Here is a 144,179-nt window from a genome sequence, read left to right as displayed (position 1 = left end):
CACATTCTGGCCACAGTTTTTTCCAAGCAGAGTTCAAGGTCCTCTTAGTCACTCCCTCCCAAGTCATACCTATAAGGTTTATACAATTGAGGATATTAAAGTGATCCTTCCAAAACTCTTTTAGAGTCATTTGAGTTTCTGTGGTCACTACAAAGCACTTTTGAAACATAGCTTTTGTGTACAGTTTCTTGAAGTTGGAAATAACCTGCTGGTCCATGGGCTGCAGGAGAGGAGTGGTATTAGGAGGCAAAAACTTGACCTTAATGAAGCTCATGTCCCCAGAAAGTCGCTCTGCCAAGTCTGTAGGATGACCAGGGCCATTGTCTAATACCAGGAGGCACTTAAGGTCTAATTTCTTTTAAATTAGGTAATTTTTCACAGTGGGGGAAAATGCATGGTGTAACCAGTCATAGAAAAATTCCCTAGTGATCCATGCCTTACTGTTTGCCCTCCACAGCACACACAAATTAGCCTTGAGGACATTGTTTTTCCTGAACACTCTGGGAGTTTCAGAGTGATACACCAATAAATGCTTCACTTTGCAATCACCACTAGCATTGACACACATCAACTGAGTAAGCCTGTCTTTCATAGGCTTATGTCCTGGGAGTGCCTTTTCCTCCTGAGTAATGTAGGTCCTGCTTGGCATTTTCTTCCAAAACAGGCCTGTTTCGTCGCAATTAAACACTTGTTCAGGTTTCAAGTCTTCACTGTCTATGTAATCCTTGAATTCCTTCACATATTTTTCAGCTGCTTTTTGGTCTGAACTGGCAGCCTCACCATGCCTAATCACAATATGTATGCCACTACGATTCTTAAATCTTTCAAACCAACCTTTGCTGGCCTTAAATTCACTCACATCAGTACTAGTTGCAGGCAATTTCTTTACCAAATCGTCATGCAACTGCCTAGCCTTTTCACAAATGACTGCTTGAGAGATGCTATCTCCTGCTATCTGTTTTTCATTTATCCACACCAATAACAGTCTCTCATTTTCTAACACTTGCGGTCGTTGTTTCGTAATCACAGTTGCGCCTATTGCAAGAACAGCTTCCTTGATTGCCGTTTTCCTGGTCACTATAGTAGAGATGGTTGATTGGGATTTATTATACAACCTGACCAGCTCCGACACACGCACTCCACTTTCGTACTTTGCATTTATCTCTTTCTTCATTTCAATAGTCATTAGCACCTTTTTTCTCGAAGGGTTGGCATTAGAAGCTTTCTTGGGGCCCATGGTGACTTATTTTGCAGAAACAAGCACCAAAAACAGTGATAATATGGAATGTACCGAATGTATCCTTAGGTGCACGCACACTGGCTGGCTTGTAAACACTGGCACACACGGGGCAGTTCAGGCCACACGTGGACACGTCTCGTACGAATTGTATCGAATACCGGGTTTTCGGTCGGATACCGAGGCAAAATTTTTGCGATATAATGCATCGAATACCGGATTTAGCGAATACCGCTGCCATCGAATACCGGGGGTCCACTGTATTGGCAGTTTGGAGGGATGTGTAACAAGATGGCATATATATAATTGGGGCCCTGATATTATATTCTATAGAGAGTTTATTATATTATTTCAGGTCACTTTTTATGTTGTATCTTTATATACGTATGCTTCTAAACTGTTGTATCTAGGCACCTCTGCAAAAACAGTGATTATGTATGAGTGAGGTGGAAGTGTTGAATGATGAAAGTATTTTCGTTTTGGGGATTTTTCTTTTTTTTTTTGGGTCACCCTACCTAGGTGGGAGGCAGCCAACTTGTTGGGAAAAAAAAAATCATAGGTAGATTAATGAAAATGTATTAATGTAATATATAACATTTAATGAGACATGGTGATTGTTATTGAGTACTATTGTTATCATTACTAATATGGCATCTCGAGACATAAGACACTCTTACTGATTTTAATGTGTACCTGCACTCCAGCACAGTGTGTAAGTATATTTAGGTACAGGTATACATAAGTATAATTATCAGAATATATATAAATATGAAATAGTTTTTAAAAACACTTGAAATTTTGAAAAGTTTTCAGACATAATGGAGAGACGCAGTATTCACGGAGGTCACAAAGAATGTAAACAAACCAGGTGGGGAGCGGTGACTGTATTAGAAAGTCAGGTGGGGGAGCCGTATAGAGTTTTGGTCATAATTTGAAATGTCCGTATTAGCGGAATGCCATAAAGCGGGGCTCTACTGTATATTTTATCCACTGGTATACTGTATGTATACAGTGCCTAAAGGCTATCTTTAAAACAGCCATTGTTGCACAATTTTCTAGTAGCATTACTGTTTTTCTGCTGATCATTTTTATTAAGTGCAAAACTGATAAGACGCATACAGTGATTAGGAAATGTAAGACATTCAGGTTTGATCCAAGAAACAAATTAAAAATGTCATATTTATTTGTAAGCCGGTAAGAGGCTCTTGATTCAAGGAATTGAACTTGTTTTGCCCTTCCATAAATTAAACATGCATGCCTTTCATTCCCCAAACACTGTTTGATTCCTGTGGGTTTAGTGCTTCTTCCTCAATAGAATAATAATAATAATAATATTCTTTCATGCAAAAAACAAAGAAAATGTTCAATGTTTAATATAGAAGTACATACATGATGATTATGAAAATAAAGTTCTGGTGTTACCCTTTGACATGAATTACAGCTTGGTTTCAAAAACAAGCATATCCAAATTTTAAATAAAATTTGGATATGCTCTGGATTTTGGGAGTGAGTTCCTGTAATTTAGAGTTTTGGATTATTGAAAAGATGTACCAAAATGTGTGATTATGATTTTCCATTCAAATTTCACTAAGGCAGGCCTTCAGAATGATATATTAAAAAAAAAAAAAACTTGATTTAGCATTTCTGAACATGACTTCTGCTAAATTTGATTAAATATTGAAACTAGCCTTTCAACATTTAATTCTTTCCCAGGTCCCAGAAGTATGTGTGGCACGGCTCCAACTTGGATGGAGAGAGGTCCTTGTCCTCCTACTGCGATGCTTGGAACAGTGAATCACAAGAGACTATAGGTCTGGCCTCTTCCTTGCTGAAGAAGCGCTTGCTGGGTCAGGAGCGTATGAGCTGCCACAATTCCTTTGCTGTGTTATGTATTGAAGCTACTAGTCAAACACGGTATCGACGGAGGCGTCACACTGGATCCAAGGAGCAGATACTCACTAGCCAGCAATATCAAGAGTTCCTCAAAGCTCTAAGTAGAGACCAAGATGACTTGAACCAGTGAGAGTTCTTCAGGAAGGAGAGATAAATGAAGACAATTTTAGTTTTTAAGTTGAATGGTCTCGTCTAAAAGTAGCGCACAGTGTTTCCATGTATGTTTGAGCAAAGTTAATTCATAATACCATGTGTTTCTTAAGAAGTTCTGTGTGAAGTGTCACAGAATCTTCAGATTTCGCTTGTAAATATGACACTCCTTGATGATGGTAAGTATTTTATATACCTTAATGCTTTGTGGCAGTGTAGGACTACAAAGTGGGAGAGGTGCTCATACTTAGTGGCAGTGTTGAATTACAGTGTACGAGAAAGATATTCATGCTTCATGGCAGTATAGGGCTAGTGCACATGGGGGGGGGGAGGGGGAAATCTGTGCTTAGTGGTAGTGTGTGACTAAAGAGTGAGGGAGATGCACATGAAACACAAGTACTGTCAGTAAACACTAAGTAAACCGTAGAGAAGAACCACATATCATGGGCCTATTTCTTTTATTTACATTATAATGCTCAAAACTGTTTGGTTATTCAGTGCTTTAGACATACACTATTCCATTCCCATCATTATGAAATTTACAGTATCATATCAACTTCCTATAGTTGTGACCAAATCATTTTCATATTGCATAAAGCATAATCACAAAATAAGTTAAAATTCTAAGTTTTTTACATTCCACAATCATTATTCGCTCTGTGTCACTGGCCACGAGTTTTAGCAGTTTAAACAAAAGGGCAAAAGCCTCATCATTTATGTGTAAAGATATGTTGTGCTCTTAAGAAAGCACCCTGTGTGGGGAGAGTGGCACCCCTTCCAGAGAAGAGGTCTCTACCCCACCTAGGCACAAACCACTTGAACCTCACCACCTTGTTAATGTGACCCAATGTCAGATGAATCATAGGCCTTAATATCAGAATTATGAATGAATGATGAAAGTTTTTTCTTTTTTGGGCCACCCTGCCTTGGTGGGAATCAGCTGATGTTAAAATAAATATAAATAAAATATAATTTTCAATGAGGATTTACTAGGTATTGAAAAAGAACCGTGAAAGTATTTACTAATAGTGTAATGTCGGCTTTATTTTCCTTTTATTCCTCCTACCTTCTTTTGTTTCTCACCCTCCCTTTCCTCCAGTCTCCTTCATATTCCCTTTCTTTCCAATCATTTGCCTCTCATTTTCTGCCTTAGTGCTTACATGACATTTTAAGGCAATTACAATGAGAAGTGTTAAGATCCATGATATGAAGTAGTTACTGATGCACATAGTAAAATGATCACTAACTATTCTCTGCCTCTTGCCAGTTCTTCCATGTAGCTATAGGAAGCCAATCATGACAAACCAACCATAGATGTATTCAAAATATGAATATTAGGACAACTAGAAGTTTTAAAATGACTTCCATTGCTCCCAAACCTACTTACCTCTTGTTTAGCTATTTAATAATTCTGGGAACCTTATTCATGTGTCAGTCAAGAGTAAATAAAGTCCAGTTGTCATCTTGTATTTAAGATGTAGATGTGTGTTAGTAAAGTTAAAGTTGTAATTCAAGTATTTTTCAGTACCTTATAATATGGCAATATTTTGAATCTTTTTTTTCAAAATAAAAAAATAAATTTATCTGGTGGTCACAATCAAAGGACTGACAGAAAAAGCCTAAAACTGGATTTTTTTCTTAAGCTGAGCATTTTTTTTCCTTAAGAATTTGTGGGTAAATGTGTCACAGGATTATCACTGCATGTGGTCTTGTCTACATGATAACTTGGTGAACTTAAAACTGTGGCTTTGCATTTTTGTAATGATCTTGAGGATGTGGTTGTAGTTTGTTTCCTACCTTGTGAAGTATCCTACATTTTGTCTGCATCAGAGCAACCTTGTCATGCTTCATGTTAATATTTGTACTTTTATTATTGTAAATGTGACCATTTGGTTGCAGTATACCAACTTTCATGTAAACATATTCCTGGTTAGAGCATGCATGCACATAACTGACTTGTTGAATACCAAAATCTGATCTTCCTACCTGCACTGCCCTGCAATGAGTCATACTCTAGTTAGAACTAGTGTAAGTATAATGGAGATATGTAAGTTATGTTTAAATAACTGTACTATTACTCAGTTTTGTCGTGTGAAAAATTGAACCAAGGTAATGAATGCGTGAATGGTATGCATATTATGCAATGTATGTAATTCATAAGCATGAATGATATTATTTATTTAATGAGAATGTGCTTTATTGCCTCTTTAGTAAATTCGCCTTTCTCATCTAGCTTCCAATTATGAACATGATCATGCATTAACATATACTTGCTAAAATTTCTGTATTTCTATAAGTTTCTTTTTATGCTGCTATTATGGAATACTTTTTAAATGCATTTAGGTAATGCACCCAAATATTTGAATGGCTACTTCCCAAAGAGTTCAGATATTTGAGAAATACATTTTTCAGTTATTACCAGGTCTTGTGCTTCCTGTAAGAATGACTTTTTAATACGCAAACCAAATAGTTGACACATATTCCATGCTCACACTGTTAATGCTATATCGCATCAACACTTGTACTAACAACTTGGACAATTACTAGTCATATTGAGGTGTGTCAAATTAGTATAACAGCCCATTTTTTGTTTTGTATTTTAATGACTCCACTACTGGTAGGCTTTTTAAACTTAGTGTTGGTGAAACTAATAACTGTGTTGAAACTAAGCTTAATGCAGAAAAAATAAAACTGTTGGTGAGACAAAGCTTAGTGTTAATGACATTTTTTAACAAGGAATTTCACACTTGATTAGTTAACATGAGGAGACTTGAAGCACACACCAAAATCATGGGAAATTACTGTACAATTATGCATTATTATTAGCAATGTTTATAATTATTGCTATTACAGATAATTATTACTCTTAATATGATTTAACAGTATTAAAGGTAATAATGGGTATATTATTTATAGATAGCAATGTCCAACACAGTAAATCCCCTTATACCACCATCTCACATTAAGTAATTTTGTACTTTTTGGAAAAGTGCAACCCATAAAATTAAACAGAAAAATTTGCTATTACATAAATCTAAGCAAATATTTATAAACATATGACATTTGGGAATGATGCACAGTACTGTTTTTTTTTCATTGCAAGGCCAGGTGGCCTGCAGACAGTCAACTGAGCAAAAGCATTTTAATGTAAGAAAGGAACACTACAGTAGGTCTACTGGCCATACTAGGCATGTCCTTCTCAAACACAAATTCAATTAAGAAAAAGAGATGTCTAGCATAAATGATTCTTAAATTATATACAGCCCTTGTATCAAAATAATTGGAAGAACATACTCAGTGTGCATTAACATCTTAAAACATTCACAAGTGTATACTTCATACATTACCATCTCTAATTTATTTTTTCAAATATTTTCCTTTGTTTATTACATCAGATGCAATTTAAGGTACAATATATGTTTGGTGTCTATGTATTTTCTTTGTTGTTGGATACAGTTTGGTCAAAAATAAATTTCAGTAAGTGTGTGCTCAGATGTCTGGAATGTAACTGCATTTTCCCATATGTATGTTTTACTTCACATAATGTGATTTGGTATTACATGCAGATTTTGAGGAACACAACCCTTTGTTTATAAGAGGGCTTACTGTATAACACTGTTAATAATAATCATAACTACAGAAAATAATTTTAGTGCTGTACATTTTTTTAGTAATATTTTAATTGTATTATATTAAATGCTACAGTACAGTATTAATAATTATAAAAATAATGTACAAGTATATGGTAATTTATTGTCCTTTTTTATAGTTCAAGCCTCATCTTGCAACATTCAGTCACAAGAGTAAGATTATTATTCACTGTGACTTCTTCAGGAATATTATGAGGACTTAGTTGTCTTTGTCTACATAGTACATGGATTGCATGAAAATTCAACCCCTCTCCCCCTCCCAAGGAAAGCAGTTTACTAAGAGTAATGTAAATTTTTACGTATAAAAATTAAGCAATTTTAAATTATGCACAGTTTTTTCAAAAAGATTACATTAGACTACTTGGTTAGTTATACTGTAATATTAAAAATTGTCACATCAAAAATGGTTTTCCTTTGGAGAGACGAATCTTCATATGATCCATATACTCATTTTTCGTCATTCGTCTGATATCAGTATGTAACAAAGTAGACATATTTAACATGTATTTGGCTTTTTGATATCACAGTAAGACCCGTATATGTCAGTGTTTGTCATGTAATATATAGTAAGGGATAAAACTACAATCCAGTAATTATGTCTGCCTACTGAGAAGTGTGTACAGCATAAATGTGGTGAGTGTCTCCATCATGAAAGGAAGTTTTAACAGTTGTCTTGGGATATGTTTTCGATGTGTGCCCTACTTTAAATTCAACCCATCCTCCTAAACAGTGATATTTTACCATGATTTATGACTGTCCATATAACAACTGACATTAAAATGTGAATGTCAGGATTTTACTGTCATGCTTCCTCAGTCTTCTAAGTGGTTCCCAATTTCCTGTTACTGCATCAAAGCATACAGTTGCCTTCATGCATTATTGCATTTATTGGTGTTAATGTATGTTATAATTGGTTAAATTTATGTAAATTCAACATGCATAGAAAAATATGATAAAGCATATGAAGTAAAAAAAAAAAAAACAGCATTGGCATTAGGACAGATTTAATATAATTTACACATTTTGTGTTGTAGTTAAAATACAATTACATGGACTGCACTAGAAAATCTCTGCTAGTCTCTAATATTGTGTGTGATCTTGTGTTTTAGATCATAAGGTGTTTATATGCCAGTGAGGGACTCTAATTTCAAGGCAGGAGATCTATTCACCTCTTACTTTGAAAATGATTGCCTCCAACTCCCCAGGCACTGTATGATCTCCATGGGTTTAGCACTTCCACCTGATTTTACACAAGCAGACTGCATTTTCCCTGGTGCTGTATACAGAAAAATTATCTGGATTTTGGGAATTTCATGCAGTCATTTTTTTTTTTTTTTTAATAATTTTCATCGTTATACAATATACTGAAAGGTACAGTTTTACTTCCAATACTGGTTTAGAAAGATACCATTTTGTCTGTATCTATTACCAAGGTTTATACCACTTCCAATACTGTACCACAATGTATGGCATATTTGGTCAGTAATACTACAGTTTCCAAATTCCTGCATATGAAGAAACAGCAAGTAGCTTCCATTTCACTGTTATTAGTTAGTATTTTATATGTGGGCTCCTTGTGGGGAGGTGTCTTAATTGCTCTGTATTGTGAGTCACATTTTATTCCTTTGTCAAATAATTGTAAATATATTTCCATGTTATGCAAGGTAATTTAATTCTTAACATCCTTTTATAAGTAAACTGTATAATATATATATATATATATATATATATATATATATATATATATATATATATATATATATATATATATATATATATATATATATATATAAGTGGAACCTCGGTTTTCATATGCCCTAGTTTGTATGTAGAACTATAGTTATTCTCTATAAAAAGTATTTTTTGTTAATATTTCCCATAAGAAATAATGTTAATCCAATTAATCCATTCCAGACACCCATGAGTCAATAAAGGTTAGTGTGATGTTAAATGTTCATTTATCCATTTTATTAGTGCTTTATATTTATTTATCATTGTTTTCTGTATGTATATCTATATTTAATCTTTAAAAAGAATATTTTTTGTTAGTATTTTTGGGCGCCTGAAATGGATTAATTGGATTTCCATTATTTCTTATGGGGAAAATTAATTTGGCTAATGCCAAAATCGGTTAAAGGCAAGCTCTTTGGAACGGATTAATGCCATTACCCGAGGGTCCACTGTACGTATGTCTATATATATATATAGTCACTCCACTGCTGACAGTGTAGCAGTGGAGTGACATTTGATGATCATGCACTGCCTTGGCTTTGTTTTTCAGTTACACATAAACATGTGTCTATCTGCTTGTTTCTATCTGTATCTGTTTCTGTCTATTTATCTAGCTCTATGTTTATCTCTGTCTCTGCTTATCAGTCTTTCTGTCTCTTTACTTGTCTCTGTCTCAGAGAGCTGCTCAAGAACCAACAGGTATTACACATGATGCAGAGTCGTCACGTCTTGATTCCTGAACAAGTGAAAATGTGCATTTCTTGCCAGTCATGCTTATTATGCCTTGTATCTACAAGCATAGCATAGCACTTTGTCTCGATTTTTGGGTTATCCTAAGTAATTTACACTTTGTGTAACTATTTATGTGTACCTGTGAGATAGAGAGACAGACAGACAGACAGGTACAGACAGAGACAGGAGATAGAGACAGCCAAAGCAAATCAGCCAGCCAAATGGCCACCCAACCAGCCGGCCTGCCGAACCTGTATTACACACATACAGTAGACCGTCATTTAACACGGTAGTTACGTTCCTAAAAACACCGTGTTAGATGAACTGAAGAACTTATGGGAAAAACAGGGTTACGTTGAGAGCCCCAAAAAAGTCGAACAACTAAGACCCGCGTCAGGAAACATTTGTCCTGTTTCCTGACGAACCTTACCTAACCTAACCTAACTTTTTTTTAGGCCTCCAAAAATAAAAGTAAGTAATTGTAGTTCATTGTTATGTATAATGTTGTTTTTACTGCTTAACCCTTTGACTGTTTCAGGCCCCTCTCTGAAACTGTCATTCTATGTCGCTCAATTTTTGAAAAAAAAAAATTATTTTTTCTTATGAAATGATAGAGAATCTTTTCCCGATGGTAATGACACCAAAAGTTCGAAATTTGGTCGAAAACTCGTGGAATTATGCTCCCGCGAAGTTAGCGGTCTCGGCGACATATGCGTATCGGCGATTTCGCCGACTTTGAGCCCAATTTTCAGCCAATTCCATTGTTCCAGTTGACCAAACTCATAGCTATTTCTTTAGAACTCCATTTTATCTATCAGCTGAGTACAAGAAACCTCCCATTTACTAATTTGGACTACCCAATATGGTGGTCAGAAATTGGCAATTTGGCCAATTTCACACAAAATAAAAAAGATGCCAATTTCAAAATAGGGTCCAGAATAAACAAGGTAGACATTCGTGGCACTAAAATAACATATGCTCTGTTCATTAGTCACATCTCTAGGCCCCTCTTATATTATTATTGCTTTCTATTTTGATTTTTTATTCATACAAAAAAATACAAAATTTACTGTTATGCAGACGACTGCATTATTGTAAAAATGGTATAAATAATATCAGTGCACTAGTGAAAGAATATTAGACTCCCCAGTTGACGTGTTTTGGACGTGTTGTGTGATTTATGTACTCTTGAACATTGGTAAAAATCGAACATTTCCGCTACTTTGAGCTCAGTTTCAAGGTCGTTTTCATCGTAAAAGTAATGAAAATCATCTCTATTTCTGTAATATGTTTTCCATTTTATCACCTAAGACCATGAAAACGCGAATACAACGATAAATACTATACGAAAATACACCTCAAAGTCGGCGTTTTATTCCAAAAAAACGATCACAGTTTTTTTTTTCTCATTACACAATGTGTGCTGCAGGATTTTTTTTGTGGTGCACACTGACCACACAGACCCATTCTCTCACATGTGGGCCTACCAGCTTTCTCCCACTTGATTTGAAGCCGCTAGAATTATTGAGTATATATATGTCAGAAACATTGGCTCGTAAGACGTATTTATACGTCGAAAACAGTCAAAGGGTTAAGACTACAAATGTAACAGAAATAACAATATTTCTTACCTTATATTATGGGTGCTGGTGTTTGTGGATGATTGTGAAGAGAGTGGAGAGTTATGTTGTGGTCCTACTGGGCTGAGGTGGATGGTAGAGGTTCTGGTACTGAAGTTGATGGTTGTACTGGAGTGTCTACCTTTAAGTCATTCAGCCAGTCAAGTGATTCAGCAAGTCATTCAGTAAGTCAGTCACACAAACTTATGTTTACCTCTTTTTATGTGTACAAAGTAACACTTCATTATGACCACAGGTTATGTCTTGTCTAATATCTTTCTTTCCTTTGTTAATTCTAAGACTTAAATGCTTACACATTTTCTTGCCACTTTGAACAACACTGGTATGCCTACTGGATGTCATGATTGCTTGGCAGATACAAGATATATTATTATTATAATCAAAAAGAAGCGCTAAGCCACAAGGACTATACAGCGCTGCAGGGCAGGAAGGAAGCGAGGGCATCAGGTGGCAAAAGGGAGATGGATGAGTAATAGGTTACGGATAACAGCGGGGTAGTGGATGGTGAAAGGGTAAAGGGCAGCAAGAGACTGAACTAGAAAGGGCTGAGGGGAGTGCGAAAAGTATCATCAGAGTTTGTGGAGTAAATCAGTCGTTGTCAAGAAGTCAATGAGAGAGTCAGGATTAAAGGAGGGTCCATCAGCAAGAAGGGAAGGTAAAGAGAGAGTAGTAGAACGAAGACGACGTTGGAGGTAAATTCTGCGTGCTCGTTGATAGAGAGGGCAATCTAACAGAATGTGGCTAATCGATACTGGAACTTGACACTGCTCACAGAGAGGAACAGGGTGCCTCTCCATGAGATACCCATGAGTAAGACGAGTGTGGCCAATGCGAAGGCGGGAGAGAGTGGTCTCCCAACCTCGGCACTGATGACAAGAAGACGGCCAGTAACCTATGCTCGGTTTAATAGAATGAAGTTTGTTACCGAGCAGAGTTGACCAACGTTGTTGCCAACGGGTGCGAAGGTGGGTAGCTATTGCAGCAACGTTGTTGCCAACGGGTGCGAAGGTGGGTAGCTATTGCAGCAAAATAGTCCAGAAATGGAACACCTCGATAGGAAATTGGTAGGTCATGTACTGCTGACCGCGCAGCAGTGTCTGCCTGTTCATTGCCCTATACGTCGACATGACCAGGGACCCAACAAAAAACAATATCTTTATGTTTGGTAGAGATACGGCGTAGCCAAAGTTGGATACGGAGAACTAGGGGATGAGATGTATCACATTTTCGTATAGCCTGTAGAGCACTAAGGGAGTCTGAGACTACTACAAATGATGACACAGGCATAGATGCGATACGAATAAGTGCTGCAAGAATGGCATACAGTTCAGCAGTAAAAATGCTAGCTGAAGATAGTAAATGCCCCCGTACGACGCTGTCCGGAAACACTGCTGCGAATCCGACGCCGTCTGAAGACTTAGAGCCATCTGTGTACACAGCGGTGGCATGAGAATGGGAGTGGAAGTGATCAAGAAAAAGAGAGCGGGAAGCCACCGTAGGCAGTTGAGCTTTCGAGCAAGGGAGTGAGAAAGAACAGACTCGAACAGCTGGAACTTCCCAGGGGGGTAGGGAAAAGTGAGATGCTACATGAACATATAAAGGTGGTAACTGAAGGGAAGACAAGAGTGAATGTAGGCGAAGAGAAAAGGGACGGAGCAAACAGGGGCGGCGAACGAATAAAGAATGTCTACTAATATCGGTGACCATTCTATAAATGGAAGGATTGTGTAGATCGTGAGAGCGTACATAGTAACGAAGGCAATGGGCATCACGGCGATCAGACAAGGATGGAACATTTGCTTCTGTATAGAGGCTCTCAACAGGGGAAGAGCGAAAAGCACCAAGGCACAAACGTAAGCCTTGGTGATGGATAGAGTTAAGGCTAGAGAGAGTAGCAGGAGAGGCCGCGGAATAAATCTGGTCACCATAATCGAGTTTCGATAAAACGAGGGGTGAATGTAGGCGAAGCAGAGTTCGACGATCAGCTCCCCAGGAAAGATGAGCAAGGGTTTTAACCCTTTGACTGTTTCAGGCCCCTCTCTGAAACTGTCATTCTATGTCGCCAAATATTCAAAAAAAAAAAAAATTATTTTTTCTTATGAAAATGTTAAGATTATTTTTCTGAGTGTTTTAGTCCAAAAAAAATTTTTTTGCCATCGGTACTTACCGAGATATAGAGCCGTGAAGTTTGCAGAAAATGAGCCGCGTATGGCAACAGCGGCGACTGCCGCTCACCTGGTAAACTTTAGTTTACTTGTATTTGAAGGTTTGTTGTTTTTTTCACTATTTTATTTTTTCACATAACTTATGTGGCCTATGAGACCAAAGTAAGGTGCAATGTATATATATACACTCGTTGTATACAACACAATAAGCACACAAACATAATTATCAATATATTGTTTACAAAACTTGTTTACAAAAACAAACAAACAAACAAACAAACAATTATTCTTCTTCTTCTTCTTCTTCTTCTTCTTCTTCTCCTTCTCCTTCTCCTTCTCCTTCTCCTTCTCCTTCTCCTTCTCCTTCTCCTTCTTCTTCTTCTTCTTCTCCTTCTCCTTCTTCTTCTTCTTCTTCTTCTTCTTCTCCTTCTTCTCCTTCTTCTCCTTCTTCTCCTTCTTCTCCTTCTTCTCCTTCTTCTTCTTCTTCTTCTTCTTCTCCTTCTTCTTCTTCTCCTTCTTCTTCTTCTTCTTCTTCTTCTCCTTCTTCTTCTTCTTCTCCTTCTTCTTCTTCTCCTTCTTCTTCTTCTCCTTCTTCTTCTTCTTCTCCTTCTTCTTCTTCTTCTCCTTCTTCTTCTTCTTCTTCTTCTCCTTCTTCTTCTTCTCCTTCTTCTCCTTCTTCTTCTTCTTCTCCTTCTTCTTCTTCTCCTCCTCCTTCTTCTCCTCCTCCTTCTTCTCCTCCTCCTTCTCCTCCTTCTCCTCCTCCTCCTCCTTGTGTGCGAGTGTGTGGCTTATAATTGTTTTGAGTCAGAAGTCGGCAGCTGTCAAAGTGACATATTGTCTCATTAGTCACTACCCCTACCCCTGTCAAAACAATGGGGTCGGATGCTGCTTCCCCTCCTCCATTCTATCTAATTATCTTTCTCCCTCATTCTATATCTTTCAATCTGTCTCTCTTTCTGTCTGCCTATCTCTGTCTCACAGGTACACATAAATACAAGTATACATAGTGTAAATTACCTAGGATAACCCAAGAAATCCAGACAAAGTGCTATACTCTGCTTGAAGATGTGAGTAAACGTGATGACACAGTCTTGTGGCTCTCTCTGAGACAGAGAGCTAGATGGACAGACAGGGAGCTTGACAGACAGACAAATAGACAGACAGAAATGTTTGTGTACCAGCAAAAACAAAGGGAGGCGATGGTCATGTAATATTACCCTCCTTTAGGCTCATCAAAGTCAGCTCTTATCAGATGTTATCTCCCCTTATCTTGTCACTGTCATGGGGTGGACTTTTTTTTTTCTTGCTTCAAGGGAACAATATTATTACATCTTCTTCCTCCTCCTCCTCCTCTTCTCCTCCTCCTCCTCCTCCTCCTCCTCCTCCTCCTCTTCCTCCTCCTCCTCTTCCTTCCCTCCTCCTCCTCCTCCTCCTCCTCTTCCTCCCCTCCTCCCCCTCCTCCTCCTCCATTGCTTTTGGTCTCAAACTCCTCCAAATCATGAAATTGATCTTCACTGACACTTCCATCTGTGTTAGAGCATCACTTGGGAAGAGAAGAGTCCCAGATTTGCTGGGGAATCACATATTTCTTACCACTAGACATGCTGAAAAATGACAACTGAAATGGCATTCCCACAATGCACCACTGGCTCCCCGATTTTTTTTATATGGTGCACACTGACCATGGAGACCCATTCTCTCACATGTGGGCCTAGCAGCTTTCTCCTGCTTGATTTGAAGCTGCTAGAATTTATGCGTATAAATACGTCAGAAACATTGGCTCGTAAGACGTATTTATACGTCGGAAACAGTCAAAGGGTTAACCCTTTGAGGGTCGACAGGCCCTCTCCGAAACTCGTTCTCAGGGTCGGCCAAATTTAAAAAAAAAAAAAAATTATTTTTTCTTATGAAAAGATAGAGAATCTTTTCCCGATCATAAAGACACCAAAAGTTTGAAATTTGATAGAAAACTTACGGAATTATGCTCTCGCAAAGTTAGCGGTCTCGGCGATGTTTACGCATCGGCGATTTTGCCCACTTTGAGCCCCATTTTCGGCCAATTTCACTGTACTAGTCGACAAAAAACATGAATATTTCGCTAGAACTCCATTTTTTCTATCGAATGGGTGCAAGAAACCACTCATTTATGAAATTCAACTATCCAGTACAGTGGTCAGAATTTAGCAATTTTGCCAATTTCACTCAAATTTCAAAAGATGCCAATTTCCGAATAGGGTCCAGAATAAACAAGAAAGACATTCCTGGCACTAAAATGACATTTCCTCTAGTCATTATTCACGTCTCAAGGCCACTCTTATATTCTTTTGCTTTCCACTTTGAATTTTTATTTTCACAAAAAATATAAGATTTACTGTTATGCAGACTACTGCATTAGTGTAAAAAATGGTATAAATATTATTGGTGCACTTGTGAAAGAATATTAGACTCACCAGTTGACGTGTAATGCACGCTTGGCACGATTTGTTTACTTTTGAAGTTTGGTAAAAATCGAACATTTCTGCTATTTTGAGCTCAATTTCAAGGCACCTTTCTTTGTAAAACCAGTCAAAATCATCTCTATTTCTGTAATATGTCTTCCATTCTATAAAATGAGACCAAGAAAACTAGAATACAACAATAAATACCATACGAAAATACACTGCAAAGTCGCTGATTTATTAAAAAAAAATGGTCAAAGTTTTTTTTTTCTCATTATGCACTGTGTGCTGCAGGATTTTTTTTAGACTGTGCACACTGACCACATAGACCCATTCTTTCATATGAAGGCCTACCAGCTTTCTCCCATTAGATTTGAGGCCGCTAGAATTTATGAGTACTAGTACGTCAAAAACCCCTACGCGTAAGACGTACTAGTACGACGAAAACCCTCAAAGGGTTAAGAAGGTTTAGCCGGCTGTGACAAGTTGCCTTCAGAGAGGTAATGTGAGGTTTCCAGGTTAACCGACGGTCAAAGAGAAGGCCTAGAAACCTGACTGTATCACGTTCGGGGATACGGGAGCCATAGAGATACAAAGGATGATCGGAGATAACAGAGCGTCTAGTGAAAGTAATTTGGTGAGTTTTGGTACTTGAAAATTTAAACCCATGTGTGGTGGCCCAAGTGGAAACACGGTCGACCGCATGCTGGAGAGAAACTGCAATAAGGTGACAGTCAGCGCCTGCACAAGCAATAGCGAAGTCATCAACATAGAGTGATGACCAAATATTGGGTGGAAGAACAGAGGCCAAATCATTTATAGCAAGGAGAAAAAGTGTTGTGCTTAGAACACATCCCTGAGGGACACCTTCAGCTTGGACGAAGTCCGGGGAAAGAACATTACTGACTCGAACACGGAAATGTCTGTCAGTTAAAAAGTTCTTAAGGAAGGATGGTAGATTGCCTCGGAGGCCTAAGGAATGGGCCTGGGCCAAAATATTATACCTCCAAGTTGTATCATATGCCTTCTCAAGGTCAAAAAATATGGCAATAACTGAGTGATTATTCGCAAAGGCATTACGAACATACGTATCCAAGCGTAGTAAGGGGTCTATGGTAGAACGACCCTTACGAAAGCCATATTGACTAGCAGAGAGACTGTTGTGAGTCTCTAAATACCACATTAAACGTCGATTTACGAGGCGTTCCATCACTTTGCAAACTGCACTAGTAAGAGCGATGGGGCGATAGTGGGAGGCATCATGTCCTGTAGTACCCGGTTTGCGGAAAGGGAGAACAATGGCAGATTTCCACAGCTGGGGAAGAACTCCTTGTGCCCAAATAAGATTGAAGAGGTGTAAGAGGACTACAAGGGCTGACCGATGTAAATGTTGTAACATACGAATATGAATGTCATCAGGCCCAGCTGCCGATGATTGGCAAGCTGAGAACGTTGCCTCCAGTTCTTGAAGTGTAAAAGGCACATTATACTGTTCTTCTCTGAGAGAAGAAAAGTCCAAGGGTACTAACTCTCTGGCAGACTTTGAGGAAAGAAACGAGGGGCATAGATGGAGCCCTAGGGAAATACGGACCAGATGTGTGCCAAGTTCAATGGCAACGTCGAGAGGGTTTGCTATATCAACACCAGTGACCCGTAGAACAGGAGCCGGGTCAGGAGAGTATTTACCACTCAATTTCCTCACTTTTTTCCAGACTGCACTCATAGAAGAAGCAGAGGTGATGGTGGAAACATAGTCTCGCCAACAAGTGCGTTTAGCTTCACGGATGACACGGCGAGCGATCGCACGCTTCTGCTTAAAATCAACAAGTCTCTCAGCGGTTCTATTGTACCGGTACCTGCCCCATGCAGCACGTTTCAAACGTACTGCACGAGCACAAGCAGGAGACCACCAAGGCACGCACTTCTGAGAATGCCTGCCTGAGGTTTGGGGCATAGAATGAGAAGCTGCGGTATAAACTGATGTCGAGAAGATGTGTAGGAGCTCATCAATGGAGGATGAAGAAGGAACCTCACTAAAAGCAGTGAGGTGTGAGTAAAGATCCCAATTTGCCCGATCAAATTGCCAGCGAGGGCTACGGAAAGGTGGTGAATAGGAAGGAGAAGTAAGAATGATCGGAAAATGATCGCTGTCATGTAAGTCTGGTAGAACAGACCAGGTGAAGTCTAGTGCAGTGGAGGAAGAGCAGACTGATTGATCGATGCAAGAGAGAGTATGAGTACGAGGATCAAAATGGGTGGGAGTACCCGTATTTAAAACATGGAGGGGGTGAGAGGCAAGAAAAGCCTCCAACTGCATGCCACGTGAGTCACAATGAGACCCCCCCCCCCAGAGGAAATGGTGGGCATTAAAATCACCAAGTAACAGAAGTGGTGGTGGTAAGGATGAAACAAGAAAGGCAAAGTCTGGGATAGAAAATGCTCGAGAAGGAGAGAGATATAAAGAACATATTGTAAACCACTTATTCAAGTGGATACGGGCTGCAGTGTAATGCAGCGAGGTATGGACAAATAGTTGACAGTACGGAATATCATTGCGTAGAAGAAGGGCACTTTCATTAAAGGTCCCATCTGAGAAAGGATCCGAAGAATACAATAAATTATAGCCTGAGATAGGTTGGAAAACAGCCGAGTGTAATTTTGGTTCTTGTAAGCAAGCACCAACAGGGGAAAACCTGGAAAGCAACATCTGAAGCTCACCCCGATTACCCCTGAGGCCGCGGATATTCCACTGTAAATAGGCCATGATTGGTGATGAAGAAAATATCAGGAATCTGTAGGTAAAGGCACCTACGGACTAGAGGGGTTAGAAAAGTCAACGTGTGGTGGCATTGGAAGATGTTCAAGTAGCGAAGGAACGGAGCGTTGCGAAGAATGGGGTTGTGAAGATGGAGGAGAGGGAAGAGAAGGAACAGGAAGTGAATCAGTGTCCATTGAAGGTTTAGTCTCTGCAATATATTCTGAAATGGCTTCAAGTGTTTCTGAATTCAAAGATGTATGGGAGACCATATTGGAGATAGGAGGAGGAGGGTGAGTAAAGATTGGGACAGTAATGGACTGTACCAAAGTAGAGGGGGAGGGAAAAGTGTAAGGGACTGGAGATGAAGTGTGGGGGGGGGGGATAGAAGAGGCAGAAACCTGGGAGGTGACAGAAGAGGGAGAAACTTGGGAGGGGACGGGGGTGGAAGGCATAGTACGAGGAGGAGGGTGAATCTCCACACTTGTAATAGAGCCAGAGAGAGGGGAAGAACTAGGTACAGAGACTGGAAAGGTAAAGTGTGGAGGTGGAAGAAGGGAAGGAAGGGGCAAAGAAGATTTGAGCAATGTGGATTTTTTGGACTTCTGAGTAGAGGGGCGATTGGTATTAGGTGTCGTACGAGGTCTTGTCGATACTGGGGCTTGAGGAAGGACGCGAAGATGTGAGAACAGACTGAGTTGTAGTCGGGACGTCAGAGCCAAGGACAGCAAAAGGATTAGATGCCGTAGTGGCTATGGGAGGGGTAACAACAGAGGAGGCTGCAGAAGATGGGACCCCAGAAGTGGGGGGACGTTTGGAAACACGAGAATAAGAAACACGGGGTAGTCTCCCTTGGAGGCGGAGATGAGTAACTGCCATAGCATAAGGGAGACCTTCTGCCTCTTTGAGGCAACGGATTTCACGTTCATTTAAGTAGACCTGGCAACGGCAGGAGTACGAAGGGTGAGCTTCATTACAATTAAGGCAAGATGGAGGTTGACTGCAAGATGTATTAGAATGGTCGTCGGCACCACAGACTGGGCATTCGGCCATAGATCTGCAATATTTCGCTGGGTGACCAAAACGCCAGCAATTTCTACATTGTTGCGGTGTAGGTATCACCTTTCGAACTTGTAACCGATGTCCCGCAACATATACAGAGGACGGGAGTTCTCGGCTGTCAAAAGTTAAACGAGCCACATTGCAAGGGTAACGTCTCCGCCCCCGGGCAGGAAGGACATAAGTGTCTACTTTGAGGATTGGGAGATCCTGGAGTTCCAGCTGTTCAAAAATGTCATTGCCACATGACTGGAACTTCTGTTGGACTATGGTATGGGGCAGAATGACAGTACCACTACAAGAATTGAGAGAAAGATGTTTTTCAATAGTGATAGGAGTAGTATCGATATTCAAAAGGAGAGAAAGATCATGAGCTTGGGTAGCATTCTGGACAGTGACGATGCGCGTACCGCTCTTGAGAGCGTGAAATTAAATATCTCTGCCAACATGACGCAGGAGCGCTTTGGCAATACTATGGTCAGAAAGGTAGGCAGAAGAAGAAGTTGGTCTTAAAGTAAAGAATTTAGTCCATTGTGTGGTCCGAAACTGAGCGTGGAGAGGGAGTGCTTGACATGTCGGTCTTTTCCGAGTAGAATGGGAAGGTAACGACGGAGCATCATCAGGAGATTGACGTTGGCGTTTAGGAGTAGGACCGGAGTTGGTCCAGCATGAAATGGGTGGGCGATTCGAAAATTGCCGTACCGTAGAGGGAGAAGCCGGAAGCATAGTCAAAGGAGAGCGGAGTTCAGACAAATCGAAGGAGTCAGTCGAAGCCCCGGTACCTGAAGCGGGTGAGGAAACAGCACCAGCAAGAGGTACAGGGGCATCAGGAGTGTCCGAAGAGTGGTCTAAACACAAGGCAGGGTCAGAATGGGGTGCGGTATCAAGAAGGGGCCCGGGGGTAGTGGTTTCATGGACTAGGGCTGCCATGGTTAGGTTACTCCTTTGCTTTTTGTTTTTAAGAAAAAAAAAGAAAGAAGAAAAAATAAAAATAAAAAAAGAATAGAAAAAGGGGGGAGCGGGGAAGAATAGTTCTCAGGAGGAATGAAAGGGCCGGAAATCTCCCTCCGCGCCCAAGAGGACCTCAACACCACTAGTAGCGCAGATGCAGCATGGAACCCGTGCCATACCCTACCCTTCATGCCAGTAAACCAGCAATCCGGGATAGCAACCTCACATCTGCCGAGCTACCTCGGTGGACAAAAGAGAGGGCGGCCGGATATCCGCCACAAAGCATACCTCCTTCGGCCACCACCCCCGGAATCCGAAAGGTGGCTTCCAGAGATACACCCGTCGCCCAAAAGACACCCCAAGCTACTCCGGGATACCGGAGAGGGATCGGGACATCCCCAGGCAATCCAGATTCCACGGCAAACTATGCCACCGCCAAGAACCTCAACGGAATGGGATGGACCCCGGTGTCCTTTCCCCTACCTAGGAACTAGCGCGCCTGTGGGAGAAATCCCGAAGGCCAAAAAGAGGAAGGGCAAAAGGGAGGGGTGAGGAGGAGGAGGAGGAATGGAAAAAGGGGAGGATGGGATAGGGGAGGGGAGAATGGGGGGTAATTAGGTTCGGTCTGAGGAAGAAGACCGACAGGGCTAATTCCTCAGACCAAGAGCCTCTTCACCACGCCAAGGAGCCCCCATTGAAGAGGAGATACAAGATATAGCAATTAAAAGATCAAAACACAATTAACAATCACAAGCGTGTAGCAGAGAAGTTGGACTGGACACGTATGAAGTACAAATGCTTTTAATGATGGGGTGGTGTTGGGGAGGAGGGGGTGGCTGGGGACGGCAGGAGGTCTCCTCGTTGAACCACAACAAGGCGGCCGCTTGAGGAAAAGGGAAGTTTTTTTCCCTCCCCGCTCTCTGAACCGTGTTAAATTCATCATACGACATGTTACATAAAATTGTGCTGCAATTCTTCAATCATGCTATACCCAAATCATGCCAAATACTCGCGCTAAATGATGGTCTACTGTACCAGAATTGTTTCCCTTTATTTAGGGCATACGTTATAGAACATTCTGGCAGGATGACATTACCAATGGTATCAAAATTGAAAGGATGTTACACATTGGTTATTATCGAGGTTTTTTATATTTTCTGGGTATCTCCTGCAAGTAGCAGTGTATCTGAAGCTCGCTCATAACTCAGATTTGGCTCACAACTCAAAGCAAAAAATCAACCGAGCGATGGCTCGTAACTCGGAAAACTCATAAGTTGGGGCACTCTCAAGTCGGTGACCTTAGCCACATACGTACTATTGTCTGGAAATACACCTACCATCCGACTTACAACCTGCTCAATATACGCCCACTCGACTCATGACTGTGCATCTGGCAGTTGGGCTGGGCCAGCTGATGCATACCACTGTACGATATTTGACGATACTCGCGACGGCAATGCGCCATGCAGGCAGCATCAGTTTGATTTGCCCTGACCTATCAGCAGCATCATACTGTATTAACTGGACAGTAAATTTCATCATGGCTCCTAAGAGGAAGTCTGAACCTTGCACTGGAGATTGTGGTAAGAAGGCAAGAAAGGATCTTACTCTCGAACTCTCTCTTTGTTTTCAATGCTGCACATAAACCTGTCTGTCTATATCTGCATCTATCTAGATCTGCTTATCTGTCTTTGTCTTCCTGTGTGTGCGTATCTGTCTGCTTGTGTCTGAGAACCGCTCATGAACCAACAGGTATTACACACAAAGCAGTCGTCACATCTTCAATATGACGCTAATATCAGCTCTACGGCTTATTTATCTATCACAATTCATCTAATGACAAACAATATAAATAACAAAAACCTGATATACACTCTAGCATGAATAAAATATGAACTTAACTGCTTTAAACTCCACATCTTGCACCTGTGCTGGCATGTAGGTACACAAAATCATTAAGAATGTGTTACTGGTCTTGAAGATTCCAAACTTTTCATCTTATTATTGCACTATTCTAGTCTTGAGTTAATTGCCCAATCTATTTTAAACTTTTTATTATTGCCCTTATTATTTGTAAAGTTTATTACCCAATTTTATTATATACTTTTTTATAATTGCCCTATTCTATTGTAGACATTATCACCCAACTTTATTTTACTTAACCTTTTGTTACCAATTTTTAAGCTTGTATATTCGACTCCAACTTTAACATTATCCTGTGTACCACCTTACCATCATATTATAACCAAGTCATTGCTATTTTTATTTTTTTATTATTTTATTTTATTTTGCTACCTCAACCTGTGTATTTTGTCTTGTCAAATTAAATTTAGTTATACTCAAGTTCTTGTTAACAACTTATATTAGACCTTAGTGCAATTACAAGTGAGAGTCTTGTGCCATTGTAAACTAGTATTTTTTATATTATTAGATTAAACCTAGTTGTACTTTAGCTCATTCTAGCTCAATACATATTATTATTATTATCATTATAATCAAGGGGGAAGCGCTAAACCCATAGGATTATACAGCGCCCGGGGGGGGGGGGGATGTGGAAGGCATTCAGGCTTAATTTGGGGAACTGGAGCACAGATCCAATTCTCTAAATCAAGAGCCCCTCACGAACATCAAGGAACTTTCCATGAGGGGAGCTCAATACATAGACAACACCAAATTCATTATATTAGACCTTAGTGCAATTACAAGTGAGAGTCTAGTGCTATTTGTATTTTTATATTTTTAGTTTATACTTAATTGTACTTTACCTCACTCTAGCACAACACACAGACAATATCAACTCCATTATGTTTATTAGTGACCATACTCTATATGACCAAAGTGCTTTAGCTATATACTCGTCCAAACTTCCCACTACTACAGATATCAGTATTAGAACTCACCGCACAATACAGGATATAAATAACCACTATTTAAACCTGGAAGATGAATGATCACGTCGACCCTGATATAAACCTCCACAATATAACACCCAATCAAAACCTACTGGAAAGTAACTGCCTTTATTACACAGCATCACAAGCCAGCACTATCCTAAACAGTGACAAAAGTCTGTCAGTTCTTAACTACAACATCAGGTCCTTAAGCAAACACTATGACCTCCTGGCACTCCTTGAATCGCTAAAGACTCCCTTCTCCTGCATTATTCTTACTGAGACCTGGCTTAAGCAGGACACAAGAGATATCTACCCACTACCAGGATACACAGCAATCCACAACTGCAGAACAAACCAAGTTGAGGTGGTATTGCAATCTATTACTCCAACCAACTATCTTGTATTAGCACCACTTACTTTAGTGATAAATATGGGGAATACATTTTTGCTAATTTTACTGTAAAAAACCTTAAGACGCCTATAACAATCGGTGCCATTTACCGGATACCCCACACAAACATCCCAAATTTCAGTGAGAAATTAAAGGCACTAATAACAAACAGACAAATGAACAAGCACCACCTTCTCTTAGCTGGAGACTTCAATATCAACCTTGGCCTACTAGATGATCAGCCTGTAACTGATTTCATCAACAATATGAACAACACACTTCTCATACCAACAATAACTAAACCAACCAGGCTCGCTGAGACGAGTGCAACCATAATAAACCACATACGGACCAATATACTAGCCCCCCTTAAATCAGGGATAATCACAGACAGCACTACAGACCACTACCCTACCTTCCTCTTAACAAACATTAGTAAACCACCACTGGAATACAACAAAGTTTCATTTAGACTCCATGACGAGGCCTCAATAAGGAAGTTCACAGCAGACCTAGAGACTGTTGACTGGCCTACAGAATTTTCCAAGTCCAATGGTATTGACGAATGGACAGACATTTTTCTTAACAAATTACTTAGACTATACAACAAACACTATCCTATAAAAACGAAACAGATCACGAATAAACGGCTCGGTTGCCCATGGCTAACCAGCACCATTCTGAAATCCATTGATAAGAAACACCAATATGAAAAGCAATACAGACAGGGCTTAATGCACAAAGATATTCTTAAAACACTATTCATCAGTTCTCACCAAAGTAATAAAGAAAGCCAAACAACTATACTACTCCAGCAGATTCACTGACACAAGAGGAGATATAAAAAAAGACCTGGAAAACACTCAGATTCTGGGCACCCACAAACAAAAAAAACAAGAATATTGTCCTAACTAAACCTAACGAAACACCACTGCATCCCACTGAAACAACTAACAAGATAAACGACTTCTTCTCAACCATAGGATCTAATCTTGCCAGTAAAATCCAACGCCCATGCCTGGGACTATCTAGATGGGAATTTCCCAAATTCCTTCTATCTTGTACCAACTGAGCCCACCGAAGTCACTGACATTATAAAGTCACTTAAAAATAACTCGGGGAACATGGCTCATGTCCCACCATTATTGTACAAGCGAGCAGCCCATGTCCTTTCGCATGCTACTTCATTACTTTTTAATAAACACGTCACTAGAAACTAGCACCTTCCTGAAACTACTCAAGACAGCAAGAGTTACACCAATACATAAAGGTGGTGACCCTACAGATGTAAACAACTATAGGCCAATATCAAACTTACCATTGCTATCCAAAATCTTTGAGAAACTCGTGCACAGGAGACTGTATTCATTTATAACGGCACAAAACATACTCAACCTCTGCCAATTTGATTTCAGGAAAAATAAAAGCACTAATGATGCAATTGTAAAAATGCTAGATCTGCATTACACAGCATTGGAAAACAAGGAATATCCACTAGGAATTTTTATTGACCTAAGAAAAGCTTTTGACACAGTAGACCACGGCATCCTACTCCACAAACTTGACCATTATGGTATAAGAGGCCATGCGCTTGCATATTTCAAATCCTACCTTACTAATAGGTATCAGTATGTCACCATTAAAGACACGGCATCATCAACACGGCCACTTGATACTGGAGTTCCACAGGGAAGTGTCCTTGGACCCCTGCTCTTTCTCATTTACATTAATGATCTTCCAAATGTATCCCAACACCTGAAACACATTCTCTTTGCTGACGACACGACTTATGTCATCTTTCACCTTAATCTTGCCACCCTCACCACCATTGTTAATGAGGAGCTGCTCAAAATATCAACTTGGATGACAGCCAATAAACTTACACTTAACACTGACAAAACCTACTATATTATACAGTGGACCCCCGCATAACGATTACCTCCGAATGTAACCAATTATGTAAATGTATTTATGTAAGTGCGTTCGTACGTGTATGTTTGGGGGTCTGAAATGGACTAATCTACTTCACAATATTTCTTATGGGAACAAATTCGGTCGGTACTGGCACCTGAACATACTTCTGGAGTGAAAAAATATCGTTAACCGGGGGTCCACTGTATTTGGTAGCAGAGCAGGTGATGCAGAACTAAACATTAAGATTGGCAGCACTCTAATTGCCAGACATAATGAGGGCAAATTCCTAGGCCTATACCTCGACAACAACCTGAATTTCAGCACCCATATGCAACACATATCGAAAAAAGTATCCAAAACAGTTGGGATCATCTCCAAGATACCATACTACGTGCTGCAAAATGCCCTTCTCACACTATACCATTCACTCATTTATCCATACCTCACCAATGCAATTTGTGCTTGGGGATCAACTGCATCAATACACCTAAAGCCAATAACTCAACAAAAAGCCACAGTAAGAATAATCACTAAATCCCATCCCTGGCAACCCCCCCCCCCCCCACTCTTCATAGATCTAAACTTACTCCCTGTTCAGAACATCCACACTTACTACTGTGCAATCTACATATACAGGACCTTAAATTCCAATATTAACCTTGACCTAGTGCTTTCTTGATAGTTGTGACAGGACCCACAAGCATAACACCAGACACAAACATCTCTACGACATTCCCCGTGTCCGACTAAATCTATACAAAAATTCAATGTATGTCAAAGGCCCTAAAATCTGGAACACCCTACCTGAAAACTCTAGAACTGCAGACACATTCATCACCTTCAAAACTACCGTTAGAAAACATCTCACGGATACACTCCGTCAACTAACTACATAAAAACCACCTGGTGGTTCACACTTACACTTACACCCATTTGACTATAAGCACAGAAATACGTATCTTAATCTTAAAATAATGATTCTTAACTAGTCATACTCCAATATAGAAACTATGTATTGTGCCAAAACAAAGCATTCACATTGCTAAACTCACAAACTAGTATTTAGTCACTTAGTATTTAGTCAACTTACTCCACAATTTGTAATAATTTAGGGTTAAGAATTAATCTAAGTTTGCCCGAAAGGCCTAGCCTTGCTAGATGTTCTAATGGCCCCCTCTGTAATTAGTATTTTATTACATGTAACCCACACAATAACCAAAATCTGTAAACCCCGCATTGTAATCCCTATAGAGAATAAACTTTGATTTGATTTGATTTGATAATAACACAATAATCACACTGAGGCACATTAAATGTATATAAAACATTAACATAGACATTTTGCTTAATCCATCTATGATTTTTTTTTTCAAAATTATATAATAAACACATTACGTAACATAAATTAATAAATATGAAATGTTTTTCCAGTCGGCTTGACAGAGTGAACATAAACCATCTGTGTCCGGGCTGATAACAACAACTTGCTTGTTTACAAAACTCGCGAACCTTCTACACTCATTCTCCCTCTCGTTTATTCATTTAATCTTGTTTACTCGCCTCTCACTCTACATTAAGACTACAGATATTTTAAGGTAAGTAATGAGTGAACACTTATATTTTAATAATAATATTATTTATTAATACATATGTATTGTAATAATAATAATTATTATTGTTAATTTAGGAAACTGAAGCACAGATCTACTGTATAGACTGTCTTGATTTTTTTTTGGGCTATCCTGGGTAGTGTAGTGTAGTGTAAAGCACCCTTCTGGCAAGACAGTGATGGAGTGAATGATGGTGAAAGTTTTTCTTTTTTGGGCCACCCTGCCTTGGTGGGAATCAGCCAGTGTGATAATAAATAATAATAATCCTGGGTAACTTACACTATGTATGATAACTTTACTTACGTGTACCTGTGAGAGAGAGAGAGCCAAATTCAGTCAGCCAGACAGCCAACCAATCGCCCACCCACCTGGCGTGATAGCCAGCCAGCCAGCTGAATACATATTACAAGTTCCAGAGTCATTTCTCTTTACTTGGGGCATAGGTTGTAGGACATGCTGGCAGGATGACACTACCAGTGGTATTCTCCCATTCCACCGTGTCGACAATACTTAAAGATAACAGTAACATACGATACTGCACGAGATCTAAAATTTACAACAGTCCACTACCATGTATAATATGTATACAGTACATAATGATTAAAATATATCAATAGTATATTATGGTAAAAAGAATGAAATAATGATTGTACATTACAGTACTATGTAGGTAGTTAATATAGCAAAGGTTTGACATTATGCCCAACCCAGTATGTCGGCAATTTTCAAAGGTTCGACTTATGTCCATTTTGACTTACAACCAGTTGGTCTGAACCAAGCTTGGTCATAAGTCAGATGGTACTTGTATATACAAAGTGTTTATAGGTCACAGCAATGCTTTAGAAATGCTGGAGTACATATGAAACTCCTTGAAGCATGGTGTAAGAAGAGTCACTCCACTGCTGGCAGTGGAGTGACACTTGATGATCTTGCACTGCCTTGGCTTTATCTGTTTTCACTGTTACATATAAACATATCTGTATCTATCTGTCTCTGCTTGTGTCTTTCTGTCTGCCTGGAGCACTATGCATGTGAATGTAGATCTGTTTGGACAGTTTAAGGGTTAATATAGGAGACAAAATATACACAAGACTTTACAAATGCTGAACTTTTATTAGCCAACAATGGCAGTTGCTGGAAGAAAAGCATGAAATGAAAACTGACAATATATTCCTTTTACAAGATCTGAAATGGCACACAGTACAAGCCATTATAAACAAATAAGTAATGGTACCAATGCTGGCTAAAAAAAAGACAGATTCTTCCTCGAAGGAATAAAATACTGAAGATGTGAATATTAGCAGCATTCTTTTATTAAAAACTGACTTTCTTTTTTATCAATAATGAATTACAAATTACTTACCCATATGCAACAGTTATCTGAATTACATATACAGTGTACTATTACACATACTCCTTTACCTATGTAAAAAAGTATCAATACATTTAAAAAAAAAATTATGCAGTATCCATTTCTTCCACAGTGACTTTTTTGACAGTTTCTGCCACAATCTGAATGGGCCGAACTGTGGTGGAAAGAACTTCTGTTGTCCCACGTTTATATTCATACTTGCCCTGTCTGAAAAAAAAAAAATTATTTCCACTTTATTTTCTTTTACCTAAACAATTTTTTTTTTTAACAAGTCAGCCATCTCCCACCAAGGCAGGGTGACCCAAACAAGAAAGAATATCCCCAAAAAGAAAATACTTTCATCACTCAACGCTTACACCTCACTCACACAATCACTGTTTTTGTAGAGGTACTCAGAACACAACAGTTTAGAAGCATATATATACCTATAAAGATACACAACATATCTCTCCAAACTGCCAATATCCCGAACCCCTCCTTTAGAGTGCAGGCATTGTACTTGCATTTCCCACCCCTATAAGAGTGTTGGTACTCTATACTTTCATACATTCCCTTCTTTGCCTCCATAGATAACGTTTTTTTTGTCTCCACATATACCTCAATGCAACACTCACCTTTTCTCCCTCATCAATTCTATGATTAACCTCATCCTTCATAAATCCATCCGCCGACACGTCAACTCCCAAGTATCTGAAAACATTCCCTTCTTCCATACTCCTCCTCCCCAATTTGATATCCAATTTTTCTTTATCTAAATCATTTGATACCCTCATCACCTTACTCTTTTCTATGTTCACTTTCAACTTTCTACCTTTACACACATTCTCAAACTCATCCACTAACCTTTGCAATTTTTCTTTAGAATCTCCCATGAGCACAGTATCATCAGCAAAAAGCAACTGTGTCAATTCCCATTTTGTATTTGATTCCCCATAATTTAATTCCACCCCTCTCCTGAACACCCTAGCATTTACTTCTTTTACAACCCCATCTATAAATATATTAAACAACCATGGTGACATTACACATCCCTGTCTAAGACCTACTTTTACTGGGAAGTAGTCTCTCTCTCTCTTCCACACACAATATCCTGAGCCTCACTATCCTCATAAAAACTCTTTACAGCATTTAGTAACTTACCACCTACTCCATATACTTGCAACATCTGCCACATTGCTCCCCTATCCACTATCATATGCCTTTTCTAAATCCATAAATGCAATAAAAACTTCCGTACCTTTATCTAAATACTGTTCACATATATGCCTCAATGTAAACACTTTATCTACACATCCCCTACCCACTCTGAAACCTCCTTGCTCATCCGCAATCCTACTCTCTGTCTTACCTCTAATTCTTTCAATTATAACCCTACCGTACACTTTTCCTGGTATACTCAGTAAACTTATTCCTCTATAATTTTTACAATCTCTTTTGTCCAACTTTCCTTCATATAAAGGGATTATACATGCTCTCTGCCAATCCCTAGGTACCTTCCCCTCTTTCATACATTTATTAAACAAAAATACCAACCACTCCAACACTATATCCCCCCCCTGCTTTTAACATTTCTGTCATGATCCCATCAGTTCCAGCTGTTTTACCCCCTTTCATTCTACGTAATGCTTCACGCACCTCCCCCACACATGCATCCTGTTCTTCTTCACTCCTAAAAGATGGTATACCTCACTGGCCAGTGCATGAAATTACCGCTTCCCTTTCTTCGTAGACATTTAAAAGTTCCTCAATATATTCTCGCCATCTACCCAAAACCTCCATCTCCCCATCTACTAACTCCCCTACTCTGTTTTTAACTAACAAATCCATTCGTTCTCTAGGCTTTCTTAACTTGTTTAACTCGCTCCAAAATTTTTTCTTTTCATTAAAATTCCTTGACAGTGCCTCTCCCACTCTATCATCTGCTCTCCTTTTGCACTCTCTCCACCTTTCTTTTACTCTCCATATACCCTACCCTTCGTATAACACTTCTGCTTTGTAAAAACCTCTCATAAGCTAACTTTTTCTCTTTTATCACACCCTTTACTTCATCATTCCACCAATCACTCCTCATTCCTCCTGCACCCACTCTCCTATAACCACAAACTTCTGCCCCACTTTCTAATACTGCATTTTTAAAACTATTCCAACCCTCTTCAACCCTCCCACTACTCATACATGCACCAGCCCACCTTTCTGCCAATAGTTGCTTATATCTCGCTCGAACTTCCTTCTCCCTTAGTTTATACACTTTCACCTCCCTCTTGCTTGTTGCCATTTTCCTCTTTTCCCACCTACCTCTTACTCTAACTGTAGCTACAACTAAATAATGATCCGATACATCAGTTGCCCCTCTATAAACATGTACATCCTGGAGCCTACCCATCAACCTTTTATCCACCAATACATAATCTAACAAACTACTTTCATTACGTGCTACATCATACCTTGTATATTTATTTATCCTCTTCTTCATAAAATATGCTTTACTTATTACCAAACCTCTTTTTACACATATCTTAATTAAACGCTCCCCATTTTCATTTACCCCTGGCACCCCAAAATTACCTACTACTCCCTCTACAACATTTTTACCCACTTTAGCATTGAAATCCCCAACCACCATTACTCTCACACTTGGTTCAAAACTTCCCACACATTCACTCAACATTTCCCAAAATCTCTCTCTCTCTCCTCTACACTTCTTTTCTCCAGGTGCATATACGCTTACTATAACCCACTTTTCACATCCAACCTTTATTTTACTCCACATAATCCTTGAATTAATACATTTGTAGTCCCTCTTTTCCTGCCATAACTTATCCTTCAACATCATTGCTACTCCTTCAGCTCTAACTCTATTTGAAACCCCTGACCTAATCCCATTTATTCCTCTCCACTGAAACTCTCCCACCCCCTTCAGCTTTGTTTCACTTAAAGCCAGGACATCCAGCTTCTTCTCATTCATAACATCCACAATCATCTCTTTCCTATCATTTGCACAACATCCACGCACATTCAGACTTCCCACTTCGACAATTTTCTTCTTATTCTTTTTAGTAATTTTTACAGGAAAAGGGGTTACTAGCCCATTGTTCCTGGCATTTTAATTGACTTTTACAACACACATGGCTTACGGAGGAAAGATTCTTATTCCACTTCCCCATGGATATAAAAGGAAAAGTAGTAAGACCAAGAACTATTAAGATAAATCATAGAAAACTCAGAAATAGGCCATCCAATTCATTCTAATGAGGGCACTAGAGCACTCCAGGATGATTTGAATAGACTGATGCAATGGTCAGAGAAGTGGCAGATGCAGTTTAATATTGGCAAATGCAAAGTTCTAAATGTTGGACAGGTAAATAACCATGCCACATATAAACTAAATAATGTAGATCTTAATACTACCGATTGCAAAAAGGATTTAGGAGTTCTGGTTAGCAGTAATTTAAAACCAAGACAACAGTGCATTAGTGTTCGCAATAAAGCTAACAGAATTCTTGGCTTCATATCTAGAAGTATAAATAATAGAAAGTCCTCAGGTTGTTCTTCAACTCTATATATCCTTGGTTAGGCCTCATTTAGACTATGCTGCTCAGTTCTGGTCATCGTATTACAGAATGGATATAAATGCTCTGGAAAACGTACAGAGGAGGATGACAAAGATGATCCCATGTATCAGAAATCTTCCCTATGAGGATAGACTGAGGGCCCTGAATCTGCACTCTCTCGAAAGGCGTAGAATTAGATAATATGATCGAGGTGTATAAATGGAAAACAGTAATAAATAAAGGGGATGTAAATAGCGTGCTGAAAATTTCCAGCCAAGACAGGACTCGCAGCAATGGTTTCAAGTTGGAAAAAATTCAGATTCAGAAAGGATATAGGAAAGCACTGGTTTAGTAATAGAGTTGTGGATTTACCTGGAGTTTACCTGGAGAGAGTCCGGGGGTCAATGCCCCTGCGGCCCGGTCTGTGACCAGCGAGTGGAACAAACTCCCGAGTACAGTTATTCAGGCTAAAACGTTGTGTAGTTTAAAAATAGGTTAGATAAATACATGAGTGGGTGTGGGTGGGTGTGAGTTGGACCTGACTAGCTTGTGCTGCTGGGTCCGGTGCAGTGCTCCATCCTTGAGTGGAGATGATCAGACTGGGTGGGTCATTGGGTTAATCCAGGGGGGGGGGGGGGTTCATTGGTCTAATCCGGGGGGGGGGGGGCCGACATGGGCCTGCTCCGCATGGGTCAGTAGGCCTGTTGCAGTGTTCCTTCTTTCTTATGTTATGTATAAATAAACATGTACATGTATGTGTAGTGTGACTTAAGTGTAAGTAGAAGTAGCAACACGTACCTGTAATCTTGCATATTTATGAGACAGACAAAAGACACCAGCAATCCTACCATCATGTAAAACAATTACAGGCTTTCGTTTCACACTCTCCTGGCAGGACGGTAGTACCCCCCTGGGTGGTTGCTGTATACCAACCTACTACTACTAAAATATATATATACTACAATTTTTTTTTTTTTTTCAACAAGTCGGTTGTCTCCCACCGAGGCAGGGTGACCCAAAAAAGAAAGAAAATCCCCAAAAAGAAAATACTTTCATCATCATTCAACACTTTCACCACACTCACACATTATCACTGCTTTTGCAGAGGTGCTCAGAATACAACAGTTTAGAAGCATATACGTATAAAGATACACAACATATCCCTCCAAACTGCCAATATCCCAAACCCCTCCTTTAAAGTGCAGGCATTGTACTTCCCATTTCCAGGACTCGAGTCCGACTATATGAAAATAACTGGTTTCCCTGAATCCCTTCACTAAATATTACCCTGCTCACACTCCAACAGATCGTCAGGTCCCAAGTATCATTCGTCTCCATTCACTCTTATCTAACACGCTCATGCACGCTTGCTGGAAGTCCAAGCCCCTCGCCCACAAAACCTCCTTTACCCCCACTTTCCAACCTTTTCGAGGACGACCCCTACCCCTCTTTCCTTCCCCTATAGATTTATATGCTTTCCATGTCATTCTACTTTGATTCATTCTCTCTAAATGACCAAACCACCTCAACAACCCCTCTTCTGCCCTCTGACTAATGCTTTTATTAACTCCACACCTTCTCCTAATTTCCACACTCCGAATTTTCTGCATAATATTTACACCACACATTGCCCTTAGACAGGACATCTCCACTGCCTCCAACCGTCTCCTCGCTGCTGCATTTACCACCCAAGCTTCACATCCATATAAGAGTGTTGGTACTACTATACTTTCATACATTCCCTTCTTTGCTTCCATAGATAACGTTTTTTGACTCCACATATACCTCAACGCACCACTCACCTTTTTTCCCTCATCAATTCTATGATTAACCTCATCCTTCATAAATCCATCCGCCGACACGTCAACTCCCAAGTATCTGAAAACATTCACTTCTTCCATACTCCTCCTCCCCAATTTGATATCCAATTTTTCTTTATCTAAATCATTTGATACCCTCATCACCTTACTCTTTTCTATGTTCACTTTCAACTTTCTACCTTTACACACATTCTCAAACTCATCCACTAACCTTTGCAATTTTTCTTTAGAATCTCCCATAAGCACAGTATCATCAGCAAAAAGTAACTGTGTCAATTCCCATTTTGAATTTGATTCCCCATAATTTAATCCCAACCCTAGCACACCCTAGCATTTACTTCTTTTACAACCCCATCTATAAATATATTAAAGAACCATGGTGACATTACACATCCCTGTCTAAGACCTACTTTTACCGGGAAGTAGTCTCTCTCTCTTCTACACACCCTAACCTGAGCCTCACTATCCTCATAAAAGCTCTTTACAGCATTTAGTAACTTACCACTTATTCCATATACTTGCAACATGTGCCACATTGCTCCTCTATCCACTCTATCATATACATGTATACATAATAAATTTAGACAAGAAGCTCACATTATAGTGAGAGTTCAAGGAAGGACACCTTGCAAAGTATCTTTTACCTCACAACACTAAGGTATTTCACAATGAATGACCAAGTGGGCAGAGATAAGTTTTGGACAACATTACAATATAAATGAAGTAGGTAACTGGCAAATGATGACTAGAAAAGTTATATGTGCAATACAAGAATAAGAAAAAGTTTTGCAGTAAGACTGATAGGTTGAGAAGCCCTAGGAAATAAATGAATTTGGCAGTTGGAAAGATTGGGTAGGTGGTGGTACTGGGAAAATGGAGGGAATATTTTTAAGTGTGTGTGAGCATGTTTGATAGGAGTGAATGGAGATGAATGGTTTTTGGGGCCTGACGAGCTGTTGGAGTGTGAGCAGGGTAATATTTTGTGAAGGGATTCAGGAAAACCAGTTAGCCAAACTTGACTTCTGGAGGTGGGAAGTACAATGCCTGCACTTTAGAAGAGGGGTTAGGGATATTGACTGTTTGGAGTGACATCTAAACTGTCATATCCAAGTGCCTCTGTACAGACAGTAATTATGTATGAATGATTGTGAAAGTGTTGAACGATGATGAAAGTTTCTTTCTTTCTTTCTTTTTGGGTCACCCTGCCTCGGTGGGAAATGGCCAACATAAAAAAAAAAAAAAAAAAAGAGCAGTGATTACATGCGTTGAGCATGGAGGTATAACATCTTGTAGGAGTAAGAAAAGCCAGATGTAAGTATACCTGGAGAAGGTTTCAGGAGTCAACACCCCCATGACCCTGTCTGAGACCAGGCCTCATGGTGAATCAGGGTCTGATCAGCCAGGCTGTTACTGCTGGCCGCGCACAAACTGACATACGAACCACAGCCTGGCTGGTCAGGTACTGACTTTAGGTGCCTGTCCGGTGCCTTCTTGAAGACAGCCAGGGGTCGATTTCATAAGGAGTGATTTTCATGTGCAAGTTTGGTACTAATCCCTCTAGGATTTTCCAAGTGTATATTATCATGTATCTCTCATCTGCATTCCAGGTACAGGTCCGCCATCACAAATCCGGCAATCAGTTATTTGGTTCCTTCAGTTATTCGGCACTAATTTTGGCTAGCATAATTTAAAATTTCCATGGTCGCCACACCAACCTGCTGGTACTGTTTGGTGGCGCTACTTGCTGCGTAAGTCATTCCAATTTCTTTTTCTCCATTTATTGTTTTAACCTGCTTACTTTTAGCCCTAGCCATGGTTCCAATGAATAAAAGAAATGCTTCTCATTATGTAAAGCACCTACAGAGTACATTGTCCATTAAGGATAAGGTGGCTTTGAAGCCACTGTCAGTTGTCATGGGCTCAGTCTCATGAAGCAGGAGAATATGCTTTATTATTATGCTAATATCAACACTACAGCTTATTTGCCTATCACAATTGATCTAATATGAAATAAGAAACAATATAAATAACATAAAACATGTTAAATACTCCAGAATGAATAATATTTGGCATAACACTGACCAGTTCAACAGAGTTATGAAGAGGATATGGTAAACAAATACCATTCTCCTATCCTTGTCTTGGGGGCTTATATTAGAGAAAACGGAGTATAGCACAGGGGTAACTGTGATATACACTCGTACTCCACCATAAACATGAAACAAAAAAGTTATTTTCTCTATAGATTATCTCACACAGCAGCATATGTGTAGAGAACCTAGGATAACCCCAAAAACGTCAACGTGGCTTATTTTTAGTACCTGGCTTGGGTTAGCCATATATATTTTTTGGTAAATATTCGATTCCCAGCTAGGGTAGAAACATTAGGCGTGTTTCTTTACACCTGTTGTCTATGTTTACCCATCAGTAAATGGGTACCTGGGTGTTAGCCGACTAGTGTGGGTGTTATCCTGGGACACTGACCTAATTTTCTTGAAATACTCAGCATAACAAGTGCCTTTTTATACAGTAGTATGTCACTGATGTCAGCAAGGCCTGTATACCTTGTACATGTACGTGTAGTAAATAAAGATATTATATATTATTATTATTATTGTTATTATTTCCTCAGTTGTTTGTTGGGTTATCTTATTCAAACTTGGGCAATGTATGATGGAAAGATACTTCACGTACACCAAAAATGAAAGAAGTCAGACCATAAATAGCGGAGTTCACTTCTCAGCCATTAGCGGCCGCTTAGCAGTATATTTTTGTATGGTTGTTATGGTTATATTCGCATTTTTTCAGTCTCATTTGATAGAATGAAAGATATATTACAGAAATAGAAATGATTTTGATTGCTTTCATGACGAAAAGTACCTTGAAATTGCGCTCACAGTAGCGAAAATGTTCTATTCTTTAGCGAATATCAAGAGTAAACAAATGACGTCACCGTCCAATACCTGTCCACCTGCCAGTCTAAATTCCAGTACGGAGTCAAGAATGGACTGACATTATTTGTACAATTATTACAAAAATGCAGTAGTCTGCATAACAGTAAATCTTCTATTTTTTTTTTTTTTTTTGTGAATAAAAATTCCAAATGGTAAGCAAGAGTAATATAAGAGGTGCCTGTAGCCATGACTAATGAACAGAGAAAATGTTATTTTAGTGCCAGGAATATCTGCATTGTTTATTCTGGACCCTATTTTGAAATTGGCATCTGTTGAAATTTGTGTGAAATCGACCAAATTGCCAATTTCTGACCACTTTATTGGGTAGTTGAAATAAGTGAATGGGAGGTTTCTTGTACTCAGTTGACAGACTAGAAGTAAATAAGTTTATTCAAGTATACACAAATACAGTTACATAGATTATCATACATAGCAGTGTATGTATAGAGAAACTGGGATAACCCAGAAAAGTCAGACAAAGTGACTTATTTCCAGTACCTGGCTTGGGCTTGCCATATATGATTTTTGGTAAATATTTTTTTATATCAGTTGTTTGTTGGGCTATCTCATTGAAACTCGGGCAATGTATGATGGAAAGATGCTTCTTTACGTACAACAAAAATAAAAAGGACGGACGATAAATAAGGGAGTTCACTTTTCAGCCATTAGCCGCCTCTTTGCAGTATATTTTCGTATGGTTTTTATGATTGTATTCTCATTTTTTGGACTCAATTGATAGAATGGAAGATATATTACAGAAATAGACATGATTTTGATTGCTTTCATAACGAAAGTACTTCGAAATTGAGCTCAAAGTAGCGGAAATGTTCGATTTTTGCCGATGTTCAATGAACTTTGTGATGGAGGACCTATACAGGTCCTCCATCACAAATCCCGCATCGTTGGGACCTGTAGTGTGCCTGATTACTGAGTTTGCCGAATTACAGAGTGGTTAGGTTAGAATACACTTAATAAAATTAACCAACTTGACTTACACAGTTCATTGAATTTTATTAAGTGTATTCTAACCTAACCACTCTGTAATTCGGCAAACTCAGTAATCAGGCACACTACAGGTCCCAATGATGCGGGATTTGTGATGGAGGACCTGTATAGGTCCTCCATCACAAAGTTCATTGAACATTGGCAAAAATCAAACATTTCCGCTACTTTGAGCTCAATTTCAAGGTACTTTTCGTCATGAAAGCAATCAAAATTATGTCTATTTCTGTAATATATCTTCCATTCTATCAAATGAGACAAAAAAAAAAAAAACAAGAATACAACCATAAAAACCATGCGAAAATGTATCGCAAAGAGGCGGCTAATGGCTGAGAAGTGAACTCCCTTATTTATCGTCCGTCTTTTTTATTTTTGTTGTACGTAAAGAAGCATCTTTCCATCATACATTGCCCGAGTTTCAATGAGATAGCCCAACAAACAACCGATATTAAAAAAATATTTACCAAAAATTATATATGACAAGCCCAAGCCAGGTATCGGAAATAAGTCACTTTGTCTATACATACGCTGCTATGTATGATAATCTATGTAACTGTATTTATGTATACCTGAATAAACTTTTTTACTTACTTCTAGTCTGTAGGTAGTAGGTTGGTTTAGGTAGTAGGTTGGTAGACAGCAACCACCCAGGGAAGTACTACCGTCCTGCCAGATGACTGTGAAACAGAAACCTGTAACTGTTTTGCATGATGGTAGGATTGCTGGTTTCTTTTTCTGTCTCATAAACACGCTAGATAACAGGGATATCTTGCTACTCCTACTTACACTTTGGTCACACTTCACAGACACGCACATGCATATATATATATACATACATCTAGGTTTTTCTCCTTTTTCTAAATAGGTCTTGTTCCTCTTTATTTCTTCTATTGTCCATGGGGAAGTGGAAAAGAATCTTTCCTCCGTAAGCCATGCGTGTCGTATGAGGCGACTAAAATGCCGGGAGCAATGGGCTAGTAACCCCTTCTCCTGTAGACATTTACTAAAAAATAGGAAGAAGAAAAACTTTATAAAACTGGGATGCTTAAATGTGCGTGGATGTAGTGCAGATGACAAGAAACAGATGATTGCTGATGTTATGAATGAAAAGAAGTTGGATGTCCTGGCCCTAAGCAAAACAAAGCTGAAAGGGGTAGGGGAGTTTCGGTGGGGGGAAATAAATGGGATTAAATCTGGAGTATCTGAGAGAGTTAGAGCAAAGGAAGGGATAGCAGTAATGTTGAATGATCAGTTATGGAAGGAGAAAAGAGAATATGAATGTGTAAATTCAAGAATTATGTGGATTAAAGTAAAGGTTGGATGCGAGAAGTGGGTCATAATAAGCGTGTATGCACCTGGAGAAGAGAGGAATGCAGAGGAGAGAGAGAGATTTTGGGAGATGTTAAGTGAATGTATAGGAGCCTTTGAACCAAGTGAGAGAGTAATTGTGGTAGGGTACCTGAATGCTAAAGTAGGAGAAACTTTTAGAGAGGGTGTGGTAGCTAAGTTTGGGGTGCCAGGTGTAAATGATAATGGGAGCCCTTTGATTGAACTTTGTATAGAAAGGGGTTTAGTTATAGGTAATACAGTGGACCCCCGCATAACGATGGCATCACATAGCGATTAATCCGCATACCGCTTACTTTAATCGCAAAAATTTTGCCGCGCATACCGATTAAAAACCCGCTCACCGATTTTCGTCCGAGACGCGTCCAATGTGTGCCCTCAGCCAGCCTCACATGTGCCGCCCGTGCCATTGTTTACCAGCCAGCCTCCGCAGTAACATCCAAGCATACACTCGGAATATTTCGCATTATTACAGTGTTTTCGGTGCTGTTTCTGGAAAATAAGTGACCATGGGCCCCAAGAAAGCTTCTAGTGCCAACCGTACACCAATAAGGGTGAGAATTCCCATTGAAATGAAGAAAGAGATCATTGATAAGTATGAAAGTGGAGTGCGTATCGCCGACCTAGTCAAGTTGAACAAGAAACCCCAATCAACCATCGCTACTATTGTGGGCACCAGAAAGACAATCAAGGAAGCTGTTCTTGCCAAAGGTTTAACTGTGTTTTCGAAACAAAGATCGCAAGTGATGGAAGATGTTGAGAGACTCTTATTGGTGTGGATAAATGAAAAACAGCTAGCAGGAGATAGCGTCTCTCAAGCAATCATATGTGAAAAGGCTAGGAAGTTGCATGAGGATTTAATTAAAAAAATGCCTGCAACTAGTGATGATGTGAGTGAATTTAAGGCCAGCAAAGGTTGGTTTGAGAGATTTAAGAAGCGTAGTGGCATCCATAGTGTGATAAGGCATGGTGAGGCTGCCAGTTCGGACCACAAAGCGGCTGAAAAATATGTGCAGGAATTCAAGGAGTACATAGACAGTGAAGGACTGAAACCTGAACAAGTGTTTAATTGTGATGAAACAGGCCTGTTCTGGAAGAAAATGCCAAGCAGGACCTACATTACTCAGGAGGAAAAGGCACTCCCAGGACATAAGCCTATGAAAGACAGGCTTACTTTGTTGTGTGCCAATGCTAGTGGTGATTGCAAAGTTAAGCCTTTATTAGTGTATCACTCTGAAACTCCCAGAGCGTTCAGGCAAAAGAATGTCCTCAAGGATAATTTGTGTGTGCTGTGGAGGGCAAACAGTAAGGCATGGGTCACTAGGGACTTTTTCTATAACTGGTTACACCATGCATTTGCCCCCAATGTGAAAGATTACCTAACTGAAAAGAAATTAGACCTTAAGTGCCTCCTGGTGTTAGACAATGCCCCTGGTCATCCTACAGACGTGGCAGAGCGACTTTATGGGGACATGAGCTTCATTAAGGTGAAGTTTTTGCCTCCTAATACCACTCCTCTCCTGCAGCCCATGGACAAGCAGGTTATTGCAAACTTCAAAAAACTGTACACAAAAGCTCTGTTTGAAAGGTGCTTTGTAGTGACCTCAGAAACTCAACTGACTCTAAGAGAGTTTTGGAGAGAGCACTTTAATATCCTCAATTGTGTAAACCTTATAGGTAAGGCTTGGGAGGGAGTGACTAAGAAGACCTTGAACTCTGCTTGGAAGAAACTGTGGCCAGAATGTGTAGACAAAAGGGATTTTGAAGGGTTTGAGGCTAACCCTGAGAATCCTGTGCCAGTTGAGGAATCCATTGTGGCATTGGGAAAGTCCTTGGGGTTGGAGGTTAGTGGGGAGGATGTGGAAGAGTTGGTGGAGGAGGACAATGAAGAACTAACCACTGATGAGCTGATAGATCAACTTCAAGAGCAAGAGGCCAGACCTGGGGAAACTGGTTCAGAGGAGGGGAGAGAGAAATTGAAGAAGTTGCCTACTACAAAGATAAAGGAAATCTGTGCAAAGTGGCTTGAAGTGCAAACCTTCATGGATGAAAATCACCCTCACACAGCTATTGCAAGCCGTGCTGGTGATTATTACACTGACAATGTTGTGAAACACTTTAGGCAAGTCATAAAGGAACGAGAGGTACAGGCCACTATGGACAGATATCTTGTGCGAAAGAAGTCCAGTGACTCTGAAGCTGGCCCTAGTGGCATTAAAAGAAGAAGGGAAGTAACCCCAGAAAAGGACTTGCTACCTCAAGTCCTAATGGAAGGGGATTCCCCTTCTAAACACTAACACTCTCTCTCCCCTCCTCCCATCCCATCAATCATCACCAGATCTTCAATGAAAGTAAGTGTCATGTAATTGTGCATGCCTTTTTCAGTTTGTGTGTATTAAAATTAACATTTCATGTGGTAAAAAAATTTTTTTTTCATACTTTTGGGTGTCTTGCACGGATTAATTTTATTTCCATTATTTCTTATGGGGAAAATTCATTCACATAACGATTATTTCGCATAACAATTACCCCTCTTGCACGGATTAAAATCGTTAACCGGGGGTCCACTGTACATATTTTAAGAAGAAGAGGATAAATAAGTATACAAGATATGATGTAGGGCAAAATGACAGTAGTTTGTTGGATTATGTATTGGTAGATAAAAGACTGTTGAGTAGACTTCAGGATGTACATGTTTATAGAGGGGCCACAGATATATCAGATCACTTTCTAGTTGTAGCTACACAGAGTAAAAGGTAGATGGGATACAAGGAGAATAGAAGCATCAGGGAAGAGAGAGGTGAAGGTTTATAAACTAAAAGAGGAGGCAGTTAGGGTAAGATATAAATAGCTATTGGAGGATAGATGGGCTAATGAGAGCATAGGCAATGGGATCGAAGAGGTATGGGGTAGGTTTAAAAATGTAGTGTTAGAGTGTTCAGCAGAAGTTTGTGGTTACAGGAAAGTGGGTGCGGGAGGGAAGAGGAGCAATTGGTGGAATGATGATGTGAAGAGAGTAGTAAGGGAGAAAAAGTTAGCATATGAGAAGTTTTTACAAAGTAGAAGTGATGCAAGGAGGGAAGAGTATATGGAGAAAAAGAGAGGTTAAGAGAGTGGTGAAGCAATGTAAAAAGAGAGCAAATGAGAGAGTGGGTGAGATGTTATCAACAAATTTTGTTGAAAATAAAAAGTTTTGGAGTGAGATTAACAAGTTAAGAAAGCCTAGAGAACAAATGGATTTGTCAGTTAAAAACAGGAGAGGAGAGTTATTAAATGGAGAGTTAGAGGTATTGGGAAGATGGAGGGAATATTTTGAGGAATTGTTAAATGTTGATGAAGATAGGGAAGCTGTGATTTCGTGTATACGGCAAGGAGGAACATCTTGTAGGAGTGAGGAAGAGCCGGTTGTGAGTGTGGGGGAAGTTCGTGAGGCAGTAGGTAAAATGAAAGGGAGTAAGGCAGCCGGGATTGATGGGATAAAGATAGAAATGTTAAAAGCAGGTGGGGATATAGTTTTGGAGTGGTTGGTGCAATTATTTAATAAATGTATGGAAGAAGGTAAGGTACCTAGGGATTGGCAGAGAGCATGCATAGTTCCTTTGTATAAAGGCAAAGGGGATAAAAGAGTGCAAAAATTATAGGGGGATAAGTCTGTTGAGTATACCTGGCAAAGTGTATGGTAGAGTTATTATTGAAAGAATTAAGAGTAAGACGGAGAATAGGATAGCAGATGAATAAGGAGGTTTTAGGAAAGGTAGGGGGTGTGTGGACCAGGTGTTTGCAGTGAAACATATAAGTGAACAGTATTTAGATAAGGCTAAAGAGGTCTTTGTGGCATTTATGGATTTGGAAAAGGCGTATGACAGGGTGGATAGGGGGGCAATGTGGCAGATGTTGCAGGTGTATGGTGTAGGAGGTAGGTTACTGAAAGCAGTGAAGAGTTTTTACGAGGATAGTGAGGCTCAAGTTAGAGTATGTAGGAAAGAGGGAAATAATTTCCCAGTAAAAGTAGGCCTTAGACAAGGATGTGTGATGTCACCGTGGTTGTTTAATATATTTATAGATGGGGTTGTAAGAGAAGTAAATGCGAGGGTCTTGGTAAGAGGAGTGGAGTTAAAAGATAAAGAATCACACAGAGTGGGAGTTGTCACAGTTGCTCTTTGCTGATGACACTGTGCTCTTGGGAGATTCTGAAGAGAAGTTACAGAGATTGGTGGATGAATTTGGTAGGGTGTGCAAAAGAAGAAAATTGAAAGTGAATACAGGAAAGAGTAAGGTTATGAGGATAACAAAAAGATTAGGTGATGAAAGATTGGATATCAGATTGGAGGGAGAGAGTATGGAGGAGGTGAATGTATTCAGATATTTGGGAGTGGACGTGTCAGCGGATGGGTCTATGAAAGATGAGATGAATCATAGAATTGATGAGGGGAAAAGGGTGAGTGGTGCACTTAGGAGTCTGTGGAGACAAAGAACTTTGTCCTTGGAGGCAAAGAGGGGAATGTATGAGAGTACAGTGGACCCCCGCATAGCGAACTTAATCCGTGCAAGAGGGCTGGTCGTTATGCGAAATGTTCGCTATGCGAATTAATTTTCCCCATAAGAAATAATGGAAATAAAATTAATCCGTGCAAGACACCCAAAAGTATGAAAAAAAAATTTTTTTACCACAAAAAAATGTTAATTTTAGTACACACAAACTGAAAAAGGCATGCACAATTACATGACACTTACTTTTATTGAAGATCTGGTGATGATTGATGGGATGGGAGGAGGGGAGAGAGAGTGTTAGTGTTTAGAAGGGGAATCCCCTTCCATTAACACTTGAGGAGGCAAGTCCTTTTCCGGGGTTACTTCCCTTCTTCTTTTAATGCCACTAGGACCAGCTTCAGAGTCACTGGACTTCTTTCTGTCCATAGAGCTCTGTACCTCCCGTTCCTTTACGATTTGTCTAAAATGGGCCATAACATTGTCATTGAAATAGTCACCAGCACGCCTTGCAACAGCTGTGTCAGGGTGATTTTCATCCATAAAGGTTTGCAGTTCAACCCACTGTGCACACATTTCCTTAATTTTTGAAGTAGGCACAATGGATTCCACAACTGGCATAGGCTTCTCAGGGTTAGCCCCAAACCCTTCAAAATCTTTCTTAATTTCCATACTAATTCTCACCCTTTTTACCACAGGGTTGGCACTAGAAGCTTTCTTGGGGCCCATGGTCACTTATTTTCAACAAACAGAACCGAAAACACTGTAATAATACGAAATATTCCGAGTGTATGCTTGAATGTTACCGCGGAGGCTAGCTGGTAAACAATGGGACAGGCGGCACATGTGAGGCTGGCCGAGGCCGCACATTGGACGCGTCTCGGACGAAGTTCGCTGAGCGGGTTTTTGTCTACTATGCGGGGCAAAATTTTAGCGATCAAAGCGTTCGCTATGCGGAATGTTCGCTATGCAAGGCGTTCGCTATGCGGGGGTCCACTGTATAGTTTTACCAACGCTCTTATATGGGTGTGAAGCATGGGTGATGAATGTTGCAGCGAGGAGTAGGCTGGAGGCAGTGGAGATGTCATGTCTGAGAGCAATGTGTGGTGTGAATATAATGCAGAGAATTTGTAGTTTGGAAATTAGGAGGAGGTGTGGGATTACCAAAAGTGTTGTCCAGAGGGCTGAGGAAGGGTTGTTGAGGTGGTTCGGACATGTGGAGAGAATGGAGCGAAACAGAATAACTTCAAGAGTGTATCAGTCTGTAGTGGAAGGAAGGCGGGGTAGGGCTCGGCCTAGGAAAGGTTGGAGGGAGGGGGTAGAGGAGGTTGTGTGTGCAAGGGGCTTGGACTTCCAGCAGGCATGCGTGAGCATGTTTGATAGGAGTGAATGGAGACAAATGGTTTTTAATACTTGACGTGCTGTTGGAGTGTGAGCAAAGTAACATTTATGAAGGGGTTCAGGGAAACCGGCAGGCCGGACTTGAGTCCTGGAGATGGGAAGTACAGTGCCTGCACTCTGAAGGAGGGGTGTTAATGTTGCAGTTTAAACTGTAGTGTAAAGCACCCTTCTGGCAAGACAGTGATGGAGTGAATGATGGTGAAAGTTTTTCTTTTTCGGGCCACCCTGCCTTGGTGGGAATCGGCCAGTGTGATGATAATAAAATAATAAAAAAATTCTAGTCTGTTGACCGAGTACAAGAAACTGCCCATTCACTTATTTCAACTACCCAATAAAGTGGTCAGAAATTGGCAATTTGGCCAATTTCACACAAATTTCAACAGATGCCAATTTCAAAATAGGGTCCAGAATAAACAATGCAGACATTCCTGGCACTAAAATAACATTTTCTCTGTTCATTAGTCACGACTACAGTCCCCTCTTATATTACTCTTGCTTACCATTTGGAATTTTTATTCACAAAAAATAGATTTACTGTTATGCAGACTGCAGCATTATTGTAATAATTGTATAAATAATGTCAACCCATTCTTGACTACGTATTGGAATTTGGACTGGCAGGCGGACAGGTACTGGACGGTGACGTCATTTGTTTACTCTTGAGCTTCGCTAAAGTATAGAACATTTTCGCTACTGTGAGCACAATTTCAAGGTACTTTTCCTCATAAAAGCAATCTAAATCATATCTATTTCTGTAATATATCTTTCATTCTATCAAATGAGACCGAAAAAAACGAGAATATAATCATAAAAACCATACAAAAATATACCGCTAAACGGCCGCTAATGGCTGAGAAGTGAACTCGGCTATTTATGGTCTGATTTCTTTCATTTTTGGTGTACGTTAAGAAGTATCTTTCCATCATACATTGCCCAAGTTTCAATAAGATAACCCAACAAACAATTGAGAAAATAATAATAATAATAATATCTTTATTTACTACACGTACATGTACAAGGTATACAGGCCTAGCTGACATCAGTGACATACTATATAGAAAACCGCTTGTTATGCAGAGTATTTCAAAAAAATTAGGTCAGTGTCCCAGGATAACGCCCACACTAGTCAGCTAACACCCAGGTACCCATCTACTAATAGGTAAATATAGACAACAGGTGTAAAGAAACACGCCTAATGTTTCTACCCTGGCTGGGAATCTAATATTTACCAAAAATTGTATGTGGCTAACCCAAGCCAGGTACTATAAATAAGCCACGTTGACTTTTTTGGGTTATCCTAGATTCTCTACACATATGCTGCTGTGTGTGATAATCTATATAGAGAAAATAACTTTTCTGTTTCAGTTTTATGGTGCAGTACGAGTGTATATCACAGTTACCCCTGTGCTATACTCCGTTTTCTCTAATATAAGCCCCCAAGACAAGGATAGGAGAATGGTATTTGTATACCATATCCTCTTCATAACTCTGTCGAACTGCTCGGTATTATGCCAAATATTATTTATTCTGGAGTATTTAAAATGTTTTGTGTTATTTATATTGTTTATTATGTCATATTAGATCAATTGTGATAGGCAAATAAGCTGTAGTGTTGATATTAGCGTAATAATAAAGCATATTCTCCTGCATCAAGAGACTGAGCTCATGACAACTGACAGTGGCTTCAAAGCCACCTTATCTTTAATGGACAATGTACTGTGTAGGTGCTTTACATAATGAGAAGCATTTCTTTTATTCATTGGAACCATGGCTAGGGCTAAAAGCAAGCAGGTTATAACAATAAATGGAGAAAAAGAAATTGGAATGACTTATGCAGCAAGTAGCGCCACCAAACAGTACCAGCAGGTTCGTGTGGCGACCCTAGAAATTTGAACTTATGCTAGCCAAAATTAATGCTGAATAACTGAAGGAACTGAATAACTGATTGCTGGATTTGTGATGGCGGACCTGTAATACAAATCAAAGGACTTCAACTGTTCCCAGTAATTTAGGTGCCTTATCGTACTTGCGTGTGCCGTGAAAGTACTTTGTACACTCTCCAGGTCAGCAATTTCACCTGCCTTGAAGGGAGCAGTTAGTGTACAGCAGTATTCCAGTATAGAGAGAACAAGCAATTTAAAGAGAATCATGGGCTTGGCGTCCCATAGGTGAAGTGTGTGAATAAGCGTGTAGAATGAAAAGGGGATAAAGCAGCTGGAATAGATAGGATCAGGACAATATTAAAAGTGGGTGAGGATATAGTTTTGGAGTGGTTTTTGCATTTGTTCAATACATGCATGAGAGAAGGGAAGATACCTAAGAATTGGTAGAAACCATGCACATTTCTTCTGTACAAAGGAATGCACCCCTATTTTTTTTTTTCACATTTTCTTCACTCCATAAGTCACATTGGTAGCACAGTTTTCAGGAACATAACCTGTGGCCCGGTGGCCTAGTGGCTAAAGCTCCCGCTTCACACACGGAGGGCCCGGGTTCGATTCCCGGTGGGTGGAAACATTTCGACACGTTTCCTTACACCTGTTGTCCTGTTCACCTAGCAGCAAATAGGTACCTGGGTGTTAGTCGACTGGTGTGGGTCGCATCCTGGGGGACAAGATTAAGGACCCCAATGGAAATAAGTTAGACAGTCCTCGATGACGCACTGACTTTCTTGGGTTATCCTGGGTGGCTAACCCTCCGGGGTTAAAAATCCGAACGAAATCTTATCTTATCTTATCTCCATTATGAATGTTTACTGTTCATATATTTTTTCAAATAACTGTGAAGCATTCAGTGAGTGCAAACAGAGGGAATGTTAGAAAATTGTGTGAAAAGTGAAGATACAATTCGAATACAGTCCCCATCCCTTTATCCGAAACCCTTGGGGCCAGCAGTGTTTCGAATTTCAGAATGAATGTGGGGTCTAGACCTACTGCAATGTTCCTCCTCTCTTATGTTATTATGTACCCACGACACCGATCATACCCAGTTCCTCCCATGTACAACAAATTTCCAAGACCATAGGCATACTATTGAAAATATGGTACTATGTTCCACAGTCAGCCCTCCTGGCCCTATATCACTCACTCATTTACCCCTATCTCACCTATGGAATTTGTGCATGGGGCTCAACAACAATAAACCATCTCAAACCATTAATTACCCAACAAAAGGCTGCAGTCAGAATGATAAATTCCCACTACAGGCAGCACACTCCCCCAATATTCAAAACTCTAAACCTACTCGCCATGCAAAACATCCATACTTATTACTGTACCTACTACACACACACAACACTTAACTCGGATATGAACCCTCCCCTCAAACGTCTCCTTACCAACCTCAACAGAACACATGACCATAACACAAGGCACAGATCACTCTTTGATGTTCCTCGTGTCCATCTCACACTATGCAAAAACTCAATGCACATAAAAGGCCCAAAAATCTGGAATTTATTACCTTTGAATATAAACACTGACTGTATAAATTAAAGTCTTCTTAAAAATCACTTATTCACCCACAACTAAATAAATACTGAATAACTATTTCATAAATGTAAAACCTGTGACCCTATCAAACTTTGTTTTTTTTAATTACATTACCTAACAGAATACTCCATTTTAGTGAATGCACAGCAACTATGCAAATGACCATATGACCTGACTTTGAAATACTCATTTGTGCTTAATTGTTATTTGTTTACTATAACTTTTATCACTGAATCTATCATGGCTTGGTTAATCTTAAGTTAATTTTAAGCCTGCCCATAATGCTCTGCATACAAGGGGCTTTTGACATGTTACACTTAACCACTGTATTTCTTTGTACATCTATGTATCATGTCCAAATTAATATTTTATTATTATTATCACACTGGCCGATTCCCACCAAGGCAGGGTGGCCCGAAAAAGAAAAACTTTCACCATCATTCACTCCATCACTGTCTTGCCAGAAGGGTGCTTTACACTACAGTTTTTAAACTGCAACATTAACACCCCTCCTTCAGAGTGCAGGCACTGTACTTCCCATCCCCAGGACTCAAGTCCGGCCTGCCGGTTTCCCTGAACCCCTTCATAAATGTTACTTTGCTCACACTCCAACAGCACGTCAAGTATTAAAAACCATTTGTCTCCATTCACTCCTATCAAACACGCTCATGCATACCTGCTGGAAGTCCAAGCCCCTCGCACACAAAACCTCCTTTACCCCCTCTCTCCAACCTTTCCTAGGCCGACCCCTACCCCGCCTTCCTTCCACTACAGACTGATACACTCTGGAAGTCATTCTGTTTCGCTCCATTCTCTCTACATGTCCGAACCACCTCAACAACCCTTCCTCAGCCCTCTGGACAACAGTTTTGGTAATCCCGCACCTCCTCCTAACTTCCAAACTACGAATTCTCTGCATTATATTCACACCACACATTGCCCTCAGACATGACATCTCCACTGCCTCCAGCCTTCTCCTCGCTGCAACATTCATCACCCATGCTTCACACCCATATAAGAGCGTTGGTAAAACTATACTCTCATACATTCCCCTCTTTGCCTCCAAGGACAAAGTTCTTTGTCTCCACAGACTCCTAAGTGCACCACTCACTCTTTTTCCCTCATCAATTCTATGATTCACCTCATCTTTCATAGACCCATCCGCTGACACGTCCACTCCCAAATATCTGAATACATTCACCTCCTCCATACTCTCTCCCTCCAATCTGATATTCAATCTTTCATCACCTAATCTTTTTGTTATCCTCATAACCTTACTCTTTCCTGTATTCACCTTTAATTTTCTTCTTTTGCACACCCTACCAAATTCATCCACCAATCTCTGCAACTTCTCTTCAGAATCTCCCAAGAGCACAGTGTCATCAGCAAAGAGCAGCTGTGACAACTCCCACTTTGTGTGTGATTCTTTATCTTTTAACTCCACGCCTCTTGTCAAGACCCTCGCATTTACTTCTCTTACAACCCCATCTATAAATATATTAAACAACCACGGTGACATCACACATCCTTGTCTAAGGCCTACTTTTACTGGGAAATAATTTCCCTCTTTCCTACATACTCTAACTTGAGCCTCACTATCCTCGTAAAAACTCGTCACTGCTTTCAGTAACCTACCTCCTACACCATACACTTGCAACATCTGCCACATTGCCCCCCTATCCACCCTGTCATACGCCTTTTCCAAATCCATAAATGCCAAAAAGACCTCTTTAGCCTTATCTAAATACTGTTCACTTATATGTTTCACTGTAAACACCTGGTCCACACACCCCCTACCTTTCCTAAAGCCTCCTTGTTCATCTGCTATCCTATTCTCCGTCTTACTCTTAATTCTTTCAATAATAACTCTACCATACACTTTACCAGGTATACTCAGCAGACTTATCCCCCTATAATTTTTGCACTCTCTTTTATCCCCTTTGCCTTTATACAAAGGAACTATGCATGCTCTCTGCCAATCCCTAGGTACCTTACCCTCTTCCATACATTTATTAAATAATTGCACCAACCACTCCAAAACTATATCCCCACCTGCTTTTAACATTTCTATCTTTATCCCATCAATCCCGGCTGCCTTACCCCCTTTCATTTTACCTACTGCCCCACGAACTTCCCCCACACTCACAACCGGCTCTTCCTCACTCCTACAAGATGTTATTCCTCCTTGCCCTATACACGAAATCACAGCTTCCCTATCTTCATCAACATTTAACAATTCCTCAAAATATTCCCTCCATCTTCCCAATACCTCTAACTCTCCATTTAATAACTCTCCTCTCCTATTTTTAACTGACAAATCCATTTGTTCTCTAGGCTTTCTTAACTTGTTAATCTCACTCCAAAACTTTTTCTTATTTTCAACAAAATTTGTTGATAACATCTCACCCACTCTCTCATTTGCTCTCTTTTTACATTGCTTCACCACTCTCTTAACCTCTCTCTTTTTCTCCATATACTCTTCCCCCCTTGCATCACTTCTACTTTGTAAAAACTTCTCATATGCTAACTTTTTCTCCCTTACTACTCTCTTTACATCATCATTCCACCAATCGCTCCTCTTCCCTCCCGCACCCACTTTCCTGTAACCACAAACTTCTGCTGAACACTCTAACACTACATTTTTAAACCTACCCCATACCTCTTCGACCCCATTGCCTATGCTCTCATTAGCCCATCTATCCTCCAATAGCTGTTTATATCTTACCCTAACTGCCTCCTCTTTTAGTTTATAAACCTTCACCTCTCTCTTCCCTGATGCTTCTATTCTCCTTGTATCCCATCTACCTTTTACTCTCAGTGTAGCTACAACTAGAAAGTGATCTGATATATCTGTGGCCCCTCTATAAACATGTACATCCTGAAGTCTACTTAACAGTCTTTTATCTACCAATACATAATCCAACAAACTACTGTCATTTTGCCCTACATCATATCTTGTATACTTATTTATCCTCTTTTTCTTAAAATATGTATTACCTATAACTAAACCCCTTTCTATACAAAGTTCAATCAAAGGGCTCCCATTATCATTTACACCTGGCACCCCAAACTCCAAATTAATAATAAATAAATAAATAAATATGTTCAATCTCTTTTTAAAGCTACCCAAGGTCCTATCGAAGCTAAAACCTTGGGTAGTTTCAAAATAAGGTTGCATAAATACGTGAGTGAGAGGGGTTGGATTTGAGTGGGACTTGCATGCGAGTAAATAGAATTATCAAAGCTTATTGCTTCGGTAATGTTTATTCTGTTAGTGGGCTGGATTTGTAAATGTGGAGCATTTAATCTATTCATCAGTTATGTCCCCAGGCCTCTCCTATATTATGCTTGCTTTCCATTCTGAATTTTTATCCACACAAAAAATAGAAGATTTACTGCTATGCATACTACTGCATTGTTGTAATAATTGTATAAAGAATGTCAGCACATTTGTGGACACACATTATATTGACCAGTTGGGCACATACTGGACAAGTGACAATTTCTGTACTCTGGAATATCAGCAAAAATCTATCATTTTCACTAATTTGAGCTCAATTTCAAGCTACTTTAAATCCTGAAACCAATCAAAATCATCTCTATATCTGTAATATATCTTCCATTCTTTTAGGTAGTAGGTTGGTAAACAGCAACCGCCTAGGGAGGTACTACCGTCCTGCCAAGTGAGTACAGTGGACCCCCGGTTAACGATATTTTTTCACTCCAGAAGTATATTCAGGTGCCAGTACTGACCGAATTTGTTCCCATAAGGAATATTGTGAAGTAGATTAGTCCATTTCAGACCCCCAAACATACACGTACTAACGCACTTACATAATTACACTTACATAATTGGTCGCATTCGGAGGTAATCGTTATGCGGGGGTCCACTGTAATTGTTTTACACAATGGTAGGATTGCTGGTGCCCTTTTTTCTGTCTCATAAATATGCAAGATTTCAGGTATGTCTTGCTACTTCTACTTACATTTAGGTCACACTACACACACATGTACAAGCATATATATACACACACCCCTCTGGGTTTTCTGCTATTTTCTTTCTAGTTCTTGTTCTTGTTTATTTCCTCTTATCTCCATGGAGAAGTGGAACAGAATTCTTCCTCCGTAAGCCATGCGTGTTGTTAGAGGCGGCTAAAATGCCGGGGCAAGGGGCTAGTAACCCTTTCTCTTGTATAAATTACTAAATTTAAAAAGAGAAACTTTCATTTTTCTTTTTGGGCCACCCTGCCTTGGTGGGATACGGCCGGTTTGTTGAAAAAAAACCAATCTTCCATTCTATCAAATGAGGCCAAGAATTGGAGATTTTTTTTTTTTTTTTTTTTTTTTTTTTTTTTTTTTTTTTTTTTTTTTTTTTTTTTTTTTACAAGTCAGCCGCCTCCCACCGAGGCAGGGTGACCCAAAAAGAAAATACTTTCATCATTCAACACTTTCACCTCACTCACACATAATCACTGTTTTTGCAGAGGTGCTCAGAAGACAACAGTTTAGAAGCATATACGTATAAAGATAAACAACATATCCCTCCAAACTGCTAATATCCCAAAACCCCTCCTTTAGAGTGCGGGCATTGTACTTCCCATTTCCAGGACTCAAGTCCAGCTATATAAGAATAACCGGTTTCCCTAAATCCCTTTACTAAATATTACCCTGCTCACACTCCAACAGATCGTCAGGTCCCAAATACCATTCGTCTCCATACAAAATACACTGCAAAGTCACTGTTGTAAACCAAAACCAGAGTTACAATTTTTTTTCCCCATTATGCACTGCTTATTGCAGGATTTTTTATATGGTACACACTTATTGTACAGACCAATTCTCTCATATCTAGGCGCAAATTTACTGCTCACAGCTTATCTGAGTGAGCTGAGATTACTGTAGTCTATAGGACCAACCCATACTTCGATACCGTAGTACAACAGAACCCACGCCTAAAGGGTTAACATTTTAGCTGTCTGCAAAGGTAGAGTGATCCCCAGTTCCCCACCCCCTAAAAAAAGAAGAAAAAAAAAAAAAAAAAAAAAAAAAGAAGAAAAGGAAATATATTCAACAACAAATTCAAATGGTATCTTGCCTGAAATGCACTAACATCACAATTCAACAAACCTTGCAAGATGCAACATTCCCATGCTCATGCATACAACACTAGAAGAGGACAGCCAAGGAAAACACCACCATGACATACAAAACACTGAGAATTACAGTGTATGGAGACAGGATGCTTGATAAATGAAGAGGGTAAGCCTAGGAACATAGGTGACAGCTAAAGACAGACAAGACATAGGGATGTTAGAAAGTACTTTTAGTCTCGGGGTGGTAACTACAATGCACAGTTCTAGTAGTACTAAGGACTGGATCCTGTAATTAGTAAAACAATGATAAAATGTTGAGATAGGGATGCCCCAAGAAGAATTTGCATACATCTCTTAGCATAAGATAATGTTACATCAATATAGATACGAAATTTCCTTACCTCTGCCCCTTCACATTGGCAACATCATAGGGCCGAATCATTGTTGCACCATCCTTTGTAATAATGCACAAATCTATGTTGGAACCTGAACCCAGGTCATTGAATACACCACCAGCTATTGCATCACGAACCAGTTGCTTAGCTTCCTCTAGCTGAAAAGCAAATAAAATTATGTTATGTTGTTTTCACCATTTCACTTCGATGGTATCATTCTCACTACATGTCCTAGTGTGGGATAGCTTAACCCTTTCAGAGTCCGTGCCATAGTTCTACGGCTTTACGTTCAGGGTTCAAACCATAGATCTATGCCATGAGCTCAGCTCACTCTGATAAGCTGTGAGTGGTAAATTTGGGCCTAAATATGAGAGAATACATCTATGTGGTATGTGTGCACCACATAAAACAAATCCTGCAGCACACAGTGTATGAGAGAGAAAAACTGAGACCGTGTTTTTCGATTAAAACAGCGACTTTGCAGTGTTTTTTCGTATGTCTTTTATAGTTGTATTTGTGATTTCTTGGTCTCATTTGATAGAATGGAAGATATGTTACAGAAACAGAGATGATTTTGATTGGTTTTAGCACTGGAAATGGCTTGAAACTGAGCTCAAAGTAGCAGAAATGTAAAATTTTTGCCAATGTTCAAGAGTAAACAAACGACCTCACACGTCTAATACACGCCAGCTGGTGGGTCTAATATACATTCACAAATGTGGTGATGATATTTATACAATTATTACAATATTGCATAACAGTAAATCTTCTATTTTTTAGTTTGAATAAAAATTAATTAAGTAAATAAAAAATCAAAATGGAATTCATTTGTAAAGCCTCAAAACGTAACTAATGAACAGAGGAAATATTAGTTTAGTGCCAGGAATACCTACATTGTTTATTCTGAACCCTATTTTGAAATTGGAATATTTTGAACTGTGTTAAATTGGCCAAATTACCAATTTCCGATTACTTTATTCTGTAGTTGAAACAGTTGACTTGGCAATTTCTTGTGCTCAATCGATAGAATAGAAGTAATACTAGAGAATTTGGTCGACTGGAATAATGTAATTGGCCTAAAATGGGAGTCAAAGTCGGCAAAATCGCAGATTCATAAATATCACTGACACATCAAAATTCGCGAGAGCATAATTTTGTCAATTTTCCATCAAATTTTGTACTTTTTGTTTTATTACCTTCAGAAAACGATTATCTACCATTTCATAAGAAAAAATAAAAATTTTTTTTTTTAAATTCTTGGACCCTGGTTTGCACTTTGAAATTTGGCCTCTGGGCCCTAAAAGGGTTAAATAAGGCCTTTTAAAATCTAGGGGAATACTTATATTCATGACTGGCCGTCCTCAGTCTCTGAAATGCTTTCACTAACCCTCTCAACAGGTTAAACTACTATTACAAAAATAGGAATATATTCTAGACAGGTATATACAGAATATATACAAGTTAGGAATTTTCCTATTCATAACAAAAGCATGCACACCCTTAGCTGCTCAGCCAGTACAGCCACAACTGAAACAATTAGTACTCCTTCCCTCCTGATGACCTTAACCCAGCATTCTGACACACTGTAATCACCTTGGGTATAATGGTTACATCATATTCAAGTACAAATCTTACCTCTAGGGCACTCATCTTGCCCAGAAGCAAGAGTGGAGGAGAAGGTCTTGCCATACTGGCACCATGGCAATATAAACACAGATGCAGTATAATGTGATCCTTTATTGACTACGTTTCGCCCACACAGTGGGCTTTTTCAAGTCACAAACAGAACTACCTGGGGTGGAAGGAACGCGAGTATTTATAGTCCGGCTGAGGTCAGGTGAAGAATGCTGCATCTGATGATGTACCGAGTTGGGTATTAATATGCATAAATTCTAGCGGCTTCAAATCAAGCAGGAGAAAGCTGGTAGGCCCACATGTGAGAGAATGGGTCAGTGTCAGTGTGCACCACATAAAAAAAATCCTGCAGCACGCAGTGCATAATGAGAAAAAAAGCTGACCGTTCTTTTTAATTAAAACGCCGACTTTGAGGTGTATTTTCGTATAGTATTTATTGTTGTATTCTCGTTTTCATGGTCTCACGTGATAAAATGGAAAACGCATTACAGAAATAGAGATGACTTTGATTAGTTTCACGATGAAAACGACCTTGAAATTGAGCTCAAAGCAGTGGAAATGTTCGATTTTTACCAATGTTCAGGAGTAAGCAAATCACATTACACGTCCAATACACGTCAACTGGGGAGCCTAATATTCTTTCACTAGTGCACTGATATTATTTATACCATTTTTACAATAATGCAGTAGTCTGCATAATAGTAAATTTTGTATTTTTTTGTATGAATAAAAAATCAAAATAGAAAGCAATAATAATATAAGAGGGGCCTAGAGACGTGACTAATGAATAGAGGATATGTTATTTTAGTGCCAAGAATGTCTACATTGTTTATTCTGAACCCTATTTTGAAACTGGCATCTTTTTAAATTTGCGTGAAATTGGCCAAATTGCCAATTTCTGACCACTTTACTGGGTAGTTCAAATCGGTAAATGGATGGTTTCTTGTACTCAACTGATAGAAAAAATGAAGTTCTAAAGAAATAGCTATGAGTTTGGTCAACTGGAACAATGGAATTGGTCAAAAACAGGGCTCAAAATCAGCAAAATCGCCGATGTGTATATATCGCCGAGACTGCTAACTTTGCGGGAGTGTAATTTCACAAGTTTTCCACCAAATTTCGTACTTTTGGTGTTATCACCATTGGGAAAAGATTCTCTATCATTTCGAAAGAAAAAATAATTTTTTTTTTTCCCAAAAATTTTGCGACAGAATGAGTTTCACAAAGGGGGCTTGCGACAGTCAAAGGGTTAAAGTGCAGGCATTGTACTTCCCATTTCCAGGACTCAAGTCCAGCTAACCAGTTTCCCTGAATCCAGCTCATGCTCCAACAGCTCGATTGGTCCCAAATACCATTCGTCTCCATTCACTCCTATAACACATTCACGCACGCTTGCTGGAAGTCCAAGCCCCTCGCCCATGAAAACCTGCTTTACCCTCCCTCCAACCTTTTCGGGGACAACCCCTACCCAGCCTTCCTTCCCCTACAGATTTATACGCTCTCCATGTCATTCTACTCTGATCCATTCTCTCTAAATGACCAAACCACCTCAAGAACCCTTCTTCAGCCCTCTAATACTTTTATTAACTCAACATCTTCTCCTAATTTCCACACTCCGAATTTTCTGCATAATATTTACACCATACATTGCCCTTAGACAGGACATCTCCACTGTCTCCAACCGCCTTCTCGCTTCAGCATTTACAACCCAAGCTTCACACCCATATAAGAGTGTTGGTACTACTATACTTTCATACATTACCTTCTTTGCCTCCGTAGATAACGTTTTTTTGTCTCCACATATACCTCAACGCACCACTTGCCTTTTTTTCTTCATCAATTCTATGATTAACCTCATCCTTCATAAATCCATCCGCTGACACGTCAACTCCCAAATATCTAAAAACATTTATTTCTTCCATACTCCCCATCCCCCATTTGATATCCAATTTTTATCTAAATCATTTGATACCTTCATCACCTTACTCTTTTCTATGTTCACTTTCAACTTTCTACCTTTACACACACTCCCAAACTCATCCACTTACCTTTGTAATTTTTCTTTAGAAACTCCCATAAGCACAGTATCAGCAAAAAGTAACTGTCAATTCCCATTCTGCATTTGATTCCCCATAATTTAATCTCACCCCTCTCCCAAACACCCCAGCAATTACTTCTCTTACAACCCCATCTATAAATATATTAAACAACCATGGTGACATTACACATCCCTGTCTAAGACTACTTTTACTGGGAAGTAATCTCTCTCTCTCTCTCTCTCTCTCTCTCTCTTCCACACCCTAACCTGAGCCTCACTATCTTCATAAAACCTCTACAGCATTTAGTAACTTACCACCTATTCCATATACTTGCAACATCTGCCACATTGCTCCCCTATCCACTATCATATGCCTTTTCTAAATCCATAAATGCAATAAAAACTTCCCTACCTTTATCTTGTTCACATATATGCTTCAATGTAAACACTATCTACAATCCCCTACCCACTCTAAAACCTCCTTGCTCATCCACAATCCTACATTCTGTCTTACCTCTAATTCTTTCAATAATAACCCTACCATACACTTTTCCTGGTATACTCAGTAAACTTCTGGGTGTCTGGAATAGATTAATTGTATTTACATTATTTCTTAGGAGGAAAATGGTTTCGCAAATCATCAATTTCAATAATAGTCACACTCTCTGGAACGAATTAATTACGAAAAACGAGGGACCACTGTATTCCCCAATAATTTTTACAATCTCTTTTGTCCCCCTTCCCTTTATATAAAGGAATTATACACGTTCTTCGTCAATCCCTACGTACCTTCCCCTCTTTCATACATTCATTAAACAAAAATACCAAACATTCCAACACTATCTCCCCCTGCTGTTAACATTTCTGTCATGATCCCATCAGTTCCAGCTGCTTTACCCCCTTTCATTCTACGTAATGCCTCACGCACCTACCCCACACTCGCATCCTGGTCTTCTTCACTCCTAAAAGATATTATACCTCCCCGGCCAGTGTATGAAATTACTGCCTCCCTTTCTTCATCAACATTTAAAAGTTCCTCAAAATACTCCCGCCATCTACCCAATACCTCCAGCTCCCCATCTACTAACTCCCCTATTCTGTTTTTAACTGACAAATTCATTCATTCCCTAGGCTTTCTTAACTTGCTCATCTCACTCCAAAACTTTTTCTTATTCTCAGTAAAATTTTTTGATAGAGCCTCTCCCATTCTATCATTTGCTCTCCTTTTGGCGCACTCTCACCACTCCCTTCACCTTTCTTTTACTCTCCATATACTCCACCTTCCTTACACCACTTCTGCTTTGTAAAAACCTTCATAAGCTACCCTTTTCTCTTTTACAGCACCCTTTACCTCATCATTCCACCAATCACTCCTCTTTCCTCCTGCACCCACCCTCCTATAGCCACAAACTTCTGCCCCACGTTCTAAAACTGCATTTTTAAAACTATCCCATCCCTCTTCAACTCCCCCCCACTACCCATACTTGCACTAGCCCACCTGACTGCCAATAGTTAGTTGCTTAAATCTCACCCTAACTTCCTCATCCCTTAGTTTACAAGCTTTCACCTCTCTTACTTACTGTTGCTATTTTCCTTTTGTCCCATCTACCTCGTACTCTAACTGTAGCTAGAACCAGATAATGATCTGATATATCCATTGCCCCCTCTATAAACATGTACGTCCTGAAGCCTACCCATCAAATTTTTATCCACCAATACATAATCTAAAACTACTTTCATTACATGTTATATCATATCTTGCATACTTATCCTCTTTTTCATAAAATATGCATTACTTATTACTAAACCCCTTTCTACACAGTTCAATTAAAGGCTCCCCAGTCTCATTTACCCTTGGCACCCCAAATTTACCTACTACTCCCTCAAACATTTTTACCCACTTTAGTATTGAGATCCCCAACCACAAGCACTCTCTCACTTGGTTTAAAACTCCCCACACACTCAACTTTTCCCAAAATCTCTCTCCTCTACACTTCTCTCTTCACCAGGTGCATAAACACTTACTATAACCCACTCTTCACATCCAACCCTTATTTTACTCCACATAATCCTTGAATTTATATGCTTATATTCATCCTTTTCCTGCCTTAACTTACCCTTCAACATTATTGTTACTCCTTCCTTAGCTAACTCTTTTAGAAACTCCTGACCTAATCCCATTTATTTCTCCCCACTGACACTCTCCTACCCCTTTCTGCTTTGTTTCATTTAGAGCCAGGACATCAAGCTTCTTTTCATTCATAACATCCACAATCATCTCTTTCTTATCATTCACATAGAAGCTGCTAGAGAGAGTGCAACGAACAAGTGTAGTAGTAGCAGCAGCAGCAACACACACAGCAAGAGGCACTCCTGAGCTTCCCCAGTGCTCGGGCTTAATGCCCAAAGCTTGGGTGTGACTCCAAAAAGATCCTGTAGTGCTTGCTACCTTTGTACCTCCTGACATCTATTGCTATGCAGCTGCCACACCCTACAAGCCCAATGTGGGCAGGGTTAGTGGCAGCCCAAGGTGCCTAGCTTCTCCCTCTGAGCCCCGTGGGGGCAGGGAATGGAGCTAGGCCTGGGGACAGCTGGTCCCAGAAGACGAGAAGGTACTTGTATCTCCTCCCATGGCAGACATTGGTCTGAGACACTCCCTCAACAGGGAGCTAAGACCGGACCACCTCTTAGAAAAGGCCCGGGATAGGTGATTATACCAGTAAATCTACAAGAGAACAGAGAAGCTGCTCGAGACACTTAACTCAATGGCCAAGGTGCACTGTGTGCCAGCTTCTCTCAAGGCAGATATGTCATCAGGTTGGTGCCTCTATATTCACATACTGTGTTCTCGCATCACACACACTCAATCAGCATAAAAAAATTGTACCCCTGGTGTGATTTTAAGCAATTTTGAAATCCATGTGAATATAGCTAAAAACACTGAACTATAGTCCAGTAATTTTTTTTAGGCATGAAATCTTCTAACAAAAAATGGATGTGATGAAACTGTTTTTTGGATGAACTATTTTCCATAAACCTTAAAAAAATCCTGTATATATAGCTTTCATAGACAGGTTAGAAGATATCTGATAATATAAGTGAGCCGTAAAATATGCTTCAAACGTCAAAGAAATCTTAGTAAAATAGTATATTATAAATGTATAGTGTACAATGATGAATATATATCACAAATATAGAATTAATGATAAAAATAGGACATTGTATAATAGCAAATTCACATTAAGTGAATCCAAATAACTTGAGGAAAACTGTATTACATATCCCTTACTGAAAACGTTTTACAATGCTTGAATCAAGTTCTATAAGAAATCAAGATTATGAATGTAGAGTTACTAAGGATTGGAAAACTAATCAAAACAGTGTTTTCCAAGCACGGTATATAAAACAATAAGAGAAAAGTGGTGTTCACCTAAAATAACTCTGGACAGCTTAATGACAAGAAGGAAAAGCACCACCATTTTTAACACTTTTCTTACTGGTCATCACTTAAGACACCGTGAGCCTAGTAATTAATTATTACAGTGGGCCCAAGGAAAATAAATTATGTAATTATCAGTTTTTTTTTCAAGGGTTCTTAAAGAGTGCAAGATGGAACCTTGTAAACCATTAACTAACCTTTAAAATACATCACAGGTGTAGTATCTGAGATGCAGAAAATAGCTAATTTAATTCTTATCAAAAAGTTCCTCTGTGTGTGTGTGTGTGTGTGTGTGTGCGCGTGTACTCACCTAGTTGAGGTTGCAGAGGTCGAGTCAAGTTGCCTGTGACCAGCCTGCTTCAGCCTGAATCACCATACACCTGTTACAGTATCCTGCTATGGTTATACAAGCTACAGCAGTGAGGCGAGGTTTTTTAGCGAGGTTTTGCATGTCTCGTGTGTCCATACACCCTAAGGCACCCGGCTCAGGCAGGTAGCTCCCATACCCTAAGATCCCACACACCTCCATCAACTCTCTCATGCATTGTTCAGCTATTAACCCTTTCACAGTCCAGACCCCCAAAATTAAAACTGCTCCTAGTGTCCAATTTAAATTAATTTAAAAATCTTATAAAATGGCAGAGAATCTTCTTTTGAAGGTAATGATACCAAAAGTATGAAATTTGGTGGAAAACTTATGGAATTACACAGACACAAAGTTAGCAGTTTGGGCACAATTTAAGCAACAATGATTTTGCCCACTTTGAGTCCTATTTTAAGCCAATTCCATTGTTCATTTCAACCAAATTCTTAACTATTTCCCTTTCATGTCTTCCATTCTATTGACTGAGGACAAGAAACCCTCCATTCAACTATCAGAACCACCCTATATAGTGCACAGAAGTCAGTAATTTGTGCAATTTTACGCAATTCAAAAAATTTCAATTTAAAAAGTGAAAAATAAACACTGCAGACATTCCAGGCACTAAAACAACATTTCCTCTGTTTATTAATCACACCTCCAGGCCTCTTCTATATTACACTTGCACTCCAGTTGGAATTCATTACAAAAAATTTAAGATTTACTCTTTTTTCAGACAAAATAAAACCATGGTCATAATTAACAGTAAACCAATTTCCATTTTCGCCAACTTTTTTTGTCAATATTTTGGTTCCATGTTTGTCGATTTCCTCCATTTTCGTCGATGGTATGGAACCTGTCCAGTGCCCAGCATGCACACAAAGCTGCCTCCCACATGCATTCTCAGGCAGTGTCTCGTTGTTTCTTAGTGAGTGAACATATCCTGTGAGGTCAAACGAAACATTTCTTAATAATCTGTTGTTTTTGGCCCTTTTTTTATTGTGTGTGACTGCTAAATAAGCCACCATGGCCCCCCAAAAAGCTCCTAGTACCAGTCCTTTGGTAAAGAAAGTGAGGAACACCATAGAAATAAAAAAAAAATCGTTCAAAAATACGATAGTGGCATACGCATTGCCAAACTCGGCAGGATGTACAGGAAGGCACCATCAACGATCAGCTCCATTGTGGCAAAGAGAAAAGAAATCATGGAAGCTGATGTTGCAAAAGGGGTGAATGCAATAACCAAACAGAGATCCCAAACAACTGAAGAAGTGGAGAAATTGTTGCTGGTGTGGATCAGAGAAAGAGCAGGAGATAGTGCTGTGCAGTCGATAATTTTTGAAAAGGCAAGGCAGTTGCATGATGATCTCATGAAGAAACTGCCTGAAACAAGTGCTGATGTTGGTGAATTTAAGGCCAGCAAAGGCTGGTTCGAAAAATTCAAGAAGCGAAGTGGCATACACAAGTGTTGAAAGGCGTGGTAAGGGTGCCAGTTCAGACAAACAAGCGGCTGAAAAATTTGTGTGGGAATTCAAAGGTTATGTAGAGTCTGAAAAATTCCAATCCCAACAAGTGTTCAATTGTGACAAAACAGGCCTCTTTTGGAAGAAAATGCCAAAGAGGACCTACATCACGCAGGAGGAAAAGGCACTCCCAGGACATAAGCCTATGAAAGACAGGCTAACTCTCTTGTTGTGTGGTAGTGCTAGAGGGGATTTCAAAGTGAAGCTTTTACTGGTGTATCACTCTGAAAATCCCAGAGTGTTCAAGAAAAACTGTTGTCAAGAGTAAATTGTGTGTGATGTGGAAGGCTAACAGTAGGGCATGGGTCACCAGGAAAATTTTCCTGGAATGGTTCAATGAAGTGTTTGGCCCAAGTGTGAAGAAATACCTCCTGGATAATAAATTGCCACTCCAGTGCCTCCTGTTAATGGACAATGCCCCTGCTCATCCTCCAGACTTGGAAGACCAATTGTCTAAGGAATTCAGTTGTGTAACAGTGACGTTTTTGCCTCCTAACACCACTCCTCTCATCCAGCCCATGGACCAGCAGATTAGTGCAAACTTCAAAAAACTCTACACCAAAGCAATGTTTCAAAGGTGCTTTGACATAACCTTGGACTCTGAGTTCTGGAAGAATCACTTCAATATCTTTCACTGCATAAGCCTTATAGATAAGGCTTGGCAGGGAGTGACTTCCAGGATGATGAACTCTGCTTGGGGAAAATTGTGGCCAGATTGTGCCCAAAAGAAGAATTTCGAGGGGTTTGAGGCTGACCCTGTCGACCCTATACCTGCTGTGCAATCAACTGTGGCACTGAGGAATTCCATAGGGTTGGATGCGAGTATCAAGGATGTGGAAGAGTTGGTAGAGGACCACAATCAAGAGTTGACCACTGATGAGCTGCAAGAGCTTCATCTGCAACAGCTACAGACCACAGCTCAGGAAATTGCTTCAGAGGAGGAGGAAGAGAGATGGAAGAAGGTGCCTTCTTCAAAGATCAAGGAGATTTGTGCAATGTGGACTAAGGTGCATTCATATGTAAAGGAACATCACCCTGAGAAAGCAGTTGCAATCTGTGCTGGTGACTTTTACAATGACAATGCCATGTGCCATTTTAGGCAAATCTTAAAGAGATGCCAGAAACAGACTTATCTGGACAGATATTTTGTGTGACAGGGGTCCAGTGACTCAAGCTGGTCCTAGTAGCATTAAAAAACAAAGGAGGGAAGTGACCCTGGATAAGGACTTGGTACCTCAAGTCCTTATGGAGGGGGATTCCCCTTCCAAACAATAACCTCTCTTCCCTCTCCCCTCCTTCCTGTCTTCCATCCATCAACAACAGCCTTCAATGAAAGGTAAGTGTCAGGTTGAATGTTCATTCTTTGTGCATGTAAATCTATCTTTAAATTAAAAAAAAAAAAATTTTCTTAATACTTCTGGGTGTCAGGAACAGATTAATTGGATTTACATTATTTCTTATGGGGAAAGCGGTTTCTGGATTAAACACAAAAACCGAGGGTCCACTGTAACAGAATCAAGACTCAAAATCCATAACAGACCAGGGGAAGGGGAAGGGGGCTGTTACCTATCCTCAGAAAAAGTGGCAAAAATCGAGTATTTCCAGTCCTAAAACCAACTAAATTCCTCTATTTCAGCAGTATATCTTCCAGTCTATCAAATGATACCAGGAAACAACCAACAAAACCATTCAAAGTTGCTATTTTAAACCAAATGCAAGGGCAGAACTTAGCTTTTCCCATCATGCACCATGTGGGGGCAGGATTTTTTTTTTTTATACAGTGCATACTCACAGCACAGACCCATTCTCTTATATCTAGGCCAAAATTTACTACTCACAACTTACCTGCAAAAGTTGTAATGACACATTTGCAAACAAACCAAGGTATGAGTGAGGACTGTAGCCAGCTGGCCCAGTGGCTTACATGCTGGCATGGAATTTTACAACTCACTCGCAGCGAGTTCAATCCCCACCTGTACCGTGGTCAATCTGCGAGAGCCAAGCTCAAAATGTAGATCCACACGAGGGACCCTAGCATCAATAATGTAGATCTAAGGGACACTGAAATTGCTAACAATTTTGTGATGTTACAACACAGTCAACTATACTTGAAGACATAAAAAGTACTTGCCTCCATATTTGGCTTCCAACGACTTTCAAATACAGACATAGCTGCCAAGGATCCTGAGCCCATTGTGGTGTATGGAAGGCGATCAGTGGAGCCATGAGGATGGATTGAATAAATGTGAGAATCATGCTTGTCAACACCTCCCAGCACTAAAGCAGCACCTATATAACCCTGCAAAAAGATATTACATATTACAAATATATTAATTGGGGTACAACCACTGGTAATATTCTAAGGGCCTATAACTTCATGGAAAATTTTAGCCTCTCTGAGTCACTTCAAATGTGCAATTACCTTAGCCTTGACGAGTTTTGAGTAGTTGCGACTTGTATGTATTATTGCTATAAGTGTGTAGGGGGATGGGGCAGTTGTGCTGTGGTTGTCATATATGATACACATCATTCAACCTAGAAATTATGTAATTTACATGTTAACATGCACCCTATTAAACCCCAGGCTATTTTCAAAGTTGCTATAATAGCCGAGTTATCTCGTGATGTGCATCATGGCATAAGTGGAGAAGTGCGTGTTATTAGACAAACATTTTACCCAGGGGGCTAAGTCATCAGCGAAGCAGGGCTGTATCCTGTAGGTCAATGCTTACTAGGAAGGCCACGATCAGGCACTAATACACTACAAATTAGCCAAAAATATACAAATATGATAAATCTGGAAACCTGTAATATTCAGTAAACCTAAATATACTCTTAATAATCAAGGCAGAATATTAACAATAGATAAAACTGAAAATTTTAGAAAGTTTATTTAAGAAATAAATAGGAAATAATCATATCAGAATATATGCTTGATGCTGAAAAGATAAGTAACAGCCTCAATGTCAGAAAGAAGATGAAAAGCAAGAAAAATCTGCTGATGAAAAAATTGTGTGTAAATGGCAGATAGGAGCTCAGGAAATCAATTCAAGACTAATGTACTTTGTTTTTCTGGGATGTGTATTAGTGGAAACATGACAAGGCAATACGTCAGGAAGAGAGCTAGAGTCAAACTTCTGTGTTTTGCAGAAATATTCTACAACTAGTGTTGATGTGGGTGAAAGAGAAAGCTGGAAATCTGTGTAGGAAATATAGTGCAGATGTGTCCAATGATCTAGCAGAGGAATCTTGAAAATAACTTTCCAACATTTCAAATGTTTAACCCTTTGAGGGTCGACAGGCCCTCTCCGAAACTCGTTCTCAGGGTCAGCCAAATTTAAAAAAAAAAAAATAATTTTCTCTTATGAAAAGATAGAGAATCTTTTCCCGATCATAAGGACACCAAAAGTTTGAAATTTGATGGAAAACTTATGGAATTATGCTCTCGCGAAGTTAGCGGTCTCGGGGATATTTACGCATCGGCGATTTTGCCCACTTTGAGCCCCATTTTCGGCCAATTCCACTGTACTAGTCGACAAAAAACATGAATATTTTGCTAGAACTCCATTTTTTCTACCGAATGGGTGCAAGAAACCACCCATTTATGAAATTCAACTATCCAGTACAGTGGTCAGAATTTAGCAATTTTGCCAATTTCATACAAATTTCAAAAGATGCCAATTTCCGAATAGGGTCCAGAATAAACAAGAAAGACATTCCTGACACTAAAATGACATTTCCTCTGGTCATTAGTCACGTCTCAAGGCCCCTCTTATATTCTTTTGCTTTCCACTTTGAATTTTTATTCTCACAAAAAATATAAGACTTACTGTTATGCAGACTACTCCATTAGTGTAAAAAATGGTATAAATATTATTGGCGCACTTGTGAAAGAATATTAGATTCACCAGTGATGTGTATTGGACCATTGGCACGATTTGTTTACTTTTGAAATTTGGTAAAAATCGAACATTTCTGCTACTTTGAGCTCAATTTCAAGGTATCTTTCATTGTAAAACCAGTCAAAATCATCTCAATTTCTGTAATATGTCTTCCATTCTATAAAATGAGACCAAGAAAACTAGAATACAACAATAAATACCATATGAAAATACAGTGCAAAGTCGCTGTTTTATTCCAAAAAAACAGTCAAAGTTTTTTTTTTCTCATTATGCACTGTGTGCTGCAGAATTTTTTTTAGACTGTGCACACTGACCACATAGACCCATTCTTTCATATGAAGGCCTACCAGCTTTCTCTCACTAGATTTGAGGGCGCTAGAATTTAGGCGTACTAGTATGTCAAAAACCCTGGGTCGTAAGCCGTACTAGTACGTCCAAAACCCTCAAAGGGTTAATAAATGTATGGAAGAGGGTAAGGTACCTAGGGATTAGCAGAGAGCATACATAGTTCCTTTGTATAAAGGCAAAGGGGACAAAAGAGAGTGCAAAAATTATAGGGGGATAAGTCTGTTGAGTATACCTGGTAAAGTGTATGGTAGAGTTATTATTGAAAGAATTAAAAGTAAGACTGAGAATAGGATAGCAGATGAACAAGGAGGCATTAGGAAAGGTAGGGGGTGTGTGGACCAGGTGTTTACAGTGAAACATATAAGTGAACAGTATTTAGATAAGGCTAAAGAGGTCTTTGTGGCATTTATGGATTTGGAAAAGGCGTATGACAGGGTGGATAGGGGGGCAATGTGGCAGATGTTGCAGGTGTATGGTGTAGGAGGTAGGTTACTGAAAGCAGTGAAGAGTTTTTACGAGGATAGTGAGGCTCAAGTTAGAGTACATAGGAAAGAGGGAAATTATTTCCCAGTAAAAGTAGGCCTTAGACAGGGATGTGTGATGTCACCGTGGTTGTTTAATATATTTATAGATGGGGTTGTAAGAGAAGTAAATGCAAGGGTCTTGACAAGAGACGTGGAGTTAAAAGATAAGGAATCACACAAAGTGGGAGTTGTCACAGTTGCTCTTTGCTGATGACACTGTGCTCTTGGGAGATTCTGAAGAGAAGTTGCAGAGATTGGTGGATGAATTTGGTAGGGTGTGCAAAAGAAGAAAATTAAAAGTGAATACAGGAAAGAGTAAGGTTATGAGGATAACAAAAAGATTAGGTGATGAAAGATTGGATATCAGATTGGAGGGAGAGAGTATGGAGGAGGTGAATGTATTCAGATATTTGGGAGTGGACATGTCAGCGGATGGGTCTATGAAGGATGAGGTGAATCATAGAATTGATGAGGGGAAAAGGGTGAGTGGTGCACTTAGGAGTCTGTGGAGACAAAGAACTTTGTCCTTGGAGGCAAAGAGGGGAATGTATGAGAGTATAGTTTTACCAACACTCTTATATGGGTGTGAAGCATGGGTGATGAATGTTGCAGCGAGGAGAAGGCTGGAGGCAGTGGAGATGTCACGTCTGAGGGCAATGTGGTGTGAATATAATGCAGAGAATTCGTAGTTTGGAAGTTAGGAGGAGGTGCGGGATTACCAAAACTGTTGTCCAGAGGGCTGAGGAAGGGTTGTTGAGGTAGTTCGGACATGTAGAGAGAATGGAGAGAAACAGAATGACTTCAAGAGTGTATCAGTCTGTAGTAGAAGGAAGGCGAGGTAGGGGTCGGCCAAGGAAAGGTTGGAGGGAGGGGGTAAAGTAGGTTTTGTGTGCGAGGGGCTTGGACTTCCAGCAGGCGTGCGTGAGCGTGTTTGATAGGAGTGAATGGAGACGAATGGTTTTTAATACTTGACGTGCTGTTGGAGTGTGAGCAAAGTAACATTTATGAAGGGGTTCAGGGAAACCGGCAGGCCGGACTTGAGTCCTGGAGATGGGAAGTACAGTGCCTGCACTCTGAAGGAGGGGTGTTAATGTTGCAGTTTAAAAACTGTAGTGTAAAGCACCCTTCTGGCAAGACAGTGATGGAGTGAATGATGGCGAAAGTTTTTCTTTTTCGGGCCACCCTGCCTTGGTGGGAATCGGCCAGTGTGATAACAAATAAATAAAAAATTCTGGCGGCTTCAAATCAAGCAGGAGAAAGCTGGTAGGCCCACATGTGAGAGAATGGGTCTGTGTGGTCAGTGTGCACCATGTAAAAAAAATCCTGGAGCACGCAGTGCATAATGAGAAAAAAAAACTCCGACCGTTTTTTTTTAATTAAAATGCCAACTTTGTGGTCTATTTTCGAATAGTATTTATGGTTGTATTCTCGTTTTCTTGGTCTCATTTGATAGAATGGAAAACATATTATAGAAATAGAGGTGATTTTGATTGATTTTACTATAAAAAGAACCTAGAAATGGAGCTCAAATTAGGGGAAATGTTTGATTTTTGCCAATGTTCAAAAGTAAACAAATGATGCCATTGTCCAATAAATGTCCAACTAGCCATTCTAATATGCAGTCATGAATGGGTTGATGTTATTTATACAATTATTACAGTATTGCAGTAGTCTGCATAATAGCAAGTCTTCTATTTTTTGTTTGAATAAAAATTCAAAATAGAAAGCAAGAGTAATATCAGAGGGGCCTGGAGACATGACTGATGAACAAAGAAAATGTTATTTTAGAGCCAGGAATGTCTGCATTGTTCATTCTGGACCTTATTTTGAAATTGTCATATTTATTAATTTCCATGAAATTGGCCAAATTGCAAATTTCTGACCACATTATTAGATAGTTGAAATTGGTAAATGGGCAGTTTCTTGTACTCAGTCGATAGAAAAAAATGGAGTTCTAAAGAAATAGCTATGAATTTGGGCGACTGGAACATTGGAATTAGCCGAAAATAGGGCTCAAAGTGGGCGAAATCGCCGATTTGTAAACAGCGCCGAGGTCGCTAACTTCACGAGAGCATAATTACGTCAGTTTTCCATCAAATTTCGTTTTTTTGGTGTCATTACAATCGGGAAAAGATTCTCTATCATTTCATAAGAAAAAATAATTTTTTTTTTTTTAAATTTTGCGACACCAGGAGACACCTCAGGATTGGGGGTTGCGACAGTCAAAGGGTTAACAAGTCGGCCGTCTCCCACCGAGGCAGGGTGACCCAAAAAGAAAGAAAATCCCCAAAAAGAAAATACAGTGGACCCTCGACTAATGATGGCATCAACTAACGTTAAATCCGGCTAACGATACTTTTAACGTTAACATTTTGCCTTGGCTAACGCTAAAAAACTCTACTAAAGATATTCGTTCTCGGGTACCAATTAATATCTTTAGTCGAGGGTCCACTGTACTTTCATCATCATTCAACTCTTTCACCTCACTCACACATAATCACTGTTTTTGCAGAGGTGCTCAGAACACAACAGCTTAGAAGCATATACATATAAAGATACACAACATATCCCTCCAAACTGTCAATATCCCGAACCCCTCCTTTAGAGTGCAGGCATTGTACTTCTCATTTCCAGGACTCAAGTCTGGCTATATAAAAATAACCGGTTTCCCTGAATCCCTTCACTAAATATTACCCTGCTCATACTAACAGATCGTCAGGTCCCAAATACCATTTGTCTCCATTCATTCCTATCGAACACGCTCACACACACCTGCTGGAAGTCCAAGCCCCTCGCCCACAAAACCTCCTTTACCCCTTTCTTCCAACCTTTTCGAGGACGACCCCTACCCCGCCTTCCTTCCCCTACAGATTTAAATGCTCTTCATGTCATTCTACTTTGATCCATTCTCTCTAAATGATCAAACCACCTCAACAACCCCTCTTCAGCCCTCTGACTAATACTTTTATTAACTCCACACCTTCTCCTAATTTCCACACACCGAATTTTCTACATAATATTTACACCACACATTGCCCTTAGACAGGACATCTCCACTGCCTCCAACCGCCTCCTCGCTGCATTCACAACCCAAGCTTCACACCCATATAAGAGTGTTGGTACTACTATACTTTCATACATTCCCTTCTTTGCCTCCATAGATAATGTTTTTTGTCTCCACATATACCTCAATGCACCACTCACCTTTTTTCCCCTCATTAAATTCTATGATTAACCTCATCCTTCATAAATCCATCCGCCAACACATCAACTCCCAAGTATCTGAAACATTCACTTCTTCCATACTTCTCCTTCTCAATATGATATCCAATTTCTCTTTATCTAAATCATTTGATACCCTCATCACCTTACTCTTTTCTATGTTCACTTTCAACTTTCTACCTTTACACACACTCCCTAACTCGGTCACTAACCTTTGCAATTTTTCTTTAGAATCTCCCATAAGCACAGTATCATCAGCAAAAAGCAACTGTGTCAATTCCCATTTTGTATTTGATTCCCCATAATTTAATCCCACCCCTCTCCCGAACACCCTAGCATTTACTTCTTTTACAACCCCATCTATAAATATATTAAAGAACCATGGTGACATTACACATCCCTGTGTAAGACCTACTTTTACTGGGAAGTAGTCTCCCTCTCTTCTACACACCCTAACCTGAGCCTCACTATCCTCATAAAAACTCTAAACAGCATTTAGTAACTTACCACCTATTCCATATACTTGCAACATCTGCCACATTGCTCCCCTATCTACTATCATATGCCTTTTCTAAACCCATAAATGCAATAAAAACTTCCGTACCTTTATCTAAATACTGTTCACATATATGCTTCAATGTAAACACCTGATCTACACATCCCCTACCCACTCTAAAACCTCCTTGCTCATCCGCAATCCTACATTCTGTCTTACCTCTAATTCTTTCAATTATAACCCTACCTTACACTTTATACATGTACATACTAGGAAAGAGGGTATTGCACCAGGTGAAGGCTGTGAAAACTTTGGGTAGTTTTAAAACAGGCTAGACAACTCTGAATGAGAAAAGTTGCATTTGAAAAGAATCTGCTGGCCTAAGCAGTGTGCCTCCATTCTTATGTTCTTATGTAGTTGGTGCATTTAAGAGAGGAAGGTCCAGTAGGCTAACTGCAATGCTCAGCTACCTGGAATGTTGATTTGAGAGTAGAGATGAACAAGTGTGCTAGACTGAAATTTTTTCTTATTCTTAGTATGATGTGGGCAAGGGGCAAGGCTAAAACTGGCAGCCTTAGAGCTGCTTCTGAACACTTAATGCTGGTATGCTCTTAACAGTGTCTGCAGTCAAAACTGGAGCTGCTTCTAAACACTTCCTGCTGGTATGGCTCTCTTCAGCCCATTCCCAGTCCACAAGATGACTGCGTGTTCCTATGCACCAAACAAACGTTTTCATTATTCATATGGCTGGAATACTTGTGTTCATTAACATGAGTTTTGAGGTCTCCCCCCAGTTTCTTGTCAGGTGGACACAATGTAAACATAAAATAGAGGACCACTGCAGCAGGTCTATTGGCCCAAGATGGGTAGGTCATTTGTAGTAGTTTGAAGAACATACATTACGAAGATGTTCAGTCTTAGCCTTGATTACTAGTACCACTCAATTTACGACCTACTCAACATACGACCACGTGTCTGGCAGCAGGGCTGGGTGGGCCGATTGGAGAATATGGACCCTAACATTGAACGATTTGTCAAGATTGAAAGAATGGTACAGGACGCAATACATCCATACAGAGAAATTTACGAAGAACAGAAAAAAAGGAAAATTCAAACAAATCTCAGTATGTTTATCAAGAAGAGTGCTTCCCCACCTCCTCCCACCCCTACCCCTTCAGAGGAAGAAAGCATAGACGATCCCCAACCAAGAGCTAGAGGGCTGTAAATGTGTCCAAATCTTTATTTTTATTTCATGTATATTTCATTAAAACTTCCACGAGTTTCCTTTATTTCTATTTTTTTAATTTATGTAATTTTTATTTACACTGTTTACAGCTTAGCTTAAGTTATTTTGTACTTTTCTGTTCATGCATACGAATGTTTTCAGTTTTTTACATTTGAGGTGAATTCAAACACATTGTTTTGTATGCAAATGTTCTCGGAAATAAACAACTGTTTGTGTTGTACACAGTGTTTCTCCTAAACCTTACAGCATAAAACACAGTACTAAAAGCATAAAAAGTAAAAAATGAAATATAAAAATAGAACAATAAAATAAAATCATTACAATAACTGATGTTGATATACAGTAGTAAAATAATTAGTAAAAAGTAACATACAATACTATGCAGGTACGTACTTTATATAGCAAAGGTTTGACATTATGCCCTACCCAGTATGTCGGCAATTTTCTAAGGTTCGACTTGCGTCCATTTTGACTTAGGATTGGTTGGTCGAAACCAAGCTCAGTCGCAAGTCGGATGGTACTAGTATTATTAATAATAAAATATGTAACACTCTACGAAAGGTGTCGGGTCCCCTAGCTGAGATCCACAATAAACAGTAATACATACTGTACAAGACATGTGCACCACTGTACTGAAAAGAAGTACATATCTGGTGCAGCAATGGCCAGTAGGTTACCTGTAATGCTTCCCTGTGAGGCTTAGGTTAGGTTGGGTCCCTTAGGTTACATTGGTGTCAGGTCAACCTTATTTTATGTAACCAAACATAAAATGATTTAATGTAAAATAAAGAAAACAGCATCTGAGGAAAATAGGAAGGGTTAAAAAACTGATGTTGAACACCATATCAAAAAACTGATGTAGTAAAATAAAAATGGGTTGGACTGCCACAGTGCTTTACATACAAACATGTTGCACAACAATGTGCTGGTGTATAAAGTATATCAATGTATGATATCTCTATGGGCAACCAGTACTATCTGGTCCACTAATTTACAAAATAAGCTAAGAGAAATGGATAAATTAGATAAATTCCAAATCCCCAGCTCACTTGGTATCGAAATAGCATCTGTTTGAGCATGCGGTTAGCTGCAACAACAGGTACTTGGCGACCAGTGTTGAGGCGATGAAGCTCCAACTGACTGGCCATTAGCTGGGTGGTCATCTCCAAGTCTGCAGCAGTGCCTGCAAATGCAATAAGAGTATTAACACAAGTGTGATTGACAATCTGTTGTAGCAAATAGTAATTGTGTGTTATTGAAATGAATGTTACACAGTTCTATCAACATTGTTACAATTAAAATATTCTGAAATTTCACTTCTAGAAAAGCAGTGTTACAAAAAATGCAATTTCTAATAAGCTTACAGATCTCCAGTGAATACTAGAAAGGACTGCCCTTCTAGCATCCAGCCTGTTACTGGGTTTTCGTAACAAGTAGTCAGTATCCTTGTCCAATTATCCATTAGAATTCAATAAGAATTATTAGTGCTTCAAGATTGCAACTGGTAGGTTACTAACTAAAGAAATTAAAATTTAATAAATTTATTAACAATCAAGATGTCTAGGAGTATATTATCAAATTAAAATAAATTAATCAATTTAAACAAATTACATGTAATAATAATCACTTCTCTCGTGTACAGTAGTATTGTGCTGAAGGCACATATCACATCTTTATATCTTAAGTACCGTCTGGTACCTTAACCTTTAATAATACAATATACAAATAAGTTTGTGTGTATGTGAGTAAGTGTTCTAAGTAGTTCGCTATGTCTCACGACTCGGCTAGACTTAAACAAGTGACTGACAAAGTCCTCACATCGACTAACTTCTTGACCACCTGGCAATCAGAACAATTGCTTGAACAATAAAACGACTGTTAAGCCCAATAGCAATATAACAAGCAACTGCGACACAGAATCAGGAACAAGGAGATAATATAACGACATTAAGTAGGGACCATCTGCGGATCCTCCACAAAAGTCACCAAACTCCCATACTACTGAATCTAAGTTCAGCATAAGAAAATTCCCAACTGTGACAGTACACAGATACCAGTACAAATTAGGTCAGAAGCTACAGCTCAGGACCTGAGTTGCTCAGAGTGTCTATGCGACACATCCTCAGTACAACAGAATTCTACAGAACCAACAACAAGAAAGCAACAGACGATCTTCCAACAAGGGCCAATAAGGGAGAGTTAGGCACGTCTTGTCAGGAATACGTCCAACCACCAAGAGAGTCTAGCCCAGACTGACTACTCCAGGCGAGGTGTGAACACCCCCCCTCGATCACGTGATTGCTCCGTGGACAGTTGCTGCCCAGCAACACCTGAGAAGCCGGCAGGGAAACGAGCCACGAGCAATAATTACAGTAGTTAGACATTCAAGACGAACTATGAGCACATAATAATATATAAATGTTACATCCTACCTAATAAAAGTAACAAGTCAAATAATAATATAAACCAATATATTTACGATTTAGCTATTATCGCAAATATAAGCAATATAAAATTATATGAAAAGGTAATATACATTATATACATTGTGACCCATTCAGGGGTCGCAACAAGCAGCAACATACAATTTTGTATAATTAGTGTAGTAGGTTGGTAGACAGCAACCACCAAGGGAGGTACTACCGTCCTGCCAGGTGACTGTGAAACAGAAACCTGTAACTGTTTTATGTGATGGTAGGATTGCTGGTGTCTTTTTTTCTGTCTCATAAACCCTCTGGATAACAGGTACATCTTGCTACTTCTATTTACACTTAGGTCACACTACACAGGCATGTACAAGCATATATGTATATACTTAAACACATCAGGGAAACTGGTTATTTTCATATAGTCAGACTTGAGTCCTGGAAATGGGAAGTACAATGCCTGCACTTAAAAGGAGGGGTTTGGGATATTGGCAGTTTGGAGGGATATGTTGCGTATCTTTATACGTATATGCTTCTAAACTGTTGTATCTGAGCACCTCTGCAAAAACAGTGATAACTTGTGAGTGTGGTGAAAGTGCTGAATGATGATGAAAGTATTTTCTTTTTGGGGATTTTCTTTCTTTTTTTGGGGTCACCCTGCCTCGGTGGGAGACGGCCGACTTGTTGAGAGACAAAAAAAAAAAAAAAAAAAAAAAGTTTTTTTCTTCTTTTTCTTAATAGCTCGTTTTTTATTTCCTCTATTGCCCATGGGGAAGTGGAAAAGAATCTTTCCTCTGTAAGCCATGTGTGTGTCATACGAGGCGACTAAAATGCCAGGAGCAATGGGCTAGTAACCCTTTCTCCTGTATACATTTACTAAAAAGAGAAGAAAAACTTTATAAAACTGGGATGCCTGAATGTGCGTGGATGTAGTGCAGATGATAAGAAAGAGATGATTGCTAATGTTATGAATGAAAAGAATTTGGATGTTCTGGCCCTAAGTGAAACAAAGCTGAAGAGGGGTGCATGAGTTTCTGTGGGAAGAAATAAATGGGATTAAGTCAGGAGTATCAGAGAGTTAGTGCTAAGGAAGAGGTAGCAATAATGTTGAAGGATCAGTTATGGAAGGAGAAGAGGGAATATAAATGTGTAAATTCAAGGATCATGTGAATTAATATAAGGGTCGGATGCAAAAAGTGGGTCATAATAAGCATGTATGCACCTGGAGAAGAGAGAAGTGTAGAGAGAGATTTTGGGAGATGTTAAGCAATTATATAGGAACCTATGAACCAAGTGAGAGTAACTGTGATAGAGGACCTAAATGCTAAAGTATGAGAAACATTTAGAGAGGGTGTGGTAGGTAAGTTTGAGGTGCCAGGTGTAAATGATAATGAGAGCCCTTTGAACTTTGTATAGAAAGGGGTTTAGTTATAGGTAATGTGTATTTTAAGAAAAAGATGATAAAGAAGTATACAAGATATGATGTAGGGCGTAATGACAGTAGTTTATTGGACTACGTATTGGTAGATAAACTTTAATAGACTTCAGGATGTACGTGTTCACAGAGGGGCCACATATATCAGATCACTTTTTAGTTGTAGCTACAGTGAAAGTAAAAGGTAGATAAGATACAAGGAAAATAGAAGCAGCAAGTAAGAAAGGTGAAGGTTTATAAACTAAAAGAGGAGGCAGTTAGGGTAAGACATAAACAACTATTGGAGGATAGATGAGCTAATGAGAGTACAGGTAATGGGGTCAAAGATGTATGGGGTAGGTTTAAGAATGTAGAGTTAGTGTTCAGCAGAAGTTTATGGTTAGGGAGGGAAAAAGAGCGATTGGTGAAATAATGATGTAGAGAGTAGTAAGGGAATAAAAAGTTAGTATACGAGAGGTTTTTATAAAGTAGAAGTGATGCAAGGAGGGAAGAGTATATGGAAAGAAAATGAGAGGTTAAGTGAGTGGTGAAGAAATGTAAAAAGAGAGCAAATGAGAGAGTGGGCGAGATGTTACCAACAAATTTTGTTGAAAATAAGAAAGTTTTGGAGTGAGATTAATAAGTTGAGGAAGCCTAAGGAACAAATGGATTTGACAGTTAAAAATAGGAGAGGAGAGTCATTAAATGGAGAGTTAGAGGTATCGGGAAGGTGGAGGGAACACTGAGGAATTGTTAAATGTTGATGAAGATAGAGAAGCTGTGATTTCGTGTATAGAGCAAGGAGGAATAACATCTTGTAGGAGTGACGAAGAGCCAGTTGCGAGCGTGGGGAAGTTCGTGAGGCAGAGGGTAGAATGAAAGGGGGTAAGGCAGCTGGGATTGATGAGATAAAGATAGAAATGTTAAAAGCAGGTGGGGATATAGTTTCGAAGTGGTTGGTGCTATTTTTTAATAAATGTATGGAAGAGGGTAAGATACCTAGGGATTTGCAGAGAGCGAGCATAGTTCCTTTGTACAAAGGCAAAGGGGACAAAGAGTGCAAAAGTTATAGGGGAATAAGTCTGTTGAGTATACCTGGTAAAGTGTATGGTCGAGTCATTATTGAAAGAATTAAGAGTAAGACAGAGAGTAGGATAGCAGATGAACAAGGAGGCTGTAGGAACGGTAGGGGTTGTTCAATATATTTATACAGAGGGAGTTGTAAGAGAAATGAATGCGAGGGTCTTGGCAAGAGGTGTGGGGTTAAAAGATAAAGAATAACACAAAGTGGGAGTTGTCACAGTTGCTCTTTGATGATGACACTGTGCTTTAGGGAGATTCTTAAGAGAAGATGCAGAGGTTGGTGGATGAATTTGGTAGGGTATGTAAAATAAGAAAATTAAAAGTGAATATAGGAAAGAGTAAGGTGATGAGGATAACAAAAAGATTAGGTGATGAAAGACTGGATATCATATTGGAGGGAGAGAGTATGGAGGTGGTGAATGCATTCAGATATTTAGGAGTGGACATGTCAGCAGATGGGTCTATGAAGGATGAGGCGAATCATAGAACTGATGAGGGGAAAAGGGTGAGTGGTGCACTTAGGAGTCTGTGGAGACAAGGAATTTTGTCAGTGGAAGCAAAAAGGGGAATGTATGAGAGCATAGTTATACCAACACACTTATATGGGTGTGAAGCATGGGTGGTGAATGTTGCAACGAGGAGAAGGTTGGAGACAGAGGAGATGTCATGTCTGAGGGCACTGTGTGGTGTGAATATAATGCAGAGAATTCATAGTTTGAAAATTAGAAGGAAGTACGGGATTACCAAAACTATTATCCACACGGCTGAGGAGGGGTTGCTGAGGTGGTTCGGACATGTAGAGAGAATGGAACGAAACAGAATGACTTCGAGAGTGTATGAATCTGTAGTGGAGGGAAGACAGGGTATTGGTCGGCCGAGGAAAGGTTGGAGGGAGGGGGTAAAGGAGGTTTGGTGTGTGAGGGGCTTGGACTTCCAGCAAGCATGCGTGAGTGTATTTGATAGTAGTGAATGGAGACAAATAGCTGTGAATACTTGACGTGCTATTGGAGTGTGAGCAAAGTAACATTTATGAAGGGATTCAGGGAAACCGGCAGGCTGGGCTTGAGTCCTGGAGATGGGAAATACAGTGTCTGTGCTCTAAAGGAGGGGTGTTACTGTTACAGTTTTATAACCAGTGTAAAGCACCCCTCTGGCAAGACAATGATGGAGTGAATGATGAAAGTTTTTCTTTTTTTGGGCCACCCTGCCTTGGTGGGAATCAGCCAATGTGTTCATAATAAAAATGAACATTGAACTATCATTACATACTTTCACCGATTCATTTGTGCCATAAACATACAAGTGAATAAATGCACGTATGATAATTTTAGTCTGGGTAGTAGGTTAGTACAGTGGACCCCTGGTTCGCGAAGTCATCGTTATCTGATAAATCCTTTATCCGAAGCATTATATCGCAAAAAATTTGCCTCTGTTCCCGTTACAAAACCCGGTATGCGATACGATTCGTACAAGACGTGTCAACGTGTGGCCTGAACTGCCCTGTGTGTGCCAGTGTTTACAAGCCAGCCAGTGTTCGCGCATCTAAGGATACATACGGTACATTCCATATTATCCATATTATCACTGTTTTTGGTGCTTGTTTCTGCAAAATAAGTCACCATGGGCCCCAAGAAAGCTTCTAGTGCCAACCCATCGAGACCAAAGGTGCTAATGACTATTGAAATAAAGAAAGAGATAATTGCAAAGTATGAAAGTGGAGTGTGTGTGTCGGACCTGGCCAAGTTGTATAGTAAATCCCAATCAACCATCTCTACTATAGTGAGCAGGAAAATGGCAATCAAGGAAGCTGTTCTTGCAAAAGGTGCAACTGTGATTACAAAACAGCAATTCCCCTTCTAAATATTAAAAACTTCGACACTCTTCCCCTCCTCCCATCCCATCAATCATCACCAGATCTTCATTAAAGGTAAGTGTCAATTATTCTATTGTGATTATTCTATTGTTATTATTGTTATTGTAATTATTCTATTGCATTAAACTTAATATTTCATGTGGTAAAAGTTTTTTTTCATACTTTTGGGTGTCTTGCACAGATTAATTTGATTTCCATTATTTATGGGGAAAATTGATTCACTTTCCGATAATTTTGCTTTACGATGAGCTCTCAGGAACGGATTAATAACGTGAACCAGGGGTCCACTGTATACAGCAAATGCCCAGGGACATACTACCATCCTACCAAGTGAATGTACAATGGAAGCCTGTAACTGTTTTACATGATGGTAGGATTGCTGATGTCTGTTTTGTCTCATAAACATGCAAGATTTCAGATACATCTTGCTACTTCTACTTACACTTAGGTCACACTACACATCCATGTACAAGCATATATATACACACCCCTCTGGGTTTTCTTCTATTTTCTTGATAGTTCTTGTTAATTTCTTATCTCCACAGACAAGTGGAGTAGAATTCTTCCTCAGTAAGCCATGCGTGTCGTAAGAGGCAACTAAAATACCAGGACGAAGGGGGCTAGTAACCCCTTCTCCTGTATACATTACTAATTTTAAAAAAAGAGAAACTTTCGTTTTTCTTTTTAGGCCACCCTGCCTCAGTGGGATATGGCTGGTTTGTTAAAAGAAAATTATCTAGTCTGAAATAGGTACAGTAGGTTGTAGGGACATCCACCAACACACGGTACACAAACTACCGCAAATTATAATAACAGCTATCGTTAAATCTGCATCTACTTATGTGTAACCCTCAACTCCTGTGACCTTAAAGGCAAAAAATATGGAATGCTTGTAAGTGTATTAGGAGGGCAAATGACAGAACAGTGTTCAACAAAAGTATGTATCAGAATGGCTTTGTAATTCTTCTTGTAGTGGAGAAATACAAATGAAAACTAAATTGCAACTTAAAACCTAGATAACTCTTGCATCAACCCAGGAGATATCAACCAAGACAACTCCAATGCTAGTAAAGTTCATACCTGTAAGAATGATATTGTGTGTGTGGTTAAAAAAAAAAAAAAAAAAAAGGGGGGGTAAGCATCCAATGTGGAAGTATTTGGAAAAGTAACAATACTACAAATAATATCAAAATCAAGGAGGCACGATTTGGTTAAAGTCTACAAAGAATGCAAGCTGGAAGATGATGATCATTTTCAAGGGAAATGAAATGTGAACAGGTTTGATCCAAGGAAGATTAGAGCAGCTCTTGATCCAGTATGTCTTATCTTCTAGCAGTTTTCCCAACAAGAGTGAGGTGGCAAGAAGACTTTTGAAGATGGCACATCAAATTTGTGGAAATTACAGGTCTCCCGCAACATTCGCCTTTTCCATTTTCGTGGGCTACAAATATTCGCAAATTCCCAACTGCCCAATCATATTTAAAATACACCTACCATCCGACTTACGACCTGCTTGACATACGGCCATTCGACTTACGACCATGTTTTCTATGCCAAATTTCTGGGAAATAAACAACTGTTTGTGTTGTACACAGTGTTTATCCTAAACCTTACAGTATAAAATACAGTACTAACAGCATAAAAAGTAAAGTAAAAAATGAAATACCAAAATAAAACAACAAAATAAAGTCATTACAAAAATGTGATGTTGATATTCAGTAGTAAGGTTCGACTGTGTCCATTTCGACTTCTGACCGGTTTGTCGGAACTGAACTCGGTCATAAGTTGGATGGTACCTGTACGTCATTACACATCTTAGAAATTGTGGCGGTGGCAGAGTTTGTTTGGAGATGGGAAAAGACAGTCCTTCAATATGACACTAATATCAACTCTACAGCTTATTTATCTATCACAATTCATCTAATATGACATAATAAACAATACAGTGGACCCTCGACCAACGATGGCGTCGATTAACGATAAATCCAACTAGCGATACATTTTAACGCAAAAATTTTGCCTCGACTAGCGCTAAAAAACTCAACCAACACTATTCGTTCCGTCTGAGACGCGTCCACTTCTGGCCAGTGTTTACAAGCCAGCCAGCCACCGCAGTAGTTTCCAAGCATACAATCGGAACATTTTATATTATCACAGCCTTTTTAGTGATTGCACCTGCAAAATAAGTCACCATGGGCCCCAAGAAAGCTTCTAGTGCTAACCCTACAGCAAAAAGGGTGAGAATTACTATGGATATGAAGAAAGAGATCATTGCTAAGTATGAAAGTGGAGTGCGTGTCTCTGAGCTGGCCAGGTTGTACACAAAACCCCAATCAACCATCGCTACTATTGTGGCCAAGAAAACGGCAATCAAGGAAGCTGTTCTTGCCAAAGGTGCAACTATGTTTTCGAAACTGAGATTGCAAGTACTCGAAGATGTTGAGAGACTGTTATTGGTGTAGATAAACGAAAAACAGACAGCAGGAGATAGCATCTCTCAAGCCATCATATGTGAAAAGGCTAGAAAGTTGCACGACGGTTTAATTAAAAAAATGCCAGCAACTAGTGGTGATGCGAGTGAATTTAAGGCCAGCAAAGATTGGTTTGAGAGATTTAAAGGGAAGGGAAGTAACCCCGGAAAAGGACTTGCCACCTCAAGTCCTAATGGAAGGGGATTCCCCTTCTAAACACTAAGACCATCAACACTCTCCCCTCCTATCCCATCCCATCAATCATCACCAGATCTTCAATAAAGGTAAGTGTCATGTAACTGTGCATGTCTTCTTCAGTTTGTGTGTATTAAAATTAATATTTCATGTGGTAAAAAAATTTTTTTTTCATACTTTGGGGTGTCCTACACGGATTAATTTGATTTCCATTATTTCTTATGGGGAAAATTAACTTGACTAACGATAGTTTTGACTAACGATGAGCTCTCGGGAACGGATTAATAGCGTTAGCCGAGGGTCCACTGTATTAATAACACAAACTTGACATACTCTAGAATGAATAAAATACGTCATTAAGTAGGTCACGAGTGTTACTGTGTTGTTGTTGGGTGTATAAAGGCCACCAAGACATAAGCCGTACATAATGGTGGTGGAGGCAGCATCAGAGGCAGTAGAGACTAGAGACGGCAGTGTTGTCAGTCGCCCTGTATAACTCCAACAACATTGGAGGAGTTAGGTTCGTGCTGTGCTTTTTCTATCGATTAATTGCTTAACTTACTTGCTACACTGTTACTGCTACACTTTATTGCTGGCTGGCACTATTAGCCTTTATCAACTTGTGCTGCTTTAGTATCGTACATATTGTAGAATCACTGAAGAAGGCACATTCTCTCTTCTCTCTTCCTCCTCCACTTTGGTACTCTGCTACGAGTTCTTTCTTGAATTTTAATTTTTCTCACCTTCTTACCAAAGGGCTGGCACTAGTACAATATTTTACTACATTTTCATGTGTTTTATGACTGTTCATGGTTCAATAGGTTAAGGAAGCAGTATTGTATTATATTTCCCTACAATATATTGGGGCACCAAACATTCGCGATTTTTCAACATTTGCAAGGTTCTTGATCCCCTAACCCTCGCAAATATTGAGGGAGACCTGCATTCACTGATATGGAAGAGGCCAACACAAGGAAACTGCTCTAATCACACAACTAACTGCAGTTCCTGCAGAGCATTAAGGAAATGGAAGGACTGAGTGAAGAAGTGAGGATAATATATGTACATGTATAACCTCATGGAACTATTATAAGGATAATATACATGTATAACCTCATGGAACTATTATAAGTCATCATGACTCACGAAATCGTAATGATAATTGCAAGCAAACCATATCACGGGCGGGAATAGAACCCACGATCAAAGTCTCAGAACTCCAGACCGTCACGTTAGCCACTGGGCCAGCTAGCCACAATAAGATTCATCCAACTAGGTATATTTTTACACCATGGGAAGGTTAGCATAGGCACCACTGTGTCCACAAATGCAAGATTTTACAGACGAATCTCCAGCTAGCGTGGCCATGATGAACTCTAGTCTCAGAACTCCAAATACAATAATCACTCATGACCATTTTTCTTGCCTTTTCTACGTTTTGATTAGCATTTAAGACTTGATTCAAAAAAAGTCACTATAAGGGAAAACTTTTAAGAGCTGGCTCTGTTAAAAATATTTGGGAAGAAAATGTATATTACAAGTTTTTATCTCAAACGATACATAATTTTTTAACCCACTGGTTGTCTCTGACTGAAATAGCGAGACCCAAAACAGAAACACTTTCTAAAAGGACCCCAATGGAAATAAGTCGCTTTTTCTGACTTATGGCTTATCCTAGGTTCTCTACACACATGCTGATATGTAATGAAAATCTATGTAACTATTTGTGTATACTTGAATACACTTACACCATCATTCACTATCACTGTACTTGTACTATAATGCATAATATTTAGGAGATGTACAATTTTTTTTTTTTAACATCTAAAATGGGCTACCTTTCAGGGTCCCAACCCTCCAATCTGAAACTTGTCCACAGAGTAAGAATTTAAAAAAAAAAAAAAAAACTTTTTTCTTATGAAATGGTAGAGTATCTTTTTCTGAAGATAATAAAACAAGGTAGTAGGTTGGTAGACAGCAACCACTCAGGGAGGTACTACCGTCCTGCCAAGAGAGTGTAGAACAAAAGCCTGTAATTGTTTTACATGATGGTAGGATTGCTGGTGTCTTTTGTGTGTCTCATAAATATGCAAGATTACAGGTATGTCTTGCTACTTCTACTTACACTTAGGTCACACTAAACATACATGTACACGTTTATTTATACACACTCATCTGAGTTTTCTTTGATTTTATCTTAGTTCTTGTTCTTATTACTTTTCCTTTTATATCCATGGGGAAGTGGAATAAGAATCTTTCCTCTGTAAGCCATGCATGTTGTAAAAGTCAACTAAAATGCCGGGAACAATGGGCTAGTAACCCCTTTTCCTGTAATAATTACTAAAAAGAATAAGAAGAAAATTGTCAAAGTGGGAAGTCTGAATGTGTGTGGATGTTGTGCGAATGATAAGAAAGAGATGATTGTGGATGTTATAATTGAGAAGAAACTGGATGTCTTGGCTTTAAGTGAAACAAAGCTGAAGGGGGTGGGAGAGTTTCAGTGGAGAGGAATAAATGGGATTAGGTCAGGGGTTTCTAATAGAGTTAGAGCTAAAGAAAGAGTAGCAATAATGCTGAAGGATAAGCTATGGCAGGAAAAGAGGGACTATAAATGTATTAATTCAAGGATTATGTGGAGTAAAATAAAGGCTGGATGTGAGAAGTGGGTTATAGTAAGCATATATGCACCTGGGGAAGAGAGAAGTATAGAGGAGAGAGAGAGATTTTGGGAAATGTTGAGTAAATGAGTGGGGAGTTTTGAACCAAGTGTGAGAGTACTTGTGGTTGGGGATTTTAATGCTAAAGTGGGTAAAAATGTTGTGGAGGTAGTAGTAGGTAAATTTGGAGTGCCAGGGGTAAATTAAAATGGGGAGCCTTTAATTGAGCTATGTGTAGAAAAAGGTTTGGTAATGAGTAATACATATTTTATGAAAAAGAGGATAAATACATATACAAGGTATGATGTAGCACGTAATGAAAGTAGTTTGTTAGATTATGTATTGGTGGATAAAAGGTTGATGGGTAGGCTCCAGAATGTACACGTTTAGAGGGGCAACTGACATATCGGATCATTATCTAGTTGTAGCTACAGTTAGAGTATGAGGTAGATGGGGTAAGAGGAAAATGGCAACAACAAGTAAGAGGGAGGTGAAAGTTTATAAACTAAGGGAGGAGGAAGTTCGGGTGAAATATAAGCAACTATTGGCAGAAAGGTGGGCTGGTGCAGGTATGAGTAGTGGGGGGAGGGTTGAAGCAGGTTGGAATAGTTTTAAAAATGCAGTATTAGAATGTGGGGCAGAAGTTTGTGGTTATAGATGGGTGGGTGCAGGAGGAAAGAGGAGTGATTGGTGGAATGATGAAGTAAAGGGTGTGATAAAAGAGAAAAAGGTAGCTTATGAGAGGTATTTACAAAGCAGAAGTGTTATAAGAAGAGTAGAGTATATGGAGAGTAAAAGAAAGGTGAAGAGAGTGGTGACAGAGTGCAAAAGGAGAGTGGATGATAGAGTGGGAGAGGTACTGTCAAGAAATTTTAATGAAAATCAGAAAAAATTTTGGAGTTAAACAAGTTAAGAAAGCCAAGGGAACAAATGGATTTGTCAGTTAAAAATCAGAGTAGGGGAGTTAGTAGATGGGGAGATGGAGGTTTTGGGTAGATGGCGAGAATATTTTGAGGAACTTTTAAATGTCGATGAAGAAAGGGAGGCGGTAATTTCATGCACTGGCCAGGGAGGCATACCATTACGTAGAATGAAAGGGGGTCAAGCAGCTGGAACTGACGGGATCATGACAGAAATGTTAAAAGCAAAGGGGGACAGTGTTGGAGTGGTTGGTATTTTTGTTTAATAAATGTAATAAATGTAGAAGAGAGGGAGACTACTTCCCGGTAAAAGTAGGTCTTAGACAGGGATGTGTAATGTCACCATGGTTGTTTAATATATTTATAGATGGGGTTGTAAAGGAAGTAAATGCTAGGGTGTTCGGGAGAGGGGTTGGATTAAATTTCGGGGTATCAAATTCAAAATGGGAATTAACACAGTTACTTTTTGCTGATGATACTGTGCTTATGGGAGATTCTAAAGAAAAATGGCAAAGGTTAGTGGATGAGTTTGGGAATGTGTGTAAAGGTAGAAAGTTGAAAGTGAACATAGAAAAGAGTAAGGTGATGAGGGTGTCAAATGATTTAGATAAAGAAAAATTGGATATCAAGTTGGGGAGGAGGAGTATGGAAGAAGTGAATGTTTTCAGATACTTGGGAGTTGACGTGTTGGCGGATGGATTTATGAAGGATGAGGTTAATCATAGAATTGATGAGGGAAAAAAGGTGAGTGGTGCGTTGAGGTATATGTGGAGTCAAAAAACATTATCTATGGAGGCAAAGAAGGGAATGTATGAAAGTATAGTAGTACCAACACTCTTATATGGGTGTGAAGCTTGGGTGGTAAATGCAGCAGCGAGGAGACGGTTGGAGGCAGTGGAGATGTCCTGTTTAAGGGACATGTGTGGTGTAAATATTATGCAGAAAATTCGGAGTGTGGAAATTAGGAAAAGGTGTGGAGTTAATAGAAGTATTAGTCAGAAGGCAGAAGAGGGGTTGTTGAGGTGGTTTGGTCATTTAGAGAGAATGGATCAAAGTAGAATGGCATGGAAAGCATATAAATCTATAGGGGAAGGAAGGCGGGGTAGGGGTCGTCCTCGAAAGGGTTGGAGAGAGGGGGTAAAGGAGGTTTTGTGGGCAAGGGGCTTGGACTTCCAGCAAGCGTGCGTGAGCGTGTTAGATAGGAGTGAATGGAGACGAATGGTACTTGGGACCTGACGATCTGTTGGAGTGTGAGCAGGGTAATATTTAGTGAAGGGATTCAGGGAAACCGGTTATTTTCATACAGTCGGACTTGAGTCCTGGAAATTGGAAGTACAATGCCTGCACTTTAAAGGAGGAGTTTGGGATATTGGCAGTTTGGAGGGATATGTTGTGTATCTTTATATGTGTATGCTTCTAGACTGTTGTATTCTGAGCACCTCTGCAAAAACAGTGATAATGTGCGAGTGTGGTGAAAGTGTTGAATGATGATGAAAGTATTTTCTTTTTGGGGATTTTCTTTCTTTTTTGGGTCACCCTGCCTCGGTGGGAGACGGCCGACTTGTTGAAAAAAAAAAAAAAAAAATGTATGAAAGAGGGGAAGGTACCTAGGGATTGGCGGAGAGTGTGTATAGTCCCTTTATATAAAGGGAAGGGGACAAAAGAGATTGTAAAAATTATAGAATAAGTTTACTGAGCATACCAGGAAAAGTGTATGGTAGGGTTATTATTATTGAAAGAATTAGAGGTAAGATAGAATGTAGAATTGCAGATGAGCAAGGAGGTTTTAGAGTGGGTAGGGGATGTGTAGATCAAGTGTTTACATTGAAGCATTTATGTGAGCAGTATTTAGATAAAGGTAGGGAAGTTTTTGTTGCATTTATGGATTTAGAAAAGGCATATGATAGAGTGGATAGGGGAGCAATGTGGCAGATGTTGCAAGTACAGTGGACCCCCGCATAACGATGGCATCGCATAGCGATTTTTCCGCATAACGATTACTTTTATCGCAAAATTTTTGCCGCGCATACCGATTAAAAACCCGCATACCGATTTTCGTCCGAGACGCGTCCAATGTGCCCTCAGCCAGCCTCACATGTGCCGCTCCGTCCCATTGTTTACCAGCCAGCCTCCGCGGTAACATCCAAGCATACACTCGGAATATTTCGTATTATTACAGTATTTTCGGTGCTGTTTCTAGAAAATAAGTGACCATGGGCCCCAAGAAAGCTTCTAGTGCCAACCCTGTGGTAAAAAGGGTGAGAATTAGTATGGAAATTAAGAAAGATTTTGAAGGGTTTGGGGCTAACCCTGAGAAGCCTATGCCAGTTGTGGAATCCATTGTGCCTACTTCAAAGATTAAGGAAATGTGTGCAGAGTGGGTTGAACTGCAAACCTTTATAGATGAAAATCACCCTGACACAGCTGTTGCAAGCCGTGCTTGTGACTATTTCAATGACAATGTTATGGCCCATTTTAGGAAAGTCTTGAAGGAACGGGAGGTACAGAGCTCTATGGACAGATTTGTTGTGCGACAGAGGTCCAGTGACTCTCAAGCTGGTCCTAGTGGCATTAAAAGAAGAAGGGAAGTAACCCCAGAAAAGGACTTGCTACCTCAAGTCCTAATGGAAGGGGATTCCCCTTCTAAACAGTAAGAAGATAATGCTCTCCCCTCCTCCCATCCCATCAATCATCACCAGATCTTCAATAAAAGTAAGTGTCATGTAATTGTGCATGCCTTTTTCAGTTTGTGTGTATTAAAATTAACATTTCATGTGGTAAAAAAAAATTTTTTTCATACTTTTGGGCGTCTTGCACGGATTAATTTTATTTCCATTATTTCTTATGGGGAAAATTCATTCGCATAACGATTATTTCGCATAACGATGAGCCCTCTTGCACGGATTAAAATCGTTAACCGGGGGTCCACTGTATATGGAAATGGTGATAAGTTACTAAATGCTGTAAAGAGTTTTTATGAGGACAGTGAGGCTCAGGTTAGGGTGTGTAGAAGAGAGGGAGACTACTTCCCAGTAAAAGTAGGTCTTAGACAGGGATGTGTAATGTCACCATGGTTGTTTAATACATTTATAGATGGGGTTGTAAAAGAAGTAAATGCTAGGGTGTTCAGGAGAGGGGTGGGATTAAATTATGGGAAATTAAATACAAAATGGGAAGCGACAGTTACTTTTTGCTGATGATAATGTGCTTATGGGAAATTCTAAAGAAAAATTGCAAAGGTTAGTGGACGAATTTGGGAGCGTGTGTAAAGGTAGAAAGTTGAAAGCGAACATAGAAAAGAGTAAGGTGATAAGAGTTTCAAAGAAAAATTGGATATCAAATTGGGGAGGAGTATGGAAGAAGTGAATGCTTTCAGATATTTGGGAGTTGACGTGTCAGCAGATGGATTTATGAAGGATGAGGTTAATCATAGAATTGATGAAGGAAAAAAGGTGAGTGGTGCATTGAGATATATGTGGAGGCAAAAAATGTTATCTATGGAGGCAAAGAAGGGAATGTATGAAAGTATAGTTGTACCAACACTCTTATATGGGCGTAAAGCTTGGGTTGTAAATGATGCAGCAAGGAGGCGGTTGGAGGCAGTGGAGATGTCCTGTCTAAAAGCAATGTGTGTGGTGTAAATATTATGCAGAAAATTCGGAGTGTAGAAATTAGGAGAAGGTGTGGAGTTAATAAAAGTATTAGTCAGAGGGCTGAAGAGGGTTTGTTGAGGTGGTTTGGTCATTTAGAGAGAATGGATCCAAGCAGAATGACATGGCGAGCGTATAAATCTGTAGGGGAACGAAGGCGGGGTAGGGGTCATCCTCGAAAAGGTTGGAGGGAGGGGGTAAAAGAAGTGTTATGGGCGAGGGGTTTGGACTTCCAAGAAGTGTGCATGAGCGTGTTAGATAGGAGTGAAAGGAGACAAATGGCATTTGGTACCTGACGAGCTGTTGGAGTGTGAGCAGAGTAATATTTAGTGAATGGATTCAGGGAAACCGGTTATTTTATATAACCGGACTCGAGTCCTGGAAATGAGAAATACAATGCCTGCACTCTAGAGGAGGGGTTTGGGATATTGGCAGTTTGGAGGGATATATTGTGTATTTTTATACGTATATACTCCTAGACTGTTGTATTCTGGGCACCTCTGCAAAAACAGTGATTATGTGTGAGTGAAGTGAAAGTGTTGAATGATGAAGTACATATTTTCTTTTTGGGGATTTTCTTTCTTTTTGGGTCACCCTGCCTCGGTGGGAGACAGCCAACTTGCTGGAAAAAAAAAATTATTAAAAATTGATGAAATTACACCCACAAATTTTACTGCATCAGCCATATTTACACACTGGCGATTTTGCCCACTTTGACTCCCATTTTGGGCCATTTACATTATTCAAGTTGACCAGATTCTTAGCCATTTCACTAGTATTACTTCCATTTTATCGACAGAGCACAAGAAATCACCCAATCAACTATTTCAACTACCCAACAGTGATCAGAAATTGGTAACTTGGGCAATTTCACACAAAGGTCAAAATATTCCAATTTCAAAATAGGGTCCAGAATAAACAACAGACATTCCTGGCACTACAATAACATTTCCTCTGTTTATTAGTTATGTTTCTAGGCTTTACAAATGAATTCAATTTTTATTTTTTATTCACATAATGAATTTTTATTCACACCAAGAAATAGACGATTTACTGTTATACAATACAGCCTCTCCTCACTTAACAACGGAGCTCCATTCCTAATATCACGTCGGTACGTGAATTTGTCGCTAAACGAGGAGCATACAATAATGGTGTTGGGTTCATGTCAACTATCTTTGATATTGCTTTAACCCTTTCAGGGTTTCGGACATACTAGTACGGCTTACGTACCAGGGTTTTTGACGTACTAGTATGCCTAAATTCTAGTGCCCTCAAATCTAGTGAGAGAAAGCTGGAAGGCCTACATATGAAAGAATGGGTCTATGTGGTCAGTGTGCGCAGTATAAAAAAAATCCTGCAGCACACAGTGCGTAATGAGAAAAAAAAAAATGACTGTTTTTGGTTTAACCCTTTGAGGGTTTTCGTCGTACTAGTACGTCTTACGCGTAGGGGTTTTTGACGTACTAGTACGCATAAATTCTAGCGGCCTCAAATCTCGCGCGAAAAGGCTGGTAGGCCTAGGTGTGAGAGAATGGGTCTGCGTGGTCAGTGTGCGCAGTAGAAAAAAAATCTGGGACCCAGTGGTGCATTGTGGGAATGCCCTCTTAGTAAACAATGTCCACCATGCCTCGCGGTAAGAAGCTCCTCACTCCTCGGCGAATTGGAACACTTTTGTTCCCCAGTGACAGTTCTAATAGTGATGGAAGTGCCAGTGAAGATGAGTTTCGTGGTTTTAGTGAGGTTTTGACCGAAACTAATGACCATAATATCGGTAATAGTGAAGAAAACCCAGATGACCCTCAGCCTTCCACCTCTGGTGCTGGGCCCTCGTGTTCACGTTCAGTTGTTCCAGAACCCAAGAGGAAACTTCTATTTTCCCAAATCCCAGACTCAGATGAGAGCATGGGTGATGATAGTGATAGTGAATATGAACTACAAGCTCTTCAAACTAGTTCCAGTAGTGATAGTGAAGTGCAATATTCCCCAGTGAAGCGTCAGTATATACGACGATATATGCGCTCTGGAAGTGTGCCATATGTTATACCAAGGGGAAGGAGTGTATCTCGGAGTACATCCCGTGGCTGTACAACAGGAACAGACAGTGAAAATGACGAAGATACTGTTGCAATTGGGATGGAAAATGTGCGTGGTGGTAGTGGTGCCGGCGGTGAGGCACCAGCAGTGGGCCATGCTGCCACCCACGCCGCTGCCTCAGCTGATCTAGAACAAAGGCCACCATCCCCCACCACACCAGCCTCCACAACCACAACCTCCACAACCACAACCACCTGTCATTGTCCAGTACCCACCAGCAGACCGCACCTGGGATTGGCAGGAAGCTGTCAATTTTGTTCCAAATCCCCACCAGTTTGATGGCAGCCAAAGTGGAATACGGCCATCTTGTGCACTTGGGAACAATGCCACTGAACTGGAATGTTTCGAGTTATTCTTTGACGAACCACTGATGAAAAGTATTGTCATGGAAAGCAACACATACTACGAGTACACCATGGCAAACACAATACTTTCACCAAAATCACGTCTACACCAATGGAAGGAGGCAACTGTGGCTGAGATGTATCTTTTCTTTGCCACAATAATGCTTATGCCGCATGTGTATAAGCACAAAGTGAAATCATACTGGTCAACAGACCCCCTGATTGCAACACCAGGTTTCAGTGATATAATGCCAGTGAATCGATTTGTGCTAATGTTACGTATGCTTCACTTCTCAGATAAAACCAGGCCTGACAGAACTGACAGGTTATATAAGATTAGGAATGTGTTTGTGTATCTGAAACAGAAATTCAGTACTCATTTTTATCCCTTCAGGAAGCTTGTAATTGACGAGTCTTTGATTCTGTTCAAAGGAAGACTCTCTTTCAAGCAGTACATACCAAGCAAGAGGAAACGCTTTGGTATAAAGTTGTTTGTGCTTTGTGATTGTTACAGTGGTCTGGTATTGGATATTATTGTGTACACTGGAAGTTATACATTGCAAAATACCAGGAAGTTATTGGGCATCTCAGGTGATGTGGTTCGAACAATGATAGAACCATACCTTGGTAAGGGGCATATATTATATACAGATAACTGGTACACAAGCCCCTCACTCAGTGATTTTTTGCGAGTGAACATGACAGATGTGTGTGGCACAGTGCGTGCAAATCGAAAACATATGCCCAGGTTTGACGCTGGCACTCGCAGAGGTGAGGTGCAGGCGTTTGCTGCCAATGACATCATGGCATTTCGGTGGCATGACAAACGAGATGTCACACTGTTGTCATCAATTCACCCTAATGAAATGGCAGACAGTGGCAGGCAGCATAGAGAGAGAAATGAACCCATTCTAAAACCTGCAGCTGTGATTGATTACACCTTCAACATGCGTTCAGTGGACAAATGTGACATGCAGATTGGGTTTGCTGATTGTGTTCGCAAGAGTTATAAGTGGTACATCAAACTGTTTTTCCATCTTCTGGACATTTCCATGCTCAATGCTTATAATATGTATAAGATGAGCACCAGAAACAAACCACAGTACGGCGAATTCTGTTTGTCTGTCATCAGACAAATAGTATTCCAGTACCAAGGAAATGCACCTGCAATTGACCGCCCACCAAATTATCAACAACTACCTGCTCGTCTGAAGCATGGTGATCACTTCCTGGTAAAACTGCCTGCTACTGCTTTGAAGAAAAAGGCTCAGAAGAGGTGTTACGTCTGTTCACATACAAAAAAACGCCCACAACAACGCAGAGACACTCGTTTTATGTGTGAGGAGTGCAAAACTCCACTGTGCATGACACCATGTTTCAAAGACTTCCACAGGCTGCAGAACTTCTAGAAACATGTCCTGTGACTGTATATGTGTATATAAAATATAGAAAAATAGTAATAAACAACATTTCATATTGTTTGTTTGTGTAAATATTTTCTGTAAACAAAATAATGACAACAGTGTTTACGCCCTTATTGTGTAGTATTGAAAAAGAAATAACTTACAAAATACTGATCATGTTGGCCTCAGAGGCCATAAAAGTTACTCAGAAAAAGAAAAATTGAAAAATAATTGAAAATAGTACATAAAAAAGTAAATAGAAAAATACCGGGTGACGGCAGTCGGCGATGTTACCATATGTTGTTCAATTTTGGCAAATTTCACACCTCCATATCTCGGTAAGTATTGACGTTAAAATTTTTTTGTTTAGCCTATAATGTTTAGAAAAAAATACTCTATTTTTTCATAAGAAAAAATAATTTTTTTTTTTTGAAATTTGGCCGACCCTGAGAACGAGTTTCGGAGAGGGCCTGTCGACCCTCAAAGGGTTAAAACGGCAACTTCGCACTGTATTTTTGTATGGTATTCTAGTTTTCCTGGTCTCATTTTATAGAATGGAAGACATATTACAGAAATTCAGACAATTTTGATTGGTTTTACAATGAAAAGTACCTTGAAATTGAGCTCAAAGTAGCAGAAATCTTCGATTTTTGCCAAAGTCCAAAAGTAAACAAATCATGCTATGCGTTCAATACACGTCAACTGGCAAGTCTAATATCTTTCACAAGTGCGCTGATATTATTTATATCATTTCTACACTAATGCAGTAGTCTGCATAGCAGTAAATCTACTATTTTTTGTGAGAATAAAAATTCAAAGTGGAAAGCAAAAGAATGTAAAAGGGGCGTGGGGACGTAACTAATGAACAGGAAATGTTATTTTAGTGCCAGGAATGTCTTTCTTTATTCTGGACCCTATTTGGAAATTGGCATCTTTTGAAATTTGTGTGAAATTGGCAAAATTGCTAAATTCTGACCACTCTATTGGATAGTTGAAATCTGTAAATGGGTGGTTTCTTGTACTCATTCGATAGAAAAAATGGAGTTCTAGCAAAATAGTTATGATTTTTGTTGGCTAGTACACTGGAATTGGCCAAAAATAGGGCTCAAAGTCGGCAAAATCGCCGATGCGTAAACATCGTCGAGACCACTAACTTCGCGAAAGCATAATTCCGTAAGTTTTCCATCAAATGTCATACTTTTGGTGTCATTATGATCAGGAAAAGATTCTATATCTTTTCATAAGAATTTTTTTTTTTTTTTTTTTTTTTTTGAAAATTTGGTGACCCTGAGAACAAGTCTCGGAGAGGGCCTGGCGACCCTGAAAGGGTTAATGTCACCTTTGCATCATTTGTAACATTTTTAATATATTTTTAAATGTTTATACAGTAGTGCACTGTATATTATAATAAACAGAATAGAGAAAATAAGCTCTAATATACATTATTTAGATATACATACTGGTCAGAGAGCCTGTCCTAAGTCTGAGTCGTCGGTGAACGAGTGCGTCACTAAATGAGAAGAGGTTGTATTGTAATAACTGTATAAATAATAACAGCACATTCATGAACACACATTACACCCACCAGCTGACATGTATTGGACATGTGATGTAATTTGTTTATTCTTGAACACCGGCAAATATCAAACATTTCCCCTACTTTGAGCCCAGTTTCAAGCTATTCTGAGTAATAAAACCAATGAAAATCATCTCTATTTCTGTAACATATCTTGCATTCTATCAAACGTGAACAAGAAATCACAAATACAACCGTAAAAAACATACAAATATATACAGCAAATTTGCAGTTTTAATCCAAAAGCACGGTCGGAGTTTTTTTCTCATTATGCACTGCGTGCTGCAGGATTTGTTTTATATGGTGCACACTTACCACAGATGGATTCTCTCATATCTAGGCCCAAGTTTACCACTCACAGCTTATCTGAGTGAGCTGAGCTCATGGTGCAGTATTATGGCTTGGACCCTGACTTCAAAGCCGTAGAACTATGGGACGGACCCTCAAAGGGTTAAAAGTTTATGTACAGTAGTTATATAAAGGTGTGGAATAATGCATGTGTGGATTTCAAATAAGGAACTTATAGAGGGGCCACCTAAATGAAGGCCTGTTAGTGATGCAAAATATCAAAACTTAATACCACACAGTAATACAGTGGTCCCTCGCTTTTCGTAGTTCTCGGCAATCGTGAATTTCGCCAATCATAGGGGTATTTTCATATAAACATGGACTCGCTTTTCATAGGTTGACTCGCGAATAGTAGTTTGTCCGAGACCCGTACGCACGGTGTGAGCCAAGGCGGCCTCCCTACCCAGCCAGTCTGGCATTGTTTACCAGTGGGTGAAGGTCCCCTCAAGTGCTCCTACGAAATATTTCATAATACAGTGGACCCTCAACCAGCGATATTAATCCGTTCCTGAGAGCTCATCATTAGTCAAAATAATCGTTAGTCAAGTTAATTTTCCCCATAAGAAATAGTGGAAATCAAATTAATCCGTGCAAGACACCCAAAAGTATTGAAAAAAAAAATTTACCACATGAAATATTAATTTTAATACACACAAACTGAAGATTACATGCACAGTTACATGACACTTACCTTCATTGAAGATCTGGTGATGATTGATGGGATGGGAGGAGGGGAGTGTGTTATCTTACTGTTTAGAAGGGGAATCCCCTTCCATTAGCACTTGAGGCAGCAAGTCTTTTTCTGGGGTTACTTCCCTTGTTCTTTTAATGCCACTAGGACCAGCTTGAGAGTCACTGGACTTCTGTCGCACAACATATCTATCCATAGAGGCCTGTACCTCTCGTTCCTTTATGACTTTCCTAAAGTGGTTCACAATATTGTCAGTGTACAGGTTGCCAACACGGCTTGCAGTAGCTGTGTCAGGGTGATTATCATCCATAAAGCTTTGCACTTTAAGCCACAATGCACAGATTTCCTTAATCTTAGAAGTAGGCAACTTCTTCAATTTCTCTCCCCCCTCCTCCGAAGCAGTTTCCTCAGGTCTTCCCTCTTGCTGTTCAAGATGATCTAGCAGCTCATCAGTGGTTAGTTCTTCACTGTCCTCCACCACCAACTCTTCCACATCCTCCCCACTAACCTCCAACCCCAAGGACTTCCCCAATGCCACAATGGATTCCTCAACTGGCATAGGATTCTCAGGGTTGGCCTCAAACCCTTCAAAATCCCTTTTGTCTACACATTCTGGCCACAGTTTTTTCCAAGCAGAGTTCAATGTCCTCTTAGTCACTTCCTCCCAAGCCTTACCTATAATGTTTACACAATTGAGGATGGTAAAATGATCTTTCCAAAACTCTCTTAGAGTCAGTTGAGTTTCTGAGGTCACTACAAAGCACCTTTCAAACATAGCTTTTGTGTACAGTTTCTTGAAGTTGGAAATAACCTGCTGGTCCATGGGCTGCAGGAGAGGAGTGGTATTAGGAGGCAAAAACTTCACCTTAATGAAGCTCATGTCCCTAGAAAGTCGCTCTGCCACATCTGTAGGATGACCAGGGGCATTGTCTAATACCAGGAGGCACTTAAGGTCTAATTTCTTTTAAATTAGGTAATTTTTCACATCGGGGGCAAATGCATGGTGTAACTAGTCATAGAAAAAGTCCCTAGTGACCCATGCCTTACTGTTTGCCCTCCACAGCACACAAATTAGCCTTGAGGACATTGTTTTTCCTGAACACTCTGGGGGTTTCAGAGTGATACACCAATAAAGGCTTCACTTTGCAATCACCACTAGCATTGGCACACATCAACAAAGTAAGCCCGTCTTTCATAGGCTTATGTCCTGGGAGTGCCTTTTCCTCCTGAGTAATGTACGTCCTGCTTGGCATTTTCTTCCAAAACAGGCCTGTTTCGTCACAATTAAACACTTGTTCAGGTTTCAGTCCTTCACTGTCTATGTACTCCTTGAAGTCCTGCACATATTTTTCAGCCGTTTTGTGGTCCGAACTGGCAGCCTCACCATGCCTTATCACACTATGAATGCCACTACGCTTCTTAAATCTCTCAAACCAACCTTTGCTGGCCTTAAATTCACTCACATCACTAGTTGCTGGCATTTTTTTTAATTAAATCGTCATGCAACTTCCTAGCCTTTTCACATATGATCGCTTGAGAGATGCTGTCTCCTGCTATCTGTTTCTCGTTTATCCACACCAATAACAGTCTCTCAACATCTTCGAGTACTTGCGATCTCAGTTTCGAAAACATAGTTGCACCTTTGGCAAGAACAGCTTCCTTGATTGCCGTTTTCTTGCCCACAATAGTAGCGATGGTTGATTGGGGTTTATTATACAACCTGACCAGCTCAGAGATACGCACTCCACTTTCATATTTATCAATGATCTCTTTCTTCATCTCCATAGTAATTCTCACCCTTTTTGCTGTAGGGTTGGCACTAGAAGCTTTCTTGGGGCCCATGGTGACTTATTTTGCAGGTGCAATCACTAAAAAGGCTGTGATAACATGAAATGTTCCAGTTGTTGTATGTTTGGAAGCGACTGCAGTGGCTGGCTGGCTTGTAAACATTGGCACCAAAGGGACAAGTGAGGCGCGCTCAGGCCAAAGTGGACGCGTATGGTACGGAACGAAAAGCGCTGGTCGGGTTTTTAAGCGCTAGTCGAGGCAAAATTTTTTGCGTTTAAATGAATCGCTAGTCAGATTTATCATTAATCGATGCAATCGCTAGTTGAGGGTCCACTGTATTCCACTCATTTTAGTGCTTGCAAGTACTATATAAGCTACCATGGCTCCCAAGAAAGCTCCTAGTGCCAAGCCTGTGGTAAAGAAGGTGAGAAATATGTACAGTGACAAAGTCTTGGGCAATTTTAGGGAAGTGTTCAAGAGACGCCAGAAACAGCTCTCTCCACAGCTACTTTGCGAGACAGGACTAGAGTGACTCAAAGTGGTCCTAGTGGCATTAAGAAATAGAGAAGAGAAGCAACCCCAGAGAAGCAATTGGTACCTGAGGTGTTGCTGGAAGGGGATTCCCCTTCCAAACTGTAAACAATCCAATCTCTCTCCTCCTCCAGTCTCCCATACACTAAGAAGAATCTCCAATAAAGGTAAGTGTTATGCTGTTAATGTTTCATTCATCATTTCCCATTGTATTGTTTATGTACTACATGTATATTTCATGTAAAAATTTTTTTTGTTTTAATACTTTTGGGTGTCAGGAACGGATTAATTGTATTTACATTATTTCTTATGGGGAAAATTGATTCACAAATCGTAAATTTCGTTTATAGTAGCTCCTCCAGGAACGGATTAATTACGAAAAACGAGGGACCACTGTATAGTTAAGATATTGTACCAAATATTTTAGTCACCTTAGACATACCTGCTCCACAGCAGTACATGTTTGGCTGGAGATAATGAATCTTGCTGCAATTCTTGTCAGCAATAATATCTCCCTCAGTGGCACGTGTGTCTGCACCAAGAACGACACCATCCTTGAAGACTATGCCAGCAATGGTTGTACCAGTCTTACGAGAGTTTGGCATTGGGAATCCTTTGGCCACCAGATTTTCATTTCTGTGAAATACAACACCATTTAAAATATTACATGTACACAAGAAAGAACATTAATAGCAGCTATTATTAAAAAGTAGCCAATAAATTAAAATACTGTACAACAGTTTTGATGTGGGATTAATACTACTTACAAATATCTTCCATATATTCATGAGTAAGATTCAGTTGATCAGTAGCTGCAAACCTAATACTATCACACACCACCTTATGGAGAGGTGCTGAAAATAAAGAGCTAATAAATTTCCACTCGCAGAGTAACACAGTGGAACTTCGGTACTCGAACTTAATTCATTCCAGAAGGCTGTTCATGTGCCGAACAACTTTTTCCTGACCAATTTTCTTTTGGGTTGGCTGTTATCAATAATCTTCTTGGGCCTGATGGTGACTTATTTACATAAATAAAAAAAAAAAAAACTAAAAATGCGATGAAACACAAAATAGTTTAGAGCAAAGTTACGGTAAGTCGCGTTTGTTTGGTCGAGTGCCGAGCAAATGGTCAACTACTAAGCGATTTTTTTACCGAACAAAGCATGAAAAAAGGTATACAACACTGACAAGATGAAAGTTAAGACACACGTGCAACATCTGATTATCTTTATTATAGACGCTTCGCCATCCGGTGGCTTTATCAATACAGATTCTAGGACATAACTAGAAGAAAGTAGAACTATATACAAAAGATGAGGTAATCAGTCCCCCAGCCTTGGAGTTGGTGTGGAGAGCACCATGGTCGTATACAATACTATCGGTATTGTATACCTTTCTTGCACAACTTGTCAGACACTGCAACATCATGTAATCTTGGTTCTGAGAACATCTACATGACCTACCTCAAGGCCACAACAACTAACCCATCCCTTTGGGTATGACCTACTTCCACTAGGGAATCCCGCCTACCAGTGACTATGCCCTCATTTGCTACATGTCCCTATCCACTCATGCCTATATAAGCGCCAGTCTCCTTGCCTGTGCTCCGGAATCTCTATGACCACAGTGCTCTCCACACCAACTCCAAGGCTGAGGGAATGATTACCTCATCTTTTGTATATAGATCTACCATCTTCTAGTTATGTCCTAGAATCTGTATTGATAAAGCCACTGGATGGTGAAACATCTACAATAAAGATAACCAGATGTTGCCCGTGTCTTAACTTTCACCAAAGCGTTCAAATACCGAATTGTTCGAGTACCAAGGTTCTACTGTACAAGCCCAAAACTTTAGTTAGCATTTGTATGGAAGAACACAAAGTGATAAACTACTGGGATTACATTCTAGTTAAGAAATAGGCACAATGGTGGCCTTTTATTGTGAAAATTGCTGAACCCACAAAGGTCACAGGTGTTCAGTTTAAGTCTGATGAAATTGAGTTATTCTCTGTATTGGACTGATAAAGCCACTGGTTGGCAAAACTTCTCCTCAGTAAAGCTATCTAAGTGTTGCACATGTGTCTTATTCATCTTGATGTTGCTACCCTGGGTTACTAACTCTTCACAGTTAATAATATAAATAAATTCATCATCTAATACAATGAAAATAAATTTCTCCATGTCCCATAATAAATTTATGAAACACATTCAGGTACAGAATTACATAAAGTATTAAGAAACACACTAAGAGTAAATTTATAATGAATACTCTATATATTGCATATTAATCAAGTTGTAAAGAATAAGGTTAACATCATCATTATTACTGCATTCAAGAAGTGCCAAAACAGCAAGGATCATACAGCACCTGGGAAATGGTAGGCAATCAGATTTGATCGACTGTGTCATGCTTCCCAATGTACAGAGAATTATCATTATAATCAAAAAGAAGTGCAAAACCCCCTAGGGTCACAGAGCACCGAAATGTACAAAGATGTAAAGCCCAAAGTTGGGCGATGATATAAAAGAACAGGGGCTCTGTTTTTTATTTCATCCTGTTCTTTTATTTCACTCAAGACTCAGAGCAGGACACATGCTCTTTTGAGTCTTGGGTGAGGGGTCTATTTCTGCCTGAGTTCAGTAACCAGCTTCCCATAAGAACGATGACGTACCTGATGACTGATGCCCATTGTGTGATGTGCCCAGTGAGCTGAATAACATGCAGATAAGAGTTCACAAAGAAACCGGAGGAAATCTGTCATCAATGTTCAGGCGAGAGCCACATAAGTACATGTGCAGCTTCATTAACACTGGGCCAGAATGGCTCAGATACTGGTGTATATAAGCTGTGTGTATTGTATTTATGCATTTTAATCTTTTCCAGTCTTGACATAAGCCAGATGAGGGAGAACTAAAAGGTACCTAATGAATGAAGCTATAGAAAGGGAGGAGAGTGATTTTTTTGTACAGTTAATATTCATGTACCTACTATTGTAAGCTGATCCTCTCTATTTAATGTTTATTTAAATAATTCGGTCCACTTTATTCCTACTGTTTACCTGGAGTTTACCTGGAGAGAGTTTCGGGGGTCAACGCCCCCGCGGCCCGGTCTGAGACCAGGCCTCCTGGTGGATCAGAGCCTGATCAACCAGGCTGTTGCTGCTGGCTGCACACAAACCAACATACGAGCCACAGCCCGGCTGATCCGGAACTGACTTTAGGTGCTTGTCCAGTGCCAGCTTGAAGACTGCCAGGGGTCTGTTGGTAATCCCCCTTATGTGTGCTGGGAGGCAGTTGAACAGTCTCGGGCCCCTGACACTTATTGTATGGTCTCTTAACGTGCTAGTGACACCCCTGCTTTTCATTGGGGGGATGGTGCATCGTCTGCCAAGTCTTTTGCTTTCGTAGTGGGTGATTTTCGTGTGCAAGTTCGGTACTAGTCCCTCTAGGATTTTCCAGGTGTATATAATCATGTATCTCTCCCTCCTGCGTTCCAGGGAATACAGGTTTAGGAACCTCAAGCGCTCCCAATAATTGAGGTGTTTTATCTCCGTTATGCGCGCCGTGAAAGTTCTCTGTACATTTTCTAGGTCGGCAATTTCACCTGCCTTGAAAGGTGCTGTTAGTGTGCAGCAATATTCCAGCCTAGATAGAACAAGTGACCTGAAGAGTGTCATCATGGGCTTGGCCTCCCTAATTTTGAAGGTTCTCATTATCCATCCTGTCATTTTTCTAGCAGATGCGATTGATACAATGTTATGGTCCTTGAAGGTGAGATCCTCCGACATGATCACTCCCAGGTCTTTGACGTTGGTGTTTCGCTCTATTTTGTGGCCAGAATTTGTTTTGTACTCTGATGAAGATTTAATTTCCTCATGTTTACCATATCTGAGTAATTGAAATTTCTCATCGTTGAACTTCATATTGTTTTCTGCAGCCCACTGAAAGATTTGGTTGATGTCTGCCTGGAGCTTTGCAGTGTCTGCAATGGAAGACACTGTCATGCAGATTCGGGTGTCATCTGCAAAGGAAGACACGGTGCTGTGGCTGACATCCTTGTCTATGTCGGATATAAGGATGAGGAACAAGATGGGAGCGAGTACTGTGCCTTGTGGAACAGAGCTTTTCACCGTAGCTGCCTCGGACTTTACTCTGTTGACGACTACTCTCTGTGTTCTGTTAGTGAGGAAATTATAGATCCATCGACCGACTTTTCCTGTTATTCCTTTAGCACGCATTTTGTGCGCTATTACGCCATGGTCACACTTGTCGAAGGCTTTTGCAAAGTCTGTATATATTACATCTGCATTCTTTTTGTCTTCTAGTGCATTTAGGACCTTGTCGTAGTGATCCAATAGTTGAGACAGACAGGAGCGACCTGTTCTAAACCCATGTTGCCCTGGGTTGTGTAACTGATGGGTTTCTAGATGGGTGGTGATCTTGCTTCTTAGGACCCTTTCAAAGATTTTTATGATATGGGATGTTAGTGCTATTGGTCTGTAGTTCTTTGCTGTTGCTTTACTGCCCCCTTTGTGGAGTGGGGCTATGTCTGTTGTTTTTAGTAACTGTGGGACGACCCCCGTGTCCATGCTCCCTCTCCATAGGATGGAAAAGGCTCGTGATAGGGGCTTCTTGCAGTTCTTGATGAACACAGAGTTCCATGAGTCTGGCCCTGGGGCAGAGTGCATGGGCATGTCATTTATCGCCTGTTCGAAGTCATTTGGCGTCAGGATAACATCGGATAGGCTTGTGTTAATCAAATTTTGTGGCTCTCTCATAAAAAATTCATTTTGATCTTCGACTCTCAGTCTGGTTAGCGGCTTGCTAAAAACTGAGTCATATTGGGACTTGAGTAGCTCACTCTTTTAACTGTAAATAATTTTTACAGTTGAGTTATTTAGCTGTTTTAATTTTTAAGGTTATAATCACGACCAATATCAATTGTATCTTACTGCTTGGCTTTAAATAATAAGATATTACAAGGACCTCAATGAAAATAAGTTAGACTGTTTTTTTTTTGTTATCCTTGTGGGTAATTTACACACGTCACTATATATGATAATTGTACTTATGTGTACCTGTACCTAAATAAACTTACTAAGGTAAACACTAGACGTGTAATATAAAATTGTGCTTGGATTTTTAACCAGGAGGGTTAGCCACCAAGGATAAAATAATCCAATAAAGTCCGTGGGTCAATAAAGTCAGTACATAAAGTCAGTGCGTCATCGAGGCTCTATCTCTGGTCCCTCAGTGTATGACCTGTGGAATGAGACGAATTCGGGTTCGATCCAACAGAAGAATAAATGCACTTCCGTGGATCAAGAGCCCTTCACCGACATCCAGGCACCTCCCAAGGAACATATTGTCAAATTGTAAAAAAAAAAATTCAGCCGAGTAGTATTATTATAATCAAAATTAAGCGCTAAACCAACAAAATTATACAGCGCTGCACAGCTGAGTAGTAGCCGGTAATTACAGCCAAAAATATAGACTGGAAAGTAACAAAACCAGAGACTTGCCTGGCAAAGTTGCTAAACTGGAAGCCTGGATAACTGTTGTCTACTACCTCCATCATTGTTCACTTCCTGGCAGTGTTCAGCAGCAGCCAGTAGAAGCAGCAGTAACACCAGACAACAACAGCAACAACAGCAACAGCAGTGATAGTCAACAAGACAAGTCACTACTTATGTCAGCCTCGTGTTCCTGACAAACACAAATACTTTCAACACTATAAGTTACATTTTTATAGAGCAAAAATGAAATTTACTTTTCTTTTTTTTATTTCGTAATGATAATAACTTTTTCGCTCGTTTAAAATGTATCTCATGCGCGTAAATAACTGAAAAATAACTGGATTATAGTATGTAATTAAATATCCAAAAAGCAACACATTTCTTCGACTTAACGTTTAATGCATACCATCTATGAGAACATAATTTGCAAAATAATACTTTTCGTACGTTATTATATTATAAAAGTAAATAATCATTTTTAAAATTAAAATAAAAAAACTTTTTGAAAAGACTAAAAAAAATAAAACGCTTTTCAATTGTATATCCACTCGTGTAATTGGAAAGAATATCCAGAAGTTCCCATTGAAAAAATAATTAAGAAAATACTGCTAAATATTGCTTTCTACAGTTTATAAGGAAATGATCGTTAATTCATAACACCATAAACTATTGTGAACAACAAAAATGGTTATTTTCTTGACTTCTTATTAAAGAAAACGATAAAGTTGCTTCACTAACATAAAAAATTAAACCCAAGCTGCAGGCTATATAACATTTAACTGTGAAAAATATAAATAATTTTCCCTAAATTTATATTGAGCGCTATAGGCACTTTCAGCTTTTCGCATTGTGTCGAAGTTGTTTGATCCACCTGGCAGTTACTGACTAGTTATGATGCAACATTTGTGGAATATAAATTAAAACAATTTAGCACTAAGTTAGAATGAGCTCGTGATGTATGGTTATACCCAAGATCGTTTAATTACTGCCAGAGGCTACTAGAATGGTTCCTATATTCTTTCATACTGTAACTATGGTGTCTTATTTTTCCCCACTGTATGTACTACACATCTGTCGCATCAGCACTAGTAAGTAAACTACCGGTTGCATCATATACCTTTAACACAGACTCTGAAAAGTTTAAAACATACTATACCAATAAAGGGGCAACCCTAAACAGTTGTCAACTAGTAAGTGTATCTTATGACTTCGTGCAAAACTAAGCAAGTTAAACCCAACTACGAGCACCGGTCCAGATAACATCTGGAGTTTACCTGGAGAGAGTTCCGGGGGTCAACGCCCCCGCGGCCCGGTCTGTGACCAGGCCTCCTGGTGGATCACAGCCTGATCAACCAGGCTGTTGCTGCTGGCTGCACGCAAACCAACGTACGAGCCACAGCCCGGCTGGTCAGGAACCGACTTTAGGTGCTTGTCCAGTGTCAGCTTGAAGACTGCCAGGGGTCTGTTGGTAATCCCCCTTATGTATGCTGGGAGACAGTTGAACAGTCTCGGGCCCCTGACACTTATTGTATGGTCTCTTAACGTGCTAGTGACACCCCTGCTTTTCATTGGGGGGATGTTGCATCGTCTGCCAAGTCTTTTGCTTTCGTAGTGAGTGATTTTCGTGTGCAAGTTCGGTACTAGTCCCTCTAGGATTTTCCAGGTGTATATAATCATGTATCTCTCCCGCCTGCGTTCCAGGGAATACAGGTTTAGGAACCTCAAGCGCTCCCAGTAATTGAGGTGTTTTATCTCCGTTATGCGCGCCGTGAAGGTTCTCTGTACATTTTCTAGGTCAGCAATTTCACCTGCCTTGAAAGGTGCTGTTAGTGTGCAGCAATATTCCAGCCTAGATAGAACAAGTGACCTGAAGAGTGTCATCATAGGCTTGGCCTCCCTAGTTTTGAAGGTTCTCATTATCCATCCTGTCATTTTTCTAGCAGGTGCGATTGATCTCGTCTAAGTTTCTAAAAGACGGTGAATCTGAAATGCCAATCCCCACTGCACACATAATAAATTTGTCCATCACCATTAATACCGTACCGGAGGGGTTCAAGAAGGCCAGAGTTACCCCTATTTTCAAGAAAAATAGTAAGTCTGATTTCAGCAACTATAGGCCTGTTAGAATACTCAGTGTAATATCCAAAATTCTAGAGCGGGCGGTGTATTGCCAAGTAACTTAACAACAATATTCTTCATAGTTACCAATCTGGCTTTAGGAGATCGATTTTACTCAACCGACACCTCCCTAATTAATCTGATGGATTAAATGAGAACTAAATGTCGATAGGGAACCTCATAGGAATGGTAACCTTAGTCTTGCGAAAGGCCTTCGATACTGTCAACCACAATATATTATGTAAGAAACTTCAAGCAATCGGCATAGGTTCCATACACTGGTTTAAATCCTGTCTTAGCAATAGGAAACAAATTGTCAAAATCAACAAAACGGAATCAGAACCCCTGCCGATAGCATGTGGAATTCCCCAAGGTAGTATTCTGGATCCCTTATTATTTCTGTGTTATGTAAACGATATGCCCATCAGTGTCAGTTGCAAACTCCTATTGCACGCGGATGACAGTGCTATGTTAGTGTCAGGTAAAGACCCACAAGATATAGCTAATGTAATAACACTGGAACTGGAGTCCTGCAGCAAATGATTAGTAAACAACAAACTGTCGTTACACCCTGGGAAAACTGAAGCCATATTCTTTGGTACGAAACATGAACTGAGAAGGGTAAATAATTTTAATGTTCGGTGTAATGGGGAGCCCATCACTTCAGTTTCCTCAGTAAAATATCTGGGAATCCCCTTTGACCCATGCATGTCAGGAGAATTGATAGGGAACAGTGTAGTAAAGAAAGCGAATGCCAGATTGAAGTTCCTCTACAGACAAGCAGTGTCTACCTACTGAGGCTCGCACGACCCTATGTCTAGCCCTTATACAATGTCATATGGACTACGTTTGCTCTTCATGGGCTGTATAGTCCTTGTGGCTTAGCGCTTCTTTTTGATTATAATAATAATAATGCTCTTCATGGTACTCTGCCTTGACAAAAAACTGAAAGATAGACTGTGAATCACCCAGAGCAAAATGGTAAGATTCATCATGGACCTGGATCCAAGAGAGCATGTAGGCCAGGATCAGTTACAACAACTGGATATGCGGAATGTTGAAGACAGAGTAAAATAACTTAACGTTAAATCAAGCTTATAAAATTGCTCACAAACAGTGTCCAGATTATCTTGCTGCCAATTTTGTCAAGGTTGGGAACCAAAGCAATCATAGTACCAGGAGAGAACACAACTTTGTAGTACCCACAGTCAGTGGCCAAGCTTCAAACACCTTTTATTGTACAGCAATAAAGGAATGGGACAGACTGCTCTCACATGTCAAAGCCAATCATAGCATGAACCAATTCAAGAAGAGAGACAAAAGGTGCCTAATGAAAGTAGCGATAGAAAAGGAGGAGAATGATTTTTTATTTTTTTAGCTAACACACATGTAACTATAAATAACTCATTTTACCTTATTCCTAGTATACCTCCATTATAGTATAATAATAATAATAATATATCTCCTTTCTAGTATAATAATAAGGTATTAAAATAACCCCAATGGAAACGTCACTGACTTTTTTTTTGGGTTATCCTAGGTTCTGTACACATATGTTGCTATGATAATATGTGTAACTGTACTCACCTAATTGTGGTTGCAGGGGTCGAGACTCAGCTCCTGTATTTGTGCATACCTGAATAAACTTACTAACTTACTTATTCTGGTTAATCAGACTTGTTCAGGTCTGGTCTGGGGCCGGATATTGACTTTTTTTTCAGTCAAAAGCTTTATCGGTATAGTGCCCGGGTTTGCTTGTTGCAGAAAAAAAGGCACATCGTATATATCAGTTCAAGTAAATGGTAACAGGGTTAAGGTACATTTATTGTTCACAAACTGATGAGAAGCATCGTTAATATCAATACAAATACATCAGTTATGGACACAGCCCTTACTCAATTTACATCTACTGTAGATACGTTGCATTGTTTGTGATTTGATGTATAAATGTGGTTTGGTTTAATGTTTGGTCTCTTAATAATACAAACTTATTTTTTTCATTTATTAAGCATAAAGTTATCACATCTGTGGTGCAAGTGGGGTTGATCCTACTTGTACGCAAGCATTGTTGTTTACCTCAGTAACGCAATGAAAACAAAAAACACTTGGTATGGTTCTCTTGTATCATCAAGTCTGTTTCCGGTCCTGGATTACTCTGTGGCCTGTACATTGCAGAGTTACTTGTTTGCACAGAACTGCTTAATGCCTCAAATGATGTAGTGGAAGTTTTAGCAGTAAAGGTCGAGAACCAAAACCTAGTCATTGTGGTAGTCTACAAGCCTCCGGATGCAACATCCCAGCAATTCCAGGAACAGCTGTTAAAAATTGACCACTGTCTGGAAAATTTTCCAGCTCCTGCACCCAACATCTTGCTCCTAGGGGATTTCAACTTAAGGCACCTAAAATGGAGGAATATAGCAAATAATATTGTTGCAGTAATAACACCAGGAGGCAGCTCTGATGAAAACTCGCACTCACACGAGCTTTTAAATCTCTGCACAAAGTGGGACCAAGTAAACCAAGTCCTAACCGATATAAGCTGGGAAGATATACTAAGCAACACAGACCCCAACTTATGCCTAGAACAGATTAACTCGGTGGCACTCGATGTATGCACAAGGCTTATTCCTCTAAGACAAAGGAGGAGTAGATGTAAAATAGAAAGAGACAGGCGCTCCCTTTACAGGCGACGGAAAAGAATAACAGAGCGGCTAAAAGAGGTCAATATATCTGAAATGCGTAGGGACACACTGGTCAGAGAAATAGCAAGCATCGAACTTAAGCTAAAAGAATCCTTTAGGAGTCAGGAATCGCGGGAAGAACTAAAAGCCATAAATGAAATCGAAAGAAACCCAAAGTATTTCTTCTCCTATGCCAAATCAAAATCGAGAACAACGTTCAGTATTGGGTCCCTACTTAAACAAGATGGGTCCTACACAGATGACAGCAAGGAAATGAGTGAGCTACTCATGTCCCAATATGACTCAGTTTTTAGCAAGCCGCTAACCAGACTGAGAGTCGAAGATCAAAATGAATTTTTTATGAGAGAGCCACAAAATTTGATTAACACAAGCCTATCCGATGTTATCCTGACGCCAAATGACTTCGAACAGGCAATAAATGACATGCCCATGCACTCTGCCCCAGGGCCAGACTCATGGAACTCTGTGTTCATCAAGAACTGCAAGAAGGCTATCACGAGCCTTTTCCATCCTATGGAGAGGGAGCATGGACACGGGGGTCGTCCCACAGTTACTAAAAACAACAGACATAGCCCCACTCCACAAAGGGGGCAGTAAAGCAACAGCAAAGAACTACAGACCAATAGCACTAACATCCCATATCATAAAATCTTTGAAAGGGTCCTAAGAAGCAAGATTACCACCCATCTAGAAACCCATCAGTTACACAACCCAGGGCAACATGGGTTTAGAACAGGTCGCTCCTGTCTGTCTCAACTATTGGATCACTACGACAAGGTCCTAAATGCACTAGAAGACAAAATGAATGCAGATGTAATATATACAGACTTTGCAAAAGCCTTCGACAAGTGTGACCATGGCGTAATAGCACACAAAATGCGTGCTAAAGGAATAACAGGAAAAGTCGGTCGATGGATCTATAATTTCCTCACTAACAGAACACAGAGAGTAGTCGTCAACAGAGTAAAGTCCGAGGCAGCTACGGTGAAAAGCTCTGTTCCACAAGGCACAGTACTCGCTCCCATCTTGTTCCTCATCCTCATATCCGACATAGACAAGGATGTCAGCCACAGCACCGTGTCTTCCTTTGCAGATGACACCCGAAACTGCATGACAGTGTCTTCCATTGCAGACACTGCAAGGCTCCAGGGGGACATCAACCAAATCTTTCAGTGGGCTGCAGAAAACAATATGAAGTTCAACGATGAGAAATTTCAATTACTCAGATATGGTAAACATGAGGAAATTAAATCTTCATCAGAGTACAAAACAAATTCTGGCCACAAAATAGAGCGAAACACCAACGTCAAAGACCTGGGAGTGATTATGTCGGAGGATCTCACCTTCAAGGACCATAACATTGTATCAATCGCATCTGCTAGAAAAATGACAGGATGGATAATGAGAACCTTCAAAACTAGGGAGGCCAAGCCCATGATGACACTCTTCAGGTCACTTTTTCTATCTAGGCTGGAATATTGCTGCACACTAACAGCACCTTTCAAGGCAGGTGAAATTGCCGACCTAGAAAATGTACAGAGAACTTTCACGGCGCGCATAACGGAGATAAAACACCTCAATTACTGGGAGCGCTTGAGGTTCCTAAACCTGTATTCCCTGGAACGCAGGAGGGAGAGATACATGATTATATACACCTGGAAAATCCTAGAGGGACTAGTACCGAACTTGCACACGAAAATCACTCACTACGAAAGCAAAAGACTTGGCAGACGATGCACCATCCCCCCAATGAAAAGCAGGGGTGTCACTAGCACGTTAAGAGACCATACAATAAGTGTCAGGGGCCCGAGACTGTTCAACTGCCTCCCAGCACACATAAGGGGGATTACCAACAGACCCCTGGCAGTCTTCAAGCACTGGACAAGCACCTAAAGTCAGTTCCTGATCAGCCGGGCTGTGGCTCGTACGTTGGTTTGCGTGCAGCCAGCAGCAACAGCCTGGTTGATCAGGCTCTGATCCACCAGGAGGCCTGGTCACAGACCGGGCCGCGGGGGCGTTGACCCCCGGAACTCTCTCCAGGTAAACTCCAGGTAAACACAACAGTGCCACAATTAATGCAATACAGCACTGGTTTGCGTATAGACGCGCCACAGTGCCACATTTTTGCGGCTGAAGGACAGATCCCATCAACTTTACGTCTCCAGTGCTTCTGTTGTCTTCATAATTAGTCACCTCTGTATTCGAATACAATGGTCTGAAATACTGTAGAGAGCAAAGGCAGTAGAGAGGTGAAGATCATATCATCAGTCTGTCAGTCATGAAGTAGTTTTGATGTAATCAGTTCCTCAATCCTGAGAAGTGACGTGGTCGCTATTGATAGGATGGTGGCTGTGGGTCCTTGACTGTCCAGGGTGTCTGTCCCTGCCCACGCAGCTGTTGACAGAATCTGGGTCCTTGACTGTTCAAGGCCTCTGCTCCTGCCCACGTACTAACTGTTGACAGACTGGTACTCTCCTAGTTGTACTCACCTAGTTAAGATAAGATAAGATTTCGTTCGGATTTTTAATCCCCGGAGGGTTAGCCACCCAGGATAACCCAAGAAAGTCAGTGCGTCATCGAGGACTGTCTAACTTATTTCCATTGGGGTCCTTAATCTTGTCCCCCAGGATGCGACCCACACCAGTCGACTAACACCCAGGTACCTATTTGCTGCTAGGTGAACAGGACAACAGGCGTAAGGAAACGTGTCGAAATGTTTCCACCCGCCGGGAATCGAACCCGGGCCCTCCGTATGTGAAGCGGGAGCTTTAGCCACCAGGCCACCGGGGGTCAAGTCACGGCTCCTGGCCCCGCTTCTTCATCGGTCGCTACTAGGTCACTCTTCCTGCCCCATGAGCTTTATGCATACCATGTCTGCCTCTTCCCACGTAGTTGTTCCTGCTCTGCAGTATACTAGTGTGCTGCCTTCTTGTATACAATCAGTCTGCTAATACATAATTTTGACGTGTTTTCTTAAGACACCTGCTGTGTCCCTGTTCACCCACCAATAAAATGGGTACCTGGGTGTTAGTCGACTGGTGTGGGTCGCATCCTGGGACAAAATTGACCTAATTTGCCCGAAATGCTCTGCATAACAAACGGCTTTTTATATAATAATATGTCACTGACGTCAGCTAGGCCTGTATACCTTGTACATGTACTTGTAGAGATAAACATTTATTATTATTATTATTATTATTATTTTGCCTCTCACCCTGGAGGCAAGATGCTTTTATCTCACAATATTCACTCTCATTATATGCAGCTACAGACGACACCTCACAGCTTCTTTCTGTCAGAGTAAGAGAAGGGTGAAGGGGGGGGGATAGTTTATAGGGTTTAGTCTATCTGCTACGTCACCAATCAAGAATACTTTAATCCCTGAAACAAGGATTAAAGTAAATTCTCAGCGAATATATCCTGAGAAATATACCCTTGAATGTACGGCATACAGTGTATGCCTGGGAGGGAGTGAGGGAGGTGGAGATGTCCTTGACTCCATCTCGCTGCCAGCAACCGCTCCGTGAGGGTTAACACGTACGTTTCTCACCCCCACATACATGTACACGTACACACCAGCACGCACACATGTAAACAGGGGTGGAACTGAGATCCCTGCAACCACATGTAGGTGAGTACATGTACACACTCATGAGAGAGGAAAACACCCGTAACATACTGATCCAACCAAAGACCGTTATAACAACACGTATTGATCGCTTGAGGGAATATAATGATCACAACACGTCATCACTTGAAAGAACGTTTCTTGATCATGTAAAAACGATTCAAATAAACCAATTAATTCCACGAAAGAACGTTTGGAGCACGTGTCACGATCACGTGAAGGAGAAATTCAGGAACGCGTATTAACCACAGGAAGGAACGTTACCCACACACGTAAGATAAGATTTCGTTCGGATTTTTAATCCCCGGAGGGTTAGCCACCCAGGATAACCCAAGAAAGTCAGTGCGTCATCGAGGACTGTAACTTATTTCCATTGGGGTCCTTAATCTTGTCCCCCAGGATGCGACCCACACCAGTCGACTAACACCCAGGTACCTATTTGCTGCTAGGTGAACAGGACAACAGGTGTAAGGAAACAGGTGTAAGGAAACGTGTCGGAATGTTTCCACCCGCCGGGAATCGAACCCGGGCCTTCCGTGTGTGAAACGGGAGCGTTAGCCCCCAGGCCACCGGGCCACCCACCGGGCCACGTATTGACCACATAAATGAACGTTACAAGCTGAAGAATCTACTCAAAACTATAAGATTTTTTTTTTGGATTTTTAACTTTGAATAACCCAAAAAAGTCAGTGCGTCATCTGGGACTGTCTGTCTTATTTCCAGGCTGACCTAGAAAATGTACAGAGAACCTTCACGGCACGCATAACGGAGATAAAACACCTCAATTACTGGGAGCGCTTGAGGTTCCTAAACCTGTATTCCCTGGAACGCAGGCGGGAGAGATACATGATTATATACACCTGGAAAATCCTAGAGGGACTAGTACCGAACTTGCACACGAAAATCACTCACTACGAAAGCAAAAGACTTGGCAGACGATGCACCATCCCCCCAATGAAAAGCAGGGGTGTCACTAGCACGTTAAGAGACCATACAATAAGTGTCAGGGGCCCGAGACTGTTCAACTGCCTCCCAGCATACATAAGGGGGATTACCAACAGACCCCTGGCAGTCTTCAAGCTGGCACTGGACAAGCACCTAAAGTCGGTTCCTGACCAGCCAGGCTGTGGCTCGTACGTTGGTTTGCGTGCAGCCAGCAGCAACAGCCTGGTTGATCAGGCTCTGATCCACCAGGAGGCCTGGTCACAGACCTGGCCGCGGGGGCGTTGACCCCCGGAACTCTCCCCAGGTAAACCCAGGTATGGTCCGTCAATCTTGTCCCCCAGCATGCGACCCACACTAGTCGACTAACAGCCAGGTACCTACCAATTGCTAGGTGAACAGCGGTAGATGAAAGGTGACTAACACCCTGGTACCTACTTACTGCTAGGTGAACAGGGATAGCAGGTGTAAGGAAACACGGCCAAGGTTTCCACCCGTGCCGGGAATTGAACCATGGACACTGTAAGAAGCGAGAGCTTTATTATTATTATTATTATTATTATTATTATTATTATTATTATTATTATTATTATTATTATTATTATTATTATTATATTCTCAAAAGTACGCTATAAGTACTAAAGTTCATGTCTGTTTTAACTTCTGTTACTACTTCTGTTCCTTCTAATGTTATTATTACTAGTATTTATATTGTTACTGTTGCTGTTAGTAGTATTTATAATGTTATTGTAACTACCCTTGTATTCTGGTCAGTGTACAACATAACGACCCCCTCCCTCATACTCTGCTGTGTACAACCCAGGGACCCTTCTCTCATACTCTGCTGTGTACAACCCAGGGACCCCTCCCTCATACTCTGCTGTGTACAACCCAGGGACCCCTCCCTCATACTCTGCTGTGTACAACCCAGGGACCCCTCTCTCATACTCTGCTGTGTACAACCCAGGGACCCCTCCCTCATACTCTGCTGTGTACAACCCAGGGACCCCTCCCTCATACTCTGCTGTGTACAACCCAGGGACCCCTCTCTCATACTCTGCTGTGTACAACCCAGGGACCCCTCCCTCATACTCTGCTGTGTACAACCCAGGGACCCCTCTCTCATACTCTGCTGTGTACAACCCAGGGACCCCTCTCTCATACTCTGCTGTGTACAACCCAGGGACCCCTCTCTCATACTCTGCTGTGTACAACCCAGGGACCCCTCTCTCATACTCTGCTGTGTACAACCCAGGGACCCTTCCCTCATACTCTGCTGTGTACAACCCAGGGACCCCTCTCTCATACTCTGCTGTGTACAACCCAGGGACCCCTCCCTCATACTCTGCTGTGTACAACCCAGGGACCCTTCTCTCATACTCTGCTGTGTACAACCCAGGGACCCCTCCCTCATACTCTGCTGTGTACAACCCAGGGACCCCTCCCTCATACTCTGCTGTGTACAACCCAGGGACCCCTCCCTCATACTCTGCTGTGTACAACCCAGGGACCCCTCCCTCATACTCTGCTGTGTACAACCCAGGGACCCCTCCCTCATACTCTGCTGTGTACAACCCAGGGACCCTTCCCTCATACTCTGCTGTGTACAACCCAGGGACCCTTCCCTCATACTCTGCTGTGTACAACCCAGGGACCCTTCCCTCATACTCTGCTGTGTACAACCCAGGGACCCCTCCCTCATACTCTGCTGTGTACAACCCAGGGACCCTTCCCTCATACTCTGCTGTGTACAACCCAGGGACCCTTCCCTCATACTCTGCTGTGTACAACCCAGGGACCCTTCCCTCATACTCTGCTGTGTACAACCCAGGGACCCTTCCCTCATACTCTGCTGTGTACAACCCAGGGACCCCTCCCTCATACTCTGCTGTGTACAACCCAGGGACCCTTCCCTCATACTCTGCTGTGTACAACCCAGGGACCCTTCCCTCATACTCTGCTGTGTACAACCCAGGGACCCTTCCCTCATACTCTGCTAGAATACAACCCAGGGACCCTTCCCTCATACTCTGCTAGAATACAACCCAAGGACCCTTCCCTCATACTCTGCTAGAATACAACCCAGGGACCCTTCCCTCATACTCTGCTAGAATACAACCCAGGGACCCTTCCCTCATACTCTGCTAGAATACAACCCAGGGACCCTTCCCTCATACTCTGCTAGAATACAACCCAGGGACCCTTCCCTCATACTCTGCTAGAATACAACCCAAGGACCCCTCCCTCATACTCTGCTAGAATACAACCCAGGGACCCCTCCCTCATACTCTGCTAGAATACAACCCAGGGACCCTTCCCTCATACTCTGCTAGAATACAACCCAGGGACCCTTCCCTCATACTCTGCTAGAATACAACCCAGGGACCCCTCCCTCATACTCTGCTAGAATACAACCCAGGGACCCCTCCCTCATACTCTGCTAGAATACAACCCAGGGACCCTTCCCTCATACTCTGCTAGAATACAACCCAGGGACCCTTCCCTCATACTCTGCTAGAATACAACCCAGGGACCCTTCCCTCATACTCTGCTAGAATACAACCCAGGGACCCTTCCCTCATACTCTGCTAGAATACAACCCAAGGACCCCTCCCTCATACTCTGCTAGAATACAACCCAGGGACCCCTCCCTCATACTCTGCTAGAATACAACCCAGGGACCCCTCCCTCATACTCTGCTAGAATACAACCCAGGGACCCTTCCCTCATACTCTGCTAGAATACAACCCAGGGACCCTTCCCTCATACTCTGCTAGAATACAACCCAGGGACCCCTCCCTCATACTCTGCTAGAATACAACCCAGGGACCCCTCCCTCATACTCTGCTAGAATACAACCCAGGGACCCTTCCCTCATACTCTGCTAGAATACAACCCAGGGACCCCTCCCTCATACTCTGCTAGAATACAACCCAAGGACCCTTCCCTCATACTCTGCTAGAATACAACCCAGGGACCCCTCCCTCATACTCTGCTAGAATACAACCCAAGGACCCTTCCCTCATACTCTGCTAGAATACAACCCAGGGACCCCTCCCTCATACTCTGCTAGAATACAACCCAGGGACCCTTCCCTCATACTCTGCTAGAATACAACCCAGGGACCCCTCCCTCATACTCTGCTAGAATACAACCCAGGGACCCTTCCCTCATACTCTGCTAGAATACAACCCAGGGACCCTTCCCTCATACTCTGCTAGAATACAACCCAGGGACCCTTCCCTCATACTCTGCTAGAATACAACCCAGGGACCCTTCCCTCATACTCTGCTAGAATACAACCCAGGGACCCTTCCCTCATACTCTGCTAGAATACAACCCAGGGACCCTTCCCTCATACTCTGCTAGAATACAACCCAAGGACCCCTCCCTCATACTCTGCTAGAATACAACCCAGGGACCCCTCCCTCATACTCTGCTAGAATACAACCCAGGGACCCTTCCCTCATACTCTGCTAGAATACAACCCAGGGACCCTTCCCTCATACTCTGCTAGAATACAACCCAGAGACCCCTCCCTCATACTCTGCTAGAATACAACCCAGGGACCCTTCCCTCATACTCTGCTAGAATACAACCCAGGGACCCTTCCCTCATACTCTGCTAGAATACAACCCAGGGACCCTTCCCTCATACTCTGCTAGAATACAACCCAAGGACCCCTCCCTCATACTCTGCTAGAATACAACCCAGGGACCCCTCCCTCATACTCTGCTAGAATACAACCCAGGGACCCTTCCCTCATACTCTGCTAGAATACAACCCAGGGACCCTTCCCTCATACTCTGCTAGAATACAACCCAGAGACCCCTCCCTCATACTCTGCTAGAATACAACCCAGGGGCCCTTCCCTCATACTCTGCTAGAATACAACCCAGGGACCCCTCCCTCATACTCTGCTAGAATACAACCCAAGGACCCTTCCCTCATACTCTGCTAGAATACAACCCAAGGACCCTTCCCTCATACTCTGCTAGAATACAACCCAGGGACCCCTCCCTCATACTCTGCTAGAATACAACCCAAGGACCCTTCCCTCATACTCTGCTAGAATACAACCCAGGGACCCCTCCCTCATACTCTGCTAGAATACAACCCAGGGACCCCTCCCTCATACTCTGCTGTGTACAACCCAGGGACCCCTCCCTCATACTCTGCTAGAATACAACCCAAGGACCCTTCCCTCATACTCTGCTAGAATACAACCCAGGGACCCCTCCCTCATACTCTGCTAGAATACAACCCAGGGACCCTTCCCTCATACTCTGCTAGAATACAACCCAGGGACCCCTCCCTCATACTCTGCTGTGTACAACCTAGGGACCCCTCCCTCATACTCTGCTAGAATACAACCCAGGGACCCCTCCCTCATACTCTGCTAGAATACAACCCAGGGACGCCTCCCTCATACTGTGCTTAGTGTACAACCCAGGGACCCCTCCCTCATACTGTGCTTACCTGGAGAGAGTTCCGGGGGTCAACGCCCCCGCGGCCCGGTCTGTGACCAGGCCTCCTGGTGGATCAGAGCCTGATCAACCAGGCTGTTGCTGCTGGCTGCACGCAAACCAACGTACGAGCCACAGCCCGGCTGGTCAGGAACCGACTTTAGGTGCTTGTCCAGTGCCAGCTTGAAGACTGCCAGGGGTCTGTTGGTAATCCCCCTTATGTATGCTGGGAGGCGGATTACCAACAGACCCCAGGGACCCCTCCCTCATACTGTGCTTAGTGTACAACCCAGGGGGTCCTCCCTCATACTGTGCTTAGTGTACACCCCAGGGGGGTCACCCCTCACACTCTGCTTAGTGTACAACCCAGGGACGCCTCCCTCATACTGTGCTTAGTATACAACTCATAGACCCCTCCCTCATACTGTGCTTAGTGTACAACCCAGGGACCCCTCCCTCATACTGTGCTTAGTGTACAATCCAGGGGGGTCCCCCCTCGTACTGTGCTTAGCATACAACCCAGGGGGGGGTCACCCCTTATACTGTGCTTAGTGTACAACCCAGGGACGACTCCCTCATACTGTGCTTAGTGTACAACTCAGGGACCCCTCCCTCATACTCTGCTTAGTGTACAACCCAGGGACGCTTCCCTCATATTCTGCTCAGTATACAACCCAGGGACCCTTCCATGATACTCTACTCAGCTTACGACCCTGGGACCCCCCTCCTTCCTTGGTCAGTGTACAACCCTGGGGCAAAGCCCATATTACCAGAGTATGACTTAGCAAATTGGCTGTTAGAGCTAGAGCATCACCAGAACTACAAGCACTCAGGTACTTATAGGTTAACACATGCTGTTTCACGTTAATTTATCACTCATGTAATTGCAGACAACCTACAGCGGTAATTATAATTTGATTATCTAATTCTCGTATGATGCGACAACCACCATAACACTACTATTGTCTGACCTTGGCCAGGAGCTTGGAATCGACCCCTGCAACCTCAATTAGGTGAGTACATGTGAAAACTAGCTCAGTTTATCTTTTTTTTTTTTCATTTATAAGGATAAATTTGGATAAAAAGGGAATATCCTCCTAATTTAAGCTAATAGAAATGGTAGATTTTTGGTCTTTGGATGAACTTGAGAGAAAGTTGGCCTCCAAGAGAAGTTCACCTACTTCCTTATACCAGAAAATATGTCCCAGTTTACAGAGATGGCGGCCTCTACTGCTTGGATACCTCCCCTCCTGGCCTGAGGCAGTTACTTATCTTCCACTACTGCCACCGGAGGAAGATGCTTTCCAGCACCATCACCAGAGGAAGCTACGTATTTTCCAGCACCACCACCAGAGGGAGCTACTTATTTTCCAGCACCACAACCACAGGAAGCTGCGTGTCTTACATACAATCAGAGCGCTACGTGATTTCCAGCACCACCGCCACCACCTGGGGTAGCTACGTGTCGTCCAGCACCACCGCCACCACCAGGGGTAGTAACGTGTCGTCCACCACCACCACAATATGAGGAAGCTACGTGACTTCCAGCACCACAACCAGAGGAAGTAACAGGTCTAACATAACTCCCCACCAGAAAGATCCATATGTCTTCTAATAATACCACCAAAGGAAGCTTCGCGTACAGGTGTTGCAGCAGCATTACTAGAGGGAGCTACGTGACTTCCATACCTTCCCAACAAAGCTACACAACACACCTCTCAACACATCTCCCCAACATAGCAACACAACACATCCCCAACATAGTAACACATCTCCCCAACATAGCAACACAACACACCTCCCCAACATAGCAACAACCCTCCTTGTTACAGTAATTCCAGCTCTTTTGGAAGGAAAACCTAAGTTAGTGTAGCTACTGAAGTTGTTGAATACTTGATGATTTCCCCATTCCCTTAGCCCAAGTTGACCTCTTGTATACATCTCATCCTGTGTTGGAATAACTCTGGCAAACATATTTATCTTTTGTTACCAACAGTCTGCATGATCAGAGCCCGCGCCACCCTACCAGGTGTTCCTTCCTTGCTGTAGCTTCCTACAAGGTACTTCACTCCTGACCTGGTCGATGCCAATACTGGCCTCAAAATGGTTACATAATAATTCCAGACAATTGACGGCAGTTCAAGAGGTCTGATGATGCCGTGTTGCACTTAATGAGTATTCTCAACAGTGTTCACTTTCTCTAGTGTTATATTAATTTTGTTTTCTAATTCTTTCAAATTTTGAGGACAGGTGGTCCAAATGCAGCAGGTTGTTCATAATTTTGCAATCTCTCTCTCTCTCTCTCTCTCTCTCTCTCTCTCTCTCTCTCTCTCTCTCTCTCTCTCTCTCTCTCTCTCTCTCTCTCTCTCTCTCTCTCTCTCTCTCTCTCTCTCTCTCTCTCTCTCTCTCTCTCTCCATTTTAACCACTAGTTCCTGTTCCTTTGCACCCATGTCAAGGATAAATTTTATTATTTTTACTTGATATTTGTCTTTTAGTTTGTTTTTCGACTTTTTTTGTCAATGAGTAGTACCCTGATAAGCATGAGTCTACGTGTCTCTTAAAAGAGTCTACATGTATCTCATATTTATAAGTTTACATGTGTCTCATACGAGTGTCTACTTGTGTATCTTATACAAGACTCTTACAGTAACCGGAGGGTACTGGATCCTATGATTAAGAGCCAGTCCTTGGATCAAACCTAATTACCTCTCATTGCCAAGGAACTGTATGACCAATAAGGATTTAGAGCTTCCCCCTGATTATAATAACAAGATCGTGTAATATGGTGTTGTGTACCTAAGTGCGCATGCACTGCGCCTGCCTCTGACGGCCTTTATCTGGGTACAGGTCTTCAATTCTGCACGAATGTTCACTATTATATCCCCATCCTGCGAACAGTAAAGGACTACAGATGTACATAATGGGTCCACTAACTAGGCTTAATTCTATAAAGTCTCCTGGTAAACTAGAATCAACGATAGTTCCTGATATTACACGGAGGTTACCACTGAGATTAGTTCCTCGTTACACACTACCCTAAAATTATTTCCTATGTTTAGTTTTCTATTTTATTTAAATTATATTGACCCAGTTTTCCCATGATGTAGAAGCTTGACTATTAACCAGTGCTTCGTGGCTTTAATTCAGAGGACATTTTAGTTATATCCTGTGTATCTTTTCCTGACAAAAAGCACGCGGATGTACTCTAACGGAGCAGTTATCATAATCCATACATGGTAAAACGCTAGACCAGTATCTAATCTGCGCACTAAAATGACTTGTTGGGGGTCAGATATATGCGACGAAGCGTAGAAAAACCTAATTGGGCGCCTTTAACACACAGAACACTATCAATATGGAGATGTACAACTCTTTAACTAAAAAAAAAACATTGCTGGGAATCTTCAAGACAAAGTTTGGCACGTTTCTAGGGACACCTGATCAATTAAACTGTGATAGGTATGTGGCCGTGCGAGCTGCAGGCTGCGGCTATCAAGAGAGAACAGGAAGATGAGGTGTGTGGAGGCAGGTCGGCAGGCAGCAGTTGACTGGTGTTTGAGGTGCGACGCTGCATCTCTCACGCACCAACACAAACACACGAGCCTAGCAGCACGCTCGCCACTCTCCCTCACCCCTACCATCATCACCCTCCCCTACACCCCCCTCGCTTGCCACTTCCCGATTACTGACCCCCTCCCCCACTACAAAGATACCACGCCGGCCCCAGGCTGGGTGTCCACTTTGTAGGATGCAGCCTGGGAATACCATCCTCATTTTACTGCGATGATGCTCTTACGACAGTCACAACGCCAGTTTTTTTACTGTATTCTGTAATCTTACAAACAGAACTGTTTTAGGACAGAGTACATTAGGTGGCATAAACTTATCAAAACGTATGTTGAACAATAGAAAAGCTATGTATGATAATTCTGTGTAACTGTATTTGTGTATACCTGAATAAACTTACTTACTTACTAACGACCGGCACACTTCTGAAAAGGTTATTGCTGAGCAACGCCAGGAAACGTTTACACATGCACACGTATTACACTGGGTGCGAGGTGCCCTCTGTCCCCTAGCGTGTGCCAACGTTGTTAATACAGTTTGTCATAAGTGAGAACATAAGACCTACTGGCCCATGTTGGGATGGTCCTGAAACAAACTATTTTTACTCTCTTTTACTTGTAATCTTTCTCACTATACACTGGGCCAACCTATTAAAGCTTCATTGGTTACTTAGCAGATAGCTCCACTAATCCACAAGTCTCTTATTAAACTAGTAATTTAATAAATCCTTTCTAAATCCAAATATATCTTCTTCGAATCTATTATTTAGTGTTCTCTCTTGGCTAGATATTTTTAGCACTGTACAACCTTATTTATATCTCACTTGTGTACGCCTATCTTTCATTTATATATTTTTTAATCATATCTCTTTATTTCACTTTTTTCAAGCATGTGAAGGTTCAGGGCTCTCAGTCCATCTTCTTATGTAAGACTTCTTATACCTGAAGAGGGTTTCGGGGGTCAACGCCCCCGTGACTCGGTCTGTGACCAGGACTCGCGGTGGACCAGGGCCTGATCAACCAGGCTGTTACTGTGGATTGATTTTGTCATCATTCTTTGTATGTTCTCCAGCGCACTTATATCTGTAGTACGGAAACCTGAAATGAGCCCCATAATATATGTCTCATACTTCTTGATATAAATCCAGTGAGTCTATTATCCTTAATATGGAAATATAGGCACATTTGTCTTGGCTTCAGATTTTTTTCCTAGATAGAACCCTAAGATAAAAGATACTAGGGGAAAACGTTTTGCAACGAGTGGCTTCAATTATGGGACCAAAAAGTTGGAGCTACTTAAAACTAACTCTGGACAGGTTATTGATAACGAGTAAGAAATTAGTTCGATTTTTTTAGCAATTGCTTCCTGTTGATCTTTAAACAAAAAGATACAAACGAAATCCAAACATTATATTTATCTTCAGAAAAATATAAAATACGTAATAGCACAGTCACTGTTTGCATGCAATAAAGACACAAACTGCAAGAAAAGTTGCTGTAAGACCGACACTGAAAAATCACAGAATGGATGAGACTCGAACCCATGGCAGGCGAGTCCTAAGGTTCGCAGGCCAGTGTGTTAACCACTAGCTTCGATCCCACCCGTTCTGTGATTTGTTTGCAGTCGTGTTTATACGATTTCCTGATTCATGAACTCGACGCCGGAAGAAAGTCACTATGGCAGAATGGAAAATTTGTTAGGACATTAACATTTAATGTATTTAAAAGTTTCCTAGTAAAAATATCCTATAATTGCAATTTGTGTCCTCGTTGCACACGTACACTGCGATCTTACCTAGTTCATTTCCCTGAAGTTCAATAAATAACTCAGAAATGTTTACTACTACTACTTATTAATACTCTAACTATTGCTGCTGCTGCTGCTACTACTACACACTGCTACTGCTGTTGCCGCTGCTACTATTACAGCACCTATTGCTATCATAACAGCTTCTGTTATCAGTAGTTGCTACTGTTACCACTTTTACAGATGCTACAACTATTACTACTGACTAAGGATTATGTTGACCATAACATAAGTAGATAAGACTTAGTGGAAAATAAAGTAACACTGCAGTAGGCCTACATACCCATGGTAGGCAGGACTTGCCTAGCCACACTTGCCCATGGTAGGCGGGACTTACTCGCTGTAGTTGCCACACTTGCCCACGGCAGGTAGGTCATACTCACACTCAATCTTCATACTGGGAAATGAGAAGTGGTAAAGAAAATAAGTTGATTTAAATTAGTCACTATGATAGAATACATACCTGGGGACAAAGTTTCTCATGCAGTCCACTCATAAATTTGTCTTACTTGGTTTAAAGCTGATATATTATTTGTTTACACAGATATTTTTAAGTTACAGACATTTTCAGGTCAGTCTGACTGGAAGAATCTGTAACACAGGCGAAATCTGGTCAGTGTTATAAGTGCCTAAATTGCCGCTTACTGGCTATATTTTGGCAACAAACTGTCTACAGCCACTCATTAATATTATTGTCAGTTTTATTACCAAATCAGAACTTTCTTACACCCCTCCAAAAAATGACTTCAACTACCTTAAATCCAGTGATTCCAGATATTTTTTGACTAGGTATCTTCAGAATCCTATTTATATATCGTTTATTTATATCTGTCTTACGTTAGTACAATTAATATATCTCTCGTGTTGCACCTTCAGGAGTGTGTAGGTTCTCAACTCTTAATATATTATTCTCTATATATTTTTACAGCATATTAATGATCATTTTAAAACATGAAAATCAGAGCTGTGCCACTATGAGGCGTTACTACTGTAAGTACCTTGTTATTGCTAGGTGAACAGGAGCAGTAGGTGTAAGAAGGTTGTCAGGGAGGTCACAGAAAAGGTTACAGTTGTATCTAGAGTAAAAGGTTGGACTCAGTGATCGTACTCAGGGACTTTCGGTTGAAAACCCATCATTGTACCATTCGTTAAGCACAGAAACGTTGCCCATTTTCGTTTACAAATTACACTTGAATTATCCGTAGTATTCCCCGTGCATGTATATTTCGCAGTAACGTTTGATCATCTCACTTGTTCCCTCCGTTGCCTCATGTTGGGGAAGCGAGAGTTTCTGGTTCTCACCACATCCACCACCACTGAGTCACCGCGCACGTTACTTATATATAAGACCCGAGATACAACACCCGCTCAGTGTGTCTTAGTGTCTGCAGGAGTGTGGGTTTACTCTCGTACTTAACCTGCAAAAGTGTTTGTGCTGTGGATTGACAATATTTTAGTTCTTAAAAGTGAGTATTGTGTGTGCTGGACTGTAACAAAAGAGTGTTTCCTCGGATGTAAAATGTACGTGATGTTGCATTATTTTTTAAATAAGAAAGCATTTAATAAATATGTCTGATAGAATTTATATGATTCAAGTGTTGAAACTAATGTAATTTAATCAGTGGTTTGATATCAATTCTGAGAAAAGTACCAACATTTTGCAATCAAATTACCAGAAAATATTTTTTATATCTGAATTTTTTTTTTCAACTTACCATTATTATATTCGTGTATACACATGGATTTATATTTCCAATTTACATAAAAGTATCGCTTCAGTTATTTATATTCTTAAATTTTAGACTGCATAATATTAAGTTTTATAAGAGTAAAACATGGTTGGTGGAAGGTCTTGCTTCTTGTGCTGAGTTTGTGGTTTTAACCTATAAAGCAAAGATCATTTTGGCAGGCAAGACGAGCGTGTATTTATTTTTACTTTAACTCTACGAAAATGAATCTGAAGCTCTCATCATTAATGAATAAAAAGTCGCAATACCGTGGCTAGAATAATTCACCCAAAATTAACACTTAGGACGACATTTCGGGTCTTGGACCATCGTCAGGTCACAACTGTACTTGTAACAACAATGATTTAAAAGGGACAGAAACGTCCTCATAATGTTCCTCTTCTAAGTGAGGTATTTTTTTGGCGTTTCTCAAAATTAATGTCATACTGTTAAATAATAGATCTAGGCTGACCTTAGAAAAGCAGGATTATGATACTGTATGTTACGATATGCAAGTTCTAGCAAAGCTAAGCTAGGTTAAGTAAATAAGTTTATTCAGGTATATGTACACAAAAGTACAGTAATATAAATTGTCATACATAGCAGTATATGTGTAGATTACCGAGGGTAACCCCAAAAAAGCTACTTATTTCCATTGGTGTTAGTTTATATACAGACAGCTTGTTGACCATTTCATTTCACATAAATATATCAAACCACAAGAAAAAATATTACTGAAAATAGTGTTTTAAATATGTATGTAAATGAAGAGATAAAATTAACAGATTAAGTGTAAGTGTAAATGACTCAGTCAGAGAGTAATGAAGCTGTGGTGTAAATAACACATGAAAAATGGAAACTATAATAGTTAATATTAATTATGATCATGAGCTGTATTAAAGTTCTAACATAACTGACAAGATAAAATCAATAATATTGGCATAATAACGTCCATTAGTCTTGGTATTTTATACCATAAATGTAATTATTGGTTATAATTGCAGTTATGAGTTCTGTTGATATAGTGTGTATGGCGTAGGTATGGATTAATAATTTAATTTTCTTTATTTATAGAGCCAAGAGGATATCAACAATGGTCGCTCCGTACTTCGAGGGTCACTTGAAGAGGTCTCTGGTTCGTATACCGAACAGATCCTCGGACAGATCTCAGAAAGCCATCATCGCTGACCTCTCCAGAGTGTCTGGCCTGGCCGCCATGTTGAATGTTTCCCGTGGCTTGCCCCCTGGTTGCCTCTTCAACCCGTCTGTCTCTTCTCAACTCGTGTCCAACACGGGTAAAATATCTACAAACGCTAATGCTTCCCCGACAACTCCAGTGGCCACCTCAAGACCTACTACTTTACCTCCTCAACCACCTAACGCAATGACTCCCAGTTCATCTGATCAAGCCATCAGGACGAGGCCTACCACATTACCTGTTGAAGAGGTCACCGCTTCACCAGTAAGGGTAACTCCATTAATAATACCAACGAGAGCACCCCACATAAATATTTCAACTTGCCGGAAACACCCTAGACCTGATGAACCTCATGACGTGGTATCGAGAGATGTCTTCCCGCCCTCTAAAAAAGCTCGAGTTACGCCAGAAACGTCTACTGAAGAAGTTCAGCATGCTGGAATGCTCCAGTCACCCACTGGCACCACTGGTATAAGAATGATACCTGTATATGCAGTGCCCCTGACGCAATACGTCTCCTCACACCTCCTGCAAGAGAGAAACAGACTCAAACAAGAGAATTTGGTTCTGAAACGGCGACTGATTCAGATCCAGCAGCTCTTCCGCAACAAACAGCAACTAACCACCGTGGTCAGGAACCTTGGTATTCAGGTGCAGGAATAAGCTCTAAGACGAGGCTGACGTATTGTAATTCTGGTCAAAGAACTTTCCTCACCATCTATTATCGTCCCATCATTATATACCAATGTTGTCATTCTCGGCCCATTGAATAATGTTATTAATTTGTGTAATGACCGTCACCTTATGTGAAATTTATTTAAGAAATTCAGTAATATAACTTAGTGCAGTGCCATTATATGCAGTTTAAAATCCCTTTTAATATGTATCATATCTACCGAAACCATAACCCTCAAGGAAGGTTCCTTAAGGCCGGTGAAGTGCTCTTGATCCAAGGATTTGGTCCTAAACGCCTCTTCCCGGGATCAAATTTAATTACCCGCCATTCCCTCAGGTGCTATATGGTTCCTAAGGCTTTAGTGTTTTCCCATAAATGTAGTAATACCAAGACAAATTAAGTCGAGTTTTAGTGACAAACCATTATCTTCAATGGTTATACTGTAGTTATAATATTCTTTACTGTGGCATGTATGTATTTGTGCATATGTACACTGTAATATATATATATATATATATATATATATATATATATATATATATATATATATATATATATATATATATATATATATATATATATATATATATATGTTAAATGCACACTAAGTATATTCTATTTAAATTGGACGGTAATCGAACCCAAGGCTTCGTCAGATTGCAGGTTTCGATCACACGTAACCTTGGGTTCACTTCCCGTGCAGGGTTCAGCGGTAGCTAAATGTTCATAGATCAGTGCAAGAAGGTATATAAAAAAGTGTGACCTTAATATTTGAGGTGTGTGAGATGCCGTCATCAGCGTGTGAGAGACGTAGCATGTTATGTTCTTCTCCAGAGTCGTGTTTTAGTGGAAAGACTATGCCGAAGGCATTAAAAAAAACATTATTATAGGCCATCAGTCATCACTAGTTTTAAGTTGGAGCTGTAAAATATAGAACAACTGCTGTTTATTCTCAGGGATCTTCATATAATTTATTACAGAATTCTTTATTTTCATAATAAAAATCAGTAATACCAAAGACGAAACTTGTGTATGAATCTTACCAAGAATGATTCCTTTCTGTATTATTAACCGTCTGAAGAGTTAATCATTAAATATTAACAAACAGAAAAATGATGGTAAATAAGCCGACACTAGTTTATCGCGCCACACAGGATATATACACTGAGGTGTTTTTCTCTCAGCGTATATAAGCTGAGAGTTTACTTTAAGTCTCTATTATATGGATTAAAGTTTTCTTCTCTGGTTGTGAATTATTATCGTGGGGGAGCGCTGAACCCGTAGGGATTATACAACGCCTGTGGGGGGATGGAAGGCATTCAGGCTCACTTCAGGGAACTGGAGCACAGATCCAATTCCCTAGATCAAGAGCCCCTCACCAGGGGTCTGGTGATTAAGGGTTACGTGAAGCCTTAATGACCCTCGTGTAGTTGATAGTCTTTAAACCCCATTCACCATCCTTGCCATTAACACAAAGAATAATTTAAACCATGAAAGAGGAACAAAAACTTTTCAGTTCATATATATTGAAAACATTGCATTAAATTTCCTGGCCTCAGTTTATATACACTGCCGTAGATATGCTGGTCTGTTTATAAACAGTGAGAGCACCGCAGTAGGTGTACATACTGACCTACACTAGTCAAGAGCACCCATCAAGGAAGGTACCTTGATGCTGGTGAAGGGCTCTTGAGCTATGGACATTGGACTTATCCTTTCCTTCCCTGGATTAAACCTGCTTGCATTCCATTACTAAAAGCGCTGTATGAACTCTGTGGGCTTAGGGTTTCTTCCGTTATGAGAGTAATAATACCTGTGGTTGTCTACCTAGCTGTTTGCTGTGGTGATCTACCTGGCTGGTTGCTGTGGTTGTTTACCTAGCTGTTTGCTGTGGTGATCTACCTGGCTGGTTGTTGTGGTTGTCTACCTGGCTGTTTACTGTGGTGATCTACCTGGCTGGTTGCTGTGGTTGTCTACCTAGCTGTTTGCTGCGGTGATCTACCTGGCTGGTTGCTGTGATCTACCTGGCTGTTTGCTGTGGTGATCTACCTGGCTGGTTGTTGTGGTTGTCTACCTGGCTGTTTACTGTGGTGATCTACCTGGCTGGTTGCTGTGGTTGTCTACCTAGCTGTTTGCTGCGGTGATCTACCTGGCTGGTTGCTGTGATCTACCTGGCTGTTTGCTGTGGTGATCTACCTGGCTGGTTGCTGTGGTGATCTACTTGGCTGGTTGCTGTGGTGATCTACCTGGCTGGTTGCTGTGGTGATCTACCTGGCTGGTTGCTGTGGTGATCTACCTGGCTGGTTGCTGTGGTGATCTACCTGGCTGGTTGCTGTGGTGATCTACCTGGCTGGTTGCTGTGATCTACCTGGCTGGTTGCTGTGGTGATCTACCTGGCTGGTTGCTGTGGTGATCTACCTGGCTGGTTGCTGTGGTGATCTACCTGGCTGGTTGCTGCGCCAAGAGACTTAATATTTTATGGTGCGTAGTTTGTGTTACAGATCTTGGTGAAACGCTGCGAATTATTCACGTAATATTGTCAATCTTCCTTTTACGTCATCTTTCCCACACTGTCACCCTCCCTCCCACACTGTCACCCTCCCTACCACACTGTCACCCTCCCTACCACACTGTCACCCTCCCTCCCACACTGTCACCCTCCCTCCCACACTGTCACCCTCCCTACCACACTGTCACCCTCCCTACCACACTGCCCCGCTAATATTTCTGGGAAAATGCGTTGGATTCATGACAAACTGGAACAAGTAGGAATGAATTTGTATTGTACTTGAAAAAGAAAGATTATTTAAACAAGGAAGGCTGTTAACCCCAGTATAACTGAACAAGGTTAAGTAGTGTGGTTTAATTCCTCCGGTGTTCTCTCCCAGGGTACGCCAGCCCAACAACTCCTGCTGCTAGGTGAACAGGGGCAGCAGGTGGGAGCAGGATGCCATGGTATCAAGGTACCCTTAAATATATACATAACAAATGACACGTAAATCCAGGTGATACAAACAAGAGACTTGTGATCGCATTTGAAGAACATAATTACGATGCTTGACTATCAATATTTTCGAGATCTGATGTAAATAGTTTAAAAAATCGACAATTTGAATTAGACACTTTTGCAACATTTGAGAATCTTCATTGTGGAAACCGAGATCACCTTCACCAAGTCACGTCACTACGAGGCTACGCGATCAATATTTCTGACTGAGAGCGCCTTCACAAGTCACGTAACTTCACTTCTCTGGTTGATATCTAGGTCAGATGGCCACTACTCTATTGTGCAGCCTCAGCTTATTCTTTAATCCATTCCGGAAGCTGCGCATAATGTAAGAGACGAACTGGATGAAAGAGACTCGTAGCAGTATGAAAATTGTTTGAGCTGTTAAACTTGCAGACCAAACTTGTCCAAGAACTTGAAAACGCTTTGTTTACAAGCTAAACTGTTGTAAATGAATGTGTTAACAAAAGTGTCTCTAATCCCTATTCATTCTGTAATATGGAGACGTATTAACATGGAATAATATTACCTAGAGACAGACAGAATAATAGCTTATGTGGTATGTTAAGGTATCTAAAGACTTGTCAGGAAACATTTATCCTGTTTCCTGACGTGCTACCTAACCTAATCGAGGTATCTTATTGATGAAAATAAGATAATAGACATATCAAGTAAATATCATACATCTTGTAGAAGATAAGACAAATTGTAGTTATAAATCCAAATGTATTCGTGTTAACCATTTTTTGGGCCTAGTTCCGAGACCTTATGTGTATACATATGTTCTTGCGCTACCGTCCACATAGTGGATAAGGAGTGCACAATAAACTAGCTACTTCCGTGGCACAATCCAAAATCTTGAATTATTTTTTATGAAACCTTATTAACATGGATTCGAGCAATCTATTATTGGAATCTTAGGGCAGACACTGAGGCACTGTTGTGTCGGCTCGAGATTCATACTAGTCAGGACTCCTAAGTTCTGCTCTCATACAGAAGGATTAATTTCTACATTTTTACGACCACAGCATTACCTGAAAGAGTAAAATGTCACAGTACCGTTGTGACGCGTGAAACAATGTGATGCAAAAGTTCACTTTAACACATAAAGCAATATGACTCAATAGTTTACTGTGACACAGGAAGTAACAGCATGTGATGCAGCAATTCATTGTATCACGTGAAGCAATGTGACACAACAATTCATTACAAAACAGGAAGCTATGTGACGCAACAGGACGCAATGTGACGCAACAGGACGCAATGTGACGCAACAGGACGCAATGTGACGCAACAATTCATTGTAACACAAGAAACTAAGGTGAAGCAACAGCTCACTGTTACACTAGAAATGCGTCTTAGGCTCAGTTGTGAGCCTTAGGCGAGTGGAAGCTTCGGGCACGTTTCCTTACACTTAGTTAGTTAGTTTAATATGTTTATTATGCACCCCATACCCATCCTGTGGGCGGTAGTCAAAAGATTACAGAGGTACATAATGGGTCCAGGGACTGGGCCTCAGAGTTTTGATAGCTGAGCAAGTTACAGAGGTAATGAATTCACAATTTACAAAGGTAATGAACTCACAATTTACAAAGGTAATGAACTCCAGGTAGGTCTAGTCACAATCATGACAAGTTACAAAGGTATTTACAGATTACAGAGGTACACAATGGGTCCAGGGACCGGGCTCCAAAGTTTTGATGGCTGAACTAGGTACAAGGTAATGAACTCACAAGTTACAAAGGTAATGAACTCACAAGTTACAAAGGTAATGAACTCACAAGTTACAAAGGTAATGAATACTGTAAGAATGGTTACTTACGTGTATACATGGCTGCAATCATGAACAAATTTTAGAATAATGAGCAATTCACACTTCCACACCCGGTCACAACTGTAGTGAGTTATTGGTGCAAATGTTGATTGCTGAGTCTCTCTCTCACACACACACACACACACACATACAAATTCATACACACACACACATAATCACACACACACACACATACACAAACTCATACACACACACGCACACACACTCATACACACACACACACACACTCATACACACACACACACTCATACTCACACACACACACACACACACACACACACACACACACACACACACACACACACACACACACACACACATGCACATATGTGGTAATGCTTTATTTACAGCTAGCAAAGTCAGGGTATTTCTCCAGAATGGTCTGTAATATACCACTGTGGATAAAATACTTAGCCATTTCTTGAACACTTCTGAGTGAGTTGTTTCTAAATTCATTAATTTTATCGCACTCCAGTACATAATGACGCAGGGTGTGACAATAATCCATCTGGCAAAGTTTGGTCTACATCTGGTGGTGGTGATTTAACTTGCCAAAGATACTTGTAACCCAGCCGGAGCCGGGCGGTAGTGACATCCAAGAGTGCTCCAGTTTACACAGCAGCAAGTAGGTACCAGCTGTGGGTCCTAGCGGAGAAGGAGGTTCTAGGGCTGGGACTTAAAATGAGTTGCAGGATAACAGTTCTTAGCCTGTAAATGAGCTTAGGTAATTTAATAGCTCTTAGCCTGTACATAGAGCTGAGGTAGGATAACAGCTTTATACTGTAAATTTAAGGGTAAAAAAAACGTTGTGTGAGGGAACAGAAGAGACATGATCTCAAACGTCAGCAAACGTTCCTTTCTGGGGCAAGATTTCAGCAAATAAAGCAGCTTTCTCCTCAAACGTTACTTTTCCTTCGCATGTCTGGAAGGTGGACAGGTACATGGATGAATGGGAGAATAACCTGACAGGCATGGGCCAGTACTACTGCAGTGTTCCTTCATTCTTATGCTCTTGTTCGTGTGTTCTATTATTAACCCACGATAACCCAAGAAAGCCAAGTAGTATGGCTTATTTGCATTGATTTATTGTAGCTCCTCTACTCCTGGGATGCAACCCACAATAGTCGCCTAACACAAAGCAAATATTTACTAATAGGTGAAGAGGGGGCAACATGTGTAGAGGGACCTGCCCGTGTATCTAGGCTCCACCATACATAGAATCCTGGTGCTTTCAATTGTGAAATTTAACTATGAAAACTTCAGCCTAATTAATATACAGCAGACGCGCAATGCTTGTTGCTGCGTGAGGAACGAGTTTGTGTTTTGTGAGTGTAGGTCAGGGACCTTGGAGGAGTTCTGAGACTGCAACCACGTAGCTCCCTCCCAGTGTTCGTGTCTAGCAACCAACACTGGCTTACCCTCGCCACCAGCTTCCTCAAACTACACCTAACTCCCAGCAAACAATACTGGCTTACCATCACCAGCAACCACCCACCACCAGCAGCAACTAACTACCACCCCCACCACAGGTACAAGCACACTTTTCCTACAGACACAGTGGAAACAGCTAATGTTAATTTAATTACGTAAGATATCTCAACAAACTGGAATGAAACAATTGCATTATTTTGGTCTTCAAGTGCATATTAATAAATTATTTTTATTTATTTTTATTTAAATAAATACTACACAGCAATGTGCGGAAATTCCAGGTAAACTCAGGTATACTCCAGATAAACTCAAAGTATATGCCACGTAAACTCTATGTAAAATATAGGTATTCTCCAGTATATATATGCTTAACAATTCGCAAACAGGCGAAATTATTTACATTGTCTCTACGTCCACAGCAGGACTCGAACCTGCAAACTCTCTATCAGAGTAAGTAAGTAAGTTTATTCATGTATACACAAATACAGTTACATAGATTATCATACATAGCAGCATATGTGTAGAGAACCTGGGATAACCCAAAAAAGTCAGAGTGACTAATTTCCATTGGGGTCCTTTCACCTTATTATTATAATATAAAGGTTATAATATTTTCTTATTATTCTATAATGAAGATAACATCTTATTATCATACTAAAAAGACTATCTACTACACGAGGGTCATTAAGACTATCTACAATACGAGGGTCATTACTAGGAATAAGGTAAAATTTACACGCATGTTAGCTAAAAAATAGAAAATCATTCCCCTCCCTGTCTGTAGCTACATTCATCAGACACCTTTTGGCACTCTTCTTGAACTGGTTCATGCTATGACAGGCTTTGACATGTGCGGGCAATCTGTTCCATTCCTTTATTGCTGTACAATAAAAGGTGTTTGAAGCCTGGCCACTGACTGTGGGTACTACAAAGTTGTGCTCTCTCCCCCTAGTGCTATGATTGCTTTGGTTCCCAACATTGACAAAATTGACTTGCTGTCAATTTTGTCAAGGTATTCTGGACACTGTTTGTGAGCAATTTTATAAACATGATTTAGCTTCAGTTGTTTTACTCTGTCTTCAACATTCAGCATATCCAACTGTACCAGTACTTTACCACGGAGCTAGACTCCAGGTAAGTATGGGTGCCTAGCCGGGGCTAGATGATGTTTCCCCATTCCTCGGGGCACCAAGCTCGTTCTGAAAATTATTTCATCAAATTCTGCTACTTTTCGTCTGTTTGCGAATTATTAAGTATTTCAAATCTCTTTCGTTGTCTATTACATGTGGCAAGATTTGATGAAATAACTTTCAAAACGAGCTTGGTGCCCGGCGGTATGGGGAAACATCGTTTAGCTCCGGCTAGGCGCCCATACTTACATATATCTGGGGTCTAGCTCCGTGGTAAAGTACAGTACTAGTTACTCTGATACAGTTTGCAGGTTCGAGTCCTGGTGTGTGTGTGTGTGTGTGTGTCTGTGATACACTAGTACGATTTATTATAACAACTTTTAGGGTATATTAAAATGAACCAGGAAAGACTTTTCAGTGAGTTATCTTGGGAACAAGGTTAAGTTGGTACAAGGTCGCTGCCTGGTGCTGGTGAAGGCTAAGACACGGGTATAACACTACGTACTAGTATGTGTGTATACTGAGGGTATGTATTGCGGACAAGGAATTACGGGACTGCGTGTTACATAAACACCATAAATTCCACCATAGTTAAATACTTAGTCAAGAAAAAATTAACATCAGACTCTCCTAACCTAAAGTAAGAGTATATGTGTTTCCGTGTGGAGGATGTGAACAACTGTGTGGGAGAAGCGTGGAGAAAGTTGGAGCAGCGTGTGAGAGAACACCAATCACCAGTACTCCAGCAGTAGGTGTGGCCAGAACAATGTCTGAGGCGTCCACTGTAACTCACAATCACCTTATAAAGTTCAGTAAGCCCAGACTTATCTGTGGATCTGAAATGATAACTGAAAAGTGCAATGATTGCAACCACCAACACTGTGGCCCATAACACTGGCGGTTTCAATATTTATTAAGTTTTGATTAAATTAATCCTACCCTATTGTGATTAAAACAGCAACGGCCCGCCGCTCTGAGCCAGACCTTACCCTCTCTTGATCAATGTCCTCATTATTCTCATCTCTATTGCATTGAAAAGACTCCGATAAATATTCTAGTAGTATTCACGTATCTTGTTTCCCACTTGACAGTATTTAATTACATCTCTTACCTGATAAAGGGCTCTTTAGCCAAGAAATAATTGCTACCTCTCTGCTTCAGATAAAATTTTATTATTTCCTATGCAGAGGCGGCTCCAGAATTTCTATACTAATGGGCATAAATTTAGGAGTGATTTTGGTTGGTAGGGGGTTAGGAGACTTGTTTTGAATCACTCTTATTATTACTATTTTTATTTGGTGACTTTTCTGGCTGAGGGATTTTATTTTAGAAGCTGAAGTTCCCCAAACTTTCCCTTGGCGCCGCCACTATTCCAATTCCCCTTTCGCTTCCTTAGGAATATAATTGTAATCGAGGTCAGTGTGAGTCAGTATAGAGAAGCTTCCCACAACATGCGCAGTTTTCTGTGAACTGCTACGTGCTGGTACACGTCACTTCCACTCTTGGCCAATAATATTCATACATGTAATTCTAGGAGCTATGAATATGTGTTTTCCAAGGTATATGTATACTTAAATGTATATTTAATACTCTAAACGTTTTGGAAAAAACATTAAACTTTTACTATGATTTTTTATTCTCGATAAGTATTGCATAACCTGGATTTACCATGTTAGTCATCATTGTTGAACATTCTAAAACGAATATAAGTCAACTTATTTATGTACGAGGAGTCGGAAGACCCATGTATGGTGTCATTTTAGAACTTTTGTCAGTCATGATGTGCTGCTCATCGTGGGTGACCTTGAACCCACATCCTGTGGAGATATCTTGGATCTATTTCGATATGTCATATGCCAGCTGCACATCGTAAGATCATCTCGCAAAACTGAAAACACACGCACACCACACCCCTTCACACACACACACACACCACACCCCTTCACACACACACACACACCACACCCCTTCACACACACACACCACACACCCCTTCACACACACACACCACACCCCTTCACACACACACACACACCACACCCCTTCACACACACACACACACACACACACACCACACCCCTTCACACACACACACACACCACACCCCTTCACACACACACACACACACACCACACCCCTTCACACACACACACACACCACACCCCTTCACACACACACACACCACACCCCTTCACACACACACCACACCCCTTCACACACACACACACACACACACCACACCCCTTCACACACACACACACCACACCCCTTCACACACACACACACCACACCCCTTCACCCACACACACATACACACACGCACACCACACCCCTTCACACACACACACACCACACCCCTTCACCCACACACACATACACACACGCACACCACACCCCTTCACACACACACACATACACACACGCACGCACACACACACACACACACACACACGGGGCCAGAAGCTATGAATCGACCCCTGCAACCACAAATAGGTGAGTACACACACACACACACACACACACCACACCCCTACACCCACACACACATACACGCACACGCACGCACACACACACACACACACACACACACACACACGCACGCACACACACACACGCACGCACACACACAATCACACGCACGCACACACACACACACACACATACACATACATACACACACGCACGCACGCACACACACACACACACACACACACACACACACACGCACACGCACACACACACACACACACACACACACACACACACACACACACACACACACACACACATTTAATACTCAACACGAGATTTAAGGAAGTATTTACAGTAGAGACAGGAAGGACTCTGGGGGGCCCAGACCAGATGGGGACACCAGCAAGGAATACACCAGCAAGTGTTGGACGACATACATACAGATGAGGAGGAGGTGAAGAAACTGCTAAGGGACATCGATGCCTCAAAGGCAATGGGACCGGACAACATCTCCCCGTGGGTCCTTAGAGAGGGAGCAGATATGTTGTGCGTGCCACTTACCACAATCTTCAACACGTCCCTGGAAACTGGGCAACTACCTGAGGTATGGAAGACGGCAAATGTAGTTCCCATTTTTAAAAAAGGAGACAGAAAAGAGGCACTAAACTATAGACCTGTGTCATTGACGTGTATAGTATGCAAAATTATGGAGAAGATTATCAGGAGGAGAGTGGTGGAGCACCTGGAACGGAACAAGAGTATAAATGCCAACCAGCACGGATTCATGGAAGGCAAATCCTGTGTCACAAACCTTCTGGAGTTTTATGATAAAATAACAGAAGTAAGACACGAGAGAGAGGGGTGGGTTGATTGCATCTTCTTGGACTGCAAGAAGGCCTTTGACACAGTTCCTCACAAGAGATTAGTGCAGAAGCTAGAGCATCAGGCGCATATAACAGGAAGGGCACTGCAATGGATCAGAGAATACCTGACAGGGAGACAACAACGAGTCATGGTACGTAATGATGTATCACAGTGGGCACCTGTGACGAGCGGGGTCCCACAGGGGTCGGTCCTAGGACCAGTGCTATTTTTGGTATATGTGAACGACATGATGGAAGGGTTAGACTCAGAAGTGTCCTTGTTTGCAGATGATGTGAAGTTAATGAGGAGAATTAAATCTGATGAGGACCAGGCAGGACTTCAAAGAGACCTGGACAGACTGGACACCTGGTCCAGCAAATGGCTTCTCGAATTTAATCCTGCCAAATGCAAAGTCATGAAGATAGGGGAAGGGCACAGAAGACCACAGACCGAGTATAGGCTAGGTGGCCAAAGACTGCAAACCTCACTCAAGGAGAAAGATCTTGGGGTGAGTATAACACCGAGCATGTCTCTGGAAGCACACATCAACCAGATAACTGCTGCAGCATATGGGCGCCTGGCAAACCTGAGAACAGCATTCCGATACCTTAGTAAGGAATCGTTCAAGACACTGTACAAATAGGTGAGTACACACACACACACGGAGAGGTGGGGCACACCACCATGTGCTGGACACAGTGCACACAACCGAGGAAGAAGTGAAGAGGCTTCTGAGTGAGCTAGATACCTCAAAGGCGATGGGGCTAGATAACATCTCCCCATGGGTATTGAGAGAGGGAGCAGAGGCGCTATGTGTACCCCTAACAACAATATTCAATACATCTATCGAAACAGGGAGATTGCCTGAGGCATGGAAGACAGCAAATGTAGTCCCAATCTTTAAAAAAGGAGACAGACATGAAGCATTAAACTACAGACCAGTGTCACTGACATGTATAGTATGCAAAATCATGGAGAAGATTATCAGAAGAGTGGTGGAACACCTAAAAAGGAATGATCTCATCAACAGCAGCCAACATGGTTTCAGGGACGGGAAATCCTGTGTCACAAACCTACTGGAGTTCTATGACATGGTGACAAGAGAGAGAGGGGTGGGTGGATTGCATATTCTTGGACTGCAAGAAGGCGTTTGACACAGTTCCACACAAGAGATTGGTGCAAAAACTGGAGGACCAAGCAGGGATAACAGGGAAGGCACTACAATAGATCAGGGAATACTTGTCAGGAAGACAGCAGCGAGTCATGGTACGTGGCGAGGTGTCAGAGTGGGCACCTGTGACCAGCGGGGTCCCACAGGGGTCAGTCCTAGGACCAGTGCTGTTTCTGGTATTTGTGAACGACATGACGGAAGGAATAGACTCTGAGGTGTTCCTGTTTGCAGATGACGTGAAGTTGATGAGAAGAATTCACTCGATCGAAGACCAGGCAGAACTACAAAGGGATCTGGACAGGCTGCAGACCTGGTCCAGCAATTGGTTCCTGGAGTTCAATCCCACCAAGTGCAAAGTCATGAAGATTGGGGAAGGGCAGAGAAGAACGCAGACGGAGTACAGTCTAGGGGGCCAGAGACTACAAACCTCACTCAAGGAAAAAGATCTTGGGGTGAGTATAACACTAGGCACATCTCCTGAAGCGCACATCAACCAAATAACTGCTGCAGCATATGGGCGCCTAGCAAACCTCTGAACAGCATTCCGACATCTTAATAAGGAATCATTCAGGACCCTGTACACCGTGTACGTTAGGCCCATATTGGAGTATGCGGCACCAGTTTGGAACCCACACCTAGCCAAGCACGCAAAGAAACTAGAGAAAGTGCAAAGGTTTGCAACAAGACTAGTCCCAGAGCTAAGAGGTATGTCCTACGAGGAGACGTTAAGGGAAATCAACCTGACGACACTGGAGGACAGGAGAGATAGGGGGGACATGATAACGACATACAAAATACTGAGAGGAATTGACAAGGTGGACAAAGACAGGATGTTCCAGAGATTGGACACAGTAACAAGGGGACACAGTTGGAAGTTGAAGAGACAGATGAATCACAGGGATGTTAGGAAGTATTTCTTCAGCCACAGAGTAGTCAGTAAGTGGAATAGTTTGGGAAGCGATGTAGTGGAGGCAGGATCCATACATAGCTTTAAGCAGAGGTATGATAAAGCTCACGGCTCAGGGAGAGTGACCTAGTAGCGATCAGTGAAGAGGCGGGGCCAGGAGCTCGGACTCGACCCCCGCAACCTCAACTAAGGTGAGTACACACACACACACATACACACACACACACACACACACACACACATATACATACACACATACACACACACACACACACACACACTCACACAAACACACACGCACACACAAACACACGCACACACACACACCCACACACACACACACAGACATACACACGCACACACACACACACACACAGACACACACACACAGACACACACACACACACACACACACACACACACACACACACACACACACACACACACACACACACACATGCACACTCCTTCTCTCTGTCTCCTCTAACTCTCCTTTCTCTCTCTCCCTCTCCCCAACTCTCTCTTTTTCCCCTCTACCTCTCCCTTCTTCCCTAAAAAAAAAGTGGGTCAGAGGGGGACTCGAAGGAACCAGGGACCGGGGGAGAATGGGTCTGGTGGGGAGAAGTGGATGGGAGAGCAGTGCAACAGGATGGAACAAGAGTGGGAGAGAAAACTAGGAAAGATTTCTACAAAACTGAAGACAGAGCTTTCTGTGAAATTGGAAAAGAGGTTGGAGGAGGAGAAGAAGAAATGGGGGGTCTCAAGTTGAAACTGCAGTAGCCAGGATAAGGGACTTAGAAGATGAGGTAAACAGGCTGAAATGAGTTACAGGGATATTGCCCAGAGAAGACACAGCATATGAAGCTGGGAGGCCCAACGAGAAGGAAGGAAGCATAACTTACACTAAGGCCATATCAGCCTACCAAGCAGGGCCGAGGAGTGAAGGGGGAGAGCAGCTGAGCACAGGTGGAGAGAGGGATAGGTCAAATGCAGTGACTCAAACATGCCACTAAGAGCTACAGGAAAAAAAGAGAGAAAATGGCCATGTACAGACAGGAATCAGAGTCACAGAGGGAATGGCAATGGGAGGAGGAGAGGGCAAAGTCAGTATTTATTCATGGGCTTCAGGAGAGTGAGGGAAGGACACACAATGAAAGACGGCAGGCAGAAAGAAGGGAGATTGAGAACATCATCACAAAAATAGGTGAAGAGAACGTGTCCGAGATTGTAAATTTTCAGAGGATAGGGGGGTATTTGAAGGGGAGAAGACAACCGATCAAGCTGATTTTCAGGACAGAAATAGTGCAGAACAGGATCTTCCAAGAGAAAGAACAGATGAAGGACTCAGCAGAGTACAAGAGTGTGTTTCTAGACCGAGACAGAACACAAACAGAACAGCAGCTGAGAGAGAGGACACAAAAGCGAAAGGAGCTAGGAGGAAAGACAAGGACAGAATCAGCAGAGGACAACCAGAGCAGGGCAAAGCAACAAGAGCAAGCACACACAGAACCATCCCTAGAACCCTACAACCAGTCACAATATCCCAACACAAACCACAACCCTCACTCATAGCTCCCACCCAACACTCAGCTATAGAATCCCACAGTACAGTGCCCGGTCCCCCACCCTCAAAGACCCCCCAAAACACCGTGTTGGAGAGGAAACTGAAGGTATGGTACACCATTGCTGATGGAATAACAAATAAGTGGGAGGAGTGGCACAAAAGAGTCAAAGAGGCATCACCGGCCATCATAGCTCTCACAGAAACCAAGCTCACAGGTATGATAACAGATACCATGTTTCCAACAGGACATCAGATCCTGAGGAAAGACAGAGGGAACAAAGGGGGTGGAGGAGTGGCACTGCTGGTCAAATTCGATGGGAGTTCGATGAGCTGGAGAGAGGAGACAGTGCTTTCTGTGCGCAACTAAATCCAACTAAATATATTTTAGATAAGTTTGCAATAATTTAATGATAAACAAGCACAATATATTTTTCTCGTCAGGTTCAGAATGATTTTTGCGAAATTATTGCACACACAAACTTTCGCATGCCTTATTCGACAAGAAGAGCATTGCTATTTAAGCCAAAATCTCAAGTTTTACCTATTCGGCACAATATATATATATATATATATATATATATATATATATATATATATATATATATATATATATATATATATATATATATATATATATATATATATATATATATGTATGTATTGTGCAAAATAGACGAGGGGAGCAGACCGAGGGCTGTAAATTGACAGTCTTACGCTCTACCGTCTTCACCACCAGGCAAACAAGAGAAAGGAGTCGAACTAGTACTTACAGTACTATATTCCGTCAGAGGCACCATCTCTAACCCAACTGAACCCCTTTCTACAGCCCAGTAGATTTAACAGTTGATCTATTCTTGCCTCCCTCTAGGGCCTAGGCCATCTGGGAGTTTGATGAGCTGGAGAGAGAGCCACAGAATTTGGTAAACACAAGCCTATCTGATGTTATCCTGACGCCAGATGGCTTCGAACAGGCGATAAATGACATGCCCATGCACTCTGCCCCAGGGCCAGACTCATGGAACTCCGTGTTCTTCAAGAACTGCAAGAAGCCCCTATCACGTGCTTTTAACATTCTATGGAGAGGGAGCATGGACACTGGGGTCGTCCCACAGTTACTAAAGACAATAGACATAGCTCCACTCCACAAAAAGGGCGGTAAAGCAATAGCAAAGAACTACAAACCGATAGCATTAATTAACATCCCATATCATAAAAATCTTTGAAAGGGTCCTAAGAAGCAAGATCGCCACCCATCTAGATACCCATCAATTACACAACCCAGGGCAACATGGGTTTAAAGCAGGTCACTCCTGTCTGTCCCAAATACTGGATCACTACGACAAGGTCCTAGATGCACTAGAAGACAAAAAGAAGGCAGATGTAACATACACAGACTTTGCAAAAGCCTTCGACAAGTGTGACCATGGCGTAATAGCGCACAAAATGCGTGCTAAAGAAATAACAGGAATAGTTGGTAGATGGATCTATAATTTCCTCACAAACAGAATACAAAGAGTAGTACTCAACAGAGTAAAGTCTGAGGCACAGTATTCGCTCCCATCTTGTTTCGCATCCTCATATCTGACATAGACAAGGATGTCAGCCACAGCACCGTGTCTTTCTTTGCAGATGACACCCGAATCTGCATGACAGTGTCTTCCATTGCAGACACTGCAAGGCTCCAGGTGGACATCAACCAAATCTTTCAGTGGGCTGCAGAAAACCATATGAAGTTCAACGATGAGAAATTTCAATTTCTCCGATATGGTGAACATGAGGAAATTAAAACTTCATCAGAGTATAAAACAAATTCTGGCCACAAAATAGAGCGAAAAACTAACGTCAAAGACCTGGGAGTGATCATGTCGGAGGATCTCACCTTCAAGGACCATAACATTGTATCAATCGCATCTGCTAGAAAAATGACATGATGGATAATGAGAACCTTCAAAACTAGGGATGCCAAGCCCATGATGACACTCTTCAGGTCACTTTTTCTATCTAGGCTGGAATATTGCTGCACACTAAGAGCACCTTTCAAGGCAGGTGAAATTGCTGACCTAGAAAATGTACAGAGAATCTTCACGGCACGCATAACGGAGATAAAACACCTCAATTACGGGGAGCGCTTGAAGTTTCTGAACCTGTACTCCCTGGAACGCAGGCGGGAGAGATGCATGAATATATACACCTGGAAAATCCTAGAGGGACTAGTACCGAACTTGCACACGAAAATCACTCACTACGAAAGCAAGACTTGGCAGACGATGCAACATCCCCCCAATGAAAAGCAGGGGTGTCACTAGCACGTTAAGAGACAACACAGTAAGTGTCAGGGGCCCAAGACTGTTCAACTGCCTCCCAGCATACATAAGGGGGATTACCAACAGACCCCTGGCAGTCTTCAAGCAGGCACTGAACAAGCACCTAAAGTCGGTACCTGACCAGCCGGGCTGTGGCTCGTACGTTGGATTGCGTGCAGCCAGCAGTAACAGCCTGGTTGATCAGGCTCTGATCCACCAGGGGGCCTGGTCACAGACCGGGCCGCGAGGGCGTTGACCCCCGGAACTCTCTCCAGGTAAACTCCAGGTAATGTTCATGCTTGCTAGTGGCTTTCTTTGTGCTTAAGATTATTTTACTACATATAAACTACACATTGTATACTATGGAAAAAAATAAATTTTTGAATTTGACGGTTTATTAATCTGTGTTCATAGACCATAACAGTTTAGCGTATACTTACAATGCTACACATGTCCGTAAAGTGCTGCACTTGTTTATGTTACCATTAAGTGACTAAGTGACAAGCGTGTCCGTGTTGACCTTACACTCTTCTGCGTTGACACAGCAGTGATTTTTTGGGGGGAAGGGGGAGGGGGAGGGGATGGTGTGTCCTCTAGCTACATCACCTGCATTCTCTCTCTTGTCTCGCCTACCAGCGCCTCTCGTGGGAGTCATCAGTCTACATCTACAGCATTTTCTGGTCATTCTGAAAAATCTCAGTAGCAATTGGTCTTCTTGTCTAGATTAAGCTGCGGTCACAGTGCCTCTAAAGTTTATAACAAGAATGATAAGAGTGAACAATGATGTTCATAACGTAAAGTGGTGTTATTGATCCCTCAAG

At 40.8% G+C, this 144,179-nt stretch overlaps 3 protein-coding genes across 12 annotated transcripts in view; 2 read left to right on the top strand and 1 right to left on the bottom strand.

The window, feature by feature from the left end:
• LOC128688281 (collagen alpha-1(XVIII) chain) overlaps positions 1 to 8,593 on the top strand; it is a 472,640-nt gene extending 464,047 nt beyond the window's left edge. For all 9 annotated transcript variants that reach the window (XM_070086587.1, XM_070086585.1, XM_070086589.1 and 6 more), the window contains one exon: positions 2,951 to 8,593. In XM_070086587.1, coding sequence (XP_069942688.1) covers positions 2,951 to 3,260 — 310 coding nt within the window. In that variant the 3' untranslated portion in view covers positions 3,261 to 8,593. The remainder of the gene's footprint in view (positions 1 to 2,950) is intronic.
• Positions 8,594 to 28,303: 19,710 nt separating this feature from the next.
• LOC128688118 (proteasome subunit beta type-7-like) lies at positions 28,304 to 104,045 on the bottom strand. Its single transcript, XM_070086582.1, has 6 exons — positions 103,851 to 104,045; positions 98,768 to 98,961; positions 73,908 to 74,041; positions 65,248 to 65,419; positions 54,131 to 54,278; positions 28,304 to 28,789 (listed from the first exon to the last, which is right to left on the bottom strand). The coding sequence occupies exons 1-6, from the start codon at positions 103,904 to 103,906 to the stop codon at positions 28,669 to 28,671; spliced, it is 825 nt and encodes a 274-aa protein (XP_069942683.1). The 5' UTR covers positions 103,907 to 104,045; the 3' UTR covers positions 28,304 to 28,668.
• A 20,343-nt stretch (positions 104,046 to 124,388) lies between these two features.
• Positions 124,389 to 127,700, top strand: LOC128688282 (uncharacterized). 2 transcript variants are annotated; one of them, XM_053776021.2, is made up of 2 exons: positions 124,389 to 124,540; positions 125,876 to 127,700. In XM_053776021.2, exon 2 carries the CDS (start codon positions 125,895 to 125,897, stop codon positions 126,660 to 126,662), a length of 768 nt encoding a protein of 255 aa, XP_053631996.1. In that variant the 5' UTR covers positions 124,389 to 124,540; positions 125,876 to 125,894; the 3' UTR covers positions 126,663 to 127,700. The 2 variants fall into 2 exon arrangements, with proteins under 2 accessions (XP_053631996.1, XP_053631997.1); XM_053776022.2 differs by having other exon boundaries at positions 124,448 to 124,595.
• Positions 127,701 to 144,179: the final 16,479 nt, after the last annotated feature.

Source organism: Cherax quadricarinatus, chromosome 19, assembly GCF_038502225.1.
Source record: "Cherax quadricarinatus isolate ZL_2023a chromosome 19, ASM3850222v1, whole genome shotgun sequence".
NCBI lineage: Eukaryota > Metazoa > Arthropoda > Malacostraca > Decapoda > Parastacidae > Cherax > Cherax quadricarinatus.
Note: the sequence above shows the minus strand (reverse complement) of the source record. Positions and strands in the feature narration are given on the sequence as shown.

Excerpts from the sequence above, each read along its gene's own strand:
- LOC128688118 (XM_070086582.1), bottom strand. The coding sequence starts at position 103,906 with ATGATGGAGGTAGTAGACAACAGTTATCCAGGCTTCCAGTTTAGCAAC. Across the intron at positions 98,962-103,850 it reads CAGTTTAGCAACTTTGCCAG|AAATGAAAATCTGGTGGCCA; the intron begins GCAAGTCTCTGG and ends TGTATTTCACAG. Across the intron at positions 74,042-98,767 it reads CATGTACTGCTGTGGAGCAG|GCACTGCTGCAGACTTGGAG; the intron begins GTATGTCTAAGG and ends TTGCATTTGCAG.
- LOC128688282 (XM_053776021.2), top strand. The coding sequence starts at position 125,895 with ATGGTCGCTCCGTACTTCGAGGGTCACTTGAAGAGGTCTCTGGTTCGT.